The sequence below is a fragment of the Phascolarctos cinereus genome, unplaced genomic scaffold, assembly GCF_003287225.1.
Source record: "Phascolarctos cinereus isolate Bilbo 61053 unplaced genomic scaffold, phaCin_HiC Scaffold_8;HRSCAF=390, whole genome shotgun sequence".
Taxonomy (NCBI): domain Eukaryota; kingdom Metazoa; phylum Chordata; class Mammalia; order Diprotodontia; family Phascolarctidae; genus Phascolarctos; species Phascolarctos cinereus.
Window position 1 is genome coordinate 70,823,304 of NW_027556291.1, and position 144,179 is coordinate 70,967,482.

General features: G+C 44.0%; 1 protein-coding gene across 3 annotated transcripts; it reads left to right on the top strand.

Moving 5' to 3' along the window:
• Window positions 1-5,629: 5,629 nt before the first annotated feature.
• LOC110201534 (ligand of Numb protein X 2-like) lies at window positions 5,630-116,502 on the top strand. 3 transcript variants are annotated; one of them, XR_002322512.2, is made up of 12 exons: window positions 5,630-5,776; window positions 51,930-51,974; window positions 70,005-70,445; window positions 81,247-81,509; window positions 82,604-82,800; window positions 84,172-84,543; window positions 98,127-98,369; window positions 98,737-98,911; window positions 100,194-100,419; window positions 103,261-103,419; window positions 112,177-112,395; window positions 115,839-116,502. XR_002322512.2 is itself a non-coding variant. In XM_020977264.2 (11 exons), exons 2-11 carry the CDS (start codon window positions 51,955-51,957, stop codon window positions 112,310-112,312), a joined length of 2,232 nt encoding a protein of 743 aa, XP_020832923.1. In that variant the 5' UTR covers window positions 5,630-5,776; window positions 51,930-51,954; the 3' UTR covers window positions 112,313-114,559. The 3 variants fall into 3 exon arrangements, 2 of the variants coding, with proteins under 2 accessions (XP_020832923.1, XP_020832926.1); XM_020977264.2 differs by lacking the exon at window positions 115,839-116,502 and having other exon boundaries at window positions 112,177-114,559; XM_020977267.2 differs by lacking the exons at window positions 51,930-51,974; window positions 115,839-116,502 and having other exon boundaries at window positions 112,177-114,559.
• Window positions 116,503-144,179: the final 27,677 nt, after the last annotated feature.

Here is a 144,179-nt window from a genome sequence, read left to right on the forward strand (position 1 = left end):
GGTAGAGTGGACGTTTTACTTCTTTAATGGGAATAAACAGAATTCTCCAGTTCACTCTGGCTACAACACAGCCCATGGAGTACTGAACCTTCGTTCTGGCCACTTGTGGGGAAATAGATGCTCAGTGCTGGAGGATCTGACACTTTGGTTGATGTAGTAATCAGTCAGTCAATAAACATTTATTAAGCACCCACTGTGCACCAGGCACTGGTGCTCACAGTCTAATGAGGGAAACATTATCTAAACTACTATGTAAAAAACAAGTGATATACAAGAGAAATAGGAAAACAGTAAGAAGGCCCTAGAATGAAGAGGGATTGGAAAAGGCTTCCTTTAGAAGAAGAGATTTTTAGCTGGAACATGAAAGAAATTCAGGGAAATCGGGAGGTAGAATGAGGAAGGAGAGCATTCCAATCTTGGAGGGTGGATAGCCACAGAAAATGCTCAAAGCTGGGAGCTGGAACACTTTGTGTGAGGAACTGCAAGGAGGCTGATGTCACTGGATTGCAAAATATGGTCCAGGTTGGGGGTGGCAGGGTAAGGTATAAGAAGACTGGAAGGGGGCAGGCCATGAAGGGCTTTGAATGCCAAACAGATGGCTTTCTATTTGATTTTGGAGGCGATAGGGAGTGACTGGAGTTTATCGAATAGGAGAGTGACATGGCAAGACTTCTACTTCAGGAAGATCACTTTAGCAGCTGAGTGCAGGAAGATGGACTGGTATGGGGAGAGCCTTGCAGCAGGCAGCCCCACCAGCAGCTATTGCAATAGTCCAGGTGGTAGGTGATGAGGACCTGTTCCGGGGTGGGGGCCATGTCAGAGGAGAGAAGGGGGCACATTTGAGAGGTGTTATAAAGGTGAAATCAACAAGCCTTGGCAACAGATTGGACAGGGCAGGGGTGGGATGAGAAGAAAATAGAGGATGTATACTTAACATTGTAGACCTGGGTGACTGGGAGGATGATGGTGCCCTCAGCAATAAAAAGGAAGCAAATCCTGGGTCCCTTTGCCACCTCTCCCCACCACCAAGGAAGGTGGGCAGAAGAGAGTTGTCTTAAATCTGTGTCAGAAAGGAATGGCCACAAAACCAGGAAGACCTGCTCAATCACTAGACTTTGAAAAGAAGTGACTCTCGGGCTCTTTGCTTCCTTCCTCTCTTTAGGACATGTGGCAGGTAACTAACCTTCTGGGCTGGCCACTGTCCATACATGGCAGCTAGAACACGAACTAGGCTAGGCAAGCTTGAGCCTCTGCCTCTGGCTACCTCTTCTGTTGTGTTTCTCTAATCATAAGTGACTGAACACTGATCCTGAAATGGATGCTGCCAGCCTTGGAGGCAAACTTGGGAGGTCTTGGGTTCCTCATTCAGTTCCAGATGCCCCCTAAACATGTGCTGGGTATACAGAGCCCAAGAGTGCAAGAAAAGGAGCTTGACCCCTCTCTCTAGAGGGTTGGTCCCCCACCCCCATAGAACTGGTCAGAGAGGATGAACACAGAGCTGAGGGGGCTCCTTAGTAAGAGAGGGAGAATGGAGAATGCCTCAGCCTCCTGGGGCCCAGAAGAAGTCATTTCTGGTGGTCTACTTATTTACCCTCCAATCCACAAGGATGGCCTCTGCCTGGAGGTGAGTTCCAGGGTTCAGTCTTTCTCTGTGTCTTCAGACTTTCATTCTTGAGACCAAGGGGAGTGAGTGACTATGATTAGACCAGTGATTCATGAAGATGAATGATATACTCATCGAAGGTTGGAGCAGGAAAGATCTTTAGAACACAGAATGTCAAAGCTGGTAGCATTGAATATTTCATTATGAATAGGGAGAATATAGGTTGAGAGGGAGGTAGATAACAAATATTTATTAAGCACTTACTATGTACCAGACAAGCATTTATGAAGCACTTACAATGTACCAGATGCTATGTTAAGTGCCAAAGATACAAAAAGAAGGTGGAAAAAGCACTTGTCCTCAACAACATATTAAAAAGGGCCATGGGAAAAATAAGGGGTTACCTGGGTGAGGCCATGTTGGCAAAGTCCTTCCAGTTAGAAGCACAGCTTGGAGGGGAATGGAGCATGGCTGGTCTGGCCCATCCCCAAAATGAAGGCACTCAAAGGGACAAGGGGAGAAGTGGGGTAGCATGGTGGAAAGATGGGAGAAGGGTGAGAAGGCTCCAGCTTCAGGGCGAAAGGGAAGCTGAGTAACGGTAGTGAAGTTCTTAGAACTTACATGTATAGAGAGGAGGGGATTTTGGGGAGTCTGCTCCCAAAATGGAGAAAGAGACCAGCATGATGGAAGGATATTGCAAGGTTTGAAGGTCCCAGGTGCTGAGAGAAGTCTCAAGGAGAACTTAAAAGTTCATAGGATCATAACATTTATAGCTAAAAAAGTACCTTAGAGATCATTTAATGAAATAAGCAAACAGAAAGCATTTTTAAGCACCTGCATGGAGGGGGAGAACTAGGGGAGGGAAGGAAAGAATATAACATGTTTATAGATAAATCAATCTAAGATACATATGAATTAAAAACAAAGTCATCACAGTTAGTAGCTAGAGGAGTTGGGATAGGCTTCTTGAAGTAGGGAAGATTTAAGCAGGGACTTGAAAGGAGTAGGGGAGCCAGGAGGCAGCAATGAGGAGGGGGAACATTCCAGGCCTAGGGATGGAGGCTCATGTCTGAAGAACAGCAGCTAGATCAGTATTCCTGATGACCATGAGGTGGAACACACAATCAGCCTGGAAAGGTAGACTGGCGCTATCATGTGAAGACTTGAAACACCAAGCAGGAATTGAGGCATTTTACCTAGGAATCATTGGAACTTCTTGACAAGGGGAGCAACATGGTGGGATAAGTGCTTTGGCAATATCACTATTTTGGGTGTGGGGCCATCGGCAGTCATCTTGACCTATGTCTTGCCACTGGACTCCAATGACTCTGGAGGAGAGAGTGAGGCTCGTGACTTTGCACAACCCTGCCTCACTGTAATCCAATTCCCTTGTAAGTCAAGACATCCCCCTCCTGACGTCATTGGTCCTCTTCGAGAACTAAGGATGAACAACAACAAAAATCGCAGGTGCGTGGAAGATGGGCTGGGGCAGTGAAAGACTCAAGGCAGGGAGACTGACTAGGACACTATTGCAATAGTCTTAGTGAGAGGGGATGTGGGTAAGAACCAGGAGGGTTGTTAAGAAAAAGGGTCGAGTCTGATGGGAGAAATGTTATGTAGGTAGAACTGACAAGTCTGGATGTGGGGGAGGGGCCATGGAAGGTGATGAGCCAAGGATGATGCCTAGGAGACTGCAAGGATGGCAGTACCCTCAACAGGGGTAGGGGGAGACAGAGAGACAGAGAGACACAGAGAGAGAGAGAGAGAGAGAGAGAGAGACAGAGAGAGAGAGAGAGAGAGAGAGAGAGAGAGACAGAGAGAGAGAGAGACAGAGACAGAGAGAGACAGAGAGATAGAGAAGACAGACAGAAGAGAAGGAGGCAGGGAGAGAGACAGAGAGACAGAGAGAGAAAGAGGCAGGGAGAGAGAGAGACAGAGAGAGAGAGAGACAGAGAGAGAGAGAGACAGAGAGAGAGACAGAGAGAGAGGAGACACAGACAGAGAAGGAGGCAGGGAGGAGACAGAGACAGAGACAGAGAGAGAGAAGAAGAAGAAGAAGAAGAAGAGAAGAAGAAGAAGAAGAAGAAGAAGAAGAAGAAGAAGAAGAAGAAGAAGAAGAAGAAGAAGAAGAAGAAGAAGAAGAAGAAAGAGGAGGAGGAGGAAACTCAGGAGAGAGTAGTATCATAAAAACCCAGGCAGGAGAGGATCTAGGAGGTGGTCGACAGTAACAGACACTGCATAGGAGTCAAGAAGGATGAGGAGTGAGAGAAGTCTTTTGGATTGAACACTAAAGAAATGACAGAGACAAATGCCTTAGAGGAGGCAGTTCCTACTGAGTGAGCTCCCTGAGGGCAGGGACTTGTCTTTTTATCCCCAGGGCTTAGCACATTTGGGTGGGCATAGTAGATGTTTGCTTAATAAATGTTTATTGATGAATTGGTATTCATGGAAGTCATACAGCTGGGAGCTGAAAGGCTCTGACCTGGTCCCATTTCTGATAGGCAAGTGGGCAGAAGCAGGGGCTGGAGACTAGACAGGATTATACCCCAGTCTGGAGCCTGGCAGCTTATAGAAGGTAGAGGCCTTGGTCATTAACCCTTCATTTTACAGATGAGGAAACTGAGGCTTGGTGAGAAAAAAGTAACAGAATCAGAGAATCTCACAGTTGGAAGGGACCTCAGAGGGCCTTCAGTTCAACCTATAACATTCCAACAAGTGGCCACCCAGGATCTTCTTGAATATCTCCAATGACAAGGAGCTCACTAGTAGAGGCTGATGATGCCATTCTTAGACAATTCTAATCAATTAAGAATTTCTTCATTTCTCTCAAGCAATACTTATGTGGCATAGAGCTGTTTGCTCTTTGTGGCCCCAGAGCACAATGCCTCCTATACACTTGAAGAATTGGTTATTTCACTAGGATGGAAAACTCCCCATGTGGTAAGTAACTTCACCACTCATGGGATCACGGATTTAGAAAGCTAGACAGGACTTAGCCCACTGAGTCTGATTCCTGCATTTTGCACATGGGAAAACTGAGGCACAGAGCTTAAGTCATATGCCTAAAGCCACAGAACTATCAAGTATCTGAGGTTGGATTTAATCCTTGCTCTTCCTGATTCCTGAGCAGTAGCACTCCTTCCTCCCCGCCCCCCCCACCTCTGCCCTACATATAGCAGGCGCTCAGTAAATGTTAACTGTTGGCAAAGGTTCCCAGTCCCATCAGAAGCTTGGCTGTCTTCTTTTTCATCCTGTCCAGTTTGGCAGAAGACCTGCCCAGAATGTGGGGCCTCAATCTCCCTTCGGACTTGGAGTCTCCTCTTGGGTTGCCTTTCTGACCAGGCTATAGGGGCCCACTGCAAGAGTGGCCGCTACCCCCAGTCCAGTCCCGGCTGTACTTGCTCTCGAGTTGGGGGGGAGGCCGCAGAGAACCTGAAAGGCTGTGTTAAGTGTGGGCTATTGGTCTGCCACTGCACACTTAGGTTTGGGGAATCCTCTTCCCTTTCCGGGCCTCAGTTTCCTCTCCTGTAAAGGGAAGGAAGTGGACCAGATGCTGGGTCAGGTTCTTGTCCTTCCCCGGGTCCAGGTTCTAAGGGTCTTAAGAGTGTAGTGCTGACGTCCTGGGGTCCTGGGGTCCCGGGACCCTACTCTCACTCCCAGGGGGGCTGTGGCATCGGGAGTGCGCAGCCAAAGCTGGTCCCCACGAAGCGCGTTCTGGGGAGCGTGACTGGAGCCCAGCAGCCCGTAGCCACCGCGTGCCGGGCCAGGAAAGGGCAACGGCAAAGGAAAATGAAAAGGACGGACAGAAGAAGGACGGACGGAAGAAACCAGCGGGCGCGGGCCCCAGGACGTGGCGCAGGCGGGGGAGGTGGCGGGGACTAGACCGGACAGAGGGCGGGCGGGACAGGAGGGAGGCGCCCCAGGGGCCCCAGGGGAGCAGGGCTGGGGAGGGATAGGAGGGGAGGGAGGGGAGGGGCCGGGACTGGGCGGAGCGGGCGGCTCCGGGGCGGGCCGGGAGGAGGCCAGCTGCCCAGACACCTGGCTCCCTCCGCTAGACTTCCTCTGCACACGTCAGTTCCTACTCCGCTGTTCCAACCCAAAGTTGGGGAGCCAGGAGCCGAGCCCACGGAACAGACAGAAGGAGTCCCTCCGTCCGAGAGCAGCGGGACCCAGGTGAGAGAAACTCCAGGGCTTCTCGTTCACTGCCCTGCGCTCCCTTCTCCGCGCCCACTGCCGTCCTGGGGACCGCCAGGGCGGGCACGGAGGGAGAGAGTCACCGAGATCGAGAGAGATACACAGAGATTGAGAGAGACACACACAGAGAGGAGAGATGCATGCATGCATGCGCACACACAAACACACAGCCGGCCCGCCCTGGGCCACTGATCACTTGTGGCTCCCCGAGGGGCGTTGTGGCCGCTCAGTGACTCTCCAGCTCCAACGGTGGCCGGGGCGCGTGGCGCGGGCATCTTCCAACTCCACTCCCTCCGCCGCCTAACCTCCCCTTCCTCCTCATCTCTCTCCCCCTCAGCTCCCACATCCGCTTTGATCTTCTCCTCTTCTCTCTTCTTTTCTCTCTTCCCCTCACCTCCGCTTCTCTCCACCTCGGGCAGTCCAGGTTGGAAGGCCCCGCGCAGCCCGGAATTTTTTCTTCTCAGTGGTCCTCCCAGGCTGACCATTCTGGGCTCTCCAGTCCCCTTCCAGCTGGGAGTCCCTCTCAGCTCACGCTCATTACAGCCCGTGGTCCCTTCCAGTTTTTACATTCTCCAAGGCAGGCTGGCCCTCATTCCTGGAATGCTCCCCCACCTCACTTCTGCCTCTCAGAATCCCTTCTGGCCTTCAAAGCTCAGCTCCAAACCCACCTCCCCCTTGAAGCCTTCCCTAACTGCTCATGGCTCCCCTCCCTCCCGCCCCTTACCTTGCTGATTTCTTTGCAAGCAGGCTGGACTTTCATTGCTTTTTGAGAACTGCAGGCCAAAAAAAAAAAAAACCCTCTCCCAATGCAGCTTGGCCACAGTTATAGAAGTCTTTTAGAATGGCCTGAGAAATCAGGCTCCTTGTCCAGCTAAGCTCGTGTGGGTCAGAGTCCACCCTTGAACCCACGTTTTTCGGCAACTCTTTATCCGCCCTGCTGCCCTGGCTTCATGGCTACTTCTTAGAGCCTTCCGCATGTACGGGTTGTCTTCCCATAACGAACGTAAGCTCCCAGAATGCAGGGAATATTTCATTTTTGTTTTTCGACTTCTAGCACCTGCCTGGCAGATAGTCTTAAGAAATGCCTGTTGGTTGATTTCTTGATTACATCTAATCTCCTTCCTTGTTCTTTCATTCTACATTCTATATTCGAAGGCCTCTCCTAGTTCTGACATTCGGTGATCTAACATCCTCTCCAGTTCTAATGTTCTACGTGTATTCCACGTTCTAAACCCCTTTCCATTTCGGACATTGCCCGACTTCTCAGCTCAGAGGTTCTATGTTCTAAGATCTTTCCCAGCCCTAAAACACTATGTTCTAAAATCCCTTTTCCAGTTGGTCCCTTCTAGCCTCTGCATTCTATGTTCTTCATTTCCTCCCTTCTCTAAGAGCCAGCGAGGCTTAGTGGAGAAAGAAGCTGCTTTGGAATCCAGTAACTTGGGTTCAAACACGGTGTGACCCTGAGCAAGTCACTTAACCTTACATAGCCCCAGACAACTCTGAGACTAAACCATTGCTTATCTGAATTGTTACTGGGAATTTCTTCCACCAATTAAATCAGGCATCCAGGTTAAATACAAAAAGTTTTAAGCTCTATTCTGGTTCTGACATTCTCTGGTCAAATGTTCCTCCCAGCTCTGCGGTTCTATTTCTTCCAGCTCAGCCATTCTCTGTTCTACTCTCTAAGATTCCCCCACCCCCAGCTCTAAGCTCCTGTTGCCAGAAGATTGTAAACTTACAGCTGGAAGGGACTTTTGAGATGACGGAGTCCAAGCCTCTCACTTTACTGCTGAGTAAATTGAGACCCCAAAGAGGGAATGTAACTATTTCGAAGTCACACAGAGTAATTAGCAGAACTGGGCTTTCCAAAGCCAGTAGCTCAAGTTCCAAGGTCCCCTCTAGCTTTCATAGTACCTGTTTTTATGTTCTGAGTCCCTTTCCCCGGCTTCCTTTTTTCTCCTTCCCCCTTTCTTCTCTCTTCCTCCTTTTCCCCCATTCCCCTTCTCCACTCTCCTCCTCCCTTCTTCCCTTCTCCCACTCCTTCCTCTCTACATTTCTATCCCCCCCTTCTTCCCTCTCCTTCCATCCTCCTTCTGTCCCCCTCCTTCCAGCCCCACTCCATCCTCTCTCCCCAGTTCAATCCTCCCTCCCTCCTTCCATTCTCTTCTTCCTCCTCTGCTTCTCCTCCTCCCTCCTCTTCTATCCCCTCTCTCTCTTCTCCATCCCTATTCTTCTTTTTCCTTTCAAGGCTTTCATCCCTCTTCGATTCCACCCACATACAAACCTGTTTCTTCTGAGTCCCAGCCCCAAGGCTTTGCCCCTCCCAATTTTGCGATTTCTTCCTTCTGACCCCTCTGGACTCTGCTACCTGCCTCAGATGCTTCGTCCTGTCGTGTCCCCCCCCCCCCCTTCGTATACACATGAAAGAGTTCTTCCCGCTTAAACTGGCCTCTTGATATACCCCCAGGATGTTATTATAGAGCCTCTTCTTGGGGCTGGAAGCATTTATGCCCTCATTTTTCGACTTTTACCATGCCACACATGATTAGCAATTTGGCCTTCGGCCTTAAGCCCTCTAGAGTCACCTAACCAGAACCCGGAGCCAGCTTCAAACAAAAAATGCCTTTCAAATCATCTTGTTTCTAACCCACTCGTGTTACCTGTGGAGAAGCCGAAGCCTTAGCGATCAGCCATGACTTGCTTCCCAAAGCCCTGCCAAGTGGCAAATTAGGCCACAGGTCTCAAGACTTGAATACTAGGACTGCTTCCATCAGGATTTCTTGCTCATGGGAAGGATCTGTGGTGTGGTTACTATACCTTTGGCGTTCAAAGGACTGGAGAGGGCAGAGTGTTTGGTGTCCCCGGCCCCTCGGCTCTCCTTTGTGCAGCTACAATGAAAACTGCCTTTAGTTTGGGGCTCCCCTAAGCTTGCAGGAGACCAGTTCTTCTTTTCCATAACATCTGGCAAAAATGTCCAGGCTGTCTTGAACATCAGAAGGGAGGGGGGTCATCTGAAGCTGTGAGACTGAATGTTGTTTCTGCCACTGACCAACTGTGTGCCCCAGCTCAAGTCACTGCCCTTCTTGGCTTTAGTTTTCCCTCTCAGACTAGCTCTGAATGCCATGCTACCATTATCTCTGAGCCTTTTTTTTTGTGAGGCAATTGGGGTTAAGTGACTTGCCCAGGGTCACACAGCTAGTAAGTGTCAAGTGTCTCCTCTGAGACTGAATTTGAACCCAGGTCCTCCCGACTCCAGGGCTGGTGCTCTATCCACTGCACCACCTAGCTGCCCCCTCTAAGCCTTTTCTCTAGAGTAGAGGCCTCCTGGGAGAATAGGGATTGAGGGCTGTGGACTTTCTCTTTTTCTTCCTGTTGAAATTGGCAAATGAATGTTTGATCTCTTCTTGGGGCTTTCCCCTGTGGTTGGTGAGTTTGTCCTGTGTCTCCAAAATGGGCCTGGCTGCCAGTGGGAGTGATGCCTAGGAAACCTGGGCAAAGGCCAGGAAAAGACCTTCGAAAGTCACTAGACCAGAGAGTCTTCTTTTTTTTTTTTTTTGGTGTGTGTCCTGAATTCCTTTGGCAGTCTGGCAAAACTTATGGACCTCTTATTAGAATCACATTTCTAAAGGCATAAAATGAAATACCAAGGATTACTAAGGAAACTAATTCTATTGAAATAGTTGTCAAGATATTTTTACAAAAAGTTCATAGACCCCAGGTTTAGACCAGCTGACCTAATCCAACCTCCTCATTTAGAGAGGGGGAAATTGAGACCAGAGAGAAGAGATTGGCTCATAGCCATAAGAGCAGCAAAAAGCAGAGACAGAGAGAAAACCCAAGCCTTCTGACTCCAAAGCCTGTATATCGAGTTGGGATTGTGGAGCACATCCACGAATAAGTAATGTCCAAAGTAGGGAGAGAAGGGGGCCAGGGAGAGACTTCTTGTTGTTTAGCTGTGTCCAACTCTCTGTAATCCCATTTCGAGTTTTCTTGGCAAAGATAATGGAGTAGTTTGCCATTTCCTTCTCTAGCTCATTTTGCAGATGAGGAAAGTGAGGCAAACAGGGTGAAGTGACTTGCCCACGGTCACACAGCTAGGAAGTGTGTGAGGCCAGATTGGAACTCAGGAAGATGAGTTTTCCTGACTCCAGGCCTGGCACTCCATCCACTGAGCCACCTGGCCACCCTATCCCCATTTTACAGATGAGGAAACTGAGGCAAACAAGGATTAAGCAACTTTTCCAGGGTTACACAGCTAGTAAGTGTCTGAGGCCAGATTGGAATTCAGGAAAATGAGCCTTCCGGACTCCAGGCCTGGCACTCTGTCTACTGTGCCACCTAGCTGCCCTTTGAGGAGAGATAGGACAGGGTATCGGAGGAAAATGGCAGAAGGGGCACCTCCCTGCCAGCTGGAGGATTAGAGACCACCTCAGAAGGAGGTGGCTGGCACTACTGGAACTGGCTGGAAGGAAGAGGATCTACGGAAGGAGCTCATTTCAGATCTAAGGGCCACTTGGAGCAAAAACACGGAGGCAGAGAAACGAAGGGCAGGAGAGGTGAATGGCCTTTAGCCCACTGCAGCCAGAGGGAGTGCAGATTGTCAAGACAAGGCATATGAAGAGAGTCAGAAGAGTTAGGGTAGAGCCAGCCTTGAATGCCATACTAAGTTGGTACTTCAGTCTTTGGACAATGGCAAGCTACTGATTGTCTTGAGTGAATGGCATAGTCAGGCCTGCTCTTTGGGGATTATTTTGCCGGTTGTGTGGAGGCTGGACTAGAGAGGGCAGAGACAGGAGACAAGAAGCCCAGATAGCAGAAGCAATAAAGCCTAGGGGACAGGGTGGCACCTGAGTTGGGCCTTACAGGAAGAGAAGACTTTCATTATGAGTGGGAAGGGGTGGCTCTTCCAGGCCTGGACAATGGGCCAATGCATGGAAGTAGGAAAGGGCCACGTGAGATTGGGGAAACCTTGAGTGGTCTAGTATAGACATAATAGACAGAGAATAATGTCAAATGAGACTGGGAAGGTTAGCTGGGCCAGATTGTGGAAGACTGCCAGGCTGAGTGGTTTATATTTTGTCCTATGGGTAACAGTGATCTATGAAATATTTTTAAGCACAAGAGGGACTTGGAGGGTGGGCTGTGGCAGGGAGGGACTGGAGTCAGGAAGACCAATTAGGAGATTATGACAGTGGTTCAGGCAAGAAGTGACAAGGTAGGGCTGTGGGAGAACAGGGAGGTGGGTGAGGGGGGAAGGGGGAGGAGGGAAGGAGGTATGATAGCAGGGATGGGGAGCCTGTGGCCTCAAGGCCACATATGGCCCTCTAGGTCCTCAAGAGTGGCCCTTTGAGGGGCAGCTAGGTGGTGCAGTGGACACAGCACCAGCCCCAAAATCAGGAGGACCTGAGTTCAAATCCGGCCTCAGACCAAACACTTGACACTAGCTGTGTGACCCTGGCCAAGTCACTTAACCCCATTGCCTAGCCAAAAAAAAAAAAAGAGTGGCCCTTTGACTGAATCAATGGATTCACCCCACCCCTGTCCTAGATCCATTCTGTAAGAGAAGGAGACAGTTAAGTACAGTGGCTTTGGAGGCAGTGGCCTGGGTTTCACTGCTGGTTCTGCTCCTTCCTGCTCCTGGGATCTTTGGTGAAAGGGCCAAAACATACCTCATTCTATGTTCTACCCAACTGATTCTTCTTCCCCACTTCCCTGTTTGAATTTCTGACACTACCATCCATTCTTCTAGTCACTCACATTTGCGACCTTGGGATCATCCTTGACTCTTTCCTCTCCCACCCACATCACTAGGCTTATCAACTCTGAGTCCATAATATCTCTCATATCCATCTCATTTCCTCCACTTACACAGCCTCAAACTAAGGTTCAGACTCCCATCACCTCTCACATAAACCATTGCAGGAGAGTTCTAATTGATCTCTCTGCTTCTAAATATCCACACTTCTGCCAACTTCTTATTCTGAAGACACAGGTCTGATTATATCATCCCCCTACTCAAACATGGATTGATTGGATTGAATTGGAATGAACTGGATTTTATTCTTCTTGGCCTCAGTTTCTTCATCTGTAATGGAAGGGCTTTGAATAGATGACCTCCAAGATCCCTTTCAGCTCTGAGAATCTTGGAATTCTATGGTGTGGAAACTCAGCTGATTGTTAAACAAGGCTGGGTCTCAAAGGAGGAACCAAGAACACAGAGAGATTGGAAGGACCCCATCTAAGTAGGAGGGCATGGGATGTCTCTGAGCCACAGAAATGTACCAGGCAGTTGAGTTTCAAGCTGACTTGTAGCCCAAATGTCTTTAGAGAATGAAGGGAAGCATGTGGTCCCTGGTTCCTTTCCCCCTGCAGCTAGACCAAAAGGACTTCTTTCTGATGGTGTCCAGCGGTAGGGAACCCACATGTGGCCTCAAGGCCACAAGTTCTCCACCCCTTGTCTTGGAACATTAAAGTGGACAGGAGTCAAGAAGGTTGGTGCCCATCTTTTTGACAATTAGCACAGAATTTTCAGAGGAAGCAGGCGGTGTTTGAGGTCACTGACTGGCTGGAGGATTTCATCCTTTGTGCATCTTGCCCACCTTCCTTATTCTTTCCTCTGTCTGTTTCCATGCTTTTGGTTTCACAACAAGCCCAGAACATGGCCATATAGGGAGATGCCTGCCACTCCACACAACTGCTGCCCTAAAGCCACTTGCTTGGAGAACGGGATAGCTAGGATAGTAGTGAGAGGGGAATCATGACCTATCAGAACCAGCCAGGTTCTTCAAACACAGTGTTAGAACTAGGAGGGACCTAAGAACATGGAAGCTACACAGAGCTGAAAAGCAATCCAAGAACATCCTGAGAGCTGAATGGAATCCTTGAGATCATGTAATCATCAGAGGATCATATATCTCCAGAGAGAGAGCCTTGAGGCAGGGGACCACCTAGGAGTCTACATGAGTAGTGATGGTGTGAGGTGAGGGGGGTGTGGCCCTGTGAGTGGAAAAAAAATAGGATGAATAGGAGAGATGTTGTGAGTAAATACGGGCAGAGGTAGGAGTCGAGGATGGCCCTGAGATGACTGCGATGACAGTGGTGCCATTTGGAGAAAGAGATTGTAATGGAATGTGCCAAGCAGAATACAACCCATCCATGGCTACTCATGTTGTGCTGATGACCCTGGAAAGATGGATGAGGACAAGGCTCTGACTCAATAGCCACTGGCCCAGAGGGACTTTCTGCCACAACCAATCTCAAGGAAAGGGAATAGGGACATTGGTGGGATGGAAGGGCAGAGAATTTTGTCTGTGCAGTTGTTAGATTAGGTGATAAGTGCCCCAAGTGGCCAGTATTTAGAGAGGCCAAGACAGGCCAGCATGGGAACAGGGAGTGTTGAATACAGATGGCTAAAGGCGTGGATTAGTTGCATTGGTAACGAGCAATTGGAAGGTTCAGTGCAACTATTCTTTCTGCCTTCAGATTTGTTCAGTTCAACACCCTTGTTTTACAGAGAAAGAAACTAAGGCCCAAAGCGAAGTGATTTGCTCAGGGTAGAAGGTGACAGAGGCAGGATTTGAACCCATGTGCTCTGATTCCAAAAGCAGTGCTTTGTCCACCTGACCACACTATCTCTCAAAGCTGCTCCCAGGCATCTAGGTCCAGGACTGTTTCTGCCACAGCGGGTGGCCTCCCTCTGTGGCTGGTGGCCAAGGACTATGGGCAGCTCCCAAGTAAGGCTGGTTTTGGGATTCCAGGACAGGAGCAGGGTGACCAGAGGGGCCCTGGAGGTTAGTGGCATGGCTCAGAGCTGCCCAAATGCCCCATGCCTAGGTATGCTGATGTTTCCATCCATCATCTTTTAGTTGCCTTTCTTGGATTTCTAATAGGAGGATATGGTCACAACAGCTTAGCAAGCTAGCTGCCTCCCACTGAAACCCCCCCTCCAATGGCTGCCTTTCCCTGAGTCCCTTCTCCCACACCAGCTCCCCCTCTCAGGGGCGAATGCCCAGCCTTTGCCCCAGACCTCTCATGCAAACAGCCCTTGGGCCACACATAACTGGGGAAGAGGAGACTCCAGTTCTGGTCACATCATGACCTTAAGTAAGTCAGGTCCCTATGTGTACTTGAGGTTTCCCACAAAATCTGGAGACTAATCCTCTCTCCTTCATGCTTGAGTAAAAAAAGTACTTTCCTTCCTTCCTTCCTTCCTTCCTTCCTTCCTTCCTTCCTTCCTTCCTTCCTTCCTTCCTTCCTTCTTTCTTTTTCTTTCATTCTCTCTTCTTTCCTTCCTTCCTTTTTCTTCTTTCCTTCCTTCTTTCCTTCCTGCGCTCCCTTCCTTTATTTTTTTCCCCAACATTTAAAATAAATATGCATTGATATCTTTTATTTTTGTATCACCTAGATTTCCCCCTGTATTCCTTCCTCTCCCGGTGCCAGAAAGCCATCCCTTATGATAGAGAATTTTTTTTTTAAGAAGAGAAAAGAATTTAACAAACCGATTAGTAGGAATTATTGGTTAATTAATTAATTAATAGTAGTAATAGTAACCAAAATGTTGGGGGAAATTCTATGCAGTGTTTCTCTGCCAAGGAGGAAGGGGAGATATCAGAAAAGCATTTCTGTGGTGTTATAGATGTCAGGCTAGAAGGGACCTGCAAGCCCTTCATTTTATAGAGGAGGCGACTGAATCCCAGTGAAGATAAGGGACTTGCCCAAGGTCACACAGAGGATTCTAGCTCTAGAGCTGGTAGGGCCCCCAGAGAGGAGGAGACAAGAGGGCTGGAGGTAATGTGCATAGCTCAGAAAACCTCTCTGATTCCTCATTTATTTAACAAAACTGGAGAAATCATCTATGGCAGAGGTGGAGAACTTGTGGCCTTCTAGGTCCTTGGGTGTGGCCTTTTGACTGAGTCCAAGTTTTACAGAAAAAAAAATCCTTTCATTAAGGAGATTTGTTCTGTGAAGTTTGGATTCAGTCAAAGGGCCGCACTTGAAGACATAGAGGGGATTTGTTCTGTGAGGTTTGGATTCAGTCAGAGGGCTGCACTTGAGGACCTAGAGGGCCACATGTGCCCCTGAAGCTGCAGGTTCCCCACCCCTGGGCTAGGACAAGAAGTTTGTCTTTGTATCCTTCGGGTAGTAGGGTTTTGAGGGACACAGTTGGATCAGTGTGTTAGGAAGATTGCTTTGGTGGCTTTGTTCACAATGACTTTCAGACAGATCAAACCACTCTCCTCTTCCATCCCTCCAACCTTGGAGTTCTTCGATTTTTGTCACCTTCCTGAGGAAGCACAGAGTTACTGCCCAGTTCATCCCCAGGTCCACTAGTGCTTAGATTTCACTATAATCTGAATATGAAGTCAGCAAAATCAAGGGCTTGAGCATTTCATGGCAGGGGAAGTTTGGATTTTTTCCTTACAGATGAGATAAATAAAATCTTTTTATTTTGTCTCTCTTGACACCAATAAATTGGCATTCTCGTTTGGGAGCTATGAGCTTTATCCAAAACATGGATTCTTAGCCCCAACCACTGCCCTCCCCTTCCTTCCATGTTTTTGAGAATTTGCAGAGGGCAGAAATAGAACATTTCAAGCATACATCCCCTCAGCTGCATTATGAAACACGCAATGTATGAACAGTGGTCAGGGTCACACTCCTTGGATAACATAAATGAAAATATCTATAATGCAAGGGGATATTTATAGCCTGGGTTCAAATGAAGCTGTGTGATGGCTGTTGTCTAATGGCTGACCAGACTCCTCAGATTTGCCTTTGGTAGTTGAAGAGTCCATGGGTGGGCAGGCTTTCAGGCACTCACATCCCAAGTATGAGTGGGTCATAGTCCATTAGGATTGACAGGGACCTCGGAACACTGATAGCCAAAGCTGGATGGGACCTTGGAATTGAAAAAGTCAGAACTGGGGAGGACCTTGGAATCAAGAAAGTCAGAGTTGGGGAGGACCTTCAGTCTGGACATTCTCCCCACAGGATAAGCCCAATATTGAATCAGGGGTTTTCCAGTGTGTCTTTTAGTGATTTTTAGATACAGATTCAGTATTTGGGCTGACCACCTGTTGAGACAGCAAAGTAGTCCCTCTGCTAAGGTGCTAGACCTGGAATCGGGAAGACCTGAGTTCAAATCCTTACCACCTTCAGCAAATTCCTTCAGCCTTTTCTACCTCAATTTTCTCATCTCTAACATGAAATTATACTAATCCCTACCACATGGGTTTGTTGTGAGGATCAGAAGAGATGATATATGTAAAGTGCTTTGCAAAACTCAAAACCCTAAATAAGCATTAACTACCATAATTATTATTATCCCTAAAAAGAAAAAAAGATGTTTTGCTCATGCTTCTTTAACATTGCTGTCCTCTGCCAATTTTCATCCCCAGTGGAGCCCTCCTGTGTAACAGAGGAGCAAAAAAAAAGGCAACCTGTCAACCACATCTGACAATGTATACTCTATTCCAGACCTAATAATAATAATAGCTAACATTCATTAAGCGTCTACTATGTGCCAGGCACCACGCCAAGCACTCTACAACGATTATCTCATTTGATCCTCACAACAACTTTGGGAGGTAGGTGCTATGATTATCATCCCCATTTTAGAGATGAGGAAACTGAGGAAAATAGAGGTTAAGTGACTTGCCCAGGGTCACACAGCCAATAGGTGCCTGAGGTCAGATTTGAATTCAGGTCTTCCTGACTCCAAGCCCAGCACTCTTTTCATTATACCATATAGCTGGAAAATGAGCTGGAAAAGGAAATGGCAAACCACTCTAGTATCTTTGCCAAGAAAACCCCCACAAAGGGGTCATGAAGAGTCAGCCATGACTACAATGACTGAATGACAGCAGCATGTTCCAGGCACTGTGCTAAGCGCTTTACAAATATTATCCTGTTTGGTCTTTACCACAACCCTCAGAGGTAGGTGCTATTATTATCCCAATTTTGCAGATGGGAAAACTGAGTATAAGTGACTTGCTCAGGGTCACACAGTTAGGAAATGCCTGAGGCTAAATTTGAACTCAGATCCTTCTGAGTTCAGGCCCAGTGCACTGTGTACTGTGCCCCTCCCCACCATTGAGGGAGGAAAGGCTCAGTTCTCTGGCATCCATCTGGGTCATGGGCTTTGGGCTGAACTTGCTTGTCTTTTGGTGTTTTCCTTTCCATTTCTGTGGTCACTACAGAGTCTTCTTCTCATTCTGCTCTCTTACCAAGTTGTTTTTTTTGGCATGATCATTTCATTCCATTCCTATACCATGAAAGGTTGAGCCCATCTCCACTTGATGGATTCCCACTTTGTTTCCAGCTCTCTGCTCCAAGAATGCTCTTGCAAATATTTTGTCATTTATATGGACTGTCCCAGGAGCTTACAAGTGCACTAAGACCATTGGGCCATTTCCTCTGGCTTTGACTTCTTTAAGCTCCCGTCCTCACTCTCACTACATATGACAAGCCTGCCTCATTTTCTACTGTCCTTTGTATCACTTCTTATGTTGGTGTTCCAATGGTATTCCATCGTGTTCCAATGGTGTTCCATGACCATCAGCCGTATTCCAAAAATAGCTGACATTTATCTGGTCTTCTAAGATTTGCAATACCCTTTACACACGTTTGATGCTCACACCAGCTCTGCGTGGTGCACTCAGCTAGGTGGTACAGTGATTAGACCACTAGGCCAGGAGTTAGGAAAACCTGAATTTGAATCTGGCCTCAGATACTTACCATCTGTGTGACCCTGAGCAAGTCACCTGACCTCTGTTTGCCTCAGTTTCCTCATCTGTAAAATGGGGATAATAATAGCTTCTACTCCCCCCACCTCCCAGGGTTGTGAGACCAAATTTAACACTATGTGGGACATATTATACACACTATCTAAATGTTAGCTATTGTCATTATTGTTCTTTTAGAAGAGGCTTAATGTAATGGATAGAGAACTCATCACAAAGGCAAAAAGACTTCAGTACCAACTCTACCACTAGGCACTTACTTAGGCCAGCCACTTTACCTTCTCAATGCTTCAGGCAATCCTCTCAGTCAACTCAGCAAGTGTTTAGTAAGCCCTGTTATGTGCCAGGCACTGTGCTAAGCACTGAGGGTACAAAGAGAGAGGTTACAAAGACAAGCCCTGCCCTCAAGGGGTTCACAGTCTGATTAGAGTCTCTAAGACTGTATTTTGCAAAGAAGGTGCCAACCTGCATTGGCAGAGGGAATTTCCTGCACCCATGAAATCAGAGTCCTCTCCTTGTCCTTAGAGGGATTATTATCAGTATTTGACAAAGGAGGAGACTGAGGCACAGAGCTGGCACACAGCTACTAAGCACTGGAGGCCCGATTCAAACCCAGATCTTTCCTGACCATGCCCAGCTGCTCTTCAGAATGGCTCACTGTGCTGGTCTAAAACTCGAGGGAAGAGAAAACTACATGAGCTGAATCTCATGTCTGTTCCCAGCCTAGGAGACAGTTGGCATTCTGTGGCCAAGGGGTAGTTAGAAAGGAGCTCACAACACAAAGCTTGCTACAGTCATGCTAACAATTCCCCTCTACAAACAGGCTATTGTGCTTCTGGGAGAAACAATGTCCCCAAGTCCCATGTGGGCTGAGGGTGACATTTGTACCACTCCATTGAGATGGCTGTTCAAGGGCCTAGCTCTTTAGAATACCTTAAGTCTATTCAAGTTACTGTCCTTTCCTGGGGCCTCAGTTTCTTCCTTTGTAAAATGAGAGGGATGAAGTAAGTGACCTCTAAAGGTCACTAACAGCTCTGAATTGAGCTTTTTGCATGTGGCATGTTAAAGTAATAAAGGCCTGTTCCCCAGCATCAGTCAGAAAACAAGTATTTATGGAATGCTTCTATATGCCCAGGCCTAGGCTGACTGCTGGGGGAGGGGAAGCAAAAGAGCTTTGAGTCAGCTCTTTTGTGGATCCCTTACAGGCTTAGCATAGGGTGGTGCCTTGTTCATCATGCTGACCCCCACCCCCAAACTTTAATAGAGCTGCACCAGCCCTTCCAGGGACTTAGAGTCAAGTAGAAGAAGAGAAAACTCACATAGAGAAAACCAAAATGGGAGCAGTGTCAGGCAGTGGAAAGAGGAAGGGACTGAGAGCCAGGAGATCTGAGTTCAAATCTTGCTAAGCTGCTTCTGAACTGTGTGACTGTGGACAAATCATTTCCCTCTTTGGAACCTTAGCTCTCTCCTCTACAGACTATCAGAGTTGGAGGAGATGGTGTGATGAGTAAAAATAGCACCAAAATAAGGAGACAGTTGATCAATAAGCATTTATTAAGTACCTACTATGGGCTAGCCACTGCATTAAGTGCTGGGGATAGAAAAAAAAAAGGGCAAAAAAATCACTCCCTGTTCTCTAGAAGTCTAATGGGGAGAAATAACATACAGACAAGATCTACACAGGATAAATTGGGGATAATGTCTGGGGGAAGGTACTAAGGTTAAGGAGGGCTGGGAAAAGCTTCTTGCAGAGGATGAGATTTTAGCTGAGACTTGAGGAAAGCCAAGAGGCTGAGATGAGGAAGAAGAAAGTTCCTGGCATGGGGGACAGCCGGTTGAAAATGCCCAGAGTAGAGGTGGGGAACCTGTGGCCTCGAGGCCACATGTGGCCTTCTACGTCCTCGGGTGCTGCCTTTTGACTGAGTCCAAGTTTTACAGAACAAATCCTTTAATGAAAGGGATTTGTTCTGTGAAGTTTGGATTCAGTCAAAGGGCCACACTTGAGGACCTAAAGGGGAACATGGGGCCTTGAGGCTGCAAGTTCCCCACCCCTGGTCCAGAGTCTGGAGATGGACTGTTATGTGTTTGAAGACCAGTACGGAGCCCAGTGTCACTGGCTTGCAGAGTACATGGAGGGGGGTCTGTTGTAAGAAGGGTGGAAAGGGCTAGGTTATAAAGAGATTTCAAAACTATAAGTAGAGGATTTTCTGTTTAGTCCAGGAAGCAGTAGGGAGCTATGGTAGGAGCCCTGCTTTAGGAAGAGCAATTTAACAGCTGCATGGAGGATAAACTGAGTTAGAGAGGGACTTCTGACAGTGAGCCCAACCCTTAGGCTTCACCAACAGTCCAGGAAGATGATGAGAACTTCAGAAGAGGCAGATGTCAAGAGATAGTATGAAGGTAATCATCGGGCTTTGGCAACAGATTAGATATGAAGGGAAACAATAAGGAGTTAAGGATGACAACTAGCTTGTGAACCTGGGTGAACAGGAGAATGGTGGTAGCCTGGACAGAACAGGGAAGGTAGGAAGATGGGAGGATTTGGGATGGGGGGGGGATGTGAAAATAATGAGGTCCATTTTGGACATGTTGAGTTTAAGATGTCCATGGGATATCCAGTTGGAGATATAAGCCTGGATATGAGCAGAAACATTAGGGCTGGATAAGTAGATATGGATTGACTGAACCTCAAAGGAGAAGAGGTTACTGTGTGGTATGGTGAGAGAGGGAGAGCCTAGAAGTGGCCATGGGGAACAAGGCATATTCCAACTCCCTCACCTCTCTGAGTGAATTAGGGGGAATGAATGGAGGTATAACTCAAACTGGAATATGTGGCCAGGAAGGCTGTGTCATCAAGAGAGATCCAGGTCTGAGGGCCAGAAGATGGAAGGAGTAGGAAAGGAAAAGATTTAAGATGATGCATATGTTGTGAGCCTGTGTAAAGAAAGGATGGTAATAACCTTCACCAGAAGAGGGAAATTAGGACTAGGGGAGGGTATGGGAGGAAAGATCATGAGGTCAGTTTTAGACGTGTTGAGTTGAAGATGTCTAGTGAACATCTAGTTTGAGGTGACTAGTAGGCAGTTGGCAAGTGCTCAGGAGAGGGTTTAGAACTGGTCAAATAGATCTGAAAATCTTGGGGCTAGCCTCTACCTGTGTAGCTGTGTTTTGAAGCAAGAAGCATTGATGGATCCACCAGGGCCTTGGGCCTATGTACCTTGTGGGGAGCAAGAACGTGAGCCAGCCATCAGGCAGGCCACTCTACCCCTAGATATGGATTGTAGATTTGGCATGGACCAAGGAAGAATCAGCAGCTAAGGGTAAGGCTGACCTATGACTGTGTTCCAGGACAAGAAGAGGTCACGGATCCAACACAGCCATGACCTGAGGTCCTGGAGTGGGGTCATGGGTTCAGCTTACAGACCTAGTGAGAGGCTTCCTGCTGAGTAATCAGGGTAAGGAGCTTAAGACCAAGGGGAATCCTGAAGTTCTGCCATTTTGAACCTTTAGAGTCTTCCAGGTAGCCCCCACTAAGGGCTAGGGCCAGCAGCAGTCTACTGGAGCCCAACTGGGGGTAAGTCTGCAGTTTAATCACCCAAACCAAGGTCAGGAATTTGAAAAGCTCAGACCAAGAAGATAAGTATCAGACTTCACTCTAGATCAGAATATTTATGTTTTACAGAAAGTTTATATGTTCCTGGTCTGAGCTGCCCCTGAGATCCTTGAAGAACACATTTCTCAATTTCCAGAGAAATATGAATTAGGACCAAACAAAGGCTAGACATTCCCTCTAGAAGTGCACAGAGACTGACCCTAACAGTCCCAATTCAGGAAGGCTAGAAGAATGAGTAAATTTTTAAAGTTCTCAATGATAGAGACCAATTATACTGTGAGAGACATCCGAGACACAAATCCAGAAGATCATAACTCTGAAACATCTACAAGAAAAGCCTCAAAGAAAAATAGAGCTTATCCACAAAATCAACCAGGATTCCTAGAAAAAAAATGAAGCAAGAGCTTAAAATATTATAAATGGGTTTATCAAATCCCAGGTTACTTTGTTCATTTGCTTCTGCAAATGATTATACCTAATTGATTATACCTAATCTGTTCCACTGATCAACTTCTCCATTTGTTACCTGGTACCAAATTGTTTTGACAATTAAAACTTTGTAATGTAGTTTGAGATATGGTACTGCAAGGCCTCCTTCCTTCCCATTTTTTCATTGATTGCTTTGATATTCTTGACCTTTTGTTCCTCCAGATGAATTTTTTATTATTTTTTCTAGCTCTGTAAAGTAATTATTTGGTAGTTTAGTGTGTCACTAAATAAATTAATTAATCTAGGTGATATTGTTGTTATTATATTGGCTTGTCCTACCCATGAGCAATTGATATTTCTCTAATTATTTATATCTGTTTTTATTTGTGTGAAGAGGGTTGTGTTGTGTTGTGAATGAATGAGTGAATGGTGTTCTTATAGCTCCTGAATGTGTCTTGGTAGGTAGTTATTTTAAGTGGAATTTCTCTTTCTCTCTCTTCCTGCTGGATTTTGTTGGTAATATATGGAAATGCTGATGATTTGTGAGGATTTATTTTGTATCCTGCAACTTTGCTGGAGTTGTTCACTTTTTTGACTCATTTTTTAGTTGACTCTTCAGGGTTCTCTAAGTCTACCATCATATCATCTACAAAGAGCGATAGTTTTATTTCCTTGTTGTTTAAGCTTATTCCTTCTATTTCCTTTTCTTATCACTATAGCTAGCATTTCTAGTACAATGTTGAATAATAGTGGTGATAATGGACATCCTTGCTTCACACCTGATCTCATTGGGAAGGCTTCTAGTTTATCCCCATTACAGATAATGTTTGCTCTTGGTTTTAGATAGATACTACTTATCATTTGAGAAAAAGCTCAGTTTTTTCCTATGTTTTCTAGTGTTTTTAAGAGGAATGGGCATTGTTTTTTGTCAAAAGCTTTTTCTGCATTTATTGAGATAATCATATCATTTGTGTTGTTTTTAATATTGACATGGTCAATTATGCTGATAGTTTTCTTAATATTGAACCAGCCCTGCACATCTGGTATAAATCAGACTTTTTCATAGTGTATGATCTTTATTATATATTGCAGTAGTCTTTTTAATACTATTTTATTTAAAAATTTTGCATCAATATTCATTAGGGCAGTTGGTCTCTAGTTTTTTTTTTCTCTGTTTTTGCTCTCCCTGTTTTAGGTATCAAGAGCTGTATTTGTGTCATAGAAGGAATTTAGTAGGGCTCCTTCTTAGCCTATTTTTTCAAGCAGTTTATCTACTATCAGAGTTAATTGTTCTTTAAATGTTTGGTAGAATTCCCTTGTAAATCCATCTGGTCCTGGGTTATTGGTTTTTTTCCTTAGGAAGTTCATTCAAGACTTGTTCAATTTCTTTTTCTAAGATAGGGTTATTTAAGTATTCTACTTCCTCTTCTGTTAATCTGGGCAATTTATAGTTTTGTAAACATAAATTTAATTTAGATTGTCAGTTTTATTGGAATATAGTTAGACAAAAAAAACTCCTGATAGTTGCTTTTATTTAATCTTCATTGGTTGTGAATTTCCCCTTTTTCTTTTTGATACTATTAATTTGGTTTTCTTCTTTCTTTTTTAAAAATCAAATTAGCCAATAGTTTACCCATTGCTTGTTTAAAAAAAAAAAACAGCTCCTAGTTTTATTTATTAGTTCAATGGCTTTTTTAACTTTCAATTTTATTAAACTCTCCTTTTATTTTTAGAATTTCTATTTTGTTGTTTAATGGGGGGGTTAACTTGTTGTTTTCCTAGTTTTTTTTAATTGTGTGCCCATTTCATTGACCTGAACTTTCTCTCTTTTATTGATATGTGTTTAGAGATATAAAATTTCCCCTAAGTACTGCTTTGGTTGCATCTCATAAATTGTGGTATGTTATCTCATTGTTGTCATTATATTTAATGACATTATTGATTGTTTTTATAATTTGTTCTTTGGCTCACTCATTCTTTAGGATTAGGTTATTTAATTTCCAATTTATTTTTAATCTTTGCTTCAAATGCCATTTATTAAATGTAATTTTTATTGCATTGTGATCAGAAATACATGAATTTAATATTTCTATGTTTTTGCATTTGTGAAGTTTTTATGCCCTAAATACGTGATCAATTTTGTGAAGATTCCATGCACCTATGTATAAGCTATTATAGAAATACTTCTTTCATTCCCATTCAATATTCTCCAGAGGTCTATGACATTTAACTTTTCTAAAATTCTATTTATCTCAACTTCCTTCTTATTTATTTTATAATTAGATTTATCTAGGTCTGAGAGGGATAAACAGAGGTGCTCCACTATTATAGCTTTGCTATGTCCTCTTGAAATTCATTTAATTTTTCTTTCAAGAATTCAGATGCTATGCCATTTGGTGCATAGATGTTCAGAATTGATATTGATTCATTTTCTATGGTACCTTTTAGCAAGATGTAGTTTCCCTAAGTATATCTTTTAATCAGTTCCATTTTTGCTTTTGCCTTGTCTGAGATCATGATTACTATCCCTGCCTTTCTTAATTCAGCTAAAGCATAATAAATTCTGTTCCAGCCCTGTATTTTAACTCAGTGTGTGACTTTCTGTTTCAAGTGTGTTTCTTGTAAACAACATATTGTTGGATTCTGGTTTCTAATCCATTCTGCTATCTGCTTTCATTTTTTTGGGTGAGCTCATCCCATTCCATTCACAGTTATGATTGCTAAATGTGTATTTCCCTCTATCCTATTCTCTTCTATTTATCCTTTTTTTTTGTTAACTCCTTCCTCTCCTCAAGAATCTGTTTTGTTTCTGACCACTGCCTCCTTTAATCTACTCTCCCTCTTATCCTTGTCCCCACTTTGTTGTAGCCCCTTTACCTCCTACTTTCCTGTTGAGTGAGATCAATTTCTATACCCAATTGTGTGTATGGATAGTCTTCCTTCCTTGAATGAATTCAAATGAGAGTGAGGTTCAAGCCGTGCCTGCTCCCCACCCCCATTTTCCTCTCCACTGTAAAAACTTTTCCTTGTGTACCTCATTTATATGAGATAAATTTCCCCATTCTTTCTCTCACTTCCCCCCTTTTCCCAGTGCATTCCTCTTCCTTACCCTTCCATTCTTTTGAGATCATCTCAACAGAATAGACTAATGCTTATACTTTCTATGTGAGTATATTCCCTCTAACTACCCTAGTGATAATAAAGTTCTTAGGGTTTACATATATCATCTTCCCATATAGGAATGTAAGCACTTTAGCCTTGTTTAGTCCCTTATGCTTATTCTTTCACATTTACCTTTTTATGCTTTTTGAGTTTTGTGTTTGAATGTCAAATTTTCCATTCAACTTTGGTCTTTTCATCAGGAATGCTTGAAAGTCCTCTATTTCATTAAATATCCATTTCCCCCCTGTAGGATTATACTTAGTTTTGCTGGGTAGGTTATTCTTAGTTGTAATCCTAACTGCTTTGCCTTCCTGAATATCATTTTCCAGGCCCTCTATTTCTTTATAGTGGTAGCTGGTAATCTTGCATGACCCTGACTGTGGCTCTATAGTATTCAATTTGTTTCTTTCTGACTGATTGCAGTAATTTTTCTTGACCCGAGAGCTTTGGATTTTGACTAATATTTCTGGGATTTTTCATTTTGGGATCTCTAGGAGGTAATCAGTAGATTCTTTCAATTTCTACTTTTTTCCTCTGGTTCTAAGATGTCTGGGGAGTTTTCCTTTATAATTTCTTGAAATATGATAAGACTTTTGTTGTTGTTATTGTTATTGTTCATGGCTTTCGGGGAGTCAAGTGATTCTCATATTATCTCTCTCCATCTATTTTGCAGGTCAGTTGTTTTTCATATGAGATATTTCACATTTTCTTCTATTTTTTCAGTCTTTTGACTTTGTTTTGTTGTTTCTTGATATCTCATGAAGTCATTAGTTTCCATTTGACTGATTCTAATTTTTAAGGAGTTATTTTCTTCGGTATTTTTTTTAATTTTTTTTTTGTCATTTGAACAAATTTGCTTTTTAAAGAGTTAAGTATTTTTGTGCCTCTTTTACCAAACTGTTAATGCTTTTTTCATAATTTTCTTACACAGATCTCATTTCTTTTCCCAATTTTTCTTTTACTGCTTTAATTTGATTTTTCTAAATCCTTTTTTTTCTTTTGCTCTTTTAAAAAAAAATCTCTTTCTAGGAACTCCTTTCCTAGGAATTTTTGTTGGGCTTGACTCCAATCTACATTTTTTTGAGGCTTTGCTTGTAGATATTTTCAAATCAATGTCTTCTGTGTTTGTGTCTTGAGCTTCTGTGTCTCCATGGTAATTTATTTTATGTTCATGTTTTTTTTTTGTTTTGTTTTTATTGCTTGCTCATTTTTCCAAGCTACTTCTTGACCTAGGACATTATGGGCTCTGCCTACCTTTTGGTGGGGGAGAAGGGAGGGTAAGTCAGAGGAATGACTAGCCTGAGCTTTGTCTTTTATGTCCTTCTGCTGCTTTCACAGGAACATGGTGTGATCGTGGGAGAGCTCTGTTCACTGCCCTCCTGGCCTGCATATTTTTTTTAACCTGCTTTGGGTCTGTTGGCTTCTGTGTGAGTCTCTGCAGACTGCTTCTGGACTCCATCACTGTTAGCACTCTAGGAGGTTCTGCAGGTTCAGAGCCACTGAATTGCTCATTTTCCCTTGGTCTTGGTCTCCTGCCTTGGTTTATTCCACTGAAGTCTTATATGTGTGGCTAAAGGCTAGAACTGCATCTCAGAGCCACAAAGCCATGGTTCTGGAACTTGGTCCTTGCTTCTTACACAGGTAGGGCCCCTGTTCACTTGAGACTCTTTCTCTCCTCCCTGGAACTGTGACCGAAAACTGGGTAATGGGTGAACTGTCAACTGATACTTCTTCCTACTCCCAGTGCTAAAATACAGTGGTCCCTGGACTTTCTTTCTGCCTAGGTGTTCAGTCCCCTGGCTCCTGGGCTATTCCCCTCCATAGGTTGCTTCCACCTACTGCTGCTGCATAGGGCTTCTGGCAAGCCCTAGCCCCAGTGTCCACATACTTCTCTATCTTCCTAAGCTTCCCTAAGCTGGAAAAATGTGATTTTTTCTTGGCTTTCTCAATCAAAATAGATTTGGCATGTTTTCTGGGTTGTTCTGGAGGAGGTGTATTGGGATAGCTAGGCAGAAATAGTAATGAGATGACTACACATGTATAACCTGTATCGAGTTGCTTGCCTTTTCAGTGAAGGTGGGTGGGGATGGAGAAAGGGAGAAAATTTGGAACCCAAAGTTTTAAAAACACATGTTAAAAAATTTGTTTTCACATGCAACTGGGAAAGAAGAAATACAGGAAATGGGGTATAGAAATCTATCCTGCCCTACAAGAAAATAGAAGGGGAAGGGGATAAGAAAAGGCGGGAGGGGAGATAGAAGACAGGGCAGATTAGGGGGAGGAGTATACAGAATGAATGCCATCTTGGGGTGGGGGAAGGGATGAGATGGGGAGAAAATTTGGAACTCAAAATCTTATGGAAGTGAATGTTGAAAACTAAAAATAAATAAATTTAATTGGAGGACAAAAAAAAAGAAAAAGAAATAGTAGTGAGAGCTGGCTCTCACTTCTCCTCCCTTCAATACACATGTTTCTCAGCAGGGCACCTTTACAAAAATTGAGCATAAAACCTCAAAAACAAATTGTACAAACAGAAATATTAAACATATCCTTTACTGATCACAATGCAATAAAAATTATGTTGAATAAATGATTGCCAAAGGAAATACTGAAAATTAATCAGAGACTAAATATCTTAATCCTAAAAAATTTGTGGGTCAAGGAACAAATTATAGAAGCAACAAATAGTTTCTTCAGAGGTAATTACAGTGAGACAAACTACCAAAATTTTGAGGTTGCATGCAAAGCATTCCTTAGGTAAAATTTAAGTCTCTAAACACTTTTCATCAACAAAAGAGAAAAAGAACATATTAATGGATTGCTTGTGCAACTAAAAAAACCTCAAAGACTAACAAAATTTAAAAACCCAATTAAATAACAAAATAGAAATCCTGAAAATCAAAAAAGAGATTAACAAAATTGAAAGCAAAAAAAAAATTTTGATAAATAGAACTAGGAGCTGTTTAAAAAACAATAAAGCAAATAAGCCGCTAGCTAATTTTATTTTTAAAAAGAAGAGAAAACCAAATTACCAATATCAAAAATAAAACTGGAGAATTCACAACAAATGAAAAAGAAAGTTTTAGAAATTATTTTGGCCAACTATATGCCAGTAAAACTGACAACTTAAATGAAAAAGATGAGCATTTACAAAAAATATAAAATGCTCAGATTAACATAACAAGAAATAGAGAATTCAACCCAGTCTCAGAAAAAGAAATTAAACAAGCCATAAACAAGTTCCCAAAGAAGAAAATCCCACAACTACATAGATTTACACATTAATTCTGCCAAATATTCAAATAAAAAAATAATTCAAATATTATATAAACTGCCTGCAAAAAAAAAATGGAAAAAGAAAGGAACCTACTTAATTATTTCAATGATATAAAGAATAATTCGATACTTAAACCAGGGAGAGTCAAAATAAAAAGAAAAAAAGCAATACTATAGACCAATATCTCTAGTGGACAATGACACAAAAATTTTAAATAAGATATCATGGTGGGGCAGCTAGATGGCGAAGTGGATGGAGCAGCAGCCTGGGATTCAGGAAGACCTGAGTTCAAATGTGGCCTCAGACACTTGGCACTTACTAGCTGTGTGACCCTGGGCAAGTCACTTCATCCCATTGCCTCTCCCAAAAAAAAAATAATTAAGAAGATATCATGAAAGAGGCTATAACAATACATTAAAAAGATCACACATTATATACTATGACCAAGTTGGATTTATATAAGAAATTTGGGGTTGATTCAGCATTAAGAAAACTATAAACAGAATATACCATATTGATCATAAGAACAGAAATTGTATGATGGTATCAATAGATGCAGAAAAAGCTTTTGGCAAGATATAGCATCTATTTCTTTAAAAAAAAAACACTAGACAATATTCATCTAACACCAAGAGCCAGCATTATATGTAATGAGAATAATCTAGAGGCCTTTCTTAAAAGAAGATGGATAAAGCAAGGATGTCTATTATCATTGGTACTATTTAACATAATATGAGAAATGCAAGCTGTAGAATTAAGACAATAAAAAAGAAATTGGAGGAATGAACATAGGCAAAGAGGAAACCAAATTTTCACTTTTTGCTTATGATATAATGTTTTTATGTAGAGAACCCTAGAGAATCAACTAAAAATCAATTGGAATCAATTACTTCAGCACGGTTTCAGGATATAAAATAAACCCACATATTATCAGCATTTCTGTATATTAACTACTAAACTCAGCAAGAAAAGGTAGAAAGAGAAATTCTACTTGAAATAACTATGGAAGATTGTGTGTGTGTGCGTGTGTGTGTGTGTGTGTGTGTGTGTGTGTGTGTGTGTGTGTATTGAGTTTCCCTGCCAAGACATACACAGGAATGAATACAACTACAAAATAGTTTTTACAGAAATAAAGGCAGACCTGAATTAGTGGAGAGACATCAATTGCTCATAAGTAGCTTTGCCAATACAATAAAAAATTATAATATTACTGAAATTAATTTGTTAATTCTGTGCAATATCAATGTGACTATTGAATGATTACTTTATAGAACTAGAAAAAAATAATTAAAGTTATCTGGAGGAATAAAAGGTCAAGAACCTCAACGGACATAATTGGGGTGGGGGGAGTGAGAAGGAAGGAGCCTGACAATTCCAGATTTCAGACTTTGCTACAGAACAGTAATCTTATTCTAGTGCTTGATAAGCCCAGAGATCCTAGCTACTGGGGTAATGAATCGCTATTTGACAAAAACTGCATGGAAGACTGGATAGCAATCTGGCAGAAATTAGGTATAGACCAATATCTCATGCCATAGACCAAGAGAAGCTCCAAATTGGGTACATGGTTTTAGTTCACTAGGAAAAATCTTTGCAGCAAGTTATATTTTTATTCCTTAATAAAGACCTCATCTGTGACACATGAAGAACTAAGATTTATAAGAATAAGAGTCATCATCTAAATGACAAATGGTCAAGAAATATGAATAGGCAGGTTTCAAAGGAAGAAATCCAAATTATTGACAACCATATGAAAAAAATGTTCCAAATCATTAATAATTAGAGAAATGCAAATTAAAATGACTCTGAGGTTTTACCTCACATCCATCCAATTGGTAGAGTTGACAAAAAAAGCAAACAGCGTATGTCTGAGGGGCTGCGTGAGGGAATTTGGGGTCACAAGTGTGCCACCTCTGGTGTAGTCAATTGAGAGCTAGCTTCAGCATCCAGAAGCCCTGTGTTCAACTCCCACTTCTCACATAGGAGCCGTGTGATTTCTTGGTGATTTCTCTAGGCAATTTTCTTTCTTTTTTTTTTCTTTTAGTGAGGCAGTTGGGGTTAAGTGACTTCCCCAGGGTCACACAGCTTGTAAGTGTCAAGTGTCTGAGGCTAGATTTGAACTCAGGTCCTCGACACCAGGGCCAGTGCTCTATCCACTGTGCCACCTAGCTGTCCCCATCTAGGCAACTTTCTGAAATACTAGGCTGTTGAGAAGGTGCCAACCTACTTTATCAGAGGGAGTTTCCTCCCCCAGGAAGTGACCTGAATTAGTGAAATCACAAATTAGTTTCCATCCTTATCTGAATTTTTAGGGATCAAACTTTAGGGTCAAGGCCCAGGTTCAAGTCCTGGCTCTGTGACCCTGGTCACATCACGCGGCCTTTCCATGCCTGGGATAGCTTCCTAAGGCTGTATGGGAGAACACGTACCAATCTACATTGGACAGTCACTAGGAGTACTGTACTACTGTACATCAATGAAATCACAGGTCCATATTTTTTCTTTAATGGGAGCTTTTAGTTTTATTATAATTTTAACAAGTAGAATAATAGTAATAAGGGAGAATAATAAAGGGTGTACTTAAGTGCTAAGTAATGTGGCCTGAATTGTTAATGCCAGAGTTCCAAGGAATTTGAGACTACTCAGACTCAGAGAATGTCAGAGCTTTTGAACATGAGGAAATTGAGGTTTAGAAAAGGGAAGTGACTTCCAAGGTCACTCAAAAAATTAAAGATAGAGCTGGAAATAACTGTGTTGTGGGGCAGTTAGGTGGCGCAGTAGATAGAGCACCGGCCTTGGATTCAGGAGGACCTGCGTTCAAATCCGGCCTCAGACACATAACACTAGCTGTGTGACCCTGGGCAAGTCACTTAACCCCATTGCCTAGTCAAAAATAAATAAATGAATAAATGAATGAATAAATAAATGAATGAATAAATAAATGAATGAATGAATAAATAAATAAATAAATAAGTGAATAAGTAAATAAAAACAAACAACTGGAAATAACTGTGTTGCAATGGTAATCCTATTCTGCTTCTGTGTGAAGTTGAGCAAGTCATTTCCCTTCTCTGAGCCTCTGTTTCCCTGTTTGTAAAATGAGAGGGTTGAACTAAGTAACCTCGAAGGTCTACTTGGCTCTACCATTTTACAAGCTATGACTCAAGCCCAGGCCTTCCAGCTCCAGTGTTCTTTCAGCTCCCCATCCCTGAATCATGGCCAGGGGAAGGCCTGGTGGAGGAGATGACTCTTCTTTGGGCAGGGCAAGAGAGGCATCAGGATGAAGTGGTGACCAGCCTACACAGAGCTCGGAGGGAGGCTCCCCCAGGAGGAACTCATTTCTAGCAAAGAGCCCATTCCAATCCCTTGAGCTGTTGGAAGCCTTGCCTAGATGGCTAGGCAGTGGACTTTGTTAGCTTGGCAGCCTCACCTCTGTCTCAGACATGAAGACACCCAGTAGGTGGAGGCTGGCCTGGGGAAGTCAGCCTGTTGTTTGTCTGCACTGCTAGGCAACCAGAGGGGAAGCTCACCCAGTTCCTCCTCTGAGCTCAAGAGTTGAGCTCTTAAGTGAAATTCAAGTCATTATGCCTTTGGCTGGGGGTCAGGGATCTCTCCTACCCAGCTTATTCTTGAACAAAGGAGGCAGCTTCTGGACTCCAACACTGTGCCTGACACATCAGATGTACTTTATAGGCAATTGTTTGGTGAATTGATTAATTGGAACATTCTCTGACTTCAGAGGTGTCAAATTCCTTGTGAACCAGATTAAATTATCATTGGCAAATGTTTATCAAAAGAAATAAAAATACAGTACAACATAGATAATGTTAATCTGTGGTTTTTAAAGTCAATATGCTACTTCATTTCTATTGGAGTTGAATGCCACTGAGTCTTACATCCTAAGAATGCCAAAGTTAGGAGGACTTTCAAGACATGTAATGGAATAAGGCCAGGTCCCCCACCCACCCTGTGGAGCAGACCTGGCTGCTTACACACCTAAGAAGAACAAGGAGTCACCAACTCCAATTCTTCCAGCAATTGACCCTACCACTTTATACTGAGGTCCCTTGAGTCTTACCGTGTGACCTGCTGGTAGCCCCTCCAGATCTCTGGGCATTACCATGTGTTCTTCTGCTGTAACCTAAGGAGCCCTGGGCTTTGCTACGTGCTCTCCTATTGCATCTTTAGGGCTCCCAAGCCTTTCTATCCAGCCTGCAGCTGAACCCTCCCATATGTATATGTTGGCTCCCACATTCCTCAAAGGCACAATCTGTCTCACTGTTCTATTTGTACAGCAAGATCCCAATTAGGGAAGAGAATGAATCCCCTTAAGTAGCAGCATTATTTGAATTCACACTAAATATTTCCCTTGGGCTGAAACCCATTACCACATTTTACATAATTATAACTTTAAATAGTGTATATTTGCATGCATATGACCACTTCAGGGGATTGATTATTCACACTAACTGAGATCTGGTTGTATATGAACACTGTAGCCCAGTGGTGGGGAATCTGCAGCCTCAAGGCCGTACTTGAGGATCTAAAGGGCCACATGTGGCCTCAAGGTCACAGGTTCCCCACCCCTGCTTTAGCCCAAGTGCTTGACATATAGAACCAACCACAGAGTTGAGGGAAGGAGGAGATCATATAGTTCAACTTTTTCATTTTATAGAAGAGGAAACTGAATCCCAGAGGAAATGAGTTGCTCAAGGTCACACAGTCAGCGTATGGCAGAGCTGGGACTCAAAGCCCCAGGCCTTCTGATTTGGAGTCCACTGACTTTTGTTGTTTTTCTGACCTTATGCACAAAAAGAGAGCATTTCTATCTGGACAGAACATAAAAAGACAATTCTGTATAAAAATGCAAGTCTCCATTTCCTACTCCTTACTTAAAAAAAAAAAAGGCATAATCCCACATGTGCTTTTCAGAATTGTCCCACTTATTTGTGCTTGTCTTGTCCATCTCCCCTGTTTCTCTCTCCCTGTGCATTCTATACCCCTCGATGCATTTTTAAAATGTTTCAATAGCCCTTTTTTTTGAGCCTCACTATTACTGCCCCCCTTCTTCCCCAGATTCCTCCCCCAATTAAAAATCAAGAGAAAGGAGAAAAATTATAACAAGGAAACAGGCGGAAGCCAAACAAACCCCCTGACAGAGAGGTGATGGATGCAGGGTGCAGAAAGAGACAGACGTTTAGGAACGTGGCTGCTGGAGACTTGGCTGCTCGCTGCCTTGATCAGAATTCTAAAGTCTTTCAAAGGTGTTTTTTGGGGGGCAGCTAGGTGGCACAGTGAATAGAGCTCTGACCTTGGAGTCAGGAGGACTTGAGTTCAAATCCAGTCTCACACACTTGACACTTACTAGCTGTGTGACCCTGGGCAAGTCACTTAATGCCCATTGCCTCACCAAAAAAAAAAAAAGCAAAAAAAAAAAGACAAAGATGTTTTTCTTTGTGATGTTATTGTACTTGTATCAATTATTCTCCTAATTCTACTCACCACTTCACTCAGTATCAGTTCATGTCACCTTGAATTGTCCAAAGCCATCTCTTTCATCATTTCTTATTGTTGAGTCATTTCAGCTTCATGACTTCATTTTGGAGTTTTCTTGGCAAAGATATTGGAGTGCTTTACCACTTCCTTCTCCAGCTCATTTTATAGATGAGGAAACTGAGGCAAAAGAGGGTGAAGTGACTTGCCCAGGGTCACACAGCTAGTAAGTGTTTGAGGCTGGATTTGAACTCAGGTCTTCCTGACTCCAGGCCTGGTGCTCTATCCACTGCACCACCGAATTGCTCCAATGATGAGGGTAACAAGGTGGCAAGAAGAAATGGCAAGCCACTCTAGTATCTTTGCCAAGGAAACCCCAAAAGAGGTCACGAAGAATCAGACATTACTGAAAACTATTCAGTAGCAACAATACTCCATTATGTTCACATACCATAATTTCTTCAGCCAGTCTTCAAATGACAGGCTTAGGTTCTAGTTCTTTTCTTTTCTTTTTTTCCCTTTTAATCTCCCCTTTAAGGATTAGGAAATTCATTTTGCTGGCTATTCCCTTTTCAGTATTATCCTCCCCACCCCCATCCATGCTTGTTTCTCTGTTGAGTTTGATGTATTTTGCTTGTGTGTGTATCCAACCCTTCCTTTGTCCACTTCAGTAGAGAGCATGAAGTTCATCTGATGTCCACATCCTCCTTCTCCGTGGACTGTATGATGACGCAGTGCTAACACTGATAGGGGAAGAAGAAAAATCCGAGTGATGTTTCAGAATTGTAATGCCTTCAAAGGGAAGAAAAGCAAAGGTCTTCAGGCGAATTGGTTCCATTATGAGAATTTTAAGAGGGGAAAAAGAAAGGAATACATACTAGTATAGAAATGAGGAAGATAGGGTAGAAATTATTATTTCTCAAAATTTCAATGTGTGAGAAAAAAAGTATACAAACACTCACTAGTATAATAAATTACTGTGGATATAAAGATCTCCAATTAGAAGGAGCAAATAACTCCATAACAATTGTAAGTGATGATACAAAGGAAAAAATGGATTGTCCGCAAGGCCTACATGAATGCTTAAAAGAAATGAAACATCAGACACATAACACTTACTAGCTGTGTGACCCTGGGCAAGTCACTTAAACTCATTGCCTAGCCCCCCCCAAATAAAATAAAATAAAATAAAAATAAAAGAAATGAAACAAGATAAAAAATAGAATAAAAGCTTTAGAAGAAATACTTAAGAGAATAAATCACAAGTAATAGATACACCCTGAACACTGGAATAGACCAAACAGAGATCAATGACTCCATAAGATAGCAAGAAGTATTAGAACAATGTTTTTTAAAAATTGAAAAAAAAAACTGTAAGGTAACTGCTATTAAAAAAAAAAAACTGACCTGGAAAGCCAGTCAAGGAGAATTTAAGAATCATTGGATTCCCTGAAAACCATGATTTTTAAAAAGCCTATGCAGTGTATTTCAAGTAATCTTAAATGAAAACTGGTAATTCCCACTAGAAATGAGAGATCTTTAAATAAAATATTCCAAAAGGCAAAAGATACCGGCTTCAACCAAGGATAACTTATCCTGTAAAGCTGAGAATAATCATATGGGAAGAAAATAGATTTTTAATGGAATAGAGGACTTCCAAGCATTCCTGATGAAAAGATCAGAGCTGGTAGGAACTTTAAACTGCAAAGTTAAGAGCCAAGAGAAACCCAGAAAGGTTTCTAGCAACTGGAGTGTGGAACAACTGTCTCTTCAGAATCTTAATATCTTCAAAGGAAAGGAGTTCAAAAAGAAAAAAAAAACAGAGGATCCTGAGGATGGTACTGTTACCTCCCAGCCTCCCCCCTACCATTGCCTTTGAGGGTCACAATGCTGGTTTTTCAGGATAGACTGCTAGAGAGCCTCTGGGCCTAGGCACTGGTGTTCCCCTCTGGTCCCTGCTGCTTCCCTAGGCTTCCAAGCCTCTGATATTCCTGGGACTTGGGGGAGAAGGGGTGGCAGAGCAAGAAAGAGGACCTTCATTCCTATTGCCTCTGAACGCCAAAGGATGGTGTTTCTGACCGATCTCTAGGTTGAACTCCAGACTTTGGGGGGTTTTTTGGCCTGTATTGATGCTGACGTTGCTGGTAGCCAGCCTCTTTTCCTATTGCCTGTGGACTTTCAGATGACTTTTTGCACAATTTGGGGGTGTTAGAATTCACTTACAGTAGTTTCTCATTGGATTTCTTGATCATTTCTTATTAGGTCTAGTGCAAATGTCAGGTTTTTGCTGGACCTGGGCAGTCTGTCTCCCCTTCAGGCATCCATCTTGGCTGGAGGTCTGTCTGCTGCTTTTTTTCCCCATGCCAAACTCTTTCTCCCTACCAGACTAAGCTCTATTTGGGCCGGGACTCATGTTCTCCATTTTTATTCCACTCCACATTCCCCTGCAGCCTGGCTTCTCTGTCTGACGCCTGGCCTGATCACCCCCTATTCATTTGTGCGCCTTCAGGGAGTGAACCTGCACCTTGGATGCCAAAGAAATGGAGTCTGTACAAACAAGCCTTATCCCTACTACTAATTGAACAGTCACTCACCACCAACAGCCATAATTATTTTTAATCCTTGTCTCAAAGGGATGAAATGAGTCTGCCACATGCAGGCGTTGGGCACCGCACCCAGACCAAAGACTGTGCTAGCATGTCAATGGACTGTTTTATAGGTGGCATGTGCCAATAAAGAGAAACAAACTGGAGCTCCAGTTGGTTTCTTGAAATAACCCCCAGGCCTTGCTGCTATGGTATCATTATTTCATAGGAACATTGAGCTTGAAGGAACTTTTGAGATCATCTAGTCCAGTCCTCTAATTTTATAGAGGACGAAACTGAGGAACACAGAGGGAAAGGAGTCTGCCCAATAAAACTAGTAAATGGTAGACCCAGAATTTGAACCTGGCTTTCTGGCACCATATCCAGCTCTTTTTCCTGCTGTACATTGCTATTGCTAGAAAAATCTGTAGCAGATACTGTTAGGAAGATTTCCAGGGCTTGTCTATTCCCTAAGCACTACATGTTAGGTGTCTAAAGGGCAGAAGGAAAGGGCTCAGGACCTCCTGGTTGGGGCTTGCTCTTGTAGACATGGTTAAAGACTTAACTGTAGGCCTGTCCCAAAATGCACTGGGTCTTGGCCCTGGATCTCTTCTTGGAAGAAATGCCTTTATTCTCCCTCATTCCCTCTCATTTCGGGGGACAGAGCTAAATCTAGTAAAAACTGTACAGAACTCTGGAGGTAATTGGTCTAAACTGTGGTTTAATACACAAGAGATTGAATATGAGAGGCAAGAGGCCTGGGTTTGAGTCCTCGATCTGACCTTTGTTACTTATTGTAACCATGGACAAGTCTTCATTGGATGTCAATTTCCTTAGCTGTGAAATGGGAAGGTAGTACTGGATCTCAAAGGATTCTAGATCTAGAGCAGGATGGAGTCTCAGAGGCCATCTAGGTCAACCCTCTCATCATTTTACAGAGGAGGAAACTGAGGCCCAGGGAGGGGAAGGGACTTGGTCCAAGTCATACAACTAGTTAGTGTCAGAGGTTGGGCTTGAAGCTCATTATTTGACTGAAAATGGTCTCTTCAAAATTACAGGGTTCCTCTTAATGTGCAAACCCAGTGGCCTTTTCTCCATCCTCATTCTCCTTGACCTCCCTGCCCTCTTTGATCACCTTCTCCTCCTTGATAACCTCTTCTCTCTAGGTTTTTTGGACACCTCTCTCTCTCTCTCCTGGTTCTCTTCCTACCTATCAGACCCCTTCTTCCCTGCCTCCTTTGCTGTACCATCTCCAGATCACACCCTCTAACCACAGATGTCCCTCAGGATTCTATCCTGGGCCCTTTTCTCTTCTCCCTCTAGACCACTTCACTTAGTGGTCTCATCAACTCCCATGGATTTAATTACCATCTTCATGCTGATGATTCTCAAATCTACCTGTCCTGCCCTAACCCTCTGCTGACCGCCAATCTTGCATCTCCATCTGCCTTTCAGACATCTAGAATTGGCTATCCAGTAAATATCTTAAAGTCAATGTGTCCAAAACAGAACTCATTATCTTTTCCCCAAACCTTTTCCTCTTGCCACATTTTCTATTACTATTGCAGGCATTATCATCTTCCCAGTCACTTAGGCTCACAAGCTCAGTGTCTTCCTCTAACTCCTCACTCACACTTACTCTACATATCCAACTTGTTGCTATGTCCTGTCATTCTCTTGCATATACCTCCTTCTCTCTGACACTTTTATCACTTTGGTTTCATCCCTCATCTCCTCACTCCTGCACTACTGCAATAGTCTGCTGGTTGGTTTACCTGCCTCATGTCTCTTCCCACTCTAATCCATCCTGCATTCTTCTTGCTGATGTGCAGGTCTGACTCTGTCATCACTACCACCTCCCTCCATTCAATCAACTCCAGTAGCTCCCTGTCACCTCCAGGATAAAATATAAATTCTTCTGTTTGATATTCAAAGCCCTTCACAATATGCCCCTCATCACCTTTCTCATCATCTTTTTTTCTTTGTTTTCTTTTAACATAATGCAATTTCCCTGCTTATCTATTTTAATTAAATCTATTTTAGCTTTAACTTTGTCTGAGATCATGATTGCTACCCTACTTTTTTTCACACCAGCTGAAGCTGATACATTCTACTGTAGACCTTTATTTTTAGTGTATGTGTGCCTCTCATTTTTAAATGTGTTTCTTGTAAACAACATATTGTCAGGTTCTGGCTTTTATCCATTCTGTTATCCCTTTCCACTTTATAGGTGAGTTCATCCTATTTACATTCAAATTTATAATTACTCTCTGTGTATTTCCCTCTATCCTATTTTTCCTTACTGTTTCTTCTTCTTCTTCTTCTTCTTCTTCTTCTTCTTCTTCTTCTTCTTCTTCTTCTTCTTCTTCTTCTTTCTTCTTCTTCTTCTTCTTCTTCTTCTTCCTCCTCCTTCTCCTCCTCCTCCTCCTCCTTTTCTTCTTCCTCCTCCTCCTTCTTCTTCTCCTTCTTCTCCTTCTTCTTCTTCTTCTTCTTCTTCTTCTTCTTCTTCTTCTTCTTCTTCTTCTTCTTCTTCTTCTTCTTCTTCTTCTTCTTCTTCTTCTTCTCCTTCTTCTTCTTCTCTTTCTTTCTTTCCCCTACCCCTCCTCAGAAATCTAATTTACTTATGAGCATTGCCTCCCTAATCCACACAACCTTCTAAAAGTCCCTTCCTTATCCTTTCCTCTTGCCCTCCTATTTCTCTGTAAGTTAAGAAAACTTTCATACCCAACTAAATGTGTATGTTACTCTGTCTTTAACCCAGTTACAATGAAAATAAATTTCCCACACTACCCACCCCCTTCCTGCCCTCCACTGTAACAGTTCTTCCATTCATGCCTTGTTTGTATGAGATAATTTGCCCCCTTTTACCTGTCCCTACCCAATTTTGTTTTTTAGGATCATCCCATTATAATCAACTCAACCCCAAGCCTTCTATTTATGATCTTTCAAAATACCCTAGTAATGATAGCATTAAAAGTAACAAATAGCATTTTCCCAAATAAAAAGTAAACAGTTTAATCTTATTAAATCCCTTATAATTAGCCTTTCATATTTACCTTTTTATGTTTTCTTGATTCTTGTAAGTCAAATTTTCCATTCAGTTGTAGTCCTTTCCTCAAAAATACCTCAAAGTCCTTTAGTTCATGAAATATCCATTTTCCCTTTCAAGATTATACTCAGCTTTGCTGTATAGGTGATTCTTGTTTGCAAACCTTTGCTCTTTGGAATATCATATTCCATGCTCTTCAGTCTTTTAATGTAGAAGCTGCTAAATCTTGTGTTATCCTGACTGTAGCTCCACAATATTTAAATTATTTCTTTCTAGTTGCTTGTAACATTTTCTCCTTGACTTGGGCACTTTGAAATCTAGCTATAATGTTCCTGTGAGTTTTCATTTTGGGATCTCTTTCAGGCAATGAGCAGTGGATTTTTTTCAATTTCTATTTTACTCTCTAGTTCTAAAACTTCAGGGCATTTTTCCTTAATAATTTCTTGAAGTATAGTATCTAGACTCTTTTTTTAAAATCATAACTTTCAGGTAGCCCAACAATTTTTATATTGTCTCTCCTCAATCTGTTTTCCAGGTCAGTTGTTTTCCTAGTGAGATAGTTCATGTTCTCTTCTATTTTTTCATTCTTTTGATTTTGTTTTATTTCTTGATGTTATAAATTCATTGGCTTCCCCTTGCCCAATTCTAATTTTTATGGAGTTATTTTCTTTTGTAAGTTTTTGGATCTCTTTTTCCAATTGGTTGATTTTCTTTTCATAATTTTCTACGTCTTTTCCCAATTTTTCCTCAACCTCTCTTATTTGATTTTAAAAGTCCTTTTAAAATTCTTCCAAAAAATGTTTTGGGGCTTGTGACCACTTTGCATTTTTCTTTGAAACTTTACAAGAAGCTATTTTGTCTTCTAAGATTGAACCTTCATCTTCTCTATCACCATAATAGCTCTCTATGGTTGGGTTCTTTCTCTGCTGTTTACTCATTTATTTTTTTAAATGTCCTATTTCTTGGCTGTTAACTTTATGTTAGGGTCAGGCTCTGCTTCCTGGATGTGGGGAATAATGTCTCAAGCTTCAAGTTTTTCATGCTATTGTTTTCTGAGCTTTATCTGGGGGCTTTGACCTCTTGTTCTATGATGCAAGACCAGGTGTGATTCCATGCGCCTCCATCTCAAGTTTTGATCTATAAGTGCCCTCAGGTACTCCATTCCACCCCTGAGTCCTGACCAGGGCCCCCAGCATCACTGCCACCACAAAACACTCTTGTTTTCTGTGGACCCTCAGGTGGCTACAAGCATCAGCTCACCCCTCTGCCCTGGAACCAAAACCAGTGACCTGCTCTCTCTTTTGAGTAGCCATAGCCAGCAAGGCCCTACTCCTCTGCAACTCTACGCACTTACTAAGTGTGCTCACCCTTAGCATAAGCTGGTCAGCAAGCCTGGGCCCTGCATCCATTGCCGGCAGAGGAGGGCCCCCTTTATCTTCTCCTAATCAGGTGCCCAACCCCCCACACTGTCTATGAAGCAAAATCTCCTGAAGTGAAGGCTGCTGCCCAGGATTTGTTGCTTATTGATTGGGGGAGGTATCTACACTTCAATCAGATGGACCACCCCCCTGGTAGGTCTTTCCTAATGTCCTCCTAATTTGTCTTAGGTGGAAAACTGCTTTACCCCAACTTTTAATTATTTCTACTCCTCTGAAGTTTACTTTGGGAGCAGCTAGGTGGCGCAGTGGGTAGAGCACCAGCCCTGAAGTCAGGAGGATCCAAGTTCAAAACCGGCCTCAGACCAAACACTTGACACTTAACTAGCTGTGTGACCCTGGGCAAGTCACTTAACCCCAATTGCCTTAAAAAAAAAAAAGTTTACCTTGAGGAGTTATTTTAAATTATTTGTGAGGGAATTTGGGATCACCAGGCAATTTCCTGCCTTATTCCACCATCTTTCCACAATTCGCTCCACTTTTCCAATCATCTTACACTTTACTCCCTTGCATATATAGAGGAAAGAATGAGTACAGTGTAGACACTGGAGATACACCACTAGCTCAAAGGATTCATGTAGGAGTAAGAGCAGGGGAAATATTAAAAATGTTTTTTCCTAGCATTTTTTTTTTTACCGTTAATTTCTTCTGGACCATTTTGGGTGCAGAAAGGTAGACTAGGTGGCCTCTGGAAGTTAAAGTATGTGGAGAGGACTAGATACTCTGTCATCCAAGGCTCACTTAAAGAGACTGGGCATATTTAATTTGGAATAGAGAAAGCTCTAGAAAGGTCAATGGGTCCAACCAACCTTCAATTGTTGCTGTTGTTGATGATGGTGGTGAACATTATTATTATTGATAATAACATTATTATAATTATATCTAGCATTTCTTTCACCTAGAGTCAAGAAGACTCATTTTCCTAAATCCAGCCTCAGACACTTACTAACTGTGTGACCCTGGGCAAGCCATTTAACCCTGTTTGCCTCAGTTTCCTCATCTGTAAAATGAACTGGAGAAGGAAACAGCAAACCAAAAATGTCTTTTGCCTCTTTTTGTATCCCTAAAGCTTTGCACAGTGCCTAGCATGCAGTAGGGGCTTAGTAAATGTTTATTGATTGATTGGTATTTATGTTGTTTTACTTGGGGAGGCTTTAATAACTGCCTTTTGAAGAGGCAGATTTAAGGGGAATTAAACTTGTTCTGCTTGGTCTCAGAGGCTTAGAAGCAAAAGGAAGGAGTTGTAGGAAGTCAGATTTTGGCTTTGTGTCAGAAAAAAATAAATCCTTGCTAAACCATTAGCAGCTAGGAGGTGCAGTGGATAGAATGTCAGGCCTGGAGTCAGGAAGACTTAAGTTCTACTCTGTCCTCAGACATTTCCTAGCTGTGTGACCCTGGGCAAGTCACTTCACCCTGTTTGCCTCAGTTTCCTCATCTGTAAAATGAGCTGGTGAAGGACATGGCAAACCATTTCAGTATCTCGGCCAAGAAAACCCCAAATGGGGTCCCAAAGAGTCATAAACAACTTAACAACAACAACAAATCATTAGCCCTCTTCCAGAGTGGAATGGGCTGACTCAGGCAGTGGTAGACTCCCCTTCACTGGAGCTTTGCAAACAGTGCCTTGATGAGCACTTGTCCAAGAGATTCCTGTTCAGGTATGGATTGAACTGCCTGCCCTCTGAGAGCCCTTCCCACTCAGAGGGTCTATGAATACATTCTTTGTAAATGTGGGTATGGAAATAATGCTGGGAATAGGCAAGCCTGTTCATCTCATGCCTTTGAAACCAGCTTAAAATAATTCTGGTTGGTAGTGGCCAGTAGAAAGAGTTAGAAGCCCGGTTTGGATTTGAGCCTGCCACTGGCCACCCAGCTGACCTTGGCCAAGGTACTTTCCTTCCCTAGGCCCCATCGTCCCAGGAGGAAAAGGAGGAAGTTGGACAAAATGCTTAGGAATGGTCCCTCTTATTCTAGACCCCAGTATTGAGGCAGCAGGCTGGTCCACTTCAGGGGTTGCTGATTCCCTGCTGTGGGCACTTAATACACCCAAATCCTCTAGCTGTTGGAAACTGAGAGTCACAGGCTACTGGGGCTACCCACCTAACCATCCATCACCCTCTGGCCAACTTTGTAGGGCTGAGACTCCCAACCCCTTCCCCCCAGACTTAGCTTCGGTCTTCCTGTCTTGGGCTCACCAAAGACCCAAACCAGGCGTCTAAGGTGGGGTAGGTGAACATGAAAGAGGCTGCTGAATAGAGGGCTTCCTAGAAACTGGTGTGACTTCAGCCTCTCTTGTTTGCCTTTCATTTTGTTTCAAGAGATGCCCTTTCTTTTTATTGCTAGTAAATACCCCTGCAATTGAACACTCCATTTCCTCAGTATGGAGCACATCCCGGCCCAAAGGGGGGGTATAATCAAAGGCCCTTGATGTCTGGCTTTGATGTTTGCATTTGATTATGACTGTGTGTTTTTCTGAAAATTTGTCATAGCCCAAGCCTCTTATTATTCTCTGAGTTCACCCTGAGGACAGGCATGAAGACAGAATGAGGTAGAGAGAAAAACACTCCTCTGGGAGTCAGGAGTTCCAGCTCAACCACATACTTGCTGTGCAACCTCAGGCAAGTCTCTTTCTCTCCCTGGCCCTCAGCTTGCTCCTCTGTGAAACAAGAGGGATGATCTCTAAGGACCTGCCCTCGCTACCAAACCATGAATATAGCTGAAGAATGGACCAACACCCCTCTCTGTTACTGGCTCTTTCTGTTTCCTTGGACAAGTCCTTTCCCTGTTAAGGTTCCTCCCAACTCTAACATTCTGGGTTCTAGGCTCCTAACCAGCTCTGGCACTCTGTGGCACTCTAAGATTCTCAGAGTTCTGTTCTGTTCCAAGATCCTTCAAGCCCATATGCTCTCTGTTCTCAGATCCTTTGTGGCTCTTATATTCTCTATTCTAAGGCATGTTCCAGCTCTAACATTCTCTGTTCTAAAATTTCCCCCCACCTCTGACATTATATATATTAAAATCCTTCCTATTTCTGATAGTATGTGTCCCAAGATCCCTCCAAGGTCTGCCATTTCATGTTTTAAATTTGTCTCCAGCTCAGAAATTCTCCATTCTAGGGTTCTTTCTAACTCTGAGAGTGTTTTAAGGTCCTCTGACATTTTCAATTTTAAATTCACTCTAAACTCTGACATTCTGCATCTTAAGGTCTCTCACATCTCTGACATTATGTTCTAAAGTCCCTTCTAGGTCTGATATGGCATAGTGATAGAGGAATAGGTTGGAATAAGCAAGGCATGGGTTCAAATCCTGTCACACTTAGCAGCTGTATAGCCCTAGGCAAATCACTTGGATACTTATCTCAAGAAATTATAAATGAAAACTTCTCGGACCTGTTAGGACCAGAAGACAAAGTGAAAATAGAAAGAATTTACCAGTTACCTCTTGAAAGAAACACTATAATGAAAACTCCTGGCAGCATCATAGCCAAAATCTAGAGATTCCAGGTTAGAGAAGCCAAAAAGAAACATTTCAAGTACCAGAGGGCCACAAGACTAGGCAGATGTTAGTATAAAGGAGAAGAGAACCTGGAATACATATTCCAAAAGGTAAATGATAAAGGCATACACCCAGGGTCAACCTATCCAGCAAAACTGAGTATAATGCCACAGGGGAAAAAAATTAACATTTAATAAAACAGAGGATTTCCAAGCATTCCTGATTAAATGACCAGAATTGAGGAGACATTTTGAAATGGAAACAAGAGAATCTGGAGAACAATAGAAAGTCAATGGAAATAGACTGTGAGTATGATTTTTTTTTACATCACATTAGGAGGAGAACAAATGTTCCCTCAGAATCCTGATATCATTGTGAGAGATGATCTCTCAGAAGTGAAGCCTCCTCAAAGGGTCATTAGTTCTTGTTAATGGCTCTGGTATTATTGCTTTTGAGTGGTACATGTGTACCAACACTAAGTGGAGACCCCTCAGAATACAAGACCCCCTCCCCTAGCCTTCTCCCTCCCCTACTCTTAGATAGTGTTAGCAGAAATTCCTGAGCCATAAGAGTATCCTGTCTATCTCATCCTCTAGCTAGTTATATGACCTTGGGTAAAAGGCTGCTGAAACTGTGAGGCCCTGAAAAGAAGAACACACTAACATAATTTTTATACCTCTTTGTTCTCTCTGTTACTGGGGTAGTTTTTACACGAATAGATTGTATACCTGAGGCTCAATCAATGAGCCGATGGGAAGGGGTTAAGGTGGGCTGCTGCATTAGGGTCTATATAATCTTGCCTTAAACAGAGAGCACTCACACTCCCGGGGCAGCTTAGGCAGCACTGGGGTGTACTTTCTTGGGAAAGTCAATAAAGAGATCTCTCCTTTTTGCAAACTTTTGTCAAGACTCTGGTTTTTAACTGAGTAAAACAGTGTAAACAATGTGAGATCTCTCAGATGGACTGAGTGTAGCAATTTCTTAGACTGTTGCAAACTTGAGGTTGGTTACACTAACCTGAATAGGCCTAAATTTCAGGTTCCTAGAAATCACATAACTTGTATTGTTACATCAGCATTAGGTAATGGCTAATTACTAAATAAGGATAAATAGCTAGGATTGGTAGTATTATAACGTGGTTTCTTGTTTGCGTTTTAGATTGTAAGGCTGAAATTCCTGTCCAATGCGAATTCAAAGCCAATGGTGGGTGGGTATCTCTGCGTTAGGGCTATATAACCTTTCTCCTGGCCTTTGTGCCTTGCCTCCCTTTGCTCGGACTGCCGGACAAAGCAGACGCCTGCTTCTCGAGAGAATGTAATACATCTTTCACTTTATACCTAGAAAATCTCTGAGTGTTATTTTTGGGCAGCTATACCACACAGTACTTGGTGCGTTGGCCGGGAAACACGTGACCAAGTGGAAGGACAGAGTCCTGGGCCTCTTGGGTAGGCGTGCCCTGACTTGATTTTAGGCAGCCCATGCTGCTCAGGATTTCTTCCCCTTCCACTAAGTGAAGTGACCGGAAGCGGAAAGACTTGGTGTATAGTGAAAGTAAAAAGAAAGGACTCTGCGGCAAATCTGACCAGTCAGTGTGGACAAAGCAGTCAGGTAACTTGTGTGCACATGACCCAAGGTAAGCACCTAGGGGACCCTTGAGTCAAGTGTGTACTGACTCTGGAAGGGGTGCCCCAGATAGGAAGGTTCTTGGGTGACTGAGAGGTGGAGGCGACTCCCCTGTGATTGGGTGTACAGAACTGGGGAGTTCCATCAATATTGAAGTGGGCGAGGCTCAGTCCAGGCTGCCCTCCACAGAGGTTGAAGTTAAAAGAATACTGGTAAATATTCCCTTGGGAAATAAATTAAGTAATTGGAATGAGTTGCCAAAGTATAAAGGGAAGGATAAGAAGAAAATGATTAAATACTGTTGTTTTGTTTGGGGTAGTAAAGATATTGGGGGTGGCACAATCTGGCCATATTATGGCTGGGCTGAAGACTGGGTGTGCCAGAAATTAAATTCATTTGTGAATTAAAAGGATCGTGTGGACCCAGAGGAAGTGGTATATGCTGGTTTATGGCTTCCCAGGAGCAGGATGTTTTTTGAGTGAAAATAAATCCAAGAAGAAAGAGGATAATAAGGAGGGGGAGGTAGTGTCTCAGGAGGGGTGGGATCCATTGTCATCTCTTCCGCCCCCCCCCCCATGCAATACCACCTCAGGGGCTGGCGGTTCAGGCTTCCCAAGAAAGAGAGGGAGAGAGAGAAAAATACTTTATTATTTAGGTTATATGATTGGTAAAAAGCAAATTGAGGAGGATACTCGAAGTGTCAGGTCAGAATTAGAAAGATGTTAGATATGTGCAGTTTTAAAGGGACTTTAATCAAAGTCCATCAGAGGGATAATTAGGTAGAAGAAAGGCAGAAAGTTTAAGCATGTAAGAGAGAGGAGTATGTGTAGGAAGCTTAAGGAAGGTATAATTTATTTGCACAGTGTGAATAGAGGTTTTGAAAGTAAAAAGGTTTGGAAACTCTTGAAGAGTTGTTGGAAAATATTCTCTTCCTAAGGTGGATGGAAGACAGAGAGATAAGGAGGAAAGGAGGGTGCTCAGATCAAAGGGAGGCAGGAAAAATAAGTGTTTAGCCATTCTCTGCCTTACATAAAAGAGAAAAGTTTTTGTGTACCAGAACAGGAACAAAAGGTAATTTATGGTCAGCCAGAGGCTGTGCTGAATGAAATGTGATGTTCAGAATTTATTACATTGTTTGGTATTAAGATAAATTGGGAAAATGTAAGAATCTGTAAATTGGTAAACTTTTGTATTATTATGTCAAGTGGCTTTTCATAATTTGAATGTTATTAAAATAAATTGAAAGAAACTAAATATATATATATATATATATATATATATATATATATATATGTGTGTATATATTGGAAAAATAATAAAAATTGTGTGAGACAAGTGAACTGTTTAGAATGCATAGTAAACTTGTAAAAGCCGTTTGGCAAGAGAGAGAGGGAGGGAGAGCCCTATTCAATATCTCCCTTCAGAAATTCAAAAAGAAAGCTGTGTAGTAACCAATTAATTATTAAGCTCCAGAGGTGTCTACCTGGAGGGAAAGCAAAAAGAAATAGTTAGAATACTGGCCTAGTACATTTTAAGCTGACCTGAGATGTTACAATAGGTGATTCCAAACTGTTTGTAAAACTTTTGCAAGAAAATGTGGACATGAATGGGGAACTGAAATATTGAAGAAATATATAAAGGGTCAAGGGTATTGAATTTAGAAAGGTATATTTGTATAATTTTAAGAGTACATATTGTTATTTAGCATTAAGAAATTTATTAACTATGCGGCCCCAAGAAAGTTTTATTTACTTTAGTTTGTATTTCTAAAATTTTCCTTTATTGTATAATTTGGTAAGCAACTGTATCATCTGTGTTGTCAGAAAAGCAATTTTTTAAAAATATAATCAAAATGTTGTTAGGCTCTTTCTTAAGGCTAACAACTGGGTTTGTTGGGGGATGGGTAGTATAAGCCAGGCTCTTAAGGCAGGGATTAGTGGTCGGGGAAGTCTAGGCCTTGAAGAACCTTGATTAGGAGTGGCCCCAGGAGACTGCTGGACCTGGTAAAGGGGTCTAGAAAGAAAGATTTTTTATTGGGTCTGTTTTAAGTTTTTAATATACTGCTTACATATTTCTGAATTTTCTTATGTGATGTAATCCAGTAAGCAATTGTATTAGTTATGTTGCTGGAAGGGCAATTTCTTTTATAATCTGGAATGTTAAATTAATTGTGAAATCAGAGAAAAGAGAAAAAGGAATGAATTTGGCTGTTGGGACATTCTATAAGATCCTGTTTTGTAACATTTCCTTTTAAGTATTGTAATTTAAGAAAGCATAAAATTTCCAAATTTTGTTTTTATTTTAAAGGGAATTTTTAGTTAAAATTGTTTTGCTATCTTTTATGAAATTTGTGAAATTATTAAATAAGTTATTTGGGGTTACTGTTTTCATGCTAAAACCTAAAAGGGTTTAATTAATTACTGTATGTGGAAAGAAGGGGATAGTGTACAGCCTTATTGCGTTGGTTCTTCCCATTCAAGGGCACCAGTATCAGCCCTCTCTGAGGGCCGTGTCAGTTCTAACTTATTTTGTAAACTTGCCAAGGTCCCTGGAAACCATGAGAAAAGAACTTGTTAGGATTATGCAGTTCTTAGACAATGAACTTAGCTTGCTGAGAACTTGCAAGTGTACAGAAATGTTTTCTAATGATTGGCTTTTACACCAGGACAAGTTTAAATTTGAGAAGGAAAGATGTTAAGTGAAATCTCTTATGTATGTGAGTCCTGGTAAATCTTTATTGCTTATTGCAACTCTATGAGAGCAAAATTAACTGTATCTGGCTTTAAGCTGTGATTAGTGAGACTTGCTGTTTGAGGTAAAAGGCTCTTGGGACTATAACTAATTTTGTTTTGAGTTTGAATTTGGATATAGTTGTCTGCATTAAAATCAGTACCTGAGAGAGATGCCAGTGAATGTGATTCTGTGCTGGTAACACGTGGAGGTAAATGTGACTCATTTGGGAAAAAACCAAGGGAACAATCTTAGCCTCGATCTAGGATGGGATCCTCCTGGCTCAGTTTCCCCATTGTGTTCCTTTGGAAAGGAGTGTTTCCCACCTGACTATTCCTGAGTCTGGCTATGAGGAGAAAGAGATACTGCATGATTGAAGAACTGCGACTCTATCTGAATTTAAACAAAGTGAAGGATATTTTATCTTGTTATATTTGATACATCACATGTCCCTGCTCTTTTTCCTTCTATAGTAAGTTTCTATGATTAGAGCAAGTAGTCAGTATGAGATATGAGCTCTTTTGTGTTATCTTACTGGGAAATCTAATGATATTTTTATCTAGAACTAGAACCTGTGCAGAAATTTATGCAAACTGCTCAAGACTCACCTTAAGATGTTTCGTTTGCTTGAAAGAATTCTAAGAGCAGTAGTATTTTTCATGTAATCAGTCTCTTACTGTTACCAATGTGAGATTCTATTATAACACCTTTTGACCAAGGAACTTTGTGATATATAGGGATTCTGTGATAACTAGGAATTTAGTTTCTTGATAATACTCTATAATTTGTGTTATTTAAGGACTTTTGCACCAATTTAGTAAGATTTTATGAACAAGAGTGGAAATGCATGCAAGCTATTTAGGGCTCACTTTGGAGATGTTCCTTAGGCAATGTGAGATTATAGTATACCTTAAACTGATTGTTGAACTGCTGGTTCTAATGACTGACTGTTTCCGAGTCTAACTCCAGGTGTAAATATCGAGGAAGGTTGTCTGAGCCAATGATCCATGATGCCAGTAGCCCTGTGAGGGGCAAGTATGAACTGCAGGTATGATTTCATGGGAAGGTTGAGAGGGCAACTGTTCTGCATGTGCTGAGGTGGGACCCTCTTGACTTGATTCCTTAACTGAAACCTGGCAGGCTTTAAGTCTGGCTCAATGCAGTTTGCAGTTTGACATAACACTCTGCCTGGAGTTGACAGGAAGTTGGGGGAAATATTGTTCCCTTATTCTAATCTCTTAGTGGCAAGTTTCTATAATCAGAAGATTTTGTAAGTACAGTAACAAATTTACTAAAATAATTGATTATGGAACATCTTAGATTACTATAGAACTGGGACTAGTGTTCCTGTGTGTGTTCCCATATGAGTTAGGGTCCTTTAATTCTTGGTAATGGTATGGAGACAATTAGGTCAGGGGCTTGTGAGAAGGTTATTTTGTTGTTTGGTTAATATGATACTTGTCTAAAGTTTTGTTACAATTAATAATGTCAAAAGAAGAATGGCTTGTGGTTTATTTTGTAAATGCCATCAAAGAACATGGCATGACTAAAAGTTTAAGATTTGAAATATATATATATATACTGTGTTAAAATTGATTATTTAATATATTTATGTATGTACTGGAGCCTGTTATTAACCCCTTAGTGAAATCTCATCCTCCTGGTGAGGAAATTAATAATGGATTAATGTAAAGTATAAGACACTGGGTTCTGAGGTGAAATTTCTTAAACATGACAATTGACCATGGTTCCAATTTTGAGTTTGTAAAATGATCAGGGTTATAAGGATTAGAAATAGTAATTTAAAATTGTGCTAAGGTCACCTTTGCAGGAGAATGGACAGAAATCTGGTTCCTACAAGAAGACAAGAATATGCTGAGATGCTGTGCTGGAGATGGCTGGAACAAATACTAAGGACCAGAGGACTTCATTGACTATATTCCCTGCCGGACAACTGTATAGGAAAAGACTTTTTGAATCTTAAAGGGACAATTGCATTATTGTTTTCTTTTGGGTCTCTGTATCTGCATTTATAAAGGGACTGCCCCTTTGATTTGTCAATGTGTAGATCAATCCTTCCCGTATTTACTTAAAGGGGTGATGGTTAGAGAGAGAAGAAGAAGAGCTGAGAAGAATTTGAATATAGATTTAATAGAATACTAAGGCTAGGTGTTTGAATTGCTATCTTTGTGTCCCTCCTGGGGGCAATGTATTTAGAGTTTTTTTAAAAAAAATTAATAATAATAATGATTGTTATAAAAAATTATTATGTGATTGTAAAATGCTTAATACAATGGCATATGTTAAAATGTGGGATTATTATTATTTAATGTAATTGTTAAAGGTACCAAGAGTGCCAAGTGTTAAAGTTACCATAAGAATGATAATTTCTATATGTGATAATATGGAAATGCAATTGATGTTATCTGAAGTTTATTGTTAGTATTACAAAAGTTATTACTGTTTCTAAATTGTATTGTATTTCTAAAGCTGTTAGATTGGAAAATTTGAGGGGAATTATTATCCTACTCTCAGTGCGTCTCCCCTGTATGCAGGACTCCCTATCCCACCTGGTTAAGATAGAAGGAAAAGGAGAAATGAAGCTGATGATTCTGAAGAGTCAGAGTTGAGTGCCAGTCTGAGACCCCCCTGATGGTTATTAAGGTTTAATGGATGTGAGAAGGCTTCAAATTGTAAGAAAAGAGAGGGGGAATTGTGAGAGATGATCTCTCAGAAGTGAAGCCTCCTCAAAGGGTCATTAGTTTTTGTTAATGGTTCTGGTATTGTTGCTTTTGGGTGGTGCATGTGTACCAACACTAAGTGGAGACCCCTCAGAATACAAGACCCCCTCCCCTAGCCTTCTCCCTCCCCTCACCTTAGATAGTGTTAGCAGAAATTCCTGAGCCATAAGAGTATCCTGTCTATCTCATCCTCTAGCTAGTTATATGACCTTGGGTAAAAGGCTGCTGAAACTGTGAGGCCCTGAAAAGGGGAACATGCTAGCATAATTTCTATACCTCTTTGTTCTCTCTGTTACTGGGGTAGTTTTTACACGAATAGATTGTATACCTGAGGCTCAATCAATGAGCCGATGGGAAGGGGTTAAGGTGGGCTGCTGCATTAGGGTCTATATAATCTTGCCTTAAACAGAGAGCACTCACACTCCCGGGGCAGCTTAGGCAGCACTGGGGTGTACTTTCTTGGGAAAGTCAATAAAGAGATCTCTCCTTTTTGCAAACTTTTGTCAAGACTCTGGTTTTTAACTGAGTAAAACAGTGTAAACAATGTGAGATCTCTCAGATGGACTGAGTGTAGCAATTTCTTAGACTGTTGCAAACTTGAGGTTGGTTACACTAACCTGAATAGGCCTAAATTTCAGGTTCCTAGAAATCACATGACTTGTATTGTTGCATCAGCATTAGGTAATGGCTAATTACTAAATAAGAATAAATAGCTAGGATTGGTAGTATTATAACTTGGTTTCTTGTTTGCGTTTTAGATTGTAAGGCTGAAATTCCTGTCCAATGCGAATTCAAAGCCAGTGGTGAGTAGGTATCTCTGTGTTAGGGCTATATAACCTTTCTCCTGGCCTTTGTGCCTTGCCTTGCCTCCCTTTGCTCGGACTGCTGGACGAAGCAGATGCCCGCTTCTCGCGAGAACGTAATAAATCTTTCACTTTATACCTAGAAAATCTCTGAGTGTTATTTTTGGGCAGCTGTACCACACATCATCAAGGGTCAAAGAGAAAGCTAAGAGGGACAAAGGACCTGCAGGTGGTTTTGTTCTGTTTTTATGGTCTTAGGAAAAGAGAGAAATGGAAGAAATATGAGACTATACTGGGGAGGAAAAGAAGTAGAAGGAGAGGGAACTCTGTTTCATACTATAGGGGTGCATGAAATGAAAAGTATTCATATATGGATGAAGGTCAGGAATGGGCATCCCATGAACCTCACTTCCATCTAAACAGCTCCAGAGAGGTTCAGTGATGTGTCCAAGGCTCTACAAGCAGCAAGCAGAAGTTGGTATTTGAACCCTGATCCTCTGGTCCCACATAGCCTCTGTCTTTCTCTGTTCTAGAATTGGAACCCACCCAGATGAGTAGAAGCGATTAGATTTTCTAGGTCTTTCAGGCATTATCTTCTCTTCTGACTCAGTTTCAAACATATGACCAACATAAATGATCTTTTTGATCTCTGTTGCCTTGGCTAATCTGGTGTCCAAAGAAATTAAGAGACAAAACTTCTGGGGGCACCTTTTCAGCCTGCATGCTCCACAGTTATCAAGCAAGTCAGGAGTATTTTGCCCATGGACACATTTGTAACAAACTTTTCAGTAGTTCTGTATTTTAAAAGAAAAAAATAAAGACAACAGAATAACTCTCCACTTAGAGTCGTGCTTTCACTCCCCAGCTCAACACCATGTAAACAAACTCTCCAACAGAGGATGGTCTCTTTACAAGTTGACTTATGACTTACTTTTGATGATGTCAAAGAAGTAGAACAGTTGTGATTATGGAGCTCTTTGAGCTCCAACCCCTCAACCCCTCCCAAATGCCACCATGCAGAAATCAGTGACCTATAAATGCTAATATCCTTGACCAACTTTTGAGTAGGATAAGTATGGCCTTTACAATATTAATTACACTGAAAATTTGTTTTTCTCTGTTAAATAAGGTTAATTTAATTACTGTCACTGTTTCAATTATCTGTAATCTTTCTGGACTGGCTCTTCCTTTCAACAGTGAGATCTCGAGGCGAGATGCCCTCCTATAAATCCCCCATGCTGAATCCATCTTACATGCTGGAGACTTTCCTGGGGATCTTTTTAATATTTCCTAGGTACCAGGGTATTATTAGTCAGTATCAATTTATTCACCAAAACAACCAGAATATTACTCTCCTCATTTTTCTGGAAAGATGGCGTAAGAGTTTTATAGCAGACCTGAGGCCTCTCTGTTTCTTCATCAGTAAAATGAGGGGACTGGATTAGATAACCTCTAGGTCCTTACCTCTCTAAATCCTTTGAGAAAGAGTTCTCTGTTTTAGTGCTAAGAAATATTAGAGCCAGGAAAAACTCTTTGGAAATCTCTGGCATCAGTCACTGGAGCCTGATTTGAAGGTTCCAGACTGTTTTGCCCATAGGCCACAAATGTCTGAATTTTGTGGGCCCAGATGGTCAAAGTCACCAATTGTCATATATTAATAACTGCACCAGTGCCCTCCCACATCCAGTAGTTTGTCTAGATATGATCATTTAGCTGAATAACCCATAAGGCATTCTACTTTCTGTTCAACTAACATCAGTGACTTGGCTAATGTCAGAACAAGAAGGAAGGAATGAAGGAAAGAAGAGAGGGAGGAAGGAAGGAAGGAAGGAAGGAAGGAAGGAAGGAAGGAAGGAAGGAAGGAAGGAAGGAAGGGAAAGAAGGAAGGAAGAAAGGAAAGGAAGGAGGAAGAAAGGAAGGAGGGAAGGAAGAAAAGAAAGGAAGGAAGGGAAGGGAAGGAAGAAAGAAAGAAAGAAAGAAAGAAAGAAAGAAAGAAAGAAAGAAAGAAAGAAAGAAAGGAAGGAAGGAAGGAAGGAAGGAGGAAGGAAGGAAGAAAGAAAGGAAAGAAAGGGAGGAAGGAGGAAGGAAGAAAGAGAAGGAGGGAGGTAAGGAAAGAAAGGAAGGAAAGAATGAAGGATTAGTGAAGGACCTACTATGTGCCAGGCACTGTACTAAGAACTTTTCAAATATTGTCTCATCTGATCTTCACAATAACCCTGGAGGTAGATGCTATTATCATTCCCATTTTACAGTTGAGGAAACTGAGGCACACAGAGATTAGGGGACTTGCCCAGGCTTACATCAGGCTAGTAAGTATCTGGGGCCCCATTTTTGCAAAGAAAGAAAAGAGGGTCATTGAAGCATCTTTGCTTCAGATTGTCCTGACTCCAGTGATCTACTGGCTGCTTTAGAACATAGAATGTCAAAGCTAGAAGTGGCTTTAGAGGCCCCCAAGTCCAACTGAGTCATCTTAAACCTGAGCAAGCTTTCTGCAGTTAGAATAAACTTGACTCTCTTCTCTGTGCCCAATTTCCACTTACTCCTTAACTTTTGTGACTGAGGGACTTCATCCCCTACAGATGGAGTTTGTGTGTGTGTATGTGTGTGTGTGTGTGTGTGTGTGTGTGTGTATTTGTGCACATACCTTTATGACACTCAGAAGTCCCAGGATTAATAGGATCATAAATTTAAAGCTGGAGGGAATCTTAGAGGCCATCTAGTCTAGCCACCCTCTCTTATTTTACAGATGGGGAAACTGAGGCCAAGGGTGGCTAAAATGCTTCTCAAGGTCACGAACAGCAATTGCTAAGACTAGGAATGAGACAAGGGCTGGCATTTGAGCCAAGGCTGTTGAATCATAGATGAAAAGCTCAGAGGGTCCTCGGAGCTGGTGGAACTTGTCTGACCTCTTCATTTTTGTTTTCCTACTCTGAACTCAACAAACATCAAATAAAATGGACATTTCTATATACACAGTAAAACAGAAAAATAAGACAATATGAAACTGTGATGATCTGTTATGTACAGCTTTTCTTTTAATGATAATGAATTTGAATATACTCAATTCTACATGTAATTTCCAAAGCTGAGCTACTTATCTGTAGTTCTTTCTGGTCTTCTTTCTATTTTCTTCTGCGCATTTTTTTTAAAAGATGCTTCAATGACCCTCTTTTCTTTCTTTTTTAAAAATTTGCCTCCCTATACCCTCTCTCCCTCCTACTACCACTCCCCATTAAGGAAAAAAAAGAAAAAGAGAAAAATAAAGCTCTTGTTACTGATATGCATAATCAAGCAAAAGAAATTACTACATTAGTCATATCTGAAAGCGTATGTCTCGTTCTACATCTTGAGTCCATCTTTTCTCTCAGTAGATAGGTAGCATGTTTCCTTATTGGGCCCCTGGAATCATGGTTGATTACTACATTAATCAGAAATCTTCAATCTTTCAAAGTTGTTTTGTCTTTATAATGTTGTTATTTTTGTATAAATTGTTCTCCTGGTTCTGCATCAGTTCATGAAAGTCTTCCTGGGTTTCTTTGAAACCATCCATTTTATCACTTCCTATGACTCAGTATTCCATTATGTTCATATACCTTAATATGTTTAGCCAATCCCTAGATTTATTGGCATTCTCTTAGTTTCTGTTTCTTTGTGATAACCAAAATATGATTGTTTTTGTAAACATGGGTCCCCCTTTTCTTCTTTTTTTGGTATCTTTGGTGTATAGGTGTAGTAGTAGTGTCGCTGGGTCAAAGGGCATGCACAGAATAGTAACTTTGGGAGCATAGTTCTAGGTTGCTTTCCAGAATGGCTGGAGCAATTCACAGCTTCACCAACAGTGCATTAATATACCTGTTCTCCTGCAGCCCCTCCAACATTTCTCATTTTGTTTTTTTCGTCATCCTTGCCAATGTGATGGGAGTGAGGAGGATCCTCAGAGTTGCCTTAATTTCCCTAATTAATAGTATTTTTCTTATGTTCTTTTAGAGTACTTTTTTGATATGGCTATTGATAGCTTGGATTTCTTCCTTTGAAACCTGCCTGTTCATATCCTTTGACCAACGGTATTTCAGGGAATGACTCTCATTCTTATACATTTGAATAAGTGCTTTATATATCTTATAAAGTAATCTTTTGGTACTTTAACTGATATGACACTGAATAAGTAAATTAATTTAGGAAGCATTATCATTTTAGAGTAATTAATACTTCTTCAATTATTTACATCTCTGTTTATGTAAAAAAAATATTTAGGGCTTGGGAAATAATTAGTGAAAATGCTTGGAGTTTGGAGATGGAGTGTCTTGATAAGGAACAGCAAGGCCAGTGTCACTGTATTGCAGAGTATTTGGAGGGGGGAAGGAGATGCAGGTATAAGAAGAATGTAAAGCTAAAAGAGGCCTTTCTTCCATCCTGGGGTGGGTAATCTGCAGCCTCAAAGCAACATGTGGCCCTCTAGGCTCTCAAGTGCAGCTTTTTGACTGAGCCTCAGGCTCCCCACCCCTGTCAGGCCATACTGTCTCCCAAATGAAGACATGTAGCTTGTCTGTAACCTATAGTCTTAGAAAGCGCAGGTTTTCTGGAGTTCTAATAGGATAAATGACTTACCCGTGGTCACAGATTTAGTGAAGTGTTAGAACCAGGACCTAATTCCAGGTCTCCAGGTCCATCCACTATGCCACATTGTCTTCAAATGTCCCAACTGGCTCTACTCCTTCCTGCTTGATCCTTCAGCCTCCCTGAGCTTCAGAGAGGTTCACCATTAAATTCAGTTCCTTTATTAAACACTCACTATCTATGAGGCTGTGTGCTCTATCTTGGTGACACAAAGATAAGTTAAGACACAGGCCCTACCCTCAAGGATTGTCCATTCGATGTCCTAAGGACCCTTGTAGGTCCAACATTCTATAGTTCAATGATTCTACCACCTTCCAGAGAGTTATAAAAATACTAAGTTACAAAGCCCAGGGACTCACTAGTCTAGTCAATGTGATTATCATGTACTTAGGAATTGATTCTTGGAGGCCTGGGCCTAGAGTCCATATGAATTTACTATCTTCCTTCCTGGCAAAGGAAGTTGACATTCAACTCTCCCCCAGCTTTGGCACCATGACATCGTTTCTTTTTACATCCATGGGAATGTCAGGCTCTTGAGGGTAGGAACTATCTCAGTTTTGTTTTTGTTTTTGTTTCTTTAATTTTTTGGAGGCCATCAGAGTTAAGTGACTTGCCCAGAGTCACAGAGCTAGTAAGTGTCTGAGGCTAGATTTGAACTCAGGTCTCAGTTTTGTTTTTCAATTCCCAGTGCTTAGATAGTACCTGTCACATTAACATAGGCATAGGGACTGAGTCTGTCATTTCAGAGATCTAGGAAACTCCTGGATGAAGAAAGTCCCTCTATCAATGCAAACATGCACCTTTTATGAACCTTGTAAGCATAGAAAGTTGGCAGGAACACTAACATACCTGCTTGAGGTAAGACTGCCTCTCGTGTTTGGCCTGTAGTAAGTATTTAACAAATTCTAGTGGATGGATTGGTTTATTAATTCTTCCCAAGAATCCTAATACTTTTGCCTACTAAATTCAAGTCTGATGCTTGTCATTTGCTCACTGGTTGACCCTAGGCAAGTCACATTACTCTCTGGACTTCAGTTTCCTTATCTCTGAAGGGAAAAATGACAAGATGGTAGACATCCAAAGACTCTCATCCAAGATAGGGGAAATGGCACGGTGGCCAGGCCATATGCTGATTGGTTAAGGATCTGCATTGTTTAACCTGGACCAGAAAAAGATTGGGGGAGAGGGTGACATAATCTCTATTCCAATATTTGAGCAATGATCATGACCAACAGGAGGTAGACTTGATCAAAACTAGGAGCAGTGGGTGAAAGTTGCAATGAGGCCGATTTCCTGGCCATTACTGCTGACCCAAAGGGGAATGAGCCACTTTGGGAAGGTCCCTGCCTAGGAAGGGCCTACTCAAGGGAGGTCTTCAGGCCCAGGCACCATTTGTCCAGGGAACTGTAGAGGGCATACAATGTGATATGGATGAGGCTAGTTGGCCTTTCAGAGGACCCTTGGGGCTCGGAAATGTTATGATTACAAAGCACTGCATTGTTGACAAGTTTGGTGTGGCTTGATGGAATGCAGAACCCCCTAGCCAGTGCTTAAGAAGAGAAACCAGGGTTTCCAGACATGACAACCCCTGCCTAAGTAAGGCATATATATCATTTCCCATCTTTGCCTCCCCATTTCCTAAGGGGATTTGGGGATGCCCCTGCTTGAGAAGGTTGTCATCACATGGATAACAAAGAAAGAAGAATGGATGGGCCAGGTGCATGGGCAACCACTCAATATTCAGTAAATGTAGGCCTGAATGGTTCAGAACATCTGCTCTCTGGCTGAATTACTTGGTGCAAATAGTTCCCATGTCCCAACATGCCAGCTTGCTAGACTTTTCCCAGATTCATCCTTTCTGATAAATATCAACTGGGTGTTCATCCCTGCGGAATGAGGTGATTTTCCAAAGTTTGAAGCTATTTTCCACACATGTTATTAGATAATCTCTAGGTTCAGAAGTCCCTCTTAGCTCTAATATTCTGTGCTTTTAGGTGTATCCCGTTTCTGACATTCTCTGTTCTGAGGCCCCTTTTCAGCTCTGACACCCACTGTTCTAAGTTGTGTTCCAGCAATTGGGTCAATGAGTTTAACTCAATCTATCAATTGATCAACAATTATTAAGGCTCTCCTATGTGATAGACATAGTGCCAGGCCATAAGGATAAAAAAAAAATCAAAGTTTGCTTTCTTATCAGGGTACATATATAAGCATAAACAAAATACGAGATACTTCAAAAGTCTTAGTATGGATCTGTACTTTTGGGGCACCTGTATATAGAAAATAAATATAGAGTAATTTGAAGGGGCAGTCTGGGAGAGGAAGGACTAGTAGTTGGGGTGGGGACATTAGGAACGGCTTCATGTAGGAGAAGGTATGTGACCTGAGCTGATTCTTTTTCTTTTACATTTAATTTTTCTTTTATTTTTTTTCAATGACATATCAACAAAAATTTTAATTTTCATGTTTTATAAATTTTGAGTCTCAAATTCTTTCCTTTCCTCCCTCCTCTCCTCCCTGCTTGAGAAGGCAAGCAATTTTATATAGATTATACTTGTGCAGTCATACAAAACATATTTCCATATTAGCCATGTTACAAAAGAAAATGTAGACCAAAAAAAAAAAACAAAGAATAATAAAGAAAGTTTTAAAAAAGTATGCTTCAATCTGCATTCAGACACCATCAGTTCTTTCTCTGGAGGGGGATAGCATTTTTTATACTAAGTCCTTTGGAATTATCTTGGATCATTGTATTGCTAAGAAGAGATAAATCATACAATGTTGCTGTTACTGTATACAATGTTCTGCTCACTTCACTTTCCATCAGTTCATATAAATGTTCCAAGGTTTTTCTGATACCATCCCCCTTGTCATTTTTTATAGCACAATAGTATTCCATCACAATCACATACCACAACTTCCACAACCATTCCTCATTTGACGAGCATCTCCTCAATTTCCATTTCTTTGCCACCACAAAAAGAGTTGCTATAACACCACTAATGTGAAAATATGTTTAATAGGAATGTATATGTATAACCTATATCAGATTGTGTGCCATCTTGGGGAGGGTGGTGGGGAGGAAGGGGGAGAAAATTTTAAACTCAAAAGCATATGGAAGTGATTGTTGATAAATCAAAATAAATTAATTAAAAACAAAAAAAAAACATATTGCAACAGAATGAATGCAGAAGCAGATATGAGAGTCTACCTGTCATCTAGTAATCCAAACATTAAAGAGATGTGTCCAACATATGTAAAACAATGCCACTCCTCTCATTAATGTTTTTTTAAAAGTTATTTTTTATTTAAAATATCAAAATGTAGTGGGTGTATTATGATGATTTTAAATGAACTAATAAATAATAGTTTAAAATTTTTTTTAAAAGAGTTGCTATAAATATTTTTTGTACAAACAGGTACTTTTCCCTTTTTCTTGATCTCTTTGGCATATAGAATTAGTAATGGTATTGCTGGGTCAAAGGTTATCTATACACACAGTTTTATAACTTTTTTAGACATAGCTCCAAATTGCTCTCCAGAGTGGATGGATAATTTCCCAACTCCACTAACACTGCATTAATGTTGCAATTTTCCCATATCCCCTCCAACATTAGTCATTTTCCTTTTTTGTCATTTTAGCCCATCTGATAGGTATGAGGTAGTACCTCAGAGTTGTTTTAATTACTTTTCTTCAATCAATAGTGATTTGGAGCATTTTTTAATGTGACTATAGATAGCTTTAATTTCTTTATCTGAAAACTGCCTGTTCATATCCTTTGACCATTTATCAATTGGGGAATGACTTGTACTCTTGTTAATTTGACTCAGTTCTCTATATATTTGAGAAATGAGGCCTTTATCAGAAATACTTGCTGTAAAATTTTTTCCCCAGCTTTCTATTTTCCTTATAGTCTTGGCTACATTGATTTTCTTTGTGCAAAAATGATTTTAATTTAATATAATCAAAATTACCCATTTTACATCCTTTCTCTTGTTTGTTCATAAATTCCTCCCTTATCCATAGATCTGACAGGCAAAATATTCTATGGTCCCCTCTTTGCTTATGGTATCATCCTTCATGTCTCGATCATGAACCCATTTTGACCTTATCTTGGTATACAGTGTGAGATGTTGGTCTATACCTAGTTTCTGCCAAACTGCTTTCCAGTTTTCCCAACAATTTTTGCTAGATAGTGAGCTCTCGTCCCAAAAGATTAGATCTTTGAGTTTGTCAAACACTAGATTACTATGGTCTTTTACTCCTGTGTATTATATACCTAATCTATTCCACTGATCCGTCACTATTTTCTCAGTCAATACCAAATTGTTTTGATGATTACTGCTTTGTAATATAGTTTGAGATGTGATACTACTAGGCCACCATCCTTCACATTTTTTTTTCATTGATTCCCTTGATATTCTTGACTTTTTGTTCTTCCAGATGAATTTTGGTATTATTTTTCTAGCTCTATAAAATAATTTGTGATAGTTTCATTAGTAGGGCACTAAATAAGTAAATTAATTCAGTTAGAATTGTCATTTTTATTATATTGGCTCAGCCTACCCACGAGCGTTTAATAGTTCTCCACTTGTTTAGATCTGACTTAATTTGTACAAGTGTTTTGCAATTGTGTTCATATAGTTCTTGGATTTATCTTGCAGGTAGACTCCCAAATATTGTCTACAGTTATTTTAAATGGAATTTCACTTCCTGTTGGACTTTGTTGGTAATATATAGAAATGCTAATGATTTATGTGGTTTTATTTTATATCTTACAAATTTGCTGAAGTTGTTAATTAGTTCAACTAGTTTTTTAGTTGATTCTCTAGGATTCTCTAAGTGTACCATCATATCATTTGCAAAGAATGATAGTTTTGTTTCCTCATTGCCTGTTCTAATTCCTACAAGTTTCTTTTTCTTGTCTTATTGCTATAGCTAACATTTCTCGTATGATATTGGCTGATAGTGGTGGTACTGGGCATCTGTGTTTTACCCTTGATCTTATTGGGAAGGATTCTATTTTATCCCCATTACAGATAATGCTTGCTGATGGTTTTAGAGAGATACTATTTATCATTTTAAGGAAAGCTCCATTTATTACTATGTTTTCTAGTGTTTTTAATAGGACTAGGTGTTGTATTTTGTCAAAAGCTTTTTCTGCATCTATTGATAATCATATGATTCCTGTTGATTTTGCTATTTATATAGTCAATTATGCTGATAGTTTTCCTCATTGAAATAGCCCTGCATTCTTGGTATGAATCCCATCTGGCCACAGTGTATGATCTTCATGATATATTGCTATAATCTCCTTTAAAATTTGTGCATTGATGCTCATTAGGGAAATTGGTCTATAGTTTTCTTTCTCTTTTTTTTTGCTCTTCATGGTTTAGGTATCAGCACCATGTTTGTGTTATAAAAGGAATTTGGTAACTGAGTCAATTCTAAGAGGAGGGAGTGCATTCCAGGCCATGAGGGAGAGTATGTGCAAAGGCATCAGGATGGAAAATGGAGTGTTGTATATGAGCTAGAAGGCCAGTTTGACATTGGGCATATTGGGCATCTTTCTCATGGGCAGACTATCTGTGAAGCTCTGAGGTTGGGGTGAGAATGAAGAAGAATGGGAGAAGTGCTGGGTTTGTTTGAGCCCCAGCAGTGGTCATGTGCTATTTGAGTTGGAAAGGGTGCCACGGAGAGAAGGAAAACTCATGGGGGTATGATGTGGCATGATTTGTGGAGTCAGAGTCAGATTCCAGGTTCATAATGAGAGGTGAATCCTCTCACCAGACCTTAGTGGTGGGGTGACCTTGAACAGCTGACCCCCCCCCTCCCCGTCTTAGCTATCAACCCCTAAAGCAGAGGAATCAACTCCATATCCTATGGCATTGTGCCTCTCAATACTTTCAAGTGTAGCCCACCAGATTTCAAAATAAATAAAAATACAATAGAACATAGATAATGATAATATGTGGTTTTCTAAGTCAGTATGCTGCCTGTAGGGATCCTGATGTATAGCAGAGTTTAGTGGGCCCCATTTCTATTTGAGTTTGACACCACTGATCTAAAGTGATCATGAAACCACTCTATTCTGGCCTAACCCCCCTCCCATGTCTCTTCCTACTCTGATATTCTGTGGTCCTGTGACTCTGCTGACTGGCATCTTCCGGAAGTATTCAGCTCACCCTTCTGGAATGGTTCTCCTTGGAGATGGGGGTGGGGGGGAGGGGGAGAGAAGAGTGATTTAATATTGTCTAGAGTTGGAAGGGACCTCAGAAGACTGGGAATCCCCCTACAGCATCTCAACATGTGATCATCCTATCTCCATTCGAAATCCATCAGTGATAGGGAATCCCGCCCTCCCCCCTCCCACTCCCAGCCCTGGTAGCTCATTCTTTTTTGAAATTTCCTAATTGTTGGAAAATTTTTCCTTATACTGAACTGAAATCTGCCCCTCTGTCACATCTGACCATTACCTCTAGTTAGTTTTGCTCCCTGAAGCTAAGCAGAGTAAGCCTTTACCTTCTTTTCCATGGCCGCCCTGGCTAAACATTCCCTGAACCAGTTCTCATAGGGAGGGCATGATCTCCCCCTCCCCTTATCAGCCTGCTTGCCTTCCTCTGAAAGTATCTTCACTTAGAAATGTGGTGACCCCAATATCTTCTAACACGGCCTTCTCCCGAAGGCACTATTGGGGTTAGTGTGGCCATTTGGCTGGATCCCTGATTAGGAACTGAGAAGCTTTTGTTCTGATCGGTTTTTAGGTACATTGATTTTATTAAGTGAAGCTTTCTTCTCAAATGCCTCAGGATCACTAGTGATGACTGAGGTGTTGAGGCTAAGTGGCCAAGAGCAGCCCTACTACATGCTGTTGGCAAGAGGCCACCGGCAAGAGAAAGGGCAGTGACTCCTTAGCAGAAGTGCAGGTTAATGTCTGCTGTAAAGGCCTTCAGTATGTCTGTTGTAAGCCCAATTAACTGAAGACATTACATGTAAAGGGAGAATGCTTTGATTTGCAGGGTCACTTGGGAATTAGACAGTGACGAAGTCTAAGATGCCAGACTGCTTTACATGGATGTCTTCTGGTGTACTGACACCAGCCATCCTTTTGAGAGTATTTTAGGCATTCCAGGGGTGGGGAAGCTGCAGCCTTGAGGTCACATGTGGCCCTCTAGGCCCTCAAGTGCAGCCCTTTGACTGAATCCAAACTTCACAGAACAAATCCCCTTAATAAAAGGACTTCTTCTGTAAAACTTGGACTCAGTTAAAAGACCCCATCCAAGGACTTAGAAGGCCACATGTAACCTTGAGGCTGCAGGTTCCCTACCCCTGTGGGTTAGCCAATTGGTGAACATTACTTAAACAGATAGAAGGAAGGGTATTAATAATCTAGTGAGGCCTGTAGGACCTTATGCTGGGGAAGAGAGGCTAGAATGAAATAAGTCTGGCACCCTTCTTGCCTAATCCAAGGGGGTTTCCTCAAAGGAATTGTTTAAGGGCTGGGTCATCAATCAGCCAATGAAAAAGCATTTACTGAGTACCTACAACCATCACTACTGCTAGCTAGCATTTATTTAGCACTTTACATATGCTATCTCATTTTATGCTCACAATGACCCTATGAGGTAAGGTATTATTCTCATTTGACCTATATGGAAACTGAGGCAGACACACTTTAAGTAATTTACTTAGGGTTACACAGCCAGAAAATGTCTGAGGCAAGATTTGAACTCAGGTCTTCCCGACTCCAATGCTCTATCCATAGCACTACCTAACTGCTTCTTGCCTACCGTACACTAGGGTGTAACTTGAAAAGGCTACAAGTCAAGACTAAAGTAGAGGGAGAGTTGGTGCATGACTTTGTCTTAGCAGATGATTATGCATGAGATGCAACAAGGTATTTTCTGCTTCTTGTGCTAATTTTGCCTAATTGTTCATTGGTGTTAATATACCAAGAAAACACAGGTTCTCCACCAGCCAGCACCATACCATCCATATGTGGAATCATTGATTACAGTAAATGGAGAAATTCCAAATGCTGTGGATAAGTTCACTTACCTTGGCAGTATACTTTCCAGGAATGTCCACATAGGAATGTCCAATGTTGACACACACATTGCCAGAGCTAGCTCGGTGTTTGGGAGGCTCTGAAGGAAAGTGTGAGAGATAAGAGGTATTAGGCTGCCTACCAAACTGAAGGTCTACAGAGCCATTGTGCTGACCTCATTGTATGCCTGTGAAGCCTGGACAGTATACCAGCGCCATGCCAGAAACATAATCGCTTCCATTTGAATTGTCCTAGAAAGATTCTGAAGATCACCTGGCAGGATAAGATACGAGACACTGAGGTCCTTTCTTCAAATTCTTTTTTTTTTTTTTGAGGCAATTGGGGTTAAGTGACTTGCCCAGGTTCACACAGCTAGTAAGTGTCAAGTGTCTGAGGCCGCACTTGAACTCATGTCCTCCCAACTCCAAGGCCATAGCTCTATCCACTGGGCCACCTAGCTGCCCCACTGAGGCAGCATTCAAACTCTGTTGCAGAGATCACTCAGCTCCAATGGGCTGGCCATGTTGTTTGAATGCTAAACCTACTTTTGCCTAAAAAGATTATTTTACAGAGAACTCACACAAAGCAAGCATTCACACGGAGGTCAGAAGAAGCGACTCAAGGACATTCTCAAGGTCTCTTTAAAGAACTTTGGAATCAATTGTGAGACATGGGACATGTGGGCACAGGACTGTGTATCGTAGCGTGCCCACGTCAAAGAAGGTGCCCTGCTCTGTGAACCAAGACACAAATTGAGAGATGTCTTCGGTCCCAATGTTCATATGGACTATCTGTGCCCAACCTTTGGTAGAGCTTTCTGAGCTCCTATTGGTCTGATCAGCCACAGTTAAACACATATACCTTGACTCTGATATAGTGATGCCATTTTGGTCCTCTTCAAGACCAAAGGACATCAACCAGACATCTATTAGGCGTTGTACTAGGCATTGGGGCTTTTTTTTTTTTTGGCTAGGCATGGGGTTAAGTGACTTGCCCAAGGTCACACAGCTAGTAAGTGTTATGTGTCTGAGGCTGGACTTGAACTCAGGTCCTCCTAACTCCAGGACCAGTGCTCTATCCACTGTGCCACCTAGCTACTTCAATTGGGGATTTTTTTAACCACATGTGTGATTTCATCCTGATTAGAACCTACTCTTCAACTTCTAGTCTTAGAGGGGTTCTTGGGGCACTAAGATGTTAAGTTACTTGCCCAGGGTTGCATAGCCAGTATGTAGCAGAGGCTAGACTTGAACTCCTGGCTTCTTGACTTTGAGGCCGGTTCTCTATCCAGTATAACATATTGCAAGGGAAACAGATCAAAACAAGATGCAATCTCCCCTCAAGGACTGTGCCTTCTATCTGGGGAAACAATAGACACACATATAATCCCCCCACAACTCAGTTCTTGCCTAGGCCCCCTTCCCTATTGCCACCTCCTTGGTGGACCAGCTCAGTTCTATACTACCTTTTGCACTGGAGTCTCTTGCCCCCTGAACCTGTCCCAGATTATACCATGTTAAACCCCCCAACCTGGATTCCTTTCACCATCTACATTCCTCATTCCAATCCATGTGCTTCTGAACAGACCTGGAGGAAATCTTGAAATGGTGCTAACTGGGCCCGCTACAAATTAATGTTATATAATCTAATCTCAACTCAGCCCTCAGTGCTGTAAGGCAATCCTTGTATGCCTCTCTTTTGATTCTCTGCTTTTCTTCTTCCCCTTCCTCTTTTTAATCCCCTCTTAAAGATTAGAAAGCTTGCTTTGCTCAAGATGAAGTTGATTCATTTCTGAGCCAAACTGTTTGCAAGCACACATGAAACCCTCCTTGGTCCTTTTTTCAGATTAAGAGAGGAAGGCTCATGTATTGTCCCTCACCCCTTCCTCCATGTTTGTTTACTCTTCTCAGGCACAGCAGTTCCCTCAATAGAAATTGGAAAGTCTGGAAAAGAGAAGGGTTTGAAGGAAGTTATATTGAAGTTCTTTTTTGGATGTGTTGAATTTGTGATGCCTTCGGGACATCCAGCTTGAGATGGCCAACAGGTACTGGAACTCATGAGATAGATTTGGGCTACACACTTAAATCCGGGAATCATCTCCATAAAGATGAGAATTGGACTCATGGGAGCTGATGAAGAGATCACAAAGACAGATGATGTGGAAAAAGAAGGGTAGAAGGTACAGGACAGAGCCTTGAGGAACACCCATATTTAAGGGGTGGGACATGGATGATCTAACAAAGGAGACTAAAAAGGAGCACTTAAGAAGGAGAAAAACTAGGAGATAGCCATATCACAAGAACCCTAAGAGAAAAGGGTGGTCACAAGGAGATGGTGGTCAGCAAAGTCAATACTTCAGAGAGATCAAGGAGGATGAGGATGGGGGCAGCTAGATGGCGCAATGGATAGAGCACTGACCTTAAATTCAGGAGGACCTGAGTTCAAATCTGGCCTGAGACACATAACACTTACTAGCTGTGTGACCCTGGGCAAGTCACTTAACGCCATTGCCTAGCCAAACAAAAGAAGGATGAGGATGAAGAAAAGACCTTAGTATTTTACCTTTTAAAAATTACTGACTGTGTGACCTTGGGCAAGTCACTTAACCCCAATTGCCCCCCCCCCAAAAAATCAAAAACATAAAAATTACTGGTAACTTTGGGGCAGGGAAACAGCTTTATTTGACTAATGAATCTGGAAATCAGGTTTCAAGGGGCTAAGGAGTGAGAGGAGAGGAAGTGGAGACAAGGAATATAGACAATTTTTTCTAGGGATTTGGCTGTTGATAGGAGAAGAGATACAAGAAGATAACTTGAGAGGACAGTAGAGTATAGTGAAGTTTTTTTGAGGATGGGAGAAACATGAGCTCCTGAGAATGGCCTGTTTTCTCCATATATATCAATGAAGTTTTCTACTGAGAGGGAGAAATATGGGAGTTTTGAGGAAAGAAGAGGACATTTAGAGCAATGGGAGAGTCAATTAAGGCAATTACAGCCCTTCCTGTAGTAAAGACCCAGTATAATTAGGTAATGTACTTAATTAACTGTTGGGTCAATTGGGGAAGGTAAGAAAGTGAAGCCAGTGAGGAGCAGATGACCTGGAAAAGCACTGAATGGAGGGACTGGAGGTCAAGATGAGGATGAGAAATAAGCTTAGGAAAAGTGAGACATAGAGAGAAATGGAATGATAGGACATTATTGTAGGGTAGAGGTATTTCAGAATGTTTGATCATGGAAGTGTATGGGGGATAGTGAGATCCAGGGTGTGGCACACTTCAGAGTTTTGTATCCTCTATGAAATGGTCACCTCTTGGTCTGCTGTTTGACTCATTATAATATTCATTCTCATCATCCTTAGTTCTCAGGTGATCCAAGGTGGTAGTTAGATATTTCTCTGTTGACTACAGAAATTGCATTTGTCATTAATTAATTGGTGAGATCTGAATACCCACCTCAGCTTAATAAATATGAATTTTTTTTAATAAATTAGAGAAACCTTTTAACTCATGAACTTTGGGTCATCTTTAAATAATGTCTTCAGTTTAAGTAAATAGCAAAGTTACAGGCTATAGACTTTATTTACAGGGTCATGGGAGTTGATGAGGTTGATGAACTGAGAGGCCAGGATATTTACAGAAACAGCAACATGCATATTGAAGTGCCAAGAGTCTTAGGGCAGGGGCTAGATTAGAAAGGAAGACTGTAAGGATAACGGGGAGCAAGTAGAGAACCACCAGCAGCCACTTAGTCTTGTGAAGATTATTAATACTACTGTGGACAAGTCATTATTTTTTGCCAAGAATAATCACGGATATTTCTCTAGTACTTTAATTGCTGCAAAGTGCTTACCTTGTAAGCAATTAAGCGGTAAATAAAAGTATTATTATCCCTGTTTTCTAAATTCGGGAAACTGAGGCTCAGAGACTTGTCGATGGTGACAGGAAGAGGCAGACTCTTTGCCTGGTTGCCTGACCATATCCAATGCCGGGTCCATGTTGCCTCCTCTCTGTTAATCTGTGAATAATAAGAATATCCCACCTTTTGGCATCATAAGGGAACTCTGTCCTGAAAGCCATATATGGCCCCTAAGGAAAGGGATGCCTTCTAAAAAGGTAGCTATTCTTATATGGAGGACTGGATATTCTGCCTCTGATAGCAATAAACTCATCTGGTCCAGCCTCCTGTATCTCTCTTTGTCTGACCTAATACAGGGCAGATCTGGGAAATTAGCTGATCTTTCAAGATATTCCTCCCTTGGAAGAGAAACTACTTTTCATGGTCTGTTAGGAACCATTTCTATACCGTCAATCCAGTGTCTCACTGGTGGCAAAATATTCTAGACCTTGTTTCATGGTCGCTGTGGAAACTGGGCACCTTTGGGGCTTGAGGAAGGGCAGGTATGGATAAGAGGGCCTGGGGATTGATTTATCCAGGTGTAGGGGTAGGCCCAACTTCTGTGCTGAAGAGAAGAGAAGAAAACCGTATGTGGGTCAAGGAACCCCCATTGACTGGAATTGTTCCCTAAGAAAGTGGATTATTGAGATAAATTATATATGCAGTGTCTAAAGACTCTAGAAAGTCAAAGGAGACAGACTAATAGACATAGGCACAGACATAGGCACAGACATGGACACAGGCATAGACAATCAACATTGACTATAGTATGAAATGGAACAGGTATGGAAACTTCCCAGGATAGCAATTAATCTGAGCCTTGAAGACACCATATGGCTTTCTTTAGAGAGTGAGTGGGTGGGGTAGATTTTCTGTTTACTTTTTTTTTTATTGTTCTATTGTGTTTGGATGGGGCAACTAATCCCCAACAGGAACCCACCCCTAAACCAGTAGTTGCCCATAAAAAAGTTAAACCAAAATGCCTAAGACAATGACTGTATCTGACCATATGAGCCACTTTACCTTTTGGTAGTTTACCAATTGTTAACAGAAAAGAAAGATGCATGCTTTAACTTTAGCAATTTGAAACTGATATTTTCCATCATATTTGACCTGAGGGAGTTTTTTGGCCTTTTAGTAACAACCTACTTTTCCATTCTCAACTCCTTTCACAAACTAAGTGTTCCTGCCAAACTGGATTGCTTACTTAGTTTTTGTCCCATCTCCCACCACCATACCTTTGCACATGCCTGGAATACCCACCTTCCCCATCTTTGCCTCTTAGAGCCCTTAGCTCCCATCCAAGCTTAGCTTATTTCATTTCCTATGTGCAGCCTTCCCTGCTAGCCTCCAATTATTAATGCCATCCCAAGATGCCACCAAAATTTCTTTGGCTATATTTTGGATTGACTCATCTCTCTCTACTAGACTGTAATCTCCCTGAGAGCTGAGACTCTTTGCTTTCTTCACAGGGTGAATGTGTGTCCCGCCCCCCCACCCCTCCATAACCTGGTGCTGAGAATGGCTTTCTCCACGTTGAACAGCACGCCTCCCAGAGCGGATGGTGAGCTGTGTCCCAGCTGTGGGCAGCTGCATCAAGCCTTGGACAACCACCTCTACAACTTCCAGGATGAGGTGGACGATGAGCTGACCTGCAATATCTGCCTGCAGCCATTGCTGCAGCCTGTGGACACGCCTTGTGGCCACACCTACTGCTACCGCTGCCTCGAAAGCTTCCTGCAGGATTCCGATTTCTGCCCCATGGACCGGGAACCCTTGACGTTCCCCAGCTGCCGCAAGTCAACCTTGTTGGTGAGAAACCTGCTGGACAAGCTTATCGTCTTTTGTCCTTTCCCTCCTGATTGTCTTCTCACCATGCAGAGGTGTGAGCTGGAAGGTCATCTCCAGAATAGGTAAGGGAAGGGCTTGTCAATGAGGTAGTATGGCCCAGGGGAATGAATACTGAGTGTGGGTAGAGTCCAAGACCCTGGGTTTGAATCCTGGCTCTGTGCAGACTTCCTTAACCTGTGGGACCTTGGATGAATTATTTTTCCTCTCTGGTCAGAGGAAAGGACACATACTTTTTTTTTTTTACTTTTAGGTGATTGGGGTTAAGTGACTTGCCCAGGGTCACACAGCTAATAAGTGTTGAGTATTTGGTTTGAGGCCGGATTTGAACTCAGGTCCTCCTGACTTCAGGGCCAGTGCTCTATTCACTGTACCACCTAGATGCCCCTAACACATACATTTATTAAGCACCTACTGTGTGCCAGGCATGATCTCATTTTTTCTTCACAACAACCCTGCAAGGGAGATACTATTATTATTCCCATTCTACAGTGGGGAAAACTGAGGCACACAGAGGCTAAGTGCCTTGCCAAGGATCACACAGCTAGGAAGCATCTGAGACCAGATTTTGACTCCAGGCCCAGCACTACTCTGTTTTCTCCTATAAAATGAAGGGGTTGGACTAGATTACTGAGGCCTCTTATAGCTTAAATGTTCTGATCCCTGGTGGGAAAATCCATGACTTAAAAAAAAGAGAGAGAGAAAAAAAAAAGAAAATCCATGACTTAAAAAAAAGGAAAAAAAAAAGAAAATCCATGACTTAAAAATAAAAAAAAAAAAGAAAATCCATGACTTAGTGAGACTAGGACTCTATTGTAAGTGGAATAAAAATGGAAGTAGATAGAGAGAGAGTAGGGGCAGAAGATGTCCAATATCTGGAGAGGTAACCAGGTGAGAGCACCTAAAGTATGTTCAGTTGAGCTCCTTGAGGGCAGTGGCTATCTTTTAGCTTTCTTGGCAGCCCTAGCATTTAGTACATGCCTGGTACATAGAAGGCACTGAATAAATGTTGATTGACTGACCTCCAAAGGAGAGGCCAAATAAGAATACCAGTAATAGCAGGATGGCTGGACAGAAGGCTAGCAAAGAAGCAACAGCAGAGATCAGGGAAGGGTGGGAAGGTCACCAGCAAAGAACCCAACACCCAAGGGGACCATTGAAGGTCCTGAGTGTTAATTTCCTACAAAACACCACCACACACCTACATGGTTTGGGGAATGGAGGGACAGAGGGGTGATGTTTTATTGATGCAAGCTTGAATTTGGTTTTATTCCACTGTTACTTTCCAGTAACCTCCTGTCTAGATTGAACACCCCTCCCCTTCTATCAGAGAATTAGTGAAGCCAAACAAACCAATCCATGCTCTATAAAGTGTACCACACCTATGGCCACTATTGCCACTCTCTCAAGAAAAGGGGAATATATTTCATCAAGAGTCCTAGAGAATCAGGATGGGTCATTTGTGCATAACTCTTCAAGGTCTATGCAGTGCAGCGCCAACCTGACAGCTGTGATGCTTCCCTCTGAGGCTTTGAGAGTCAAAATTGCTAGGTATTCCTTACTCCTCTCTCAGTTAAAGACACTACTCAACCTCTTCATTTACTTTTATTCTTCTATTTTCTTTTATTTTTATTTGTTTACTCATCTATATAAAATATATAAACTTTTCCAAGTATTTTTCCATCTATTATCTTACATAATCTGCCCTATGAGGTAGGTCCAAAGAGTTACTTGGCAACGGTGCTTTTTTTTTTTTTCGGGACAGCTAGATGGCACAGTGGATAGAGCTCTGTCCTTGGAGTCAGGAGGACCTGAGTTCAAATCTGGCCTCAGACACTTGACACTTACTAGCTATGTGACCTTGGGCAAGCCACTTTACCCTGATGGCCTCGCAAAACAAAACAAGAGAAAGCAAAACAAAAAGCAATGGTGCTTTTTTGGAAGGAAGGGGACATTAGAAAATTCAGGAGCAGAAATCCCATGGTCAGCCAGGTGGTAGAGCAGATGTTATCTGTGAAACTCTCCCACACCAAAATATCAGACAAAGGAATTATGCATGAGATATAGAATAAGTAAAGTTGACGCTACAAGGTAAGACAGAAACAAGCCATAAGGGTAAAAAATAAAATAAAATAATACCAAGGGACTTAATTTATTTCTAATTCTTTCTTTTAAAAGTCTTCTTTCTGGAGCTTCTTGGACCCTTCTTTTTATATATTTTTATTTATTTTTAGTTTTCAACATTCACTTCTGTAAGATTTTGAGTTCTGAATTTTCTCCCCTTCTCTCTCCTCCCCTCCCTTGTCCCCAAGACAGCATGCAATCTGATATAGGCTACACTTGTATTGTCATATTAAACATTGCACCCATCTCAAGTTCCCACTGACCTTCCAACCCACTTCACATGCTGAGTTCAGGGTCCAAGAGTGAGGTTCCTGGCCCCATCCCCCCACAGAAGTGACTCACCCTTGAATGACCCTCTTCACTCCATAAGAGGTGGCAGAGGGTGATTTTGCCTAACTACCAGGAGGAAGGGAAAAGTTGTTGAAGTAAGGTTGGAAGACATGGGGAGTAAAAAATTGGCTGGAAAGAAGGGGAGGATATGATTTGGTGGAAGGACATTGGATTTGGAGTCAGAGGGCTTGGGTTTGAATCCTGGTTCTTCCACATTCTGCCTGTGTGACCTTAGGTAAGTTCCTTAACTTCCCTGGGCCTCAGTTTCCCTATCTGTAAAATAATGAGTTTAGACTAGACCAAGGGTGGGGAACCTGCGACCTCGAGGCCATACATGGCCCTTGAGGTCCTCAAGTGCGGCCCTTTGACTGAATCCAAACTTCACAGTATAAATTCCCTTAATAAAAGGATTTGTTCTGTAAAACTTGGACTCAGTCAAAAGGCCACACCCAAGGACCTAGAAGGCCACATGTGGCCTTAAGGCTGCAGGTTCCCCACGCCTGGATTGGATGGTTTCTGAAGTTCCTTCTAGCTGTAAATCTATGGTTCTGTGAATCAGTATCCTATGTGGGCAGAGAGCACCCTGGGAAGTTGTCCAAATGAGGAGAGAAGATATCAGAAATACAGGGGAGGGGCAGCTAGGTGGCCCAGTGGATAGAGCACTGGCCTTGAAGTCAAGAGGACCTGAGTTCAAATTCAGCCTCAGACCAAACACTTGAAACTCACTAGCTGTGTGACCCTGGGCAAGTCACTTAACCCCAATTGCTTAAAAATAAAAATTTTTAAAAAAATTTAAAAAAAGAAATACAGGGGAGCTGGAGATAGAATCCACCTGATACATGGCTGAACAGAGAAGGGATAGTCATTGTTTTAGTATATCAGCAAGAGTATGTATGAGTTGTGGGAGAACAGAATTCCATTTATTTATTTGATTATTCATTCATTCATTCATTCATTCATTCATTCATTCATTCATTCATTCATTTGCTTACTTACTTATTTGCCTAGGCAATGGGGTTAAGTGACTTGCCTAGGGTCACACAGCTAGTTAAGTGTTATGTGTCTGAGACCAGATTTGAACTCAGGTCCTCCTGAATCCAGGGCCAGTGCTCTATCCACTGCGCCACCTAGCTTCCCCAAGAACAGAATTTTAAAAAATGGAAGGGAGGTGCTAGGATGGAGGGAATGGGGTGGGAGTGTCTAACTCTGAAAGGGGAAAGGTTGCAGTGCCATGTATGTGTGTCTGGTAAGAGAATTCATTTTGTCTGAGGGGAGTTTGCGCTTTAGTATAACACCTTCTCTGGGGAAGGATTTTGCTTCCCCAGACAGAAAAGGAGATGGAGGAGTCCCCAAGGGTATCCAGCAACCAGGTTGAGGGGAGAACATAGATCCCCAAACTGGATGACCTGACCTGAAGAGTTGGGCTCTGGGTAACTTTGGAAGCTGCCCCAAGGCCAGTTATCTGCATGGCATGAATGACCGACTTGGCACAAGCCAGGGGGACGTAATAAAAAGGGGAGGGCCCTTAATTTATGAGGAGACAGTCTTCATGTAACACAGGCCTAGGCTACATGATGCAAGCTGGGGCCCAGGCAGAGGACAGGCTCCCCTAGTTTCTCTGGGTCTGGCTTTTGCCACAGCCAATACCTGGAGAGGATCTCCTGGGCCCAGTCCAAGGGCCCCTCTCCTTTCCACAGCTTCTTATCCTGGGATGCTAGATGCCAGAGGGGCTGCTTTAAGCAACAGTCAAGACCAAGTCTCTGAAACTTGAGGCTTTACCTTTTACAACCCTGTTTTTTGTTCTTTTCTTGCTGCCTACTTGTTCTATTTTACAACCTTGTTTTTTCCTGTTCTCACCTAGTTAGATTCTTGCCATGCCCGCTGCCCTCAGAGGCTTTGGCTCAGTGGGGGTGACAGTGGGGCCTGGCCAAAACCCACCACAAGTATTTAACATTCATGCCCAAGGCAGCAGGTAGAACTGAGCTTCATGAGTCAGGACAGCAAGAATTTCAATTCTACACCACAGGACACTGCTGTCATTCACTTCCACTTCCTTCCTGAATTAATAGTTCTGAGGCAGAAGCACAGGCGAAAAAGGGAGGAAGGAAGGATGAGATCAATGCTCTAAATGCAATAACATGAACATGAAATGGAGGAGGATTTTCCAATTTAGCACTTAGGAGCTCTGCTGTCATGAGGTATACAGAGAAAATTAAGAAGGAACAAGTAAGAGGACAGAGCCAGAGAGACACGGAAATAACTGATAAATCAGAGAAGAAATTAAGAGATTGCTTGACTATGCAAATTTGTTAGAAAGGCTGGGGTGGTGGGGTTTATTAGTCAGGAGCATGGAATAGATTTTTAAGTAAAAAAAAATACATTTTTAAAAAATCAAATTAGAGGGCAGCTAGGTGGCTCAGTGGATAGAGCACCAGCCTTAGATTCAGGGGGACCTGAGTTCAAATTTGGCCTCAGACACATAACACTTACTAGCTGCGTGACCCTGGGCAAGTCACTTAACCCCAATTGCCTAACCAAAAAAAAAAAAAAGTAGAAAAGAAAACACAAAAGAAGGAAATATCTGATGTCATAGGGGCTATAGGAAGACAGACACGCTAATGTGTATGCTGTTGGTGGAGTTGTGCATTGATCCGAAGGTCCTGGGAAGCATTTTGGAATTTTATTTTTAAAGCTATGTCTAAAATGTCCATACCCTTTCCCCAGAGATCCCATTGCTTACTCCAAGGAGCAAGCTTGCTTTCTTTCATCTTAAATCTTTTCCTTTCCTGTTCCTTCCACTTTCTGGCTTTCTCCCAATTCTTTGCTGATGACACAGTTTCCCCGGCCATCCTTTCCAGCACTGACTGTACATTCGCTCATACCCTCAACTCACTGGTCATGGTGGGGGATTTGAAATCCTTGTTCCCTAATGCTACTTCTAGTCTTTGACCACCATCCCCCAGCAACCCCTCTTCATTTTGATGTTCATTTAATCCAAATTTATCACCCAATCAAGATCCTGATGGCTGTTGGCTACCAACCTCCAGATCACTCTTTCCTTCCTCCCTTCATGATTTTTTCCTTCCTAACTCCTGCTCTCATACTAGGGGACTTTAACATATATATCGACTCTTCCTCACACACCCTAGCCTCAACCTACCCACTTGCCATGGTCTAGCATAGTGATGTCATTTTGGTCCTCTCATCATACCCTCAATTTTGTCATCTCCCCCAAATTCTCCACCTCCTCGTTTAGGAACTCTGAAATTCAATATTTTGTCATTCCACCTCTCCCTCTGGCTTGCCTCCCAAACCCCATTCTTCATCCTCACTGTCACCTCCAATCCTTCCATCCTTCAGTTCTTTTTTAGGCACTTACTATGCTCTTTTCCCCACCTCTACCTCTTAGTAAACAACACTATCCTCATTTATTGGGTCCCTTGTGCCTTTGTCCTATCAAAGATCTCACCCTGCCAAAACTCAGCCTTGGATTACCCCCACCATGCATTGCCTTCGTTCCTACTCATATGTTGCTGAATGAAGCTAGAGAAAATCACAAAACCATGCTAACTGGATCCACTATGTATGTTACATAGCCTCAACTGGGTCCTCATTATGGCAAGGTGATCCTTCCCTAATAGACTGACTAGCCTATTTATCACAGAGGCTTTTCCAAAACATTTCATTGCTCCTTAAACCTTCTAAAATTCTCCCATCCCCAGCCTTCTCAGCCTATGTCACATCACCAAGATGCTTCCATCCACTTTTACCCCAGTCCCACATAAAGAGATGCCCTTTCTCCTTACCGAGGCAAACTCCATTCTATCCCATCTTCTCCAGCAGACTGCCGCCTCAAACATCCTCATTCTCTCACCAATCTTGAAACCCTCCCTGACTACTGGCTGCTTCCCTATTGCCTACAAATATGCCCATGTCTCCCTTATCCTCAAAAAACCCTCTTTTGATTCATCCATCTCTGCTAACTATTGTCCTTTATCTCTCTTCCCTTTGGGGACTAAACTCCTTGAGAAGACTGTCTACAATCTATGCCTCCACTTCCCATTTTCTCACTCTCTTCTTAATTCTCTGCAGTCCAGCTTCCAACCTCTTCATTCAAACAAAACAGCTCTTGCCAAAGTTATCGATGATATCCTCATTGCCAGATCTAATGGTCTTTTCTCCATTTTCATCCTTGATCTTCCTGTTGGCTTTGACACCATCAATCACCCTCATCTCCTTGCTATTTTCTTCTCTAGGTTTTCATGATGCTGCTTTCTCCTTGTTTTCCTCCTACCATCCTGACCACTCCTTCTCAGTCTCCTTCTTCATCCAAGATCCAAGATTCATCCATGGGATCTCATGTCTATTAACTCTGGGTATCCCTCAAGGCTCTGTCCTAGGCAGTCTTCTCTTGCCCCCTCTACACTGTTTCACTTGGTGATCTCATCAACTATTGGATTCAACTATTATCTTTGCACAGATAATTCTCAGATTTCTTTGTCTAGCCCAGGGGTGGGGAACCTGTGGCCTTGAGACCACATGTGGCCCTTCAGGTCCTTCAGTGTGGCTTTTTTATTAAGGAGATTTGTTCTGTGAAGTTTGGATTCAGTGAAAGGGCCAAACCTGAGGACCTAGAGGGCCACGTGTGGCTTCAAGGCTATCCCTGGGATAGCCTTAACCTCATCTCCAACTGCTTTTTGAGCATCTGAAACTGGAGGTCTCATAGACATCTTAAGCTCAACATGCCTGACAAAACTCAATCTTTCTCCCCAAACCCTGTGCTCTTTGTGACTTCCTTATTACTTTTGAGGGCATCAGTGTCCTCCCAGTTCCCTAGGCTCACAGCCCAGGTGGCACCCTAACGTCTCACACTCACTCTCCCATATCCAATCAGTTGCCAAATCCTGTCATTTCAACTTCATAATGTCTCCCACATACTTCCCCTGCCCTTCTCTGACACTGCTAGCACCCTGGCACAGGCCTCATACCAGGACTCTTACATAGCTGTTGCTTAATTTCTGTGCCTTTGGCCTCTATTCGGCTGTCAGATTGACCTTCCTCAAGTGTCATTCTCCTATTCATAAACTCTGGTGGTTCCCTGTCCCCTCCAGGATCAAATATAAAATCCTTTGTTTGACTTTGGTCCCTTAGTCACCTTTTAATCCTTTTCACACTTTACTCCCTTGCATATTTATATACTGGGTGATTCAGTGACACCCACTTCCTTGTAGCTCCTTATAGACAACACTCCATCTCTCAGCTCTTGTACCTCTTCACTGGCTGTTGGCCATGCCTAGAACTCTCCCCTTCCTTGCCTAGGCCTTCCAGTCTCTCTGGCTTCCTTCAAAACCCAGCTAAAATCCCACCAATTATAAATGATAATAATAATTTATAAATGACTATTATAAATGCCCAAATTAACTATAAAGGACAAATGAAGAAAGATGCTCTCTGTATCCAGAGAAAGAACTGATAAATAGAAGTATGTATAGTATTTATATATATAGTGAAAGAGAGGTATGTGTGTGTGTGTGTGTGTGTGTGTATACACACATATACCTATAGATATATACCCATAGATATATACCTACAGATATAACTATATATATATAATTTATATGAATTTGTATGTATAATATATAGTATATATGTTATATATTATATTATGTATACTACAGATAATATAATACTTATAAAATATATACCTATTTGTGTCTAATGGTAGGGGGGAAGGGAATTCCACAAATTCAAAATAGAATAAATAAATAAATAAAAACAAAATAAAATAAATGAAAAGAGAAAAGCAATCCCACCTATCCAAGAAGCCTTTCCTAGTTGGCCTCAATGTTAGTGCTATCCCTTGGTTTATTAGCTCCAATTTCTCCCATCTCTATTTTATGGAAAATACAAAGCTATTAGCACGTTCTCTCCTCCATTAGACTGTGAGCTTCTCAAGCCCAAAGACTCTCTTTTCCTTCTCATTGTTTCCCCAGCACTTCGTACAGTGCCTGGCACACAGTAGGTGATTATTTCTTGTTGACTTGACTATAGTAATCATCATTGGCAGCTCCCATTTCTTTAGCAGTCGAAAATTTTCAAAGCCATTTCATCCCAACAACCCTGTGAGGGAAATGAAGTAATATCCTCATTTTATGGATTGAGGACACTGAAGTTTCAGCTCAAACTCAATATCCTCTGCCTCCAGATCCAGGTCACCTTCCGCTGTGCCACGCTGCCTTTAATAAGTCCCTAAGCTGATTAGAGGAGTGAACACTGTCTTGGCACTCCCCTCTGTTCCCATCCCATGATAGATGCTGTATTCCTTGCTACCCCCGTCTCTCCCCCTCCTTTAGCTGACGGAAAGGCTCTGAGTTCATCTGCCTGTCCCAGGGGAATGGCGGGTGTATTTTTCCAGGCACATCCAAGGCATTCATTATTGTGAGAAGTGCCTGGACCCCCAGCTGCTCAGGCTGCCCATGAGGAGCCCGGAATCAGGATGGGCCCCTTGGGGAGATGGGGAAGGAACTGCTTGTACGTTCAGCTCCTGAGGACAGCTTGGATGGCTGTGAACATTGACTCATTTAGAGATGAAGCTCAAAGTTAGTTAGGAGGTAACTTTCCCTGTTTTCCCTCCCAACCTCTGAAAGGAGCTAGACAGGGAAATGGTACATACTCTCTGACCCCCTTGGGAACACTTGAGGATGCAGCTACCCAAAGTGTAGGCCAGTCCCCAAGTAGCACCTAGTAAGCGCTTGACCAATGTCTGTCTGTTGAAAACAAATTCACATTTTAAAAAACACTACCACCATTGATAAAGTGGTGATTTGAAAGGCACTGTACTGGACAATGGAGGCGGTCTAGATGTCCCATTAGGCCTTGTCTCTGTCCTCTGGGGCCTGTAGCCAAACAGGGAGATATTGATACCAACGCAGGTAAATCTAATACCAAATAACATGGTACAAGTACCCAGAAAGATGGGAGGTAGGAGTGGAGAAGTACCATGTAGGGTCTGAGGGGAGAGGCTGGCACCAAGCCCCCAAACCCTGGAGGTATGGTATGGTTTCCTACAGGAAGGGGTATTTGAATTGTGGTGTAAAGGATGAGTAAGAATTCAGCAGGTGAAGAAGAGGGAGGGCATTCCAGGCAAAAGGATCGGCCTGGTCAAAGACACTGAGGCAGGAAAGTATTGTGTATATTTGGGTATCAGAAAGGCATTCATTTTGGCCTGAGTACAAAGCAAATGGAAGGGGATCCCACCTTCTACAGGAAGCTTTTCTCAAACCCTCTTAATTCTAGAATTCAGGGGTAGGGAACCGGCGGCCTTCAGGCCGCATGTGACCTTCTAGGTCTGTGGGTATGGCCTTTTGACTGAATCCAAGTTTTACAGAAAAAAATCCTTTTTATGAAGGGGATTTGTTCTGTGAGGTTTGGATTCAGTCAAAGGGCCACACTTGAGGACCTAGAGGGCCACACGTGGCCTCAAGGCCGCAGGTTCCCCACCCCTGCTTTGGTTAATTATTTCCTATTTATCCTGTATATAGCTTGTTTTGTGTAAATTTATATATACATTGTCTCCTTGAGAGCAGGGTCTATCTTTGCCTTTATATCTCAGAGCTTAGCACTGGTACATGGTAGATGTTTAACAAATGCTTATTTTGACTGACTGGATAAACCAATGCAGAGAGCCTTGAATGCTATGAAAACGAGTTTACACTTTATTTGGCAGGTGGTGTCTAGCCTAATGCAGTACCTTGAATTTGATAGAAGTTTAATAGACATTTGTTGAATTGAGTGGCATATATCAGAATGAACACAGGAGAAGAAAGGCCAAGTCCCAGGTACCCTTGTTGCCAGGCCAAGTCCCAGATACCCCTGCTTCCAGGTCCAGTCCCAGGTACTCTTCCTTCCAGGCCCAGCTGCTAAGAGAAGTTGAGTTTCTGAGTCTTAGCAGGGCTGAGTCATAGATCAGGAGTGGGTAATGTCATAGGAAGGTACCTCTCCCCAAAATTATGATTTCTGTTGAATGAGGGTTTGGGGGTGGCTTGGGGGTACCTATTTCCACCAATTCCGGAGAGAGATCAAAACCAGTGCCTTTTATCTTTCCTCCCCCTCTGTCCTCTATTTCTATTCCCTTTCTCATCTTGAGCTTTCAACAACTAACATGAAAGGCTCCAGACCATAGAAATGGGTTTTTGCTTTCAGCTCATAATGTACTTTTGTATCTTCCTCCGAGGCTAAATACAAAGGTGAAATTTTTAAAGAATCCTGAAAATCCAACTTTGCTTGCTCCCAGCATGCCAATCCTTCCCAGATGTTCCTTTTCTTCCTTTCCTGATATACTTTCAGTTTCCTGAGTTGACCTCCTCATTTCCTCCTATTCCGTGTGACCTGGCTTCTCACTTTCTGCCCCAGGTGCCCTGGCTTGAGGAAATACCAGGCCAAAATGGTGGAGGAGAAATGTCAGCCGGACCACAAGAAACAAGAAGTGCCCCTCGAGCCAGAAGCAAGCAACCCTTGTGGGGAGAACTTCTTTGATATTGATGCCATCTTATCAATGGACTCTGAGTATTCATCTGTTGCCCCCATGGTACCCTGGAGTAGCCCAGAGCCTGGCTTGGTGAATCCAGCATTTGAGGAGACAGATGAAGATTCCATCCTGAGTCTTTCCACATCTGGTATAGACTTTGGGAAGGGGGCTATGGGAAAAAAGCCTAGGGGTCTTAGTAAACCACAAGTTCAATATGAACCAAAAATATGACCCAGCATCCCCAAAACAAACATGAACTACTGCTGCATTGAGAGGCCTAGCTTCCAGGACTAGGGAAAAGATAGTCTGTGATAGTCAGTGTGTTGGATTATACAGGCCTCAGCCCATGCTGTTCCAGGCCTCAGTTTATCCTTGCAAGCAAGGAACATCTTAGGGAGGGAACAGCCCTATCTGGCCAAAAGAGGCCCAAACCCAACCTCAGTCTTCTCAGACATGGAGAACCTAGGGAAGTCATCAGCATGAAACTTGGGACCTAGATACCTAGCCTGAGAAAGCAGACTAGACTCTGCCAGGCCTTCTGCATGGATGCCTTCTTCTGCCCAACACCCAGAATCCTACTCTTTGTAATCTAGTGGATTGACATCATGTTCCTTGGTCTTTACTAGCCTAAGAATGGCCCATGAGACCACAGGGTACAAGAAAGATATTCTGGCCAGAATATTCAGACCACTTCCCAAGAGCAGGGTAGAAAGGAGGGAACAGGTATTTATTAAGCACCTACTACATGTCAAGCACTGTGCTAAGGGCTTTACCAATATTATCCCATTTGATCCTTACAATAAAGCCTGGGAGGTAGGCGCTATTATGATTCTATTTTACTATTGAGGAAACTGAGACAGAGAGAAGTTAAATGATCTGCCCAGGGTCAATAGCTAGTAAATGTTCAAGGCAGGATATGAACTCAGGTCATCCTGACTCCAGGCCCAGTGTACCATTTAGCTATCTCTAGGGAGTACGCTTTGTATCACCCAGTAACTCTATGTCAAACCAACTGACATCCTCCTAATCCATCAATCAACGTTCCCTGAGTACCTGTGTTAAGCAACCAGGACTGGGTTGGAGGGAGGAAGAGAGAGAGGTGGAAAGGCCCATTAGGACACCACTTCAGTAGTTCAGGAAAATAGTGATGGAGGCCTGGGTGGGAGGGCCTCAGAAGCAGGCACTTTCCCCTCCATCGGGTCCCTTTAGTCACTTTTCTCTTGCCCCCCCACTCCCCATCAGACCTGACTCGCAGCAACAGTCTTGTGGCTGAAACTGTTGTCGTGGAAATTTCCCGGGATAACTCTGAGAAGGAGCTGGGGATGAGGATCGTCGGGGGCAAGGACACCCCACTGGGCAACATTGTCGTGCAGGAGGTCCACCAGGACACCCCCTTGGGCATGGATGGCAAAGTGGCCCCTGGAGATCATGTGCTCGAGGTGGGTGAGCATCCTCCTTCTTGGCCCATGGGATGCTGGGATGCTAGCCTGGTTCATGCTTCCCTCCCCAATCAGCGATAACAACAGCAGTAACAATGATCTCATTTGGAGAGTAGGTGGAGGTGTATCATACACACACTCCTCCCAGGCCTGGGAGCTCAGGAGTAGGATGGTTTTTATCTCTGTTTCACATATAAGCAAAATGAAGCATGGCTAGAAGAAGTCACTTGCCCAAAGTAACCCAGCTGACTTGAATCCAAGCCTCTTCACTCTAGCTCCCTTTGTACCTACTATGTATAGTGTTAGGTGCAGATGAAACAGTACATGATCACTACCCTCACAGGGCTTACATTCTAATAGGGACATGTGGAAGGCACAAAGTGCAAGGAGAGATTTAAGGACGTCCAGATTATTTCACAGTTTTCCTGGGGTGGGGGAAGGATTAGGAAAGGACTCATGGAAGAAGCAATGCTTGAACTAAACCCTGAAGAAAGAAAAGGAGTTCAGCAGTGGAAGAGGGGGGATGTACGAATCCACTCCTGGCAAAGGCATGAAGGTGGGAGAGTACAGGCTGAGAATTCCTGTGGTAGTGTGAGATGAGCCTAGAAAGGTAGATTGAAGCCAGATTATTGTTGGCCTTGGGTGCCAGGCTGAGGAGCTGATATTTTTTTTTTCTATAGGCAGTAGGGGGCCACTGAAGGTTTTGAGCAGAAGTCAGACCTGCCTGTGCCTTAGAAAAATTGTGTGGGTGTCTATGCAGAGGATGGATTGGGGAGGGGAGAGACTGAAGGAAAGAAGTCCCATTAGAAGTCTATTACAAATATGGGAATTTGTTTTACTTGACTATGCATATATATTACAAGGCTTTGTGTTTTTTTTCTTTTTTTTTCCCCTCCCATTAGGGGGAAGTGAAAGGAAGAGAAAATAAATGCTTGTTAAAAGAAATAAACAAACAAAGAAAGAAGTGAATAGATAGATGAACGAATTAATAAAATAAATAAATAGATGAATGAATAAATGAATAAACAAATAAATTAATAAATAACAGTTTGAAAAATAATTAAAAAATCATAAAAGCTATTGCCAAAATCTGAGGAAGGGCTGATAAAGAAGGTGAATGAACAAAGAGTGTTGAAGAGGAGGGGGCAAATAGGAGAAATGCAGTGGAGAAAGAATGGGCAGGATTTGGCAACGTGTAGGATGCATCGCTAAAGCTTGATTCACCTTCTCCTTGTTCTTCTCGGTCTACTGGGCTTGCTTTTGCTCCACCCAGGAAGCAGTAGGCTTTGATGATAGTATTAGAGAGATGAAAGTTGCCCAGAAGGTCAGAGAGTCTGATGAGGGCCCCTGGCAAATTGTCCTTTCTCCTAGGTCAATGGGATCAACATCAGCGATGTTACCCACTCTCAAGCAATCTCCCTGCTCCGCCAGGCGGGGCCTGTGCTTCAGCTGGTGATCTTACAAGAGAAAGGCTTCCTGAACAAGCCACTCCAAGATGACAGCCCGATTCCCAGCAGGGCTGGGGAGATCGTGCATGTCACCCTGATGAAGAAGGATCGGCTGCAGCCCCTGGGTATTAAACTGATTCGCAAGGCTGGCAAGGCTGGGATCTTCATCCTAGACCTGCTGGATGGTGGCCTGGCAGCCAAGAATGGAAAGCTGAGCCAAAATGACAAAGTGCTCTCCATCAATGGGCAGGACCTGAGACAGGGGACACCGGAGACAGCAGCCCAGATCATTCAGGTTAGTGGTGGCCCTGGCCATTCCCAGGAGGGTCAGGGAAGCCCAGGATGGTGGCCAGGGTAGCAGAACTCAGAAATTTTTAGATTTGAATCCTACCTACAATACTTACTAGCTGTGTGACTTTGGTCCAGTCAGTTAACCCCTCAATATCTCTATCTGTAAAATGGGTGGGGAATAATACTTGTAGTAGTATAAGTCATTGCATGTGAAACTCTTTTCACTTCATAAAGGATCCTATAAAATGTCAACTGTTATTATTTAAAGCCGGGAAAGAGCCTTAGAGATTCCTGGCTCAGCCCCTTCATTTTATAGATGAAGAAGCTAAGGCCAGGAGAAGGGAAGTCACCTATCCAAGATCACACAGACTTAGGAGGCAAATATGGGTCCTCTGACCCCAAATGCTCTTTCCACTACTTCATGCTGCCTTGTGGGCAAGGGCAGACTCCATTGTGATGCCAGATGCCACCAAGCATCACACTTTGCAAGGGGTGGGCATTTGCAAAATCTCATGGAGCATTGCTATGTACTTGGGAAGATGCAAAGTTTAGATAAGATGTGGCCCCTGTCTCTCATGGAATTTATGGTCTAATTAGTAGTAGTAGTAGTAGTAGTAGTAGAAGTAGAAGTAGTAGCTTCCTTCATCATAATTAAGTATAATCTATACATTAAAACACACATTAAACATGCATTAAAAAGACACAGAACAAAATGCATTGAGTGGGTCTGAGGAGTACAATGTCATTTCCAACTAGAGCTAGCAAAGAAGGCTCCCTGGAGGAGGTGGCATTGACTCCATAGACTTTTAAGGATGAGTGGGAACTCAGCGACCAAAAATAGGACAGAAAGTCATTCCAGGCTTAGGAAAAAGTCTGTCCAAAGGCACTGAGGTGGGAGAGCACCCCGAGTGATTGAGAGGCAGAGAATTGTCCAGGCTGGCTGGATTATTGAGTGGATGAAGAGGTTACAAGGCTAAAAAAGTTAGGGGTGGTGTCTTATTGTGGAGGGTCTGAAATAACAGGAAGAGCATTTGAAACTTTACTGGGTAGGCAAGAGAGGGCCAGTTTTTGAGCTGTGGAATAACACAAACATTATTCTGGAAAGGGTATAAGAGTGGTTGGGGGAGAGTGGAAGATTGAAGCAGCAAGACTTGTTAGGGCCTTTTCCAACAGTCCAAGGGGGTGGATATAAAGACTTTCTCTAGAATAGCAGCAGTATGAAGAGATGGGAGATTCTCCAAAGTGGTATCCACAGTACTTGTTAGCTGAATGGGAGAGAAAAAGGAAGAGTCCAAGATAACCCTCAGGATATCAATATGGGACCCAAAGTGAATGGTGAAGTCAGAAAGAGGGGCAGATTTAGGGAGAAAGAAAAAAAAGCTTGGTTGGGGACATGCCAGGTAAAGATGTCCTGTTAGCCATTGGAGATGAGCTCAGGGGAGAGATCAAGGCTGTCTACAGCTAGATTCCTGATGTGTTTGAGTTATGAATCCTCTTGAAGTGGTTGCATTATTCAAATCCTATTGGGCTGGAACCAATGACCATATGACCATATTTTATACAATTATACCTTCGAATAGTGCAAATGTGAAAACATTTGAAGTGGTTGTATTATTCAAATTCCATTGGGTTAGAACCAATGACCATATTTTACATAAATATACCTTCAAATAGTGCGAATTTGAATACATTTGAAGTGGTGGTATTATTCAAATTCCATTGGGTTAGAACCAATGACCATATTTTATATAAGTGTACCTTCAAATAGTGCAAATTTGAATACATTTGAAGTGGTTGTATTATTCAAATCCCATTGGGTTGGAACTAATGACCGTGTTTTACAATAATTATACCTTTGAATGGTGCAAATTTGAATACATTTGAAGTGGTCTCATTATTCACTCTCCAAATAGACCCTAGCTGTATGCAGCTTCAGGCAGCATCAATGTAGACTTGATAGTTGAAGTTTAGGCGTGGGAGTGATTGTGAATGGGGAGAGTGTCAGGAGAGCACTCAAAGGAGATGGAGAGTGAGTGTAGCATCTCTGAGGCTGATGAAGGGAAGAGAATTTGGTAAGAGGACCTGGGCAGCAGCATCTTGAGTTTCACATACCCCAAAGAGGATGAGGACTTCCAGAAAGCCATTGGCTTGGGGGAATTGAAAGGTCATCAGTGACCTTGCAGAGCACAGTGGGGGAGTGAGGGGGAGGAGATCAAGACTGATTGCAAGATGATGGAGAGAGTGGGGACTAAAGAAGTAAAGATAATGAATGGAGACAACTTGTCCAAGTTCAGCAATGAAAGAATGAGGGAGAGATAGGGCAGTGACTCATGGGGCTAGAAAAATCCAGAGAATCCTAGGAGAGGAGTGGGGATGGAGAGACCGGAACATGTTTGTGGCCAGAGAGGGAGGAGCACAGACCAAGGGAGACACTGACACTATATGACAGAGGGATGAATGGGTTAGAGAGGGGTTAGCCCTTAATGAAGAATAGGGAGATCTCCCATTCTGTGAGCACTTGAGTCTCTAGTGCTCTATGATGTCAAGAAGGAGCTTGGGTGGGGTAAGCAATAAAGTCACCAGCCATGGGGAAGCCAAGGGTGTTGAGGTTGTCAGAGGGAATGTCAAGAAGAATACCAAAGTCCCCAAGGAGGACAGCAGGAGATGGAATGGGTAGCACTCAAGTCATTGACAAAGCTGGGTTGGGAAGACTTGGGTGAACTATTGCAGAGCCAAGTTAGCAGAACTAAGGAAAAATACACAGTGCTGACAGCCAAGTAAATGGAGGGAACAAAAACAAAACTGAATGTAGTGTTGGCCCCAGAGAAGGACTGAGAAAATGCAAAACTACCTCTTTGTAGAGGTGGGGGACTATGAGTGTGGAATATTGCATATCCTATAAAGTCACAATTAATATGTTGGTTGATTGTGATGAGCTGCCTTTTACCTCCCTCTCTTCCTTTTTAGAGGTCCTTGTCAAAAATAAATAAATAAAAGTCCTTCCTATAAGATATTTAGTACCAGGAAATTTGACCTACTGGATAGAGAGCTGTCCTCTGAGCCCAGGAGGACTTGAGTTCAAATCTCACCATTGGCACATACTGGTTATATGACCCTGACTGAGCAAATTGTTTCACCTCGCAATGTCCCAGGAAGCTCTTAGACTGGAAGAGCCAATCTGCATCGGTAGAGGGAGATCCTCCCCCAGTAGTTTCCTATGGCCCAGGCCCTCTCCCTAGCTCCTACAAAGAATGACTTGCTGAATATTGGAAGGAGAGAGCTATACTTGAAATGAGGGTGATTGTGAAAACAGAAGATATCCATTTTTTTTTTTTAAGAAAAAGCTAGGAGAATGACCTGGAGACCAGCCGATGCTAGGAACAAGGAAGTAAAGACAGATATCATAGCTGTCAAGAGGGGTAAGGTTACTGGTAGAAAAATAGATAAGAAGCACCACTAAGGAGCCAAGAGTGGCCCCATGTGTTGGGGGAGAGGGCAGGGGGAACGAAATAAGGAGCAGCTGCAAGGGAAGTGGAAGGAAGGGAGGCTGAGGTTGGAGGGGGTTATTACCAATCTGAGTGTTTCCATGGGCCCAGTGGAATGGCCTACGGGACTGATAGACTAGGTTGGAATGATCCTGAGAAGGAAGAAGGTCAATTCATATAAGTAGGTGATCAGTCTGGGCTTCATGCTTCCAGCTGTGGATGAGAGCCTGGATGTCTGACATTGAGAAGCCAGCACAGTGGTGGCTGGATGGACATGGAGGGGCTGTCTCTGTAACCTGGGACTGGAACTGAGAAAAAAAGAGGCCCCACAAAGGGAAAGAAGGGGAAGGGAGCACAGATGATGGAGAAGAGACAAAGTTGGCCCCTTCTTCTCTAGTTTCTGTTGTCTTTCCTTTACCTCTGTACCAAAAGGGACAGAACAAAAATGGCCAATGGAGAGTTGATCCCTAAGATAAGTGGGGAGAGAACAAGAAAACACTGAGTTGCCCTGGATGAGTTCAGGTGCTTTGGGCAGGATGATCTCCATCCCTGGTTACTGAAAGACCCAATGGATGTGATGGCCAAGTCTTCATCACTGAGCTAGCGTAGATTATAAACAAAAATCCCTTATATGATATACCTAACAGATGGTCATCTAGCTTCTTCTTGAGGACCCCAAATGAGGGGGAACCCACTCCCCTATAAGGCAGCTGAGTTCACTTTGGGATAGATTGATCAATGCTTTTTTTTTGAAAAGCTCATTTCCAAATGTCACCATCCACCACATGTACTTCAAATCTCCCTCACACCGAAGAAGCACAGCTAAGCATTGGCCTGTAGGACAGTGTGTGCCTCATTCTGCACCTACCATCCACCATCTCTCCACTAAGAGGAGGGAAGTCTGCTCTAACTACTAGTCATCCAAAGTCACAATTGTTCTCTTGGCATTATTGCAACCAGCGTGTTAACTTGCTCATTTTGTAGGTCGTTCTGGTTTTTTGATCACATCAAAACCTGCCTCAGTTCAGAGAATCTTCCTGTTTCCCTGAATTCTTCACATTCATCATCTCTCACATACACTAATATTCCCTTATGGTCCCCTGCCACCAATGGTGCAAACATTCCGCAATTGATGGGCACTCACTTTGTTTCCAGCCCTTTGCTACCATTAAAAAAGTCTCTATAAATCCTTTTGGATGGATAAAAGCTTTCTATTTGTCTCTGAGCTCTATGGGAGTCTACCACTGGTCAAAAAGTATATACTAAAGTTCATTGATTTTTCTAGCACCATTTACAAGTGCTACAAGTTGGACCAATTCAGAAATTTGGTTTCCCCCCCTATTCCCCCCCCCCCCCGTCAAACTTCAATTTCCCTCTTTTCAGCTTCTATCTGCTGTTCCTCGTTCTCTCGTCTGAGGCCAAAGATGAATGAGTTTAATGCCTCTTCCATATGACAGGCCTTCAGCTACTTAAATCAGCCATCATGTGTCCACTAAATCTCCTCTTCCCTCTAAACATCTCCCATTCTTCCAAATGCTGCCCATGACATGGGCTCGATGCTTTCCTCTGGATATGCTCTAAGCTTGTTAATGTCCCAACTAAAATGTGGTGCCCAGAGCCGAACCCAGAATTCCCTATATGTCCCGAACATGACAAAGTACTGAGGATGCTTTGGGCTTTGGAACAATTCTCTAACAAACAGAACAGAGTTATCCCAATGTGGGCCAGGGCTGCCTACAGACGTAGTGGCTTCTCCATTAATGTGGGTCGGGGCTGCCTATAGACGTAGTAGCTTCTCCATCAGTATAGAGGGGGCTGCCTACAGACGTAGTGGCTTCTTTAGCACTGGAGGCCTTCAAACCAAGGCTGATGACTTGTTGGGGATGGTTGAAGGGCCCTCATGTAGAGGAAGGATTGTCCTTTTTCTGCCTAACCCCAGAGGTCAGGGGAGGGGAATGTACAGAAAGGCTAATGTGAGGGAAACTTGCTAACCATCCCCAAAAGGAAGTCCAAAATTAGAATGAGCTTTCTTAGAAGGCAGTGAGTTGTCCACCATTGGTGGTTTTAAATGGAAGCTACATGACCACTCGATAAGGAATACTGTTCAGGTGTAGGTTGGAGTAGATGACCTCTGAGGTTCCTTCCAGCTCAAAGAATCTGGAACTGGGGGAAGCTAGGGGGCGCAGTGGATACAGCACCGGCCCTGGAGTCAGGAGGACCTGAGTTCAAATCCAGTCTCAGACAAGACACTTGACACTTACTAGCTGTGTGACCCTGGGCAAGTCATTTAACCTCAATTGCCTCACCACTAATGTGCAAGATAATGTGGTGTAGAACTCTGTACTTAGAGTCAGGAAGACCTGGGTTCAAATCCCACTAGCTCCATGACTCTAGGATAAGCACTCAGCCTCTCTGGGGCTCAGTTTTCCCGTGTGTAAAATGAGGGTTGGACTTGATAATCCTCTCCCAGCTTGGAATCTAGGATCCTATGATCTCTTCTCATCCTACATTCTGTGATCATAGGGTCATCCATCATGCCCTTAAGCCAGTGAAAGAAGAAGGGTGGTCAGTCAGGAGGTGAGAAACCAGTTTAGAGCCAAGCCTTTCTTAATACAGCAACCCATTGGAGAGGGTAACACATCACTGGAGAAGATAGAACCCACGGTGGGAGGGCCCTCACCTGAGATGTGTCTTCTGGGGATGCTTTTGTCCCCATTGCCTTAAGGAAGAAGGGGAGACCAGCCCCCTTCCTCTAAGTTCCTGGCCCCTCTCTGGTTGTGCACATAGTGTTCTCCATACAATAGCTGCTATTCAAATGGACCCTGCCCATCAGGGCCAGGTGTCCCAAACACCCTGGGGACTCCCTATTTGTATATTTTTGGCCCCAAACTCTTGCCATATCTTTGTCCACTCCCCAAGTGGCATTGCATGGCTTGTTGAGAGTCTGTTCTTTTCACTAAAGATGTGGCAACCTGAGAGGTCTTGGAATGGCCGTGAACTTGGCCAGTGTTTATGGAAACAGATCTGGGTGTTCGGAGGTTTGCACAGACTTAGGAGACGCAGGAATGCAGAGTTCGTCACTGTCAGCCAAGACTCCATGGGGTGTTACTATAAAACACTGACCCAGGAGTCAAGACCCAACTCCACTCACCCAGCTGTGGGACACCTCTAACCCTCAGTTTGCTCGCATGCATAAAATGAGGGAATTGGCCCAGGTGGTCTTCTGGCTCAAATGGTCTGTTTGGTGATCGGGTCGTTATGTGCTTGTCTTTTGTCCTCGAAGAGGACAGATGATATCATGAGAGTGCTAACTTGAGTGTGAATTAGATTTAAGTGAGGCAGAGCTGCAAAGTTGTCAGCCTCACCCCCTTTTCCAGAGTCATCCGGCTGGCCCTTGTAAGAAATCAGGCTTCAGGCCTTTGGGATAAGTTCCTTTTCTGGTGGTCAGAGAAGATGGGGCAGCTAGCTAGGCAGTATAGTTGCTGTTCAAATCTCAAAATGATTTGGGCTGGGGGCTGGAGGGGAAAGTGCTGCCTGGTGGGGGCTGAAGATACTGCTTCCAGGGAAAGAGAGGTCAGTGGAAAAGTTGGAGATCTGGGTTTGGGGTCGAGCTCTGCCAGTTACCTCTTGTGTGACCCTGACCAAGCCACTTTCCTTTTCAGAGCTTCAGTTTTCTCATCTGTAAAATGGAGGTGATAATACTTGCATTCCCTACCTCAGTCATATCAAGCTCAGATAGAAAGGAGGCCCACTAACCCATACATAAAGATCCCTGAGGGTGGCATATTGACTTAGTTTTCAAATATGTTATCTATTAATGTTTTACTGTATTTTTAGTTTTGTTAACTCATTCCCAATTACATTTTAATCTGGTTCAGGCCTCATTCCGGAGTGTTGTCATCTCTGATCTACCTCCCAGGGCAGATGGGAAGAAAATGCTTATTGAACTATTAGGATTATAGCATTATATAAGCTAGTTAGTATTTTGGGGGGCTCAGATTGCTTCTCTGGCCTTCCTCTGAAAACCCTGACCCCCCCCCAGCCTTAGGGTGGTAGCATGTCATAGCATGAATAACTCTCGATTTGGAAAAGGATTTAACTGAGCCCCAAGAAAGGAGTATAGGCTAACAGCTGGAAGAGACCTCAGACCAACCCCTCAACTTGCAGAAGGGGAAACTGAGGCCCAGGGAGGGGAAGGGACTTGCCCAGGGTTCACAGCTAGTAAGAGCTTGAGGCATGATCTGAACCCAGGTATTTCTGACTTGAAGGCTAGCTCTCTCTTTCTCTGTGTGATACCCCATGATAACCTTGTGCTCATTGCCTTCCCTTCCCACTCCACCCCTCTCCAAATCCTCATCCTTTTCAAGGGCTTAGTCCAAGCTCCTGCTCCAAGAAGCCTCTGGCCACTCCAGTGCCCAATCAGCTCTTATTCCTTGATCCCCACAGGATACTTAAAACTACAAGATACCTTGGACATCATCTCCTAGGCCAGTTCTTCTGGCATTCTACCCCACTGAGTCATTGCCATGTTGAAAGAGGACGTCAGCCTAAGACTGAGATCCAGTTGGCAGACAGAGGTGGGGATAAAGGGCAAGCCCTGTGGGGGCAGGGCCTGGCCTTTGATACAGCTGCAGAAGCCTGTTGGCCACACCAGCAGCCAGGTGGCATGGGGAGTAGGCCCACTTATTATATCAGTAATACAAGGTATCACTTAGTGTAATTGTTATGAGCCATGGAAGGGAGAAATGGCTGTTGGCACATAGAGAAATTGATCTCTGTGGGACTTTGGGCTTCTGAATACAGGCCCTTTCCCTAGTCCAGGTACTTATAGTAGAAAGAGATCTCATAGTTATGCTAGCTTCACAGCCAGTCACTGGCCTTGGGGGTAGCCTGTTTTGTTTCAGGAGAGAGGAGACAGACACAACCCAATCTGCTTTTGTGGGTTTTTTTTTTGGGGGGAGGCAATTGGAGGTTAATGACTTGCCCAGGGTCACACAGCTAGTAAGTGTCAAGTGTTTGGTCTGAGCCTGGATTTGAACTCAGGTCCTCCTGACTCCAGGGCCAGTGCTCTGTCCACTGCACCACCCAGCTGCCCCCTGGACACAACCCAATCTGGTTCAAATCCTGCCACACCACTTAATATTTATATTTGTGTGACCTTTGGCAGGGCACTTACCCTCAGTTTCTTCCTTTGTAAAATGGGTGCAGGAAGATTAGACCAGTGGTTCTCGATTATTAAGGACCCCAAAGAGTTTTTGTTTATGTGGGTTATATATATTCATATTTACCATGTTAGGAATGCAAACTAATACTTTTAAAAATATGTATTTATTCAGTCATTAAAATAACAGTAATAAATTCATCATATATTAACATAACTCACATTTTTGTGAAAGATAATTATATTTTCAAAAAAAATTAGTGAGAAGTGCAGCATCGTTGTACATATTTTTTTAAAAAATCTCTTTAATGTCTGCTTCTGCCTTCAGTCTGTGGTGCTACATTATTTTGGTTGAAGTGTATGAAGAAAATCTGACCTCACATAGATATGTAGTTGGAAAAGAGAAGAGGATTTAGTAACATCTCAATATCGTTGTGAAATTAATTTTGACTTCCTCTGCCCCCTGAAAGGGTTTAGGGGGCCCCCGGAGGTCTGCAGAACGCACTTTGAGACCTGTTAGACTCGATGGCCTCAGAGGTCCCTTCCAGCGGTAGAGTGAGCATCTTGTATGTGACCTTGGGCAGATCATTTCCCTCTCTGGGCCTCAGTTTCTTCCTCTGTAAAATGAGGGGGTTGAACCAGATGGCCTCAGAGGGCCTTTCCAGCTCTAAATTTAGGGTCCTATATGGGACCTGGGCAGGTCCCTTCCTGGGTCCTCTGTGCAGTGACGGATTTGTACTGGTTGATCTCCAGCTGGAGATCAAAGATCTGTCACGACTATGTCACACATGGAAAGGAGTTTACAATTCTAGATCTTATCCTAGGAGCCACAAACTTGGAATATGTGTGTATATACACACATATACACACACATCACACACACATATACATATATGTATACATGTATTTGATAATAATTCATTCCTTTTGTAATACTATTTATTTAATGCATTTAAATACATTATTCTAAAGCGGGGTCCACAGGCTTCCTTAGACTGCCTGAGGGGTCCCAGACACAAAAAGAGGTTTATGATTAGTTCCACCTGCTCATTTTCCATAAAAGGGAGAACTCGAGGGGGAAGTAAGTTCATCAAGGCCACCCAGAGAATGACACATTCATTCTGAGAATCTGTTTGCTCTGTCCGGCCACGTTTCCACCTATCTGTGTGAGGAAAGCGGTCCCTCAGCTGACACAGTGGCCCTGGGATCGCCTCCAGAAATAGCAAACACTTTCCCCCTGCCCTTCAGCAAGTTTGGTCTGAACATTCCTCCACTGGAAGCTGCAATCTTATCGCTCTGAATAAGTGCCTGTCATTCTCCTTTATTGTTGTTGTTGAATCATTTTTCAGGACTATTAGACTGTCCAAGATCCCATTTGGGATTTTCTTGGCAGAGATACTGGAGTGTTTTGCCTTTTCCTTCTCCAGCTCATTTTACAGATGAGGAAACTGAGGCAAACAGGGTTAAATGACTTGCCCAGGGTCACGCAGCTAGTAACTGTCTGAGGCTGGATTTGAACTGGGGTCCTCCTGCCTCCAGGGCAAATGTTCAACCCATTGTGTCACCTAGCTGTCCATCATTCTCCTAGTCCTGTGTACATGGTCCTGCACAGCATTTCTTCAGCTGCTCTTACTTTATGGAGAGGACAAATTGTCTTTCCTCCCCAAGATTAGGAAAAGAGTTAAAGTTATTTCCAAAGGGACTAAGACAGGGTAATTAGGTTCTCCATTCTGTTCATCTGTAAATGCTTACCTGTGGCATGAAGGCGACTCCGGGTTCTTGAAGGCTGTGCAAATGGACCAGGCAGCTTTGGGCCCACTAGGGGTGGATGGTTTGGGGCCCACCAGAGGATAGACAGTTTGGAAGTTATAGGGGGTAGATGTCTTGGGGCCCACCAGGAGGTAGACAGTTTGGGGCTCACTGGGGATAGGTGGCTTGGAGGCCACAGTTTGGAAGTTATGAGGGGGTAGACAATTTGGGGCCCACCAGGGGATAGATGGTTTGGGGGCCACAGTTTGGAAGTTATGGGGGGTAGACGGCTTGGGGCCCACTGGGGGTAGGGTGAGGCCATTGCACCCCCAAAAAAACCATGGGTAGGGTGATTTGGCCTGTCCAGTAACATTTTGCTTTAGATTTAACATCATGATGGTGATGGTGATGGTGGTGGTGATGGTGATGGTGATGGTGGTGGTGGTGGTGGTGGTGGTGGTGGTGGTGGTGGTGTGGTGGTGGTGGTGGTGGTGGTGGTGATGGTGATGGTGGTGGTGATGGTGATGGTGATAATGACAACATCTAGGCTAATATTTGAGGGGAAGAGAGGGACTTGTCCAGTCACTTGGCACGTTAGTGAAATAACTGGAATTTGTGCTGAGACCTCAAGCTTCTCTACTGCAGAGGCTCCAAAATGTGTATCTACTGCGATGTCCCAGAGGCTCTTTTGACATTGGTCAGCCCAGGCTCTGCGACCCAGGCAGAGAAAGTGACTTAGAGCTGAGAGACTTTGCTGCTATCTGCTCCCCACCCTGAGCCCTCCCAGGCTGCAGCCCTATGTCCCCACCAGGAAATCAACCCTGACTTACCTCTGTGGCACATGGGATATCTTCATTGGCCTGGGTTTATCCCTTGCTAAAGGGAGTAGGGAGGCAGAGCAGTAGACAGAAAAAGTCCCAAACTTGGAATCTGAGGAGCTGGACCCAAATCATGACTCTGACATGTCTTAGCTTAGACTAGAGTGCAGTCAAATCACTTAACCTTTCCGTCCCTCTCTAAAATAAGGACATAAAACTTGCTCTTTCTCTGTACTATAGCTGGTGAGAGGAAAGTCCTTGGCAAATCTTAAAGTGCCAGAGAACCGGTGAATCTGAGTGTTTGTTTCTGGGGGCCCCTGTACCTGGGATTGCCTTCCTCCCTTCTCCAGCTCTCCAACCCCACTCCAGTGCCAAATGATGCCCACAAGAAGCTGCTCCTCACTAAAGGCCTCTGGGGTTACATTTGCTCTATCCATTTGAGCCTTTGTCTGAGAACCCCATGAGGACAGAAAGTGGATATTCTTTAACCTTTGAGTCTCCCCCACAAAACTCACTGAGCACCATATAGGGCGCTTGCTAGGCCTAGGTGGCGGAAGTAGGGGGGAGGGTGCCTTGTTTAGTCAAGGCGAGTCCTTGGTCTTCAAAGACCTCACCGTTTACTAGAGAAATAAAACACATAGTTTTCTGTGATGTCCAAGGTGAAATGCCATCACTGATGGGGACACGATATATGGAAGGAAGTAACATTGGAGCTGAACTTTGCAAGAGTAATGAGATGGCCTGAACCAAAGAACAGCCATTCTTCATGGCTCAATGTCAGCCCTGCAGAAGGCCTTCAGCAGAGGCCAATGGTGGCATCTTTTGTAGCTTGGCCCTGTGCTGGGAGGGAGGGCTAACAGGCTGGATGGCTGCAGAGCCCTCTGCCTATCTGGAAAGGTCCTGACAGGCTGGAGCACTGGGCTAAGTGCTGAGAAGATGCAATTCAGTAGGGTTCCAGAAATCAATGTCACAAATGCAAGATGGTGAGGCATGGCTAGATGGCAGTTTGTCTGAAAACGATCTGGGGCTTTAGTGGGCTTATGAACCAGCAGTGTTACATGGTAGACAAAAGAGCCCATTAAACATCGGGCTGTGTTAGGAAAGGCCCCAGAAGAAGGTGAGAAGTACTCCTAAACTCTGCACATCTAAAGTCTTGTGTTCAGTTGTAGGCAGCCCAGTTTAATAAAGGATCTCATACTGGCAGGAAGGCAGAGGATGAAGGGCCTTGGGTCCACGTCCTGAGAAGGCTGGTTAAAAGAATTGTCGATGCTCATTAACTATTGACCAATCAGAGTTGATTGCCATCTGCTGGAACACTTCTGTCCAAGGGCATATAAACCTCAAGAAGTGGTCTTCCTTTTTGATCATCAGGAGGATGAGGAACCCTTTTTGTCAATCATTTGCTGGCTGTGAATGATAAAATTGAGTATAATTTACCAAAAAAAAAAAAAAGAGTTGTCGATGTTCAGCTTGGACAAAAGATTCAGTGGGCATATAGGTCGGACTAGATAACCCGAAGAGGTCCCTTCTAACTTTCAATTTTGGTGATTCTTCAGACAGCAGAAAATGAATGGTGAGCAGTGAAGGAGAGAAGGAAACAGCTTTTTCAAAAAATTTAGTTGTGAATATAGAATTAGGTTTAACCTGATTGTACATTTATGACACCTATCAGATTGCTTGATGTGCTAGGGAGGGAGTGGGGAGAGAGGGAGAAAAATTCAGAACTCAAAATCTTATAAAAATAAATGTTGAAAACTATCTTTACATGTAATTGGAAAAATAAAATACTATTTACAAAAAAAGAAAGAAAGAAAAAAATTTAGTTGTGAAAGGGAAGAGAGATATGGACCAGGAGCTGGGTTTAAGCTTTTTGGAGCTTTCTAGCAGGGGGAGGCTGAGGCTTTTTTAGACTTGGGGAGACCTGAAATTACTTGTAGGCAGATGGGAAGGTGCTGGCAAGGAGGAAGAGATTGAATGCACAAGGGACAGGAAATAGTTGCTGGAGTAAGGCCTTAGAGGAAGGAGGAGAGGAAAGGGGTAATGTGGATGAAGGGATTAGTCCAGGTCAGAAACAGATATACATATTTCTTCAACCCAAGGGAAAGAGAAGACAGGAGAGTCCTGCTAAGAAGGTGTGAGGAATGAAGGGTCATGGAAGGGCAAAGCATCTCAGCCACTTTCAGTTGTCTCAGGGAAGTGGGAAGTGGGCTCATCTCTTGTATGCATGAAGTTACATGGCATCAATGTGAAGTGATGTGAGTGAAATTAGCGAGTTTGAAAGAATAAATGAATGGGCAGCTCGAGCTAAGCCCACCTGACCAGGTGCTCCTACCTAGCTCTCAGCCTTCCCCCCTCCCTGTATTACTCACTGCAGACCAGTGAGAGCAGAGTTCACTTCGTGGTCCTGAGGCCTCGAGACAGCCTGATCATGGAGATGGAGACAGACTCGGGCAGCTCGAGGCCCAGCAGAAGTGGGGGCAGGAGCAGTGAAAGCGATGGCAGCAGTGGCACCAGCAATCACATCAGCCTCAGCCATGGGAACAGTCCTCCCCCAATTTCAGTCCCTCAGTGGAAACCTGAACTGGGGCACTACCCACGGCCCCTGGCTTTCTACAAGGTAAGTCCCGGCCTGTACTTCTATCACCCTTGAAACAGCCCAGGATAGAACATCAAACAGCCTGGGGGGTTTAATCTTGGCTCTACAAGGTCATTCTCTGGTCTGGGCCTCAGTTTTCTCCTCTGTAAAATGGTAGAGTTGGACTCCAGTTCTCCTCTAGTTCTATATCCCATGATCCCATAATCCTCCAATACTGCCAGTCAGCTGGAGGGTGGGGGTGGGGAAACTGGCCACACTCAGAAGGTCCCCTGGGTCCTGGGATGGAGAGCTTTACCTAGAGACCCAGTTTATCCTTCAAGCCTATTACATTGTAAGCCTGAGTCAGCCAGGAGGAAGTGGTCCTCCAAGTTTCCTCTCTTTTTTTGAGGATCCTCCTGCTGGCTTCCTGAGCCAGGAGAAGACTCTCACCATAAGGAAAGACGTGAAAGAGTCCCTGGGCATCACGATTGGGGGCGGCCGGGAAGGCAAACACAGTGTGCCCATCTATGTGACCAGCGTGCAGCCTGTGGGCTGTCTTTGCCGGGATAGTCGCATTCAGAGAGGTAATGGGGAGAAAGGAGGGGGGAGGGGCAGGGGAGGGCACACAATGCTGCCCTTCAATTCCAAGGCCCATTGCTTTGGCCCTCAGGCCAACCAGCCTTTTCCCCTCTCTCTGGTAGCTCATCCTATCTGAGGCTCTGCTAGAAAGGCAGAGAAGGCCAGAGCTTTTCAATCAAGAGCATGAATCCTAGGTCCAGCATTCCCTAGCTATGTGACCTTGAGTGAGTGAATTGCCCTGTCTGATCTCAGCTTCCTACATCTGTCAAGTGACGAGGCTCCACCCAAGAAACTAAAGTTGGCTGTTGGCAAATTCCACCATTTCTGCTAGCTCGGCCTTCTGGGGACAAATAGAGCCCTTCAACCACTGGAGAAGAGCATGGGCATGCCACCCATGCCTCATCCCTCCCCCTCAGTCTGGGACCTTCTCTTCTTCAGCTGAAATATTCCCAGTTCCTTCAAGTTTATGTGTGGGGGCAGAGAGTGGTACTGGAAGAAGCTAAGACCTATACATATACAAATGTGGGGTGGGGTGGGGTGGGATAGGGACAAAGAAGAAGCCAGCAACCCAAAGATTCAGTGGCTATTGGGACACTTACCAATCACCTCAGTAGTTATCCCTTCCACATCACAGGGGTTAGGGGCACAGTGCCCCTGCAATCTGGAAAATCCACATCGAATGTTTTGGCCCTCCCTTCATACTAGAAAAGAAGTCTGAATTATTGTGGTATTAAAAAATAAAATATATTGATATTATACAATACCATACATATATTTTTGGCATTTCTCAGTTTCTAAACTTTTTCTATGTCGTCTGCTGGCCTTTGCGTGTTGTCTGGGGCTTCTGTAAAACTCCCCCCAAATTCCCTTTTAATTTATGCCGACCCATAATGTAGCAAAAATGCAATGGGGAAAAGTGGTGACGTGGAAGGGATAATTGTACTCTGGACAGCTCTCTAAGACCCCAAGTTCTCAGCATCTGGGCTATAGTTGTCAAGAGCATGGATTGGAAATCAGGGGAGGTTCTGGGTTAGCTCTGTACCTTACTCTATTATATGTCAGAACAGCCACTCCACTTTCTGGGGCTTCTATAAAATGAGTTTGGACTAAAGGATATTGAAGCTATGTTCACTTCTAAGCCCTACAGACTAAAATTTTCTACGTACAGGGGCACACTTGACTTTCCAATGGGCCTAGTGCCCCAGTCACCTCCATCCACAGTGGCTTCCCCTGCTCTAGTCTTCCTCACCTCCACTCATTTACCCTACCCACTCCTCCACTCTACAGGTAACATTCTCCTAAGCATCAATGGCATAGACTTGACATTGCTCTCCTACCAAGAGGCAGTGGCAGTCCTCAAGTCCCAGGCAGCCTCGACCACCATCGTCCTGAAAGCCCTGGACATCCTGATGCCACCTGGGAGCCTGGAGCCTTGGGCAGGTGGCCAAGAACCACCTGTGGAGTATGGTCCTAGCTGGTCGCCCCTCTGGCTGTCGTGGCTGGGACTCCCCAGGTGAGAATGGGGTGAAACCTCTGCCATTCTGGCTTTGCTTTCCCTTGATCAGCACCTTGCCCCCAGGGGGCCAGTCTCTGGGCTGGGAGTCCCACTCGTCTTTGAATACTTCAGTCATTCATCCAAGTAAGCGGGGAAGGATGGAGGGATGTTCCCTCTAGGGCTTCAGTAGACTGAGCCACGAGGTTGAGCTCCAAATCTCTACTCCCCTCCTATATGCGTGGCATGGTGCCGTACATCTCTGGACCTTGGTTTCACCATTGCTATCACAAGACAGTCATCCTCGAGCTTCCCAGGGGTGCTGTAGCAATGAAACCATACATGTTCTTTTCCCTATTCTTCTCCCTCCTCATGAATCCAGAAAGGAAGGCCTAAGATTTCAGAACTGGAAGAGGCCTAAGAGAACCCCGATTAAAACTCTCCCATTTTATAGATAGGAAGACTGAGGCCCAGAGCAAAGGCTTAAAATAGTTTTTAAATTATATTAAAATTGTTTCATTTAACAAAAACCTATTTTCTCTTCCTTCCACATCCCCCCCAGAAAACAAGAAAACCTTTATAACAGATACGCATAGTTAAGCAAAACAAATTTCCACATTGGCCATGACCAAAAATTCTGCTCCCTAAGTCTGTCACCTCTCAGTCAGGAGACAGGTAGCAGATTTCATCCTGAGTCCTCTGGAATCATGTTTGGTCCTTGTGTTCATCTTAATTCCTAAGTCTTTCAAAGGTTTTGTCTTTATAATACTGTTGTTATTGTAAAATCTCCTTGGTTCTGTTCACTTCACTCTGCATCAGTTCATACAAATCTTCCCAGGTTTCTCCAAAACTCTCCCTTGTCATTTCTTACAGCACAAGAGTGGTCCATCACCTTCAGCCATTCCCCCATTGATGGGCACCCCCTCAGTTTCCAATTCTTTACCTGTTACTACAAAAAGAGCTGCAATGAATATTTTTGTACATAGGGATTCCTTTTTGTTTTCTTTCTGCCTAGTGGCATTATCACTGGGTCAAAGGGTAGGTACAAGTTTAGTAACTTTGGAGGTACAGTAAAGGACTTCTGGATCATCAAATGTTGGATCTAGAAGAAACCTGACAGACCAGCCCATCCAGCCTTCTCATTTTACAAAGGGGGAAACTGAGGCCCAGAAAGATGAATTGACTTCAGTAGGGTCACATGGGGACTTAGCCTAGAGCTGCCCCCAGTGATTATTCCTGTGTGGAACATGTGTTGAGGAGGCCAGTGGCTTCTGGCCAAGAGTGATGGGCCCCAATGCTCTGGGGCCATAAGGCTGACTTTCCCTACAATAACCCTTCGGGGTTAATCATAGTATTGTTCATCTCATTTTATGATGAGAAAATCGAGGGTGACAAAGGTAAAGAATGTGACCAGCATAACACACCTAGTCAGTGTCAGAGCCAGAACAGGAACTTCTGGTCTTACTCCAAACCAATATACTGAGTAGCTTGGCCCCATGCTTTCCTCCTACCCATAGCCAGGGCATGCCCCCAGTTTCCCCAGCCATAAAATAGGCTAAGAAACCCTACTTTCTTCTGGAGCGACTTGATGTTTGGGAAATGCACCACTCCTGTCTGAAGCATTTTCCTTCCCAGAAATCCCTGTCAGCACCATTCCAAGTGGAAGGAATTCCTTACCCACCCCTCTCCCCAATCTGTCAGCAGCCCCAGGAGCTCAGTGGCAATGGTTCAGAGGGTGTGGAAGTTATACTTCTCCCAGACAGTGCCATGGCTAAGTTCCTTGGTGCTAGGCCTAACACTAAGGTACAGGCCATACATGAGCTTACCTACTGGAAGATAAGAGAGGAGTCTGAGGCACCTTAGAGAAAACAGCCAGGTCAGTCCCCTCATTTTACAAAGGAGGAAACTAAGGCGCAAGAACTTGGGCCGCGTCCTGGTTTTCTAACTAACTTGATGTGTGACCTTGGGCAGTAATAGTAATAATAATAATAATAACAGTAATAATAATAGAGTCAATACAGCCTAGTAGAGAAGATAACAAGCCTGAGAGCCAGGAAGCCCTGGGTTCGAGCCTCACCTCTGACCCATATGGACTGTGTGACCCTGGACAGCTCACTTCAACCTCTCCAAGGCCATAACTTTCAGAGCAGATGCCAATCTGCATGGTAGAGGGGACTTCCTCACTGGTATTGTCTCCCCACTGTAATCCCAAAGCCAGACAAAAACAATAATAACGATAACTGACTTTATATAGCACTTTAAGGTTTGAAACTCCTATTAGGTAGGTACTAGGGACATTATTATCCCCATTTTGCAGATAAGACAACTAAGGCTCAGGGAGGCTTGTGATTTGCCTAGGGCCACACAGCTAGTGTGTGTGTGCGTGTGTGTGTGTGTGTGTGTGTGTGTGTGTGTGTGTGAGAGAGAGAGAGAGAGAGAGAGAGAGAGAGAGAGAGAGAGAGACAACAGACAAACAGACAGAGAAACAGAGAGAGAAGGAGAGAGAGGAGAGGAAAGAGAGAGAGGGAGAGAGAAGGAGAGGGAAAGGGAGAAGGGGAGGTGAGATGTGAACCCAAGTCTTCCTGACTCCACATGGAAACCTTCTCCTATGCCACACTGCTTCACTAGCCTCAAGGGACCACATTTACTCAACTGTCAAACAGTGTGGTAGGACAAGACAGTCTCTAATGACACTTCCAGGCCTAAAGACCTTCATTTGAAGCTCTTTGCACTCCAGGCCTTTGGTGAATGCTCCTCAGCAGCTGGACAGCACCTAAGCCTGTGCTGCTAGCCAGGGCCAGGGGACCTCAGCGAATAAGGACTAATGATGCCATGTCTAGCTTGTGCTCTCTCCCTCTTCAGTGCCCTCCATTTGTGCCAAGATGTCGTGTTGCATAAGAACACTGATGAGAGCTGGGGCTTCAGCATCGTAGGGGGCTTCGAGGTATCCAAAGGCAACCAGCCCTTCTTTATCAAGACCATCGTGCCTGGCACTCCAGCCTTCCGGGATCGAAGACTGAAGTAAGTATGTGGGACCCCTCCTCAGGAACTCTTAACAACTTCTCTGTCTCCCCTCCTCTCCATTCATGCTATTGCCACGGGAGGGCAGGGTCTCATCACCTGTGGCCTAGTCTATTCCAAGGGCTTCCTCATTGGTTGCCCTATCTCAGGTCTGACCCTGTTACTCCCCTACTCAAGAATTTCCAGTGGCTCCCTCTTGCCTGTACGATCAAATACAAAACTTCTCCATTTGGTATGTAAAGCCCTTCACAGCAGGGTTCAAACTACTTTTCTTTTTTTCTTTTGTACTTGAAAAAAAAATGTATTTTTATTCTGAACTGAAACACCAAAAAAGAGCATTCTCATACATGTAGCAGAACACAAAAAGAGGATTCTCTATGAAACTGTGAATCTGTCTTTCATACCACTTGCTTTAAAAAAAATAGATAATAAATTCCACATTACTTTTAATATTGCTTGTCTCTATGTCCTCCCTCTGAACTTCCCTCTGTTCTCTTCTCCCTTTGGGGTGAGGGTCACTATTGCTACCACACACACACACACACACGCACACACACACACACACACACACACACACACACACGATTTAAAAAAAATGAAGAGGAAAAATAACTTGTATTAAGGATAACTAAATGAAAGCAGTTGGTGGCCCTGCCCCCAAATGGCTGCCCCTTGCTCTACCCTGATTCCACCGACTCTCTGACAAGAGGTGGCCAGGAGGCTTCTTCATGAGACCTCTGGACACGTCATTGACCATCTTACTGCTCAGAGTTCTTAAGCCTTTAAAGTTCTTTTCCTTTAAGGTGCTGTTGTCCTTGTATGGATTGTTCTTCCTGTTCTGCATCAGTTCCTATCACCCAAGATTCTCTGAAATTGTCTCTTTCATCATTTCACATTGCACAATCACATGCTGTTCCATTCACATTCCACAACTATTCCCCAGTTGATGGGCATCACCTTCTAGTTTAGCTCTTTGCTTTTTTCTTTTTTTTCCCTTTTAGTCCCCTCTTTGGCTGCTGAAGTTGGTTTTCCTTGTGACTTTTCCTTCCCCAGTATCATCCTCCCTCTTGGCCATTTCCATATCCCTATTCGTTTCCCTGAACTAAATTTGATGTATTTCCACACCAAACTGTGTTTGTTCAACCTTCTTTTGTCCATTTCAGATGAGAGCGAGGTTCATCTGAAACCACTCTCCAACCCCTTCTTCCATGTTCGTATAATCTTCTTCTCAATCAACTGAATTATGAGAAACTGGTTCCATTCCCTTCTTTTTTTCTGTACTGGTGTATTCCTTTCTCATTCCTCTGGTCAGACTCTCAGAACAGGATTAATCTATACCATTAAGGCTTCTTTTTTTTTTTCTTATTTAAGAAAGGTTCTGAAGGGATTCTTGTTTCTTTTCCCTCATTAGAATGTTAGCACTGCATCATCATACTGCTCCCTTCTGATTGCTCAAATAGGTTTACTTTTCTAGGTTTTACTTTTGACTCTTATGTTTGCATTTCAAAAGTTCCTACTCAGTTCTTGTCTTTTCATCAGAAATGCTTGGAGGTCCTTTATTTCATTGAAATTCATTTTTCCCCCTGTAGGACTATATTCAGCTTTGCATGGAAAGTTATTCTTGGATATATAAACTTAATAGTCTTAAGAGAGTTGCCCAGAGGGGGTATTAGAATCCAGGCACTCTAACTTTTTCCATTATGTTTGCTGTGCTGACTGAGGCACCCAAAAGAAACCTTAAAATACACTCAGACCAAAATATCAAGCATAACTTTAGCTTTCCTCTCCCTGCCTCTCCTGAGTTCCTTTGGTCTTCTTTGTTAGCAGTCCTTGCTTGACTCTTTGGCTGTCATATACCCTGGGAGAGCAAAATATTAGTCCTGCCTCCCCTCCCTTCCTGAGTTCCTCCTTGAGTCTGTCCTGGCTAGAGACTCTGAGGGTCTTCCCCTCTCAGACTGATTCTTTTTTGAAGCCAAACTAGGCCATCTTTTGCCTCAGTTCTTACCTGGCCTTTAATCACTGAATGGGTGTTACCTCAGGCAAACTGAGACCTAGGAAAGACCTTAGTTTAAAAAGGCCAAGGTCTCCCACTGCATCCAGGGTCATCACTAGTTGTCCTGACCTATGTCTTGCCACTAGATTCTGATGATTCTGGAGGGGAGATTGAGGCTGCTGACTTTGCACATCTCTGCCTCACTTAATCCAATTCACTTGCAATTCAAACCATCAGAACAAAAAACAAACAACAAAAACAACAATCCTTCTTGGGTTTTTGAAGGATAGGGCTAGCTTTGCAGTCAAGAGCAAAAGCAGTGTGATATCATGGGAATAGTCCTGGTCCCGGGACTCAGAAAGCCTGGATTCAAGTTCTGACTCTGACATATCATTCCTGAGTGTCTCTAAAATGTGGACACTAATACCTGTACTTCCTACATCACAGGACCACTGGAAGGAAAATGCTTTACAAAGTTTCAAATGCTATAGACATGTGAATTACTGGTACCATGTTACTCTGCAAGCATATTTGGGACAATGAGCAGTCCAGAATCTGGCTTGCTGGAGGAGCAGTAGGAGCTGGAGAAGGGTGCCCAGGGAGGCTGTGAGAGCTATCTTCACATATGTGAAACTTGTCATGTGAAAGAGTCAACTGATTGTGTGGATCCCAAGGATATACCAATGTATGTAGTTGTAAGGGTAGAGAAGATAGAGTTAGGGTTTGATGTACAGAATAACTTCCTAGCAAGTGGTAGAGTTGGAAAATGGGAAAGTCTGAATTTTAAGATAGGGACTTCCTCAGTTGTTATAGTTCTTCCACCAAAGACCGAACAACTACCTTTCAGAAATTATGGAAGGGACACCTGCATGCACAGCTGGTTATTACTAGATGGACTCCACCAATCTGAGCCTCAGTTTCCTAATGTGTAAAATGAGGAGGTCAGACTTAATATCCTCTGAAGTCCCTTCAAGCCCAAGATTTAGAATCCTATGTGTGTGGCCTTGGGTAGGTCACTTCCCCTCAGTGGGTCTCAGTTTCCTCCTCTGAAAAATGAAGCTTGTCCTCAATGGCCCATCATGCTCTGGAATCTTTTTGAGCTCTTTAGATTATCAAAAGGTTGGATTTTTGTTGTTTGGCTTTTTTCCTTGCCTATCTTGTGGGCGTCCCTAGAACCACCCCAAAGGTAACAGCCCTTTCAGGCTTGGAGGGGTCTTAGAGATCCTCTAACCTAATTATTTCACTCTGTAGATGGGAGAGAGTTGGGGCAGCTAGGTGGCCCATTGGATAGAGCACTGACACTGAAGTCAGGAGAACCTGAGTACAAATCTGACCTCAGCCCAAACACTTGACGCTTACTAGCTGTGTGACCCTGGGCAAGTCACTTAACCCCGATTGCCTAAAAAGAAAAAAGAAAAAAAAAAGAAAGAGGTGGGAGAGAGTCAACTGCATTCATTCATTAAGCAAGTGCTCATGTGGTTCCCTTTGTACCTTGGCCAGTGCTAAGCGCTAGGGATACAAAGATAGGACCATTCCCCAGTCCCTGCTCTCAAAGCACTGTTTATCTACTAGGGGGAGTCAACATGTACCCAAGTCAGTATGAAACAAGATGTGCAGGGATTGGGGCTGGGAAAGAGAGATTCTGACAAAGAGCTTTAAGAAAATTGAAGGCAGGAAAGAAGATTTTGCTTAGCCTGGGAAATCAAGGAAGTCTTCATGGAGGAGGAGGCAGCTGAACTGAGCCTTAAAGGATGTAGATTCAAGGCATGAACGTGTGTCAGCCATGAGAAGGGAGAAGGGAGGTGACATGTATAAATGCATGGGGGCATGGTGAGCTTGAGATCAGCTAGTCCAATTTGTCTTGAATGTCGAGGGCATAAAGGGACAGGTATGAGCTATGTCTCAGATGGTCGCACCCAGATTAGAGAGCCTTCAGTTCTAGACTGAGGCATTTTGAGTTGATCCTAGAGGCATTAGGGGAGCTACAGAAAGTGTTTGAGCAGGGAACAGGCATGGTCAGAGGTATGTGTCAAGGAGACTTTTGGCAACTTTGGGGAAGATGGGGTTAGTGAGGGAAGAAACTAAAGGTGGGAAAACCAGTTATGTTCTAAAAACTATGAACATTCACAGTATCTCCAATTACACTTCCACTAACTGGGATTACTGACTGTTCACTCTACCAAAACCCACCACTTCAGCAGGGGCTCTTAACCTTTCTTGTCTCATGGCCTCTTTGGCGGGCTGGGGAGGCCCCTTCTCAGAATCATCCATAATCTAAAGACACGCTCAATTTCCATTAATGATTATTGAAAACCAACATTTTCCCATTGCAGTTCATGGACTCCTGAAGTCTTTCCCTGGTCCCCTTGGGGATCTGTGGACCCCATCTTAAGAGCCCTTGCCCTAGAGCAAAGTGCCACCAATAACTCTCATGTCTATAAGAACGCAAAGTTTATAAAGCATTTTCCTCCCAATGGTGCTGGGAGGTAGGAAGTTCAGATATTAGCATCCAGAGGCAGCTGGTGGCACAGTGGTCTTGGAGGCAGGAAGTCCTGAGTTCAAATCCAGCCTCAGATACTCACTAGCCTTGTGACCCTGAGCAAATCACTTAACCACTGTCTGCCTCAGTTTCCTCATCTGTAAAAGTGAGGATCATAATGGCATCACCTTCACAGGGTTGTTGTGAGGTTCAAATGAGATCTGTTAAAAGTACTTAGCACGGTGCTTGGCACATAGCAGGTGCTATAAAAATGTTTATTCCCTTCGCTTCCTTTTCCCATGTTATAGATGAGATGCAGGTTCCAACAGAGCCAAAACTTGAACTCAGGTTTCCTAAATCCCAGGTCCCAAGCTCCTTCCATGACACCACAATGCTTCTCTCAGGCAGCTGGTCCCCTCCCTCCTCTCCTCTTCTCTTTTCTCCCCCACCTCTCTCCTCCCTTCTGGGATGGCTATTCCTTTCACCACCCCTCCTCCCCTACCAAGGGTCAAGAAGACTGGCAGCTAAGAGGAAGATTCTGCAGGATTCATTCAGCCCCCTCATTTTTACACACAAGGAAACTAAGGCAAAGTGCCATATCCAGGAAGCAAATCCTGCCTCAGCCACTTATTAGCTGAGTGACCCTGGACAAGGGAGCTAAGAATTGCCTTGAGTTCAAACCCCGGTATCACACTGTCACAAGACAGGATCATAGGCTTATCAGTTTAAAGCTGGAAGAGGCCTTTGCCATCACTAGTTCAACCCTATCATTTTACAGATGAAGAAACTGAGGCCCAGAGAGAGACCATAACTTACCTAGGGTCCCATAGCTAGTAAGTCTCCACGCCAGGATTCAGTCTCAGCTTCTCTGATGCTAAATCCAACATTCACTACACCTGGATTGTCCAGAAGGCAAACTGAGGTCCAACTACACTGGCACCTTCAACCAGTGACCTGGGGGAGGGGGGAATCAGAATTATTGTAGGATTGAATTGAATAGGTGAGGAAGTAATTTGAAAGAGAAGGTGCAATGTTATAGGATCCCAGGAGGTCAGAATGGGAATCAAGATCCTTAGAAATTATCTGGGGCATAGTAAAAAGGTAGCCTCTCTCACTCTCTCCTATCAACCTCGGAAAACCCAGAAAATATCACCCCAGAAAAAAAAAAACCCTGGAACAGCTGAACTAGAAGAAAGAAGGGGAGCAGCAATGCAGCAGCCCAGGTAGATTGAGGGATTAAAGGAAAAAGCCCCTCCTACCCTGGGGGAAGGGGAGCAGTACAGAACGGGAGGTATCCCAGGCAGCTAGTGGAAAGCCTCACTTTAGCACACCAGGAGGAGATCCTGGTGCCTCAACATTCTACAGCAAATGGGTCTCCCAGTGTCTCAGCAAAAATGAGGGAAGCAGCACTACGAAGGGCCCCAGGAGGATAAGCACCCTGCAGCATTCATCTGAAAGGAGCTGAAGAAAGCAACCTAGAGTCTTCTTTAAAGTCCCAGCCTTGCTGATTCCAACCCAACACCAAGTAAGCTGTCAGAACCCTTCAGCCTCCAACTGTCAACCAGGAGGAGATCCTGAAGCCCAGGTGGTAGAGCAGGCAAACACCAACACCTGGACCTCCTAGTGCCTCAGTGAGGGCAGGGGGAACCGGTGGAAACCAGCACAGAAAACCACCAGGTGCCTCAGCACTCTACTGTAAAGGAATCTCCCAGTGCATTAGCAGAAATGAGGGAGACAACACTGCAGGGGGCCCCAGGCAGATAAACACCCTGCAGCACCCATCTAAAAGGAGCTGAAGAAAGCTAAAGGAAAGGAAAAGCAGGCAACCTAGAATTGTCTGCAAGTTCCAGCCTTGCTGATTCTAGCCCAACCCGAGGTAAGCTGCCAAAACCCTACAGCCTCCAATTGCCAACATAAGAGGCCCCAGCACACAAAGCCAGTGACCAAGACCTAGGCTCCCAACACAAGAAGCTTGGGTCAGTGCCCTCTGTTCCCCAGCAGGAGAGCTCAATCTCTTTAAAGGCCAGGGAATAAAGAAACCATGAGTAAAAAGAAACGTACCATAGATTCATATTATGAGAAGAGTGAAGATCAAGACAGAAATTCTGAAGAGGACAACGTTGTCAACAAACCACATCTGCAACCTCAAAAGGGAATATGAACTGGTCTGAAGCCCAAAAAGCCTTCTTAGAAGAGCTCAAGAAGGATTTTAAAAGTCAATGAGAGAGGTAGAAGAGTCCTTAAAAATACAATTGGCCAATTGGAAAAAAAGTACACTGAAGAAAACAAGTCCCTAAAAACACAATTGGCAAACTGGAAAAAAAGTACACTGAAGAAAACAAATCCTTAAAAATACAATTGGCCAATTGGAGAAGGAAGTACAAAAACTAACAGAAGAAAACAATCTGTTAAAAACTAGAATTGGACAAACAGAAACTTATGACTGTGAAAAAGCAAGAATCAGTCAAACAGAAACAAAAAAATGAAAAAAAGATGAAAACATAAAATACCTCATCGTAAAACAACCCTGGAAAATCGATCAGGAGAGACAATTTAAAAATCATTGGACTACCTGAAAATCATGATGAAAAAAAGAGCCTGGACAGTATCTTTCAGGAAATCATAAAAGAAAACTGCCTGGAAGTCCTAGAACCAGAAGGGAAAATAACCATAGAAAGAATCCACCGATCACCACCTGAAAGAGATCCCAAATTGACAATGCAAAATTCCAAAATTACCAGATGAAAGAGAAGGTGCTGCAAGCAGCCAGAAAGAAACAATTTAAATATCATGGAACCGCAGTCAGGATTACACAGGACCTTGCAGCTTCTACATTAAAAGACCGCAGGGTGGAACATGATATTCCATAAGGCAAAGGAGCTTGGATGCAGCCAAGGATCAACTACCCTGCAAAAATGAGCATGATTTTTCAAGGGAGGAGATGGATATTCAACAAATAGGGACTTCCAAACCTTCCTGATAAAAAGACCAGAGCTCAACAAAAAATTTGATCTTCAAGTACAGATTCAAGAAAGACATAAAAAGGTAAATGGGACAGAAAGATACAAAATGTTGTTAATAAGGGCGGACTGTTTACATCCCTATAAGGGAAGATGACACTTGCAACTCTTGAGAACTGTATTGTTATTACAACATGTTAAAGGAATATACACAAAGAGGGTGGATATTAGTTGACTTTGATGTAATGAAAAAAAAAAACTAATCAAGTGAATTAAATGGATCCAAGTAAGTGGATTAGTCTGATCTTAGAAAGTGTACTGAGAAAGGAGGAAGCAGACAAGGGTAAATTACCTTATAGGAAAAGACAGAAAATCCTATTACAGCAGAGGGAAAGAAGGGAGGGGTGAGCATTGTTTGAACCTTACTTTCATCAGATTTGGCTCAAGAAGGGAATAGCATAATCAGTTAGAATAGAAATCTAACTTGCCCTATAGGCAGTAGGAAGGAAAAGGGGAAAGAAAAGGGAGGGGGGATAGAAGGGAGGGAAGAAGCAGTAAGGGCAAAGGGCTTGAAGAAAAGGGAAAAGGGTAATAGAAGGGAGGAGAGACTGAAGGAGGTGGTGGTCAAAAGCAAAACAGTAGAGGGGGGAAAGGAGAAAGAAAAGCATAAACAGGGGGAAAAAAGGATGGAGAAAAAGACACAGATAATAATCATAACTGTGAATGTGAATTTTTTTTCTCTTCTGTTGAGTTTTGTTTCCTCTTTCTGATGGTTCCTCCTATTGGTTTTAATTTTTACTTACAACTTCACTAATGTGAAAATATGTTTAATAGGAATGTAAATGTATAGCCTATATCAGATTGTGCGCCATCTTGGGGAGGGTGGGGCGGAGGAAGGGGGAGAAAAATTTTAAATTCAAAAGTATATGGAGGTGATTGTTGATAAATCAAAATAAATTAATAAAAAAAATTAAAAAAAAAGAAATTATCTGTTCAACCTCCTTGCTTTACAGTTGGAGAAACTGAGGCCCAGGGATGGGAAGGGAAGGGACTCACCCAAACTCACACTTCAAAGTGGGTTAAATTTTTATGGTTTGAGGTTAGACTGTGTGGATCCACACCCTTTCCAGTTCTGATCGTCTAGGATTCCGTGGTCAGAATACCTGTATGTAAATGATATGTAAATTGCTCTACCCAACAATCGTTGCCCTGGAAGCAGCTAGTTTATACCTCAGGCCTTTCTCAGTGGCATTCATTATCCTTAGAGCGGCTGGCAGTGGTGAGTGACTCGATCATCCTGCATGTGTGTCTCTCTCCCCCCACAGGTGTGGTGACGAGATCGTGGCTGTCAATGGGACACCAGCCGCTGGCATGAGCAATGCCCAGCTGATCCCCATGCTAAAGGAACTACGGAACCGAGTAGCCCTGACTGTGGTGTCCTGGCCAGGCAGCCTGGTTTAGAGGCTCCATCCAAGTCCTTTCAAGCTCCAGCACTCAGGACCAGCTGAGAAACGTGGACACCAGAGACTCCCCTCTTCCCTCGGGTAGTATCCCCACTCAATCACGTGGACCCCACCGTTTGTAATATCCCAAGAACTTTAAATAGGAGAGTGCCAGCACCAGTGCCCCCGCCCTACCCCATCAGGGCCCCAAGCCCAGAGAGAGAGGACCAGTCAAAGTCCTTCCCACCACTTTTTCAGAAGACCAAGCCTCCATCAGTCACCTTGAGCCAATTTCTTTCCATTCTCAGAGACTTTCTGGTACTTATTTGCTCTTTTCCACCTCCCATTCCTGAGCACGTCCCCCAGGTCAGCACTTGCTGTACCCTCAGGGGAACCACGTGCACCTCAGCTGACCAAGTTTGGGAAGAGGGCTCATTCCCTCAGTGCAAGACTGGGCCAGCTTGTCCTCTCACTGGGACTTCAGTTGAGGCTGGGAGAAAAGCTCTTTTTGACCAAGTTGAAGGGAAGGCTACCCACAAGAGTGTCAGGGTGCAGACCGAAACCCCTCCTTCCCTCCCTCCCACTCTCCCAATCCTCTTCCTTCCCTCCGTCCCTTCTTTTCATCCTTTCCCACCTTCGTACCCTCCTGCTATTCCCTTATCCTTCCCTGAACCCTATCCACCCTCCTTTCCTGCTCCGGTGACTCCTTCCCTCCCTTCCCTGATCCCACCTTCCCTCATCCCCATACTTCCTCACTCACTTCTTTCTTCCCGCAGGGCTTCTACCACCCCCCGCCTGGTTCCCACCCCTCCTTCCTCTTTCCAGCCTCCCTTCCCTCCCTCTGTTATTCCCTCCCGGTCTCATTCTCTCCCTTTTCTCCTTCATCCCTCCTTGCCTGTAGCCTACTCTCCTTCCTTCCCTCCCTCCCTCCCTGCTGTTCCCCAGTACCCCCACTCCTGTATTGTCTTATTCCCTTACCCCGTCATCCCTAGCCAGTGCTCTCCTCACCTCTCGCCCCCACCTTTTGAGGACCCAGAATAAAAGCTACTCTACTCTCCCTGGGCCTGCGTGGCTGCCCCTCCTGCAGGCCTTTAAACCCCCAGAGCCCTGGGTCACACACTGTCTTCTGCACAGGAGTTTCTCCCCACTCTCCAGGCAGCTCCTGGGGCTGGACTCTAGCACCAAGTTGCAGTTTTGAGCCCTGAAGGGGCCAGTGTGGAACGAATATCCTCAACTTGGTGCAGACTTGGTGAGGGGCACCCTCCATCAGCTTCTGGAGCTATAATCCAGATCTAGCCCAGATCTGTAACCTTGAGTCCTGGTCAAAGCCCTGAGCACTGGGGCCTACACAGGGCTGGTTAAATAGCTACCCACAATCTTGTGTGTGTCTTGGTGTGTACAGGGGTAACATCCTCTAGAAATTGGACACTGGTGTACACCAAGTTGCCACCGTTTAACCCGCCAAGGTACCGAGCTGACCCCTTCAAGGTGCCAAGATCCAGCCTTCTTGGGAGATCAGCTGGGTGAAGACCATCTGCTATCCTGAAATCACCCGGGGGTGGGCTGGGGCAAGGCAACCAACCTAAGAGCCCAGGGGTACAAGACATCAGTAAAGAGTAATTATTTAGGACCACTCCCACTCTTTTCTGAGTTGGACATTAGGAAGAAACTACCAGATCAAGACAACCGGAGGTCAGAGGTGGCCAGTGCCCTTGGCCCAGTGACAGCAGAGAGGGGATCTGAGAGAGCAGTGAGGACTAAGGGCCCAGTTTAACTAATACATCAAAGCTTCCGCTGCATGTGCTGTGACTCCCACAAAAAACACATGCTCTTTAGAAGAACTTGGCCAGCTGAGGCCTGGCCTCCCCGGCCTCCCTGGCCCCCAAGGAGCACACTAGTGAGTGGAAGGGCCAGGTCCCCAAGGAGGAGAAGGAGAGCAGCCTTCTGCCTCGCCACCTCTGGTCAGTCTTGCAGCACGGAAATGTTAGCCTGGTGCCATACCAAGAAGCCGCAGAAGAAGCCGCAGACCAAGTCGCCTAGGAGGTTCCAGCCTCAGGCTTCGGGCCTGGCTGGGCCTTCCCCTAGGCCAAGAGAAGATGGACCAAAAAAGCAGAAGCCCCCCTCCTCTATAGTCCAGGGCCTGCCAACCAGCCCTGAGGCCCCAGATCATCAGTCTGATTTGCTTGCATTTGCATTTGCTTCCCAGACCTCCCAATGAGACACTAGGGCTATGTCTTAGCTGCTCTAATAAATGGTTATAAAATGAGGAGCCAAGGCCCAAGTGGTTTTTGCACGCCATCTACTGGAAAGACTGAGTCAGCTCATGTGGGATGGGAATTTTCCTTCTCCAGGACCTAGTAGGAATTGGGTACAACATCATAGACCCTAGAAGCTGTTAGAGAACTTAAGAGATCTTGAGCCAAACCAACAGTACCCCTCAACTTTACAGAGGGGGAAACCAAGGCCCGGGAAGGGGAAATGACTTGCCCAAGGTCATACGTAGGACCCTGGATGTGGATGGAGCCAGAAGGGACCTTGGAGGCCATCTGGTCTGATGCCCTCATTTAACACAGGAAACTGAGGCACAGGGTAGTTAAACCCAGGATCATAGCAGAGGAAGGATTTGAAGCCATTGCTCTTTTGCTGTACAATGCTTCCATCTCTAGGGTCCCTTCCAGCTATGGCTTTCTGAAGCTCAGTGGGTTCTAGGAGTGGCTGGCCATTTTAGGCCATAGCAAGAGTAAACTAAGCTACAGATGTTGGACTGTGAAGGCGTGGTGCTTTGGGCTCCCCTCCAGTGTCCTCTAAATGACCTATTGATTGGAGAAGAAGGGCAGCTTTGGAACCGTAGCCAGGGTAGAGGTGGCTTAATCTCCTTTCTCTCTCCTTAGTATCTCTATCTAGGGGATCAGCCCAGACCAGGTCAGGATCTCCTTAGCATCACAAATTTAGAGTGTAAAGAGATCTCATCCACCTAGAAGCGCCTAGGTGGATAGAACAGTAGGCCTGGAATCAGGAAGACCTGAGTTCAAATCCAGCTTTAGACTTACTAGCTGTGTGACCCTGGGCAAGTCACTTAACCCTATTTGCCTCAGTTTCCTCAACTATAAAATAGGGATCAAAATAGCTTCTACCTTGCAGGGTTATTGCGAGGCCAAATGAGATAATAATTGGAAAGCACTTAGCACAGTGCCTGGCACATAGTAGGTGCTTTATAAATGCTAGTCATTATTATTGTTGTTATTGTTGTTATTATTATTATTGTTATTATTATTAGAGACAGTGACTAGAGCATTGGGCCTGAAAAACCTGATTTGAAATCCAGCCTCAGGCATTTGTTATCTGTGTGACCCCAAGTGAGTCACTTAACCTCTGTCTGCCTCAGTTTCCTCTTCTGTAAAATAGAAATAATAACAGCATCTACCTCCCAGGGTGGTTGTTAGAATCAAATGACATAATAATTGTAAGGTGCTTAGCATAGCAGGTGCTATATAAATATTTACTGTTATTGTTACATTATCATTATCATTATTTTTATGCTCCAGGGGGACAATGGATGGAGCACTGGAGCCGGGAGTCAGGAAGACCTGAGTTCAAATCTAACCTCAGACACTGACTGACTGTGTGACCCTGGACAAGTCACTTAACCTTATCTGCCTCAGTTTCCTCACCAATAAAATGGGGATGATAACAACACCTGCCTCCCAGGGCAGTAGTGAGGATCAAATGAGAATTTGTGAAGCCCTTGGCACATAATTTCATGAGCTTTAGAATTGAGGCAATCTTCCCAATTTCTCTAGCCCCCGAAGACTTCCCAAGCCCCTCCCTTCCTCAGGCCACCACTAGAAGGCTGGCAGCACAGGTGGTGACCCCATTTTGCAGCTTTGGAAACTGAGGCCCGGAGGGGGCAAGTGGCTTGCTCGGGATTTCCCCAGACCAAACGACCTGAGTTTCCTTCCAATTCTAAAGTCCCCCGATCCTGCAATGATCAGCCCCTTTCTACTCCAGAAACATTTCCAGTGGCGAAAGTGGCCGATCTTAAGCCTGGTCTGAAATTAGGAGTATGGTCTGGTGCCAAAGCATTCAACATATGGTCCCCAGCACTCCGGAGTGTACCTGAACTACATCCAAATGTCATTGGGCAAAATTTAACAAAACAAATAAAAATACGAGATATAGATGATGTTAATATGTGGTTTTATAAGTCAATATGTGGCTCCTTCCTTGTGTGCAGTTTCTATTTAAGTTTGACACCACTGGCTTGGTGGGTAGCCTTGGACTCCAAAGCTGGCTGTTGTTGCTTCCCACAGGGCCCAGAGGTCACCTGGACCTCCGAGCTCATCTAACTCAATGCAGTCATTCTGTACAGCAGGACACTGACCTGTGAGCTTCCCTGGGTCTAGGCCCCCAAGCTTAGCACCGGGCCCAGAATATAGCAAGTATTTGATAAATGCTTCTTGGCTGCCCTCTTAAAGGCCTTTCTCAAGCTCTGCAAACTTTTCTCCAGTACTGCTCACTCCTTGACAGGGGTCATGGAGCTCAGGGAGCCATCTGGACTGTTTTGCTACTGGGAGCAGCCAGGTCCCAGCAGGGGTGGCAGGAGGCCTAGCTGGGGGCTGCTCTCCTCATACACTCTGGTTGCTGTTTCTAACTGTGCCTGATTGGGGACAAAATCCTCAGTGGCACCAACCAGTTTTCATTCCATTTAGGTGGGAAGGATGGAGTGGGGTAGGGGTAGGGGACTCAGCCCACCTGAGCAACCCATGCAAGCCTTGGGCTGGCTACAGAGGCATCTAATCTGATTGCAGCCAGGTTCGAGTGTCCACTCTGGAAAGCTCCAGAGACAATCAGGCATCAGTGTGTGTTCTGTAACTACAGCTGGAAAGTGGCCCACAGTGCTAGGGCCTAGATGGAGCTCAACTGGGAAGGAGGGAGGGAGGGAGGGAGGGAGGGAGGGAGAGAGAGAGAGAGAGAGAGAGAGAGAGAGAGAGAGAGAGAGAGAGAGAGAGAGAGAGAGAGAGAGAGAGAGAGAGAGGAGAGACAGATAGACAAAGGGAGACAGAGACAGACAAAAAGAAAGGAGGATGGGAGAGAGAGGCAGACAGAATAAGAAAAATAGAACTGACAGAGAGATAGCAAGGAAGAGAGAAAACTGAGATAGAGAGATGAAGAAGAGGGAAAGACAGGGAGAGAAAGAAAGAGACAAAAAAAGAGAGGGAGAGAGGCAAAGATGGAGAGGAAGAAAGACAGAGATAAACAGAGAAGAAGAGAAAGAAGGGGGAGAGACAACAAAGAGAGACAGAGACAAAGATGGAGACAGACAGACAAAAAGAAATAAAGAGACAGAGAGAGGGGGGATACAAAGAGATGGAGAGAAAGGGCAAGAAAGAGAGACAGAAGGGCAGCTAGGTGGTGCAGTGGATAGAGTGCTGGCCTGAGAGTCAGGAGGATCTGAGTTCAAATTCAGCCTTAGACACATAATACTCACTAGCTGTGTGACCCTGGGCAAGTCACTTAAACCCCATTGCGTAGCCCCCCCAAAAAAGAGAGACAGACAGACAGACAGACAAAAAGAGATAGAGACAGAAAGAGGGAGGAGACAGAGAGACAGAGAAAGTGACAGACAATGACAGAGAGAGGGAAAGAGGGATCGCTTCCTTAGCATCAATGATCAGCTTAAAGAGAGGAACCATGGGTTCTCTGGTGTTGCTGTTCTCTGATGGGGGCTGGCTCCTACGGCACCTGGTGGGTTTGGCTGTGCCCAGGGAAAGGACACTGGTTTGGGAGTCAAAGACCTGGGATCAAACCTTGCCACTGATATTCACTTGCAGTGTGCCCCTGAGCAAGCCATTTCCCTGGGCCTCAGTTTCCCCCCTCTGTTGGCCTCAATGGTCTCTAAAGTCACTTGCAGTCCTGCAGCTTTCATCCTCTCCTTTATGGTTCTAGATATGAGGGATACAAGGAGGGGCCAGTGCCAGGGCTGCTCTGCCTGCCCTGGGCCTGGCCTGTCTTGGGGACCGTTTTCCATTTCAGGCCTCACATTTTTGGAAGAATCATGAGAAGATGGAGTGTAGAGAGAGGCCTGCTACCAGAGTGGCATCAATGAGGCATGGGAGCCAGGGAGGAGGAATGGGGCTTAGAACCAGAGAACTGAAGATATCAGCCAGCTCTACCTCCATGCCCTTAACTACCTTGCTCACTCGTTTGACAGAACCCTCATCACCCCATGAGAAAGAGGCAAACAGAAGGAAATTGGTGTGGCCCTGAATTCTGAGGCTCATCACTTACTGCACAACCCTGGACTAGTCATCTCCCCTCTCTGAGCCTCAGTTTCCCCCTCTGTAAAATAATGAGGTGGGTGTAGATGCTCTGGAGAGCTCCTTCCGGCTCTAAAGCCCATGATGTTATGATCCCGACACAAAAACCTGAACCCAAAGGAGAGGACGAGGAATGGCTTGGCTATTTGTTTTTTCCTGTGGATCAAGATGGGGACAGAGCAAATTTTAGCTCTCATTAGTCTCTCCTTGCTCCGCATTCTACTTCTCCACAAAGATGGCGTGTTTCAAGGCTCTTAGCAGTCAGTAATGGGCTGTAAAGGCCCCATCTCCCATTGTCCTCAGTGCCAGCCTCTCCAACCCCCTGCTTGGACTTGCACAGGCATTGTACTTAGCAAGGTTTCAAGTGGACATAATGACATGCTTTTTGTGACATTCTGGTCAACATTTCCCAGAAATACTCCCCCGAAAGACTTAACAGGAAGATGCATAAGGGGAAAAAAGCCAAGCCAGACAAAGAAAGGGAGAAATAAGAGCCCATAGCTGGGGATGTGGGAAAGGCCTGAGTGGCTATCTTCCCTTCTAATTGGGGTGCAGGGGTGGGCATAGCTGCTACTCAGTGTGGTGAGAAATCAGAGACTGGAAATGGAGGCCCAAGGCCAGAGTTTGGAGACAGGTGACCTTAGGGTCATTCTGACATTCCCCGGCCTGTTTCTGCCTCTGTAAAATGAGGGGGTTCAATCAGATCATCCTGAAGGTCCCCTCTAATGCCAAATCCTGGCTCTGCCTTTCTTGTGCCTGGCATATAAAGCACAAACAAACGCTGCTTGCTGACTAAATCCTATGATCGTAGACTCCCTGGGATCTGGGTTCAGGGGGAAATGGAAGAACTGGCAGAGAAGTCATGCCTAGCCCAAGAGAGAATATCCCAACCACAGAATCTTACTGGACTGCCCACTCCTTGAAACAAAGGCATAGTTAACTTTCTCTGCGGCCCTACACATAGTAGAGACTTCAGAAATGTTTGGAATTTGCTTTAATGTCACTATCACTGTCCACCTTCCCCTCTCTCCAACTGCCAACCAGAACATGTTGAATGGAACGGAACCCTGGAACACAGAGCGTCTGCCCCTTCCCTCCCCAGTGGCTCATGGGATGTTTTAGGAGGTTACCCTGGGATGTCCTGTCACCAAAAAGCAAGTTCTAGGCTGGAGAGGGACATATCTTGATAATTAGATAAAACTGTTGCACCAGTTTTCCTGGGGAAAGAATCTCTCAGGGCAGCTAGGTGGCGCAGTGGATAAAGCACTGGCCCTGAAGTCAGGAGGACCTGAGTTCAAATCTGGCCTCAGACCAAACACTTGACACTTACCAGCTGTGTGACCCTGGGCAAGTCACTTAACCCCAACTGCCTTAAAAAAAAAAAAAAAGAATCTCTCAGTGGGCACAGTACCAGGGCCCAGCAGAGGAGGGCTGAGAAGCTCCCATTCTGGTCTCCAGGCTGGCACATCTGGGGAGACATCTCCCTCTCCAGACCTGTTTCTTCCTCTACAAAATGGATGGGTGACTTCTAAGTTGCTTTTCAATGCCAAACAAGAATGCCAATGATCAGAACATTAACTAACATTTCTGTAGCATATTCAGGTTTGCAAAACTCTTCATGTACATTATCTCATTTGATTCAAACAATTCTATGAGGCAGGTGCCAATATATCCCCATTTTACAGATGAAGAAATTGAGGCTTAGAGAAGTGAAAATGATCAGAGGTGGCAGGCTACAGCGGAAAGAGCTCCCTGGCTCTGGAGTCAGAGGCTCTGGGTTCAAATCACCATCCTGGTGTTCACTAGCTGTATGACCTTGGGCAAGTCCCTCTTCTTCCTCTTCCTTGGGCCTCCATTTCCTCCATCCCAAAAATGAGGAGATTGTAAAGTATATGCTATGCACCAAGCAGCATGCTAAATTCTGGAGATACAGATACAAAACTGAAGAAGTCCTTGCCCTTAAGGAGCTGACATTCTAATAAGGAGAGGCAACACACCCAAGGATGAGCAAGCTGCAGTTCAGGTTAAGTGGCCCAGAGGTCTCTGGGCCTGGGTTCGAATCCCAGTTCTTCTACTGTACTATCTGTGTGACCCCAAGCAAGTCATTTTCCTTCTTCCCCAGGTCTTCTCTCCCTCCTCTGTGCAGTAGAAAGTGATGGATTTGAAATCAAAGGTTTGCTTTGAAATTCTGGCCTTGTCACTTAGTACCTTAGAACCTTGAGAAAATCCCATCATTTCCATGGGTCTCAGTTTTCTTCTCTATGAAATGGGGGTGAGTAGTTACATCAGATGCTGGAGAGCTCACAATTCTGTAATTTTAAATCCAGAAGGAGCTGGGTGGCTCACTGGATAGAGCACTAGGCCTGGAGTCAGGAAAGCCTGAGTCCAAATCTGGCCTCAGACACTTACTAGCTACGTGACCCTGGCTGAGTTACTCCATCTGTCTGTTTCAGTTTCCTAAAGGCCTGCCTCCAGGCCCCTGAGGCCACCCCACTGAGCTCTCCAAGGCTCTTTCAATCTGTATCACCATCTCTCTCTGATGAGAGATTTACTAAAAAAACAGACAGGAAACCACCCAACCCTAATGACCCTGGAATGCTGAGGCTCCCAGCCCAGAGCGGTTCAGCCATAGGATCTAAGTTCAAATCTACTCCCAGACCCAGATCCTGTCTTCTCTTTCCATCTTCAGGAAACTGGGGTCTCTCCTCCATCCTCCAAACTCAGGCACAATTTATCACCAAATAGTAGTTGGGAAAACCACGATTCATGTCTGAGTTGACCTGCACAGCAACAAAGCATATAGCTAGTTGTCTTTGTGCAATGACTTTAGGGATCTCCCTGAACCCTAATCCTCCCTACAGCTACTTACTGATGCTTGAAGTCCCTTCAATAAGTCCCTCATTCTGCAGTGAATGACACATAAGGCCTGACTTAGTGATCCAACTTAGGTCCCGTACACTGTAGGTACTCAATAAATGTTTACTAAGTGAATGGTTGAGTTTGAGGTAATGCCCTTGGAATCTGAGTTCTATTCCCAGTTCTACTATGAACTAGCTGTGAGATCTTGGACAAAACATTTCCTCTCTCTGGATGGGAAAATTGAGGGTCTCAGTTTCCCCATTTGTAAAATGAGAAGGGTACACTAGACAATCTCTACAGATTTTCTCAGTTTTAATATTCTATGCCCCTATGTTTAAAAACTGGAGGTGGAGTGGATGTCGGCCTCAGTCAGTCACTGAGCATTTATTAGGCACTTACAGCATACCAGGCATTGTTCTAAGAGAGTCAACATATAAGCAGATAACTACAGAGCAGATAGAATGTGTCTTTGTTTTTCTGCCCAGGGGAAATACTACATACTACCAGGTCAGAGACAGGACTCTGGGAGCTTTGAAGGGATCACTAGCCCTTAGAAAATTCTCCCAGGTTTTCTCAAAGCCCTCTTTGTCTGTTTTTGGTGGTGAGACCAATCAGAACATTTATTAACAATCAAAAGAAGGGACAAGAAAGATTACCCCTGTCTATGCAAGGGTATGGCACAGGTAGGTGGCATTGCAGTGGATAAAACACTGGCTTGGAGTCAGGAAGACTCATCTGGCTTCAGACACTCACTAACTGTGTGACCCTGGGCAAGTCACTTCACTCTGTTTGCCTCAGTTTCCTCATCCATAAAATGAGTTAGAGAAGGAAATGGCAAACCATTCCTGTATCTTTGCCAAAAAAACCCCACATGGGGTCACAGAAAGTTGGACACAATTAAACAACAATAATATACAAGGGTATACACTTCTGCAGGTGACCATAATACCAGTGGCAGAAGGAAATGTAATGAAAACGTGAATTACTCTCCTTTCCATTTTCTTTAGGTTTGGTTATGATGGGGCCAATGGGAATGGACTGTGGATAATCCAGTATAAGGACCATTTGGATCCATCCAAGGAATATGATTGCTAAAAGCTGGCTTGAGAGGGAAAAAGCTGCCCCATCCCCTCTTTGCATCTGCTTTCTCGGCCAATGAGAAAAACCTTTGTGCTGGAAATAATGCAAGTCTAATGGCCAACAGAGAGCTGCAACCCAAGAAAAGGAAGGAAGGGGGCTGAGAGTGGTTGATGGGTTCAAGGCCCCAGCCCAGATGAACAGTGTTCTCCAGTGCTGAAAGAAATGTCAGAGATGATTGCCAAGCCGCTGTTGGGGATATTTAAGAGATTACAGAAAATGGGAGTGGTACCATCAGCGGAGAAGGACAAATGTCCTGTCTTGTTTCTGAAAGTCAAGAGAACAGAGTCTGCATACTACTAGCCAGTCAGTGTAACTTTAGTTCCTGGGAAAATTCTAGAAGGAAATCATCAAGAGCTGGTCAATGAACATCTAAGTGAAGGAAGCGGCCATTACAGAGAGTGATCACAACTTCATCAAAAGCAATTTGTGCCAGCCTGACCTCATCTCCTTTTTTTGACAGTGTTACTAACCTGGGAGATGAGGGGGATGTTGAGGCTGTAGTTTGCCTAGATGTGTAGTGAGGCTTTTGCTAAGGTATCTTACGCTATTCTTCCATCAATCAATCAACAAGAAATTATAGGGAGAGGAGGGTAACATTTATGAAGCCTCACAATAGCCTGGAGAGGTAAGTGCACATTATTATTCCCATTTTACAGATGAAGAAACTGAGGCAAGCAGAAGTTAAGTGTTTTGCCTGGCGCACATTATTATTCCCATTTTGCAGATGAGGAAACTAAGGCAAGCAGAGGTTAAACATTTTGCCCAGGATCACATAGCTAGGAAATGTCTGAGGCTGAATTTGAACTCAGATCTTCCTGATTCCAGGCCACTAACTGCCTCTGAATGGCTAGAGAACAATTGTTCTGAAAAAGATGGGGGGGATAGAGCACCGGCCCTGGAGTCAGGAGGACCTCAGTTCAAATCCAGCCTCAGATCAAACACTTGACACTTACTAGCTGTGTGACCCTGGGCAAGTCACTTAACCCTAATTGCCTTTTTAAAAAAAAAATAGCAAAAAAAAAAGATGGGGGTAGCGGGGGAGTGGAGGGAGGAGGAATCAGTAGTGTGATGTGAATAGGGCACTGGACCTGGAGTTGGGAAGACCTGGGTTCATCCCAATCGCTCTTTGTCTCAGTTTTCTCATCTGTAAAATGGACTTGGTGGCTTCTAAGACCTTTTCCAGTTATAAACCTACTATGCTCTAATCATGTGCAAAGTAGTAGTGCAAAAAGCTAATTTCATATTGGGTTATGAAGATGGCCAAAGCTTCTGGGAATAAGAAGGTATTCGTCTCACTGTCCTTGGTCCTGCTTAAATTGGGGAGCATCCAGAGGACAAGCAGGTGGGCCTTGAGTCCATGTCATAAGGACCCATTGAAGGACTGGAGAAAATGAGCCTAAGGTCGGGGAGGGGAGGGATGGAATAGATGCCTTCAAGTAGTTTTAGGCCTGTCTGGAAAAGGGAGTAGACTTGGCCAGAGGACAGCCCCAGGAGCAATGAATGGAGACTGCAAAGAGGCAGGTTTTGGCTTGATTGGCTCTGAAAACCTTCCTGCCAACAAGAGCTATCCTGCATAAAGTGGCCTGTCTCAGGGGCTGGCAGCCTGGGCTGGGGTGGGCCAGGAGGTCTGGGGGCAGGCAGCCTCAGGAGTCAGCAGCCCCTCCTCCTCGGAGGGCCTCCATCACTGGCTGGAAGACTGTTTCTTGGTTAGGCTAGAACAAGGATTCCTTTGGGAAGGAGTTAAGCTAGTTTTCCAGCGAGGTCTCTTCCACCTTGAAAATGTTGTGATTCTGTGTTCCCCAAGCCTAGAGTGATGGAGAAGAGGAGGAGGGAGGGGAAACTTCTAGGAAATATGGGTGAAGGGGACATGTCTATTTCATGGCCCAAACCTGAGGGGCAATCACTATCAGCATCAAACTTTTAAAAACCAAAGACTGCAAGCACTTATTAAATGCCTACTGTGTGCAAGGCATTGGGGATACAAAGAAAAACAAAAGCCAATACCTGCCCTCAAGGAGCTCCCAGTCTACATATCAATCTTGAGAAAGGTTCCCTTGGGAACCAAAGAATGGGCATGAGGACAATTTGGGGGGCAGTAAGGCGCAATGGAAAGGGTGCAGACTCTGCTGTCATATGTCCCAAGCTGTCTCTGGGAATTACTGCCAGTGTCCCATCTCCTCCCTGGGCCTTGGCTTCCTCATCTGTAAAATGAGTGCCTTGGACTCAGCGACCTCAGAAGTCCCTTCCAGCTATACATGGATGACCCTTCTGATTACCATGCCCAAAGCCTAGAATTTTCATGTGCCAATGGTCCTTAATGTGGGAGGGCATCCATTGCTCAATAAAATGCTATCAGGTTAAGAATAGACAAGACAAACAGCATCTGGTCCGCTTCTTGGCCAACCCAGGCAGAAATGGCCCTTGTCTTGTGACCATTTCCTCTCTGGGTACTTCAGTTTTACCATGTATAAAAGGAAAGGATTGAATCAGATGGTCTTTGAGGTCCCCTCCAGCTCTGGCATCCTATGAGCCTGCTCAACCATGAGGCTTATGGAATGATCACATGGGTTGTCTAAAAGTCAGTTTGCAAGAGACATTGAGAGACAACTCTCCCTCTGTGAGGAATCACATAATTTCTGCCTTAAAGGGAACAGAAGGGCAGCTAAGTGGCGCAGTGGATAGAGAGAATGCTGGCCCTGGGAACAGGAAGACTTGAGTTAGAATCCAGCCTCAGGCACTTCCTATCTGTGTGACTCTGGGCAAGTCACTTCACCTCTCTCTGCCTCAGTTTCACCAACTGTAAAATGGGGATAATAACAGCATCTACCTCCCAGGATTGTTGTGAGGCTCAGATGAGATCATATTTGCAAACCTTAAAGTGCTAGAGTCAGTATTATCTTAGGGGTCACAACACTATCCTCCAATCTTAAAAGAGGGAAACTGAACTAGAGTTATATCTTTTAGCCACACACACACACACACACACACACACACACACACACACACACACACATTTTGCTGGCCTGAGAGTACGGAGATTTAGAATAAAACTGCTTTCCTGGTCACTGTACCTTAAAGAGGGGACTGTTACCCCAAGTTTACACGTGCAAGTCTAACTCTTTCTCATTTAATGCTCACAACAACCCTGGGAGGTAAGAGCTATTATCCCCATTTTACAGTTGAGGAAACTGAGGCAGACAGCGGTGATGTGACTTACCCGGGGTCACATAGCTAGGAAGTGTCTGAGGCTAAATTCAAACTCAAGTCTTCCTGTTTCCAGGCCCCAAACTCTAGCTACTGTGCCACTTAGTTGCCTAGATATGTAAAACACCATCACAAATGAGCAAATAGCTAGTAAACAGAAATTGGAGACATTTTGTTGATTAGAATATACCAGAAAATACACAAAGTTCAGCCAAGGGAGAGGAATTGATTTCACCCAAAGGGGAAGTCCCTAGAACAGGGCTGGGTAACCTGAAGCCTTGAGGCCACATGTGTCCTTCTACATCCCTGGCTGTGGCCCTTTGACTGGGTCCAAGTTTGACAGAATATATCCTTTTACGAAAGGGATTTGTTCTGTGAAGTTTGGATTCAGTCAAAGAGCCACAGCCAGGGACGTAGAAGGACACATGTGGCCTCAAGGCTTCAGGTTCCCCAGCCCTGTTCTAGAGTCTTTAGGACAGCAGGGGCGTGGTGAGGAGCCAGCTTCCCCCACGTGGCTGTCGTTTCCTAAATCTGTATTTCTCTCCATATGTTTGGAACTAGACTCATTGTCATGTATCCCTCTCAAATAAATGAAAGGCTCTTCTCCTCTAAAGTCCTTACACCTACTCAAGCACACAGAGTTTTGTCCACCAATTAGGGGCATCTCATGCAAAACAGGCTTGGCCGGAAACCAGGGTTTTAATCTAGCTCCCCAACAACTGATGGACAAGCCCTCAGCACTTCCCCAAAGACTTTCTGTGATGTAGAAGGACCTCCTCTCGTATTCTTGTATTCTCTAATTTACTATTTGGCTTGACCCAATGCCCACCCCAGGAAGAGATATCAGCTCCCCAGAGTCTTGAAAGGTTGGGAAGGGGACCTCTAATCCCTACATGAAGACAGCAGAACCTTCTTTCTTTTTTGGTTTGTTTTTGGCTAGGAAATGGGGTTAAGTGACTTGCCCAGGGTCACACAGCTGGTAAGTGTCAAGTGTCTGAGGTCAGATTTGAACTCAGGTCCTCCTGACTCCAGGGCAGGTGCTTTATCCACTGCAGCGCCACCTAGCTGCCCTCAACAGAACCTTCTTGAAGCAAAAAGTAGACAATCACATCATGTTATGTCATGGAGGCAACTTGCAGGGATGGGTTAGACTAGATGGTTACTGAGATCCAAGGCTCTTCAGATCAGCCATCTCATACAACCCCTTTCTTTGATAGTTGAGGAAAATTTGGTCCAGGGAGATGGAGTGAAAAAGGCATACAGGTCACCTCCTAGAGTGTCAGAGGTGTGATCTTAACCAAGGGCTTCCCATTCCACTGCCTGGTGCCTTAGAACCCAGAGATTCTACAAGCTGGGTTCAAATCGAAGCTCTATTTCTTCCTGTGTTGCCTTGGGCAAATCTCCATCCTGTCTCTGGACCTCAGTTTCTCTTTCAGAATCTTGTTCAGTTATTCCTTTTTAAAAATAAACTAAAACCATTTGGGAGTACCCTGCTGCACAGAGCCAACATTTCATCATTTTTTTTTCTGGGAAGAACATCATAAATTGATGCAAAGAAGCCTAATTGTACCTGGCTGGGAGCCCAGAGAATATTGAAGCTAGCTGCTACATTGCAAAACCAACAATCCTGATTAGAGAGTCGATGTTTCAGCTGTTGAACTTTTCCTTCTTTTTAGTTCAAAATTCAGCTGCAGCTGTTCCAAGGGGCCTTCAGTGGCAAGGGTAGGGGCCCGGGAGGGCTCACTTTACCTACAACTGTCCTGAAATGCCTTCTTCTCAACAAGCCACGCTGTCAGGAAGCCCTTCCCAATGAAGGTACTGGATTAAATGCTCCTTCAAGGCTGGGTTTAATTTTGTACTGATTTGCAAACTTATCTTAAGTCCTGTTTTTAGTTATTAAAGTGAGCACGATTTGTGGCTAATGTTTAGACACTACTTTCCATACTTGAAATGAATGCTTTTGGTGAACGATGAAAAAAAAAAACAGAGGTAAACAAACCCCTGGATCAATCCCACCCTGGGTGACTGGGGCCTGGATGATCACATGTGGTCAAGAGAAAGCTCTAGCTCTAAGCGGTTGGGGGGGGTGTTGCGCATAGATTGGGGTGGGGGGGAGGTCTCTGACAGTTTGAGAAAACAGAAGAGGGATCACACATGTGGAGTCTGGGTCAGAAGCCATCTAGACCTGCCTTCTCATTTCACAGATGGAGAGAGTGAGGCCCAGAGAAAGGAAAGAATTTGCTTGAGGCCACACAGATAGTAAGGGACAGAGCCAAAATTCAAACCCAGGTCTTCTGACACCAAATCCATCATTTATTCTATGGTACCATGTAGGTATTAGAAAGATTACCATCCCCATTTCACAGATGAGGAAGTCAAAGCCTGTAATGGTTAAATGACTTAACCATGGTCACATAGTTAACGGGGTAGAGACCGAGAGCCGAAAGAGATAACCAAGGTCATCTGGTCCCGAAAGAGATAACCAAGGTCATCTGGTCCCACTTGCCTAATGGGCCTTTCTTCCAGTCTCTGCCCACCATTCACAGTGATGGCCTACTCGAGTCTGCTAGCACAAAAGCAGAAATCCTTCTCCCAGGTTCCATTTCCCGACCAGCTTGTCTCCATCCATGAGCTACTTGGCTTCCTGCACAGAGCCCACTCCCTCCCAAGCATTCTGGACTGACCTTCCATTTTTCTGGTCAAAGCTTCCAAATCTGAGAATTATCCAGGTACAAAATCCTCCACACTCCCTCAAGCTCCATCTCTGATGAAGTGATGGTGAAGATGTCATCAAAAGCTTATAGATAAGAATTCTCCCGCCCCCAAAAAAAAAATCACTCTAGGCCCCTTTAGTAGCCCATTACCTATGAACTTAGCTTTTACCTTAGGTTTAGGTCACCATTTCCATGCCCCTGTGACCAGGAAAATACTATGTCTCTTCTTTCCTTCCTCCCCATCTCCCATATCCACTATCCCCCCCTTTCTTCTGTTTTTGATGAGAAGCACAGTAGAAAAAGTACACTGGATTTGGGGTTGAAGGACCTGGATTCAAGGTCAAATTCTGCCATTTGTGTGGCCTTGGGCAGCTCACTTCACCTCTGAGTCTTGGTTTCCCCATATATAAAATGAAGGGTTTAGACTAAATCATAGAGTCATAGAATTAAAGCTGAATGGCCTCTCATCTAATCCAACTTTCTCATTTTACAGAAGAGGAAATTGAGATCTCCAAAAGGAAAATGAGTTGCCCAAGGTCACGCAGAATATGGTAACAGTGGGATCTTAACCCTAATCTGCTCACTCTAAATCCACTTCTAAGGACCGTTCTAGTTTTTTACTTATGATTCTCTGTTCCTATAACTACAGACCATGATATGCCCTCTTATGTTGTCTTGGATACCAAGGACATGGGGATTTAGGCAGAGAAGTGGAGGGATCTCAACCCCCTTCCCCATTGTCCATGACAGGCCTGGTACATGCAAGTGCTCCAGGGTTATCTGGTGATGACCCAGGGGTCACCCCTGGAGCACTTGCATGTACCAGGCCTGTGAGAGGAGACAGAAGTGGACAGACAGGCTTGGACTTTCCTTTTCTCTCAGTACTCCTTGAGTACTGTGTGGGTCTGAGGAGTTGGCACCTGCAGCCATCACACTGGACCCTCGACATTTCAGGTTTTCTGGTCTCTTAATATCTAGCCTATGTTCAATAAACTATGTGGCTACAGTATGTTGAATAAAGCGGTGGGGGAAGAGTTGGAATGGAATAGGTGGAATAGAAGATTCCAGATGTATGACTCTGGAGTCATAAATTTCTCATTTCACTATTTTAGCAATATCTTCTATCATCTCTTAGTTAAATGCCAAGCCAGGCTTGCAAGGGAAGGACCTGGTGGAAATGGAGGGACAAGGTAAGAGTTTGTTGACTTCTGTGCCCTCTGGTGGTCAATGGGGATACTGCAGCCTTTCCTTTGCCACCTGGTGGGCATCTCAGCTATTGCTGGATAATAGGATCCATTATCTTTGTAGGTAAAAGGAAGGCAGCCAGTCTGGGGCACTTACATTACTGCAGCATCCCGTGGCTTACACCTAGAGTGCCCCACCAAGGACGCAGGTGTCACAGGGCTGTGGACCCTGAGGCAGGAGCTGCTATTGAAAGGGAATAGAAACAGACTTAGAGTGGTCCTAGAACCCAAGCCATCAGTTTCCTCATCTATAATACAAGGGGATTGCACTAGATGGTCTCTGAGGCCCCTTCCAGCTCTGAACCATGTCAGCCTACAGTCTTCTGTGGAGGGCTGCTACATACTGTCCTCAGTTAACAGCTTTCACATTTGGGGTGGGGCTCTTAGATCTAGGGTTGGGCTACCCAAACGCTCTCCTTATTGGATTTAGAGCCTTGCTTCACATGCCTCTGTCTTGTTTGCTTGTATTCATATCTCCAGCACTGAGCCTGGAAGTTGGTCTGTCAAGAAAAATGTATTAAGTGCCTGCTGTGTGCAGGCACTGTGCAAAGCACGAGAGATACAAAGAAAGGCAAAAACCAACCCTGCCTTCAAGGAGCTTACAGTCTAGTGGGGGAGACAATAAGCAAACAAATATATACAAATGAGATGCATACTGGCCCACAGGAAGTACCTAATCTGTTGCTGCTTGCTCGCTCGATCCATCCGTCATCCATCCATCCATCCATCCATCCATCCATCCATCCATCCTTCTATTTTCTATCATTCATTGATTGATATTGTGTATCTATCATTGGTCTGTCTCTCTATGTATATCTCCTCAAACTCTGTTTTTCCAGACTGAGAAGCTGTAGAAATGGAGTCCTCATCTCTACCAAGAACAGAACCAGAGGAGGTAACCCGATTCCAAGTGCATCCGGAATAACGAAGGCATTTGGTGACATGAAAGTTCCAGTACACAGGCTTACACCATGCAGCTGTCCTTGATGCTTCTCTGTCTCTGTCTCTCTCTATCTCTGTCTCTGTCTGTCTCCATCTCTCTCTATTTCTGCCTCTGTCTCTCCTCCCTTCCCCCTTCCCCCACCCCCGGCCTTCTCTGTCTCTTGTGTGTGTGTCTCTCTCTCTTCTCTCTGTCTCTCTTTGTCTCTCTGTCTCTCTATCTCTATGTCTTTCTTTCAGTCTCTTCTGTCTCTCCTCTCTCTGTGTCTCTCTGTATCTCTCTCTCTCTCTCTCTCCCCCTTCCTCTTTCTCCATGTCTCTCTCTGTGTCTCTTCCTCCTTTCTCTGTCTCTGTCTCTCTGTCAGTCTCTTTCCCTTCCCCCTTCATCTCTCTCTTTGTCTCTCTGTATATGACTTTCTCTCTTCTCTCTGTCTCTCTCCTCTCAATCTCTCTGTGTCTTTCAGTCTCTGTCTCCTCTCTCTGACTCTGTCTCTACCCATTTCTCTCTCTCTCTCTCTCTCTCTCTCTCTCTCTCTCTCTCTCTCTCCCCATCCCTGTCTCTCTGTCAGTTTGTCTATCTCTGTAAGTCTGTCTCTCTCTCCTCTGTTTCTCTCTTCCTGTCTCTGTCTCTCTCTGTCTCTCAGTCTGTCTCTATATGTCTGTCTGTCTGTCTCTCCTCTCTCTGTCTCTGTCTCTCTCTCCTCTCCCTGTCTCTCTGTCTGTCCCATTCTCTCTCTCTTTTTCTATCTTTGTCTTTCTCTCTGTGTGTGTCTTTCTGTCTCTCTTCCCCCGTCTCTGTCTCTGTCTGTCTTTTTCTCTCTTGTCTCCATCTCTCTTTCTATCTCTGTCTATCTCTCTCCTATCTCTGTCTGCTTCCTCTGTCTCTGTCCCTGTCTGTCCCCCTCTCTCTGTCTCTATCTGTCTCTGTCTTTGTCTATCTCTGTTTCTCTTTCCCCCCTCCCCTCTCTCTGCTTCTCTGTCTCTAATTCTCTCTGTCTCTGGCTTTGTCTGTCTCTATCTCTGTTTCTGTTTCTGTCTCTGTCTCTCTCTGTCTCTCTTTCCCGCTCTCTTCTCTCTGTCTGTGTCTCTCTCTCTTCTCTCTGTCTCTCAGCCTGTGATTCTCTCCGTCTCTGTCTCTCTTTTTCTCTCTTTCCCTCTCTGTCTCTCTCCTCCCCCTCCTCTCTGTCTCTGTCTCTCCTCCCCCTCCTCTCTATCTCTGCCTTTGTCTCTGTCTTTCTCTCCTCTCTTTCTCTCCTCTGTTTCTGTCTACCTCCCTCTCTGTCTCTGCCTCTCTCTCCTTCTCTTATCTCTCTCTCCCCATCTGTCTCTGTCTTTCTCTGTTTCTCTCTCTGCCTCTACTGTCCTGTCCCCCCATCTCCATTTTTGTCTATCTCTGTCTCTGTCTCTCTCTTTTTCTCTGTCTCTCTATCTCTCCATCTGTCTCTCTTTGTGTTTCTCTCCCTTCTCTGTCTCTCTTTCTCTGTCCCTGTCTCTGTCCCTCTATGTCTCTGTATTTGTCTATCTCTGTCTCTCTCCCCCTCTCCTCTCTGTCTCTGTATCTCTATATCTCTGTCTCTGTTTTCTCTATCTCTCTTTGTCCCTGTCCTCTGTCTCTCTCTGTTCTTTGTCTCTGTCTGTCTCTGTCTCTATGTCTCTGTCTCCCTATCTCTCTCTCTTTCCCCCTTTTCATCTCTCTTCCCCATCTCTGTCTCTATCTCCCTCTCTGTCTCTGTCTCTCTCTCTCTCCCTCTCTGTCTCTGTCTGTCTCTCTGTCTCTCTCCCCCATGTCTCTCTGTGTTTTTCTCTCTCCTCTCTCTGTCTGTGATTCTCTCTGTCTCTCTGTCTCTGTCTTTCCATGCCTCTTGGTCTCTGTCTCCTCTCTCTGTCTCTCTTTTTATCTCTTGTCTCTCTATGTCTCTGTTTTTCTGTCTCTATCTCACTCCCACCCTCCTCTTTCTTTCTGTCTCTCTCCAATCTCTCGGTCTGTGTTTCTGCCTGTCTTTCTCCTTTCTCTCTCTGCCTCTCTCTGTCTCTCCTCCCCCTCCTCTCTTTGTCTCTGTCTCTGTCTCTCTCAGTCTCTCTCTCCTCTCTCTCTGTCTCCTCCCCTCCTCTCTGTCTCTATGTATTTGTGTGTGTGTCTCTTTGTCTCTGCCTCTGTCTTTCTGTCGGTCTCTCTGCCTCTCTCTGTCTCTCTTTTCCCCCATCTTCTCTTTGTCTCCCTCTGTGTTACTCTCTACTCTCTCTGTCTCTCGGTCTGTGATTCTTTCTGTCTCGATCTGTCTCTCTGTGTCTCTCAGTCTCTGTTTCCTCTCTCTGTCTCTCCCTCTCTCTTTTTCTCTCTCTGTTATCTCTCTGTCTCTGTCTCTTTCTGTCTCTCTGTACTCTCTCATTCTCTCTCCTGTCTCTCAATCTCTGTGTCTGTTTTCTCTCTCTGTCTCTATGTCTTTCCCTGTCTTTCTCTGTGTGTCTCTTTCTGTCTTTCTTCCCCCAATCTTTGTCTCTGTCTCTTTCACTCTCTCTTCTCTGTCTCTATCTCTATCTCCCTCTCTCTGTCTGTCTGTCTCTCTCTCCGTCTCCTCTGTCTGTCTTTGTATGTCTCTTCTCTCTCTATCTCTCTGTCTCTCTCTCTCTGTCTCTGCCTGTCTCCTCCCCCTCCTCTCTCTATATATCTTTCTGTCTCTCTCTCCTCTCTCAATCTCTCTCCTGTCTCTCAATCTCTGTCTCTGTTTTCTGTCTCTATCTCTCTCTCTTTCTCTGTGTGTGTCTCTGTCTTTCTTCCCCCATCTTTGTCTCTGTCTCTCTGTCTCTTTCACTCTCCCTTGTCTGTCTCTATCTCTGTCTCCCTCTGTCTGTCTGTCTGTCTTTCTCCCTGTCTCCTCTGTCTCTCTCTGTATGTCTCTTCTCTCTCTATCTCTCTACCTCTGTTTCTATGTCTCTGTCTCTCTCCTCCCTTTCATCTCTCTTCCCCCATCTCTGTCACTATCTCCCTCTCTGTCTCTCTCTCTCTGTCTGTCTCTCTCTTGTCTCGCTCTGTCTTTGTCTCTCTCCTCCCCCTCCTCTCTCTCTGTCCCTGTCTCTGTATGTCTCTCTCCTCTCTCTCTCTCTCTCCCTCCCTCCCTCTCTTTCTCTGTCTTTGTCTCTCTCCTCCCCTCCTCTCTGTCTCTCTGTCTCTCTCTCTCTCCTGTCGCTCTTTCTCTCTCTGTCTCTTGTCTATTTCTGTCTCTCTCTGTCTCTCTGTCTCTCTCTCTCTCTCTCTCTCTCTCTCTCTCTCTCTCTCTCTCTCTCTCTCCTCTCTCTGCCTCTCTCTCTCTCTGTCTCTGTCTCTTGTCTATTTCTCTCCTGTCTCTGTCTCTGGTCTATTTCTCTCTCTGTCTCTGTCTCTGGTCTATTTCTCTCTCTCTCTCTCTCTCTCTCTCTCTCTCTCTCTCTCTCTCTCTCTCTCTCTCTCTCTCTCTCTCTCTCTCTCTCTCTCTCTCTCTCTCTCCTCTCTCTGTCTCTCTCTCTCCTACCACTTCCCATCATCCACCAAGCCGAATTGGTCTCCACTCTAGGTCAGACCCTTCTTTTTCTTTATCTCCTCAGTGGTCTTCCTGTCTGCCTCCCTGCACCACCTCCCACCTCTTCCTCTCTCCCATCCAACCCCTTCATCAGTGCTGAAATAATCTTCCTCCTTCGCCCTGAAGTCTCCCAACCCTGCATTGGCTTCCAGAGCCAATGGAAAAGCATACTAGATTGGCCTAGGGTCAGGGGTCCTGTATTCCCATCCTTCCCCTAACACTTAGGACCTGGGTGACCTTGGCTGAGTCACCTCTATGGTTTCTTCTTTGTACAATGAGGGCGTTGGACTAGCTGACCTATGAGTCCCTTCCAGCTCTACATCTAGGATACTATGTGTGATCTTGGCCATGTCTCTTCACCCCTCTGGACCTCAGTTTCCCCCTGTGTCAGATAAGGGTTGGATTCAATGGTTTCTAATGTCCCTTCCATTTCTAGACTTGTCATCCTATGCATGACCTTGGGCAGATTACTTTGCAGATCTAATTTGCTCATCTGAAGAATAAAGGGGAGGGGAGGATGTAAATGAGATGACCTCTGTGATCACACGAGCCCAGCATACAAGGTGTTCCCTGATCAGCTCTATTTCCTAGGGCTTCCCTCCACACGGTCTTTGTTCCAACCACACTGGATGACACCCCACCCTGCCCTAGGCAGTGTTGTTGTGTTGGCTCATGCCCAGTGCTCCCTGGGCCTAGAGGGGACCCCTCATCCTCTGTCCCATCAGCATGGCTCGAGGTCCCAAACCACCTTCAAGAATCAGCTCCACAAAGCCCTGGGCTTCGCTCCTGCCGAGTGAAAACATCTCCCTCCCCTCCGACATCCCATAGCACTTGGCCCAACTTGCCTTTGCCCCAGAGCACCTCACACACACCTGAGTTTTTCTGTGGGCCAAGATTCTTTTTTTTTTTTTTTGCTAGGCAGTGGGGTTAAGTGACTTGCCCAGGGTCACACAGCTAGTAAGTATAAGATCACTTCACAAAGTGCATATTTGTTACTTACAAGTGTTACTTTGTAACACTTGTTACAACTAGTGTAACAAGTAAGTAAAAAACTACTTGAAATAATAAACAACTTTAGCAATTTGCAGGCTATAAAATAAACCCACACAAATCATTGGCATTTCTATACATTACCAACAAAGCCCAACAGCAAGAGATAGAAAAGAAACTCCATTCAACTTAACTGTAGACATTATAAAGTATTTAGGAGTCTACCTCCCTAAACAAACCCCGGAACTCTATGAACACAATTACAAAACACTTTTCACACAAATAGTCAAATCTAAATAATTGGAAAAACGTCAGTCAGTCATGGGTAGGCCGAGCTAATATAATAAAAATGGCAATGCTACCTAAGCTAATTTACTTATTCAGTGCCATACCAATCAAACTACCAAAAATGTTACAGAGTTCAAAAAAAAAAAAGAGATTCATTTGGAAGAACAAAAGGTCCAGAATATCAAGGGAATTAATGAAAAGAAATGCAGGGGAAGGTGGCCTAGCAATTCCAGATCTTAAATTGTAATAAAAAACAGCAATCATCAAAACTGCTTGGTACTGGCTAAGAAATAGGGAGGTGGATCACTGGAATAGGTTAAATATGCAAGACACAGTAGTCAATGACTATAGTAATCTATTATTTGATAAACCCAAAGACCCAGCTTCTGGGATAAGAACCCACTCTTTGAAAAAAACTGCTGGGAAAACTGGAAAAGAGTATGGCAGAAACTAGGCATAGACCCAAATCTCACACCACGTACCAAAATAAAGTCAAAACAGGTTCATAATTTAGATATAAAGGCTGACACTATAAGCAAACTGGGAGAGCAAAAAATAGTTTACCTATCAGATCTATGGAGAACAGAAGAACTGATGACTAAACAACACTACAGAAAGCAAATTGGATAATTTTAATTACATTAGATTCAAAAGTTTTTGCACGAACAAAGCCAATGTAACTAAGATCAGAAGGAAGGCAGAAAATTGGGAAAGAATTTTTACAACCAGTCTCTCTGATAAGGGCCTCATTTCTAAAATATATAGAGAATTAAGTCAAATTTATAAGAATACAAGCCATTCCCCAATTGATAAATGGTCAAAGGATATGAACAGATAGTTCTCAGATGAAGAAATTAAAGCCATCTATAGTCATATGAAAAAATGCCCTAAGTCGTTATTAATTAGAGAAATGCAAACCAAAACAACTCTGAGATGCCACATAACACCTATCAGATTGGAAAACATGACAAAACAGGAAAATGATAACTGCTGGAGAACATGTGAGAAAATTGGAACACTAATACATTGTTGGTGGACTTGTGAAATGATCCAACATTTTGGAGAACAATTTGGAAATATGCCCAAAGGGCTACAAAAATATGCATACCCTTTGATCCAGAAGTAGCACTGCTAGGGCTATATCCCAAAGAGATCATAAAATGGGAAAAGGACTCACCTGTACCCAGAGAGTTGCAGTGAGGTGCATTTCTGATCATTGAGTCGACCCCTCTGATGGTACTGAAATGGAAACTGAGGACTGGAAAGCAGAGTTAAGTGGTTCAAGAGAACCCCAAGGGCTCAAGTGCTCACAGAGAGCATATACTTTCACCAAGTTCTTTCACTTGAAGAGAAATGGAGTCTCAGAACCCTGAAGTGACAGTTAAGAATTCACCTAGTAGTGGTAGAAATTTCTCAGAGAAATGAGTCCTGGGTCCTGTTTCCCTGAAAGGGACAGTAGGTTCATGGAAGCCTAATTCACTGGTGTAATATCATAAACAATATGGCAGACACCCCTCAGATAAATGAGTCCTAGCCCCTGCTTTCCTTGTAAGTTCAACTGAGACCTGAGAAACCTGTATTGACTGATGTGAAACCACCCAGATCCTTTGAGAGAGAGGCATCTCAGATCATGGAGTCTCATCTGCTGGTGTTATGGAAAGGGTAACTGAGACATAGAAATCTAAATTGAGTGGGGTGAGATCAGCCATTGGCTGGCAGACCCCTCTCAGGGAATGGGCACATATTCCCTGCTATCAATGAAAGGGAAGATGAGGCCTAGATTTCTGAGGGGAATGGGAGAGATCCCCCACTGGCTGGCACTCAGAGGCGTATCACATTATGGAGTCCAACCCCCTGCTATGACAGAGAGGGTAACTGAGGCCCTGAAACCAGAGGTGACTGGTGTGAGATGACACAAAGTCTTCAAGTGCCCACAATGTTCACATACTCGAACCAAGGTATTTCACTTAACGAGAAATCGAGGTGGAGAAAACTGAACTGTGTGTTATGAATTCACCCAATACCTGGCAGAAATTTCTCACAAGATTTGGTCCTAGGCACTCATGTCAGCGAAAGGGACACTGAGGCCTAAGAAATTTCAGTGACTTTTCTGAGACACTACACAAGCTGGCAAAAACCACTGAGATAATAGAATCTTTTCCCAAGTTTTCACAAAAAGGGATAATGAGACGTACGAATGTGAAGTGACTAGTGAGAGGTCACCCAGAAGGGGGCAGTAAGGTGCAGCTCAAATCAGACAGTCCAAGCCCCTACTCTTAGTGAAAGGGAAATTGAGGTTTAGAAATCTGAAATGACTGGTGTGAGATCCCACAGAATCAGCCAGGGTCCATTTAAGACCTCAAGTTCAAACTAGGGCTGCCAATGCAGGGGAAACCGAGGCCCAGTCACATGAACTGACTGTTAACAATGGATCCCTGAGATGGCAGATCCCTCTCAGATAAGGGAATCCCTGCCACTGCTGTCACTGAAAGGGAAAATGAGGCCTAGATATCTGAAGTGAATGGTGGGAGAACACCCAGAGAGTTGCAGTGAGGTGCATTTCTGATCATCGAGTCCACCCCTGTGATGACAGTGAAATGGAAACTGAGGACTGGAAAGCAGAGTTAAGTGGTTCTGGAGAACCCCAAGGGCTCACGTGCCCACAGAGAGCTTATACTTTCACCTAGGTCTTTCACTTGAAGAGAAATGGAGACCCAGAACCCTGAAGGGACAGTTAGGAATTCACCTAGAACTGGTAGACATTTCTCAGAGAAAAGAGTCCTAGGCCCTGATTTCACTGAAAGGCACACCGAGATTGAGGAAGCCTAATTAACTGGTGTGATGTCATGCACAATGAAGCAGACACCCCTCAGATCAATGAGTCCTAGCCCCTGCTTTCCCTGTAAGTTCAACTGACACCTGAGAAGCCTCTATTGACTGATGTGAAATCACCCAGATCCTTTCAGGGATGGTCAGCTCAGATTATGGCGTCTCATTCCCAGTTCTTATGGAAAGGGTAACTGAGACACAGAAATCTAAATTGAGTGGAGTGAGATCAGCCATTGGCTGGCAGACCGCTCTCAGATGATGGGCATATATTCCCTGCTATCACTGAGAGGGAAAATGTGGCCTAGATATGTGAAGTGAATATGAGAGATCCCCCACTGGCTGGTCCTCAGAGGCGTATCACATCATGGAGTCCAAACCCCTTCTGTTTCAGAGAGGGAAACTTAGGCCCTGAAACCAGAGGTGACTGGTGTGAGATGACACAAAGTCTTCAAGTGCCCACAATGTCCACACACTTGAACCAAGGTCTCTTACTTAAAGAGAAATCGAGGTGCAGAAGCCTTAACTTTGTGTTATGAATTCACCCAAAAACTGGCACAAATTTCTCACAAGATTTGGTCGTAGGCACTAATGTCAGCGAAAGGGACACTGAGGCCTAGGAAAATTCAGTGACTTTTCTGAGATACTACACCAGCTGGCAAAAACCTCTGAAAGAATGGAATCTTTTGCCATGTTTTCACAAAAAGGGATAATGAGGTGCAGAAATTTGAAGTGACTGCTGAGAGGTCACCCAAAAGGGGGCAGTAAGGTGCAACTCAAATCAAACAGTCCAAGCCCCTGCTATTAGTGAAATGGAAACTGAGGTTTAGAAATCTGAAAGGACTGGTGTAAGATCCCACAGAATCAACCAGGGCCCATTTAAGACCTCAATTTTAAACCAGGGCTGCCAATGCAGGGGAAACTGAGGCCTAGACACATGAACTGGTTGTTAAAAATGGTGTGAGCTCCGAAAAAATCATTTAAGACCTCAAGTTTAAACCAGGGCTTCGAATGCAGGAGAACCCGAGGCACAGTCATATGAACTGGCTGTTCAAAATGGATCCCTGAGATGGCAGATCCCTCTCAGATAAGGGAATCCTTGCCACTGCTGTCACTCAAAGGGAAGAAGAGGCCTAGAAATCTGAAGTGATTGGTGGGAGATCACCCCGAGAGCTGCACTGAGGTGCATTTATGATCATTGAGTCTGCATCTCTGATGATACTCAAATGGAAACTGAGGACTTGAAAGCAGAGTTAAGTGGTTCAAGAGAAACCCAAGGGCTCAGGTGCCCACAGAGAGCAAAATCTTTCACCTAGGTCGTTCACTTGAAGAGAAATGGAGGCCCCGAACCCTGAAGGGACAGTTAGGAATTCACCTAGAACTGGTAGACATTTCTCAGAGAAAAGAGTCCTAGGCCCTGATTTCACTGAAAGGCACACCGAGATCGTGGAAGTCTAATTAACTGGTCTGATATCATAAACAATCAGGCAGACACCCCTCAGATAAATGAGTCGTAGCCCCTGCTTTCCCTGTAAGTTCAACTGATACCTGAGAGGTCTGTATTGACCCATTTGAAATCAAAAAGATCCTTTCAGGGAGAGGCATCTCAGATCATGGAGTGTCACTCCATGGTGTTATGGAAAGGGTAACTGAGACATAGAAATCTAAATTGAGTGGAGTGAGAACAGCCATTGCAGGGAAGACCCCTCTCAGATAATGGGCCTATATTCCCTGCTATCACTGAAAGGGAAGATGAGGCCTAGATTTGTGAGGTGAATGGGAGAGATCCCCTACTGGCTTGCACTCAGAGGCATATCACATCATGGATCCCAACCCCCTGCTGTTACAGAGAGGGAAACTGAGGCCCTGAAACCAGAGGTGACTGGTGTGAGATGACACAAAGTCTTCAAGTGTCCACAATGTTCACATAGTTGAGGCAAGGTCTTTCACTTAAACAGAAATCGAGGTGGAGAAAACTGAACTGTGTGTTATGAATTCACCCAATACCTGGCAGAAACTTCTCACAAGATTTGGTCCTAGGCACTAATGTCAGCGAAAGGGACATGAGGCCTGGAAATTTCAGTGACTTTTCAGAGATACTGCACAAGCTGGCAAAAACCACTCAGATAATGGAATGTGTTGCCAAGTTTTCAGAAAAAGGGATAATGAGGTCTAGAAATGTGAAGTGACTGGTGAGAGGTCACCCAGAAGGGGTCAGTATGGTGCCAATCAAAAAAGACAGTCCAAGCCCCTGCTGTTAGTGAAAGGGAAATTGAGGTTTAGAAAACTGAAAGGACTGGAGAGAGATCCCACAGAATCAGCCAGGGAGCATTTAAGACCTCAATTTTAAACCAGGGCTGCCAATGCAGGGGAATACGAGGCCCAGACACATGAACTGGCTGTTAAAAATGGATCCCTGAGATGGCAGATCCCTCTCAGATAAGGAAATCCCTGCCACTGCTGTCAATGAAAGGGAAGACGAGGCCTAGAAATCTGAAGAGAATGGGAGCACACCCAGAGGGTTGCAGTGAGGTGCCTTTGTGATCATCAAGTCCACCCCTTTGATGAATCTGAAGTGGAAAGTGAGGAATGGAAAGCATTGTTAAGTGGTTCAAGTGAACCCCAAGGGCTGAAGTGCCCACAGAGAGCATATACTTTCACCGAGCTCTTTCACTTCAGGAGAAATGGAGGCCCAGAACCCTGAAGTGACACTTAAGAATTGACCTAGACCTGGTAGAAATTTCTCAGAGAAATCGGTCCTAGGCAATGATTTCTCTGAAAGGGAACACCAAGATCGTTGAAGCCTAATTAAGTGCTGTGATATCATAGACAATCAGGCAGACATCCCTCAGATCAATGAGTCCTACATCCTGCTTTTCCTGTAAGTTCAACTGAAACCTGAGAAGCCTCTATTGACTGATGTGAAATTACGCAGATCCTTTCAGGGAGGGGCACCTCAGATCATGGAGTCGCATCCCCTACTTTTATGGAAAGGGTAACTGAGACATAGAAATCTAAATGGAGTGAGATCAGCCATTGGCTGGCAGACCTCTCAGATAATGGGCATGTATTCCCTGCTATCACTGAAAGGGACAATGAGGCCCTCAAATGTGAGATGAATGTGAGACACCCCCCACTGGCTGGCACTCAGAGGCATATCAGATCATGGAGTCCAACCTCCGGCTGTTACAGAAAGGGAAACTGAGGTCTTGCAACCAGAGGTGACTGTTAGGAGATCACACAAAGTCTTCAAGTGTCCACAACGGCCACATACTTTAACCAAAGTCTTTCACGGAAAGAGAACACGAGGTTCAGAAAACTGAACTGTGTGTTATGAATTCACCCAAAAGCTGGCAGAAATTTCTCACATGATTTGGTCCTAGGCACTCATGTCAGTGAAAGGGACAGTGAGGTCTAGGAAATTTCAGTGACTTTCATGAGATAATACATAAGCTGGCTAAAACCTCTCATGAAATGGTATCCTTTTACAAGTGTTCACAAAAAGGGATGATGATGTGTGGAAATTAGAAGTGACTGCTGAGAGGTCACCCAGATGGAGGCACTAACATGCAACTCAAATCACACAGTCCAAGCCCCTGCTGTTAGTGAAAGGGAAACTGAGGTCTAGAAATCTGAAATGAGTGGTGTGAGATCACAAAGAATCAGTCAGGGCCCATTTAAGTCCTCAATGTTAAACCAGGGCTGGCAATACGGGAATCTGAGGCCCAGACATATGAATTGACTGTCAACAATGTATCCCTGAGATGGCAGATAACTCTTAGATAAGGGAATCCTTGCCACTACTGTCACTGAAAGGGAAAACGAGGCCTACAAATCTGAAGTGAATGGTGGGAGATCACCCAGAGAGTTGCAGTGAGGTGCATTTCTGATCATCATGTCCACCACACTGATGTTACTGAAATGGAAACTGAGGCCTGGAAAGCAGAGTTAAGTGCTTCAAGAGAATCCCAAGGGCTCAAGTGTCCACATAGAGCATATACTTTCTCCTAGGTCTTTCACTTCAAGAGAAATTGAGGCCCAGAACCCTGAAGTGACAGTTAAGAATTCATCCCTAACTGGCAGAAATTTCTCAGAGAAATGAGTCCTAGGCCCTGATTGCACTGAAAGGGACACTGAGATCGTGCAAGCCTATTGAACTGGTGTGATATCATACACAATCAGGCAGACACCCCTCCCATAAATGAGTTCTAGCTCCTGCTTTCCCTGTAAGTTAATCTGAGACCTGAGAAGCCTATATGAACTGAGGTGAAATCACCCAGATCCTTTCAGGGAGGGCCATCTCAGATCCTGGAGTCTCATCCCCTGGTGTTAAGGAGAGGGTAGCTGAGACTTGGAAATGTAAATTGAGTGGAGTGAGATCAGCCATTGGCTGGCAGTCCCCTCTCAGATAATGGGCATGTATTCCCTGCTATCACTGAAAGGGACAATGAGGCCTTCAAATGTGAGATGAATGTGAGAGATCCCCCACTGGCTGGCACTCAGAGGCATATGAGATCATGGAGTCCAACCCCTGCTGTTACAGAAAGGGAAACTGAGGCCTTGAAACCTGAGGTCACTGTGTCAGATAACACAAAGTCTTCAAGTGTCCACAATGGCACATACTTTAACCAAGGACTTTCATGGAAAAGAAACACGAGGTTCAAAACTGAACTGTGTGTTATGAATTCACCCAAAAGCTGGCAAAATTTCTCACATGATTTGGTCCTAGGCACTCATGTCAGTGAAAGGGACAGTGAGGCCTAGGAAATTTCAGTGACTTTCATGAGATAATACACAAGCTGGCAAAAACCTCTCAAAATGGAATCCTTTTCCAAGTGTTACAAAAAGGGATGATGATATGTAGAAATTTGAAGTGACTGCTGAGAGGTCACCCAGATGGGGGCACTAAGGTGCACTCAAATCACACAGTCCAAGCCCCTGCTGTTAGTGAAAGGGAAACTGAGGTCTAGAAATCTGAAATGAGTGGTGTGAGATCACAGAATCAGTCAGGGCCCATTTAAGTCCTCAATGTTTAAACCAGGGCTGGCAAACAGGGAATCCGAGGCCCAACATATGAACTGACTGTCAACAATGTATCCCTGAGATGGCAGATCCTCTTAGATAAGGGAATCCTTGCCACTACTGTCACTGAAAGGAAAACGAGGCCTACAAATCTGAAGTGAATGGTGGGAGATCACCCAGAGAGTTGCAGCGAGGTGCATTTCTGATCATCGAGTCCACTCCACTGATGTTACTGAAATGGAAACTGAGGCCTGGAAAGCAGAGTTAAGTGCTTCAAGAAAATCCCAAGGGCTCAAGTGTCCACATAGAGCATATACTTTCTCCTAGGTCTTTCACTTCAAGAGAAATTGAGGCCCAGAACCCTGAAGTGACAGTTAAGAATTCATCCATAACTGCAGAAATTTCTCACAGAAATGAGTCCTAGGCCCTGATTGCACTGAAAGGGACACTGAGATCGTGCAAGCCTATTGAACTGGTGTGATATCATACACAATCAGGCAGACACCCCTCCAAAATGAGTCCTAGCCCCTGCTTTCCCTGTAAGTTAATCTGAGACCTGAGAAGCCTATAGGAACTGAGGTGAAATCACCCAGATCCTTTCAGGGAGGGCCATCTCAGATCATGGAGTCTCATCCCCTGGTGTTAAGGAGAGGGTAGCTGAGACTTGGAAATGTAAATTGAGTGGAGTGAGATCAGCCATTGGCTGGCAGTCCCTCTCAGATAATGGGCATGTATTCCCTGCTATCACTGAAAGGGACAATGAGGCCTTCAAATGTGAGAGATCCC

Bases quoted from the DNA above. Each gene is read 5' to 3' on its own strand.
- LOC110201534 (XM_020977264.2), top strand. From the start codon at position 51,955: ATGCGAATTCAAAGCCAGTG. The intron at 81,510-82,603 runs GTATAGACTTTG...ACTCCCCATCAG, and splicing joins CCTGAGTCTTTCCACATCTG to ACCTGACTCGCAGCAACAGT. The intron at 82,801-84,171 runs GTGGGTGAGCAT...CCTTTCTCCTAG, and splicing joins CTGGAGATCATGTGCTCGAG to GTCAATGGGATCAACATCAG.